This window comes from Tetrao urogallus (assembly GCF_951394365.1).
Source record: "Tetrao urogallus genome assembly, chromosome: 17".
Lineage (NCBI taxonomy): Eukaryota > Metazoa > Chordata > Aves > Galliformes > Phasianidae > Tetrao > Tetrao urogallus.
The window spans coordinates 6,669,327-6,798,636 of record NC_136830.1 but is presented as its reverse complement, the minus strand read 5'-3'; the positions used below and the strand labels follow the sequence as shown (position 1 = coordinate 6,798,636).

Below are 129,310 nucleotides of genomic sequence, written 5' to 3'. Positions count from 1 at the left end.
TGGTTTTACTTTGGGAAAAACACCATCCGGACACACAGCTTGCAGGTTTTGTGGTTTGTTTTTTTTTTTTTTTCCTTTTTTTTTTTTTCCTTTTTTTTTTTCTTTTTTTTCCTCTCGTTCGTTTTCTCTCATTTTTAAAACAATATAAGTGCAGACAGCACTTCTCACAGTAGAATATAATGGTCGATTTTAGTATAAAAAAAAACATTCTCAGAGATTTGTAAATGCACTTAGTGCTTGAACAGGCCTTTCAGGGATACAGTACCTCTTTTCTGAGCACAATCACCTTGGGTTTCCTTGGGGTAGTGTTTCTGTTTCCTTGACTCACCAAAAAACATTTTGCGATGCCTTTTTTAAATGAATAAACCTATTAAGCACATAATGACACAGAGTGAATAACGCAGCAAAATGAGCATTTCTGAACTGCTTAAAAAAAAAAAAGATGAAGAAAAGAAGCACGCCACGATCCCACCGTGGTGCGATGGCTGGATGCAGTACTGAACGTCGTCCTACATACTGTCTGCCTCTAGAACGGAACAAAGCTATAACAGACAGTTATAAAAAGAAGGGGAAAAAAAGGAAGGGGAAAAAAAAAAAAAAAAGAAATTAAGAAAAAAAAAGAAAAAAAACCCCAAAACCTTGGAAATCTGTACCATGGGCGCAGCGCCGCGGGCTCGTCCCCCTCATTGGCCGGCACCCAAGATGCGCGCTGTGTGCAACTGAAAACATGAAAAAATAAAGCAACAAAAAAAGGAAAATCTGTTCAAGTTTTCAAGTGTTCTTCTTAAATAGCGTCCAGGCTGTCCCCAGTTATGAGCTTTAATCAAAGCAGTGCAAGTTATGGACTTCAGCTAAAGGTGAGCGCGGCGGGACCCTGCCTGCAGCCCGCGCCGTGCGCAGAGCGGAGCTCCTCTCCCTGGATAGCAGCAACTCGTAGCGATTCCCTGTTCACATTCGTGGAAATAAAATGATTTCTGAGCTATATAAGACAAGCATTCCTTCATCCTTGGCTTCCAGCGGGCGCACGCGGTTCGATGAGCCCGGTTCCATGCCAGTACCTGCGGGACCCGTGTCGGCAGCCGACCCCCAACCAACCCCATCACCCCGCAACGGCCTCACGGTGCCGGAGGGCCCGGCCGCCATCCTGGCTTTGGGAAGAGCAGCAGCCGTCCCTTATCTATAGACGGGCAGGCGGATGTGGGCGTGCTGGTGGTCCAAGAGCCTTGGCACAGACACGGTCTCATAGCCCTTGCCCAACATCTGCTCCTTGATGCAGGGCGGGTGGATGTCGTTGATGAGATACTCCAGCGACTGGAGGCTGCTGCTGAGGATGGAGGTGTTGCAGAGCGCCTTGCTGGGCAGCCCCTCGGCCGGCGGCACGCCGAGCTCGCGTGGCACGGGGCCCAGCTCGGGTGGCGGGTTGTAACAGTCGCTGGTGGGGGTCACCAGGACGCTGTTCCACGGCGGCACGAAGTACTGCCCCACCGCGAAGTTGCCGTGCATGCAGTTCAACGGCGACGAGCTCACCTTCTCCCCTGCCGGCCCGTAGGGTCGCGAGGCGGCCGCGCAGGCTTCGGGCGACTTGCTGAGGGCCCCGCTGCCCCCGCTGTACACCCGCAGGTGCTGCTGCTGCTTCTGCTGCCACAGCAGGTAGTCCACGCCGTCGGGGTAGAGCCCCGCTTTCGGCCCCAGTGCCGGGGTGGAGCCCAGCGGCAGCTCGGCTCCCTTGCGGCACTCGGGCAGCACGGCGTAGGCCGAGGCCACGGCGGGGAAGGCGCCGTGCTTGGCCGGGCTGGGATGGGCGGCCGGCAGCACCGGGCAGGCAGGCTGCGAGGCCTGGGCCTGGCACTGCTGGTTGAGCTGGTAGATGATGCTCTGGATGGAGGGCAGGTTGGAGGGCGGCAGCGCCAGGCCACGGCCCGCCAGTGGCAGCGCCGAGCTCGCCACCGTCACGGTGGGAGGCACGGGGCCCTCCAGCTGCTTCTGGTGGTAGCTCAGCGGGCCGGCGCAGGAGGGGCCCGGGGCTAAAGTGCTTGAGGATGGGTAGGGAGCGACGCCGGCCTGAGCGGGCGACAGCTTAGTCCGCTTGCCCTCCGCGTTCTTCACCACGCTTTTGCTGGAGGCTTTGACGATGGCCAGGAGGCCCTGGTAGCCGCCGGCGTGCACGGGGTAGGGGCTGTAGCGCTGCCCCGTGGTGTCGTACCCATTGACCGTTCGGTTAAGGTGCTTGTGCTGTGGGACCCTGATGTTGGTGGGGAAGATCTTGATGGTCAGCGGGCTGTTGGCCACTTTCTGTGCATAGGCGTCCAGCTCGGCGGGGCTGGGGTAGCGCGGGGAATGCATGGGCGCTGCCGTCTCGCCTGCGGGAGCAAAGCACAGCATCAATCCCACTCCAAGACCCGCGGCCGTCCTTCCGCCTCACCCCCTCCTCCTCCTTTTCCTCCTCCTTTTCCTTCTCCAGCCATCACCCGCCCAACGGAAAAGAGGTCACGGCACAAACCTGCCCCCTCGCGCTTAGAAAGTCACTTCTAAGTGGCCTAAAATAAACCCGGTGTGGAGAATGGAAATGTCACTTTACCCAACGGGGGAATCTTTCTCCGAGATTGGATTTAAACTACATTATACAAGCAATTTCATGGGTGCTTTGCGCTGCTACGAGAACCTCACCAAAAATGGAAAAGCATTGCATTTACCAGCCATAAATCAGCAGTTCCTATAATGAGCACAAAAATGTCACTTTTATGCAATTTTACAGATGAACAAAACTGGTGAAATTAACTGTGGTAACCTACTGTAGTCAGCAAAAGCTACTGCAGAAAAAAAATTATTATATATGTATATATTTTTGTTCCTTTCAAACTCTTTCCCAAGCAAGTTTCTGCCATTCTGGTGTGAAAACTCATTTGTCGTACCCATTATACTTTCATTTGGAGTTTATCTTGAGTATCCAATGAGCCACCAACTGTGAAAATGATTAAATCTACAAAATCTATCTAATAGATGGAATAAATTAGGTGTTTAAAATCTGCACATGCGTGTGCACGTCCATGCCAGCACATGTGTGCAGTGGGGGGGTAGGGTTGGCTTCCAGTTCCTAACGCAGCACTGTGTTGGGACCCCTGCACGGTGCCCAGAATTTGCCTCCATCCATGGTTATTGCTGACATTGCTAAAAAGGAGGCATAGGAGACAGGCCCCAAGGGTTTGTCTTGGGTTTGTCTAGACCTATGGGTCTATCCACTGTCCCATTCCCCAAAACATCCCCACATCTCCCAGTGTGGAGAGGGCTTAAGCACTGCCATTGCCCCAAATAGCTGCCAGCACGACCGGTAGCCAACAGCCATCCCCAGCCCACCCCATGCGAAGTACCACGGAGCCCCAGCCCTCCCAGAGACCCTTCCTTGTGCCTGCAAGGCCTGACATTAAAAGCAGCACTCAGGGGGATGCTGGGGCACTCACACCCCTGGGCCCTGGTGTACAACAGCCATGGAGGAGTTGGGAGCATCCCCAGGGACGCAGAGAGCGAGGCCATGGACGGCCACCTCTTTCCTCTCCATTAACGCGGCACACCAGTAATTTAAAAGGCAGAATGGAAGAGTGTTCACCGGCCATTTCTCCCATTAAGTTAATGTTATGGGCTTTTTACAGGTGTCTTAAATAGACACTGTTATTAACGAGTATATTAAGCCAATTAAAACCAGGGTGTTTGAGCAGGATTTAATGTTACAGCCTCTAGCAGCTGAATACGGGCATTGCTCATGCTGGGCAAACCCACCCAGTATGACCAGTTCTGGGACCCGGTGGGGACTGGGGGCACCTGCCCAGGAGCACCATGAGCACCACGCATCTGCATTCCCCTTCACGCCGGCACCGCTGTCCTTGGAGGTGGCAGCATTGTGAATGCTCAATTAACATGACACTAATTAGCTGGTGACACTTGCAGAATCCCTAATGAACCCATTCCACGGAGGGGAGGAGGAAAATACTCCTTTCTGAGCAAAAAAAAAAAAATTAAAAACAAAAAAGGGGGGATGGATGGAAGCAGCAGCATCGCCCCACACATCACCGCTCGCCGATGGCCCCACGCATGGCTGCCAGCTAGCCGAGAGAGAGCCAGGAGCTTCCTTTGTCGCCTTCTTTGCACCAGCTGGGTTGGATTTGACAAGTCACAAATTCAGTGTGTTGTCACATATCAGGGTGACGCACCAAACCCCCACTGGGAAAATTACAGAGCTACCAATTTCCAAGAGGTTCCTGGCGCGCTCGTGCGCGCTGCTGGTAAGCGGCTCCCCCTCTCCAGAGTAATTACTGCTTTCTAACGGGCTGTAATTACTGCGAGATGCAAACTCTCCCGAAGCACCGCCGTCACCCGTCAGGCACAGACAGCCCGCCCGACACTCAGCCGGCCGCTGGCAGTTTTCTCCCCCCCCTTCTTGAAGCTGAACCCTTGGGGACGTCATGCCGAAGGTGGGGGCATGCGGTGCAGCCCCCTCTGCTCCCCGTGGTGAGCACTGGGCATGCTGAACTGGTGAGCAGTTCATCCACGCAGCCAAGGGAGGAGGAGGAGGAGGATGTGGATGATGGAGGAAGCAATGGCTGAAAGGGCAACCTGCACAGCACGGGTTAGTGGGCAGGGTGGTGATGGGCTGCCAGTTGGGCCTGATGATCTCGGTGGTCTTTTCCAATCTTAACACAGGCAAGGTGGTCTGATGGCTGAATTTGAAGGTCTTGGAGGTCTCTCCCAGTCTTAATGATTCTCTGAGCAGACACAGCGGTGACAGGCTGACTTGATGATCTTGGAGGTCTTTTCCAACCTTTATGGTCCTGCAGTTCTATGATTCCCATCCTCGCAACACCATTGGTGACTGCCTCTCCCACTGGGTGCCACTGGCCATCTCCTGCCTCCTCTCCCCTTCTCCCCAGATAAAGGCAACACACGGCCAGCTTAGGGTTCCCCCTCCCTCCCTGACCTGCTCTATTTTTCCAGCCTGCACTCAATAACAGCTAAATAATTGAATCTGCTCAGCAGCCAAAGATTTGTTTTGAATTTTATTGGAATTTTAAATTGTTTTGTTTCTTCAGTATTTTATTACTGTAAATGGAAAATGCATCGCCCGCAGTAATAATCCTATGGCTTTTTATATTACTCCAAGCTTCTGCTCAAAGCATTATTGGAAAGCTAGGCAGAAATGAGAAGCCATTATAATGGCAGCATAGGCTTATAAGATTACGCCTCCAGCTAAACAACTTTTTACTTTAGCAAATTGGCCACCAAATTCGGTTCAAGACACAGATTTAAAACCTGGGCCCTGACAACGCGGCAATCCGAAATAAATCTTTGTTTATGGATTGGGGCAGCCTCAGCCCTGCTGCGCTCCGAGGGCAAAGCCTGTGCAAAATGTCTGACAGAAGGCATGGGAACGCTTTGGCACCAGTGGCAAGAGAAACTGGAGGAGCCGTGCCATGGTGATGGGACGTCCCCAGCCAAAGCAGCGTCCCTGCTCTGCTTTTGGCTGCACAATGCTCAGCACAGCACCTGCTGCATCCAGGCATTCCCAGCAGGCTGGGGAGAGGGCAAGCAGGACTTTGGAGCACATGGAGGGGACAAGGGCTTGGCAGGGATGCGGTGGCAGCAGCCAGCAGCAGCTATTGCCACACACGCCACGGGGACACGGGGAGGCTCCACTCCTTCCTCCCAAAAGGAATTCCATTCTGCAAGAGCCCAGAGCTCACCCAGCTTTGGGATGAGGCGTTTTTCTCCCACGTAGTGGGGAAGTCACAGCGACTTCAGAGCTCCTAAAATAGACCGGCAGTCCCCTTCTCTCTCTGCAAAACAGCGAGCAGATTTTAAAAACCTAAATATTTGCACAACACTTGGAAGAAAACAAACAAAGCGTGGTGAGTGTTGACAAATACACAAATCCCTGATGCTGGGGTCCCAAGTTCCTGTTGACAAAGCTTCATAGGTACCAGTGGCACCGTGCTGGCACTGGGGGGACACACGGGGACACGTGGGGACGCTGCCCTGGCCGAGCTGCACTGGCACTGCCCTTGTTACACGGCCTTCCTTCCTTCCCTGTCGGATTTTGCCGTTTTCCACCCTTTGAAGTGCAGCGGTTTCTATGGTGATCATGTCCCCAGGATGGGTGGTGCAGAGGCCACCGCCGCGTGGCGGATGCAGCGGGGGAGGTCTGCACCTGCCTGGTCCCCAGCCCCCCACCGGCACTGCCTGGGGAGCACAGCAGCCCCATGGCATCCCTTGGTATGGGCTCTGCCACGCACGAGACCCCCTGCTTGCAGAAGTCCCTGTTTGCAGGAGCCCCTCCATTGCAGGAGCACCCCAAACTGCAAGAGCTCCCCAGCTGAAGGGTCCCCATTACTGGGAGCCCCCAGCCCCGCTCTGCACGCAGCTGGCACAAAGCCTCCCCCAGCAGAGCCGCCCCGGTGAGAGAAAAATGCGCACCGGCTTCAAGGTCTTAAATTAAAAACAACTACAGGAATAATAGCTGGAGAAATCCATCTGAATAAACGTAGGTGGCAAACCTCGAGCGGCAGCCGCGCAGGAGCCGTAATGTGCAAAGACAACAAAATTCATGACAAAGCACAAAGGGAAGAGCAGGGCTTTGCCATCCCGAGATATTCATCCATTAACACGTTCCCTTTTTAGGCTGACATGTCATTTCAGACGGGCCTTTTTTCCTCCCCTTTATTCTCTCCCTTGAAGGAGCGCGCGGCTTTGCCGAGGCGTTTGCTGAATTGGATCACCTCAGGGCGAGCACTTTATTATCTGCAGTCAAAGCGTCACCACAAATACCAGTCTACACACACATGTGTCACTTTCTATTTGTCTCCTCGCCGAGGTATTAGCACCGCGCGCTGCCGCGGCTCCGTGGCCAGCAGGCGTGGGGATGCTGGCTCTGGGGACATGCTAATGTCACCTCCGTGTTGCTCTAATGGCACCACAATAGCTCCCCAGTTTCACCCCGACAGCGCCACGATGGCACCCCAGTTCGAATCCGATGGCATCCTGGTGCCACCCCAATGCTGTCCCAGTGGCCACCCTGATGGCCATCTCAAGGCCACCCTGATGGTCGTCCTGATGTCACTCTCATGACACCACGATGCTGCCCTCATGCTGCCCTGATGCCATCCCAGCGCCACCCCACTGCTGACCCAGTGTCACCTTGATGCCAACCCAATGCCACTCCTTCGGGTGACCCAACGTCATCTTGATGCCATCCCAATGCCACCTCACTGCTGACCCAATGTCATCGTGACGCCAAGCCACTGCCACTCCTTGGCTGATGCAATGCCACCCCAATGTTACCCCATGGCTGATCCAGCGCCATCCTGATGCCATCTCAATGCTACTCTTTTGGCTGACCCAATGTCATCTTGATGCCATCCCAGTGCTATCCCATGGCTGACACATTGCCAACCAGATGCTATCCCGAGGCCACCTTGATGCCATCCCACCATGCAGCCACCAATGGGACCAGGAGGGACCCCTACACAGCCCTGCAGCTCACCCCAGCCCCTCACTCTCTGTTACTTGGGCCAGGTGCAAGCCAGTGACAGCGTTGTAACATAAGATCTGTTTCAAAACTTGGACTTTTCATGCCAATGGCTGGTGTGACCAATGGACACCACTGCAAAGCTCCTGAAGCTCCTACAGTTCCCATTAAGGCACAGGTAGCAAAAAGCCCCGCAATAGCTGAGAAAGAGTGATGAGGAAAAGTCTGAATGCAAATAAAAATCACTCACTGGATGGGTTATCAGAGGCTGAATGCACACAAAGGTTCAGGCTCAGCTCCATCCTTGACAACCATGGGGTCTCACCTGGAGAGTGACCCCATGCCCCACCCATCCTGTGAGGGTGACTCACAGCTCCCTCACCCATCCATCTCCCCCCGCACACGTGACCGATCGAAAGTGTTTTTGCAGCATTTCCTGGCAGGGAAAGTGCAAGTCAACAGCACATTTTGGGCATGGCAGTTAATTGAACTCTTTTTTTTTATGGCACGTATATAAATACACAGAACCATCATTAACCGATCCCTTCCAGAAACTGAAAATGAAAGAATTAATCTTATTTCACTCATGTGTAACCCCTCATGAAATTAAAATGATATTTTATGGGTGTGTACAAAAGCAGAGCTTAGCTGCAGCTACTTTAATGAAAATGCCCTTGGTGTAAGTAGAATTGTGTAATGAGAAGCCATTCAATGCGGTTTGATTCCATATGCAATTAAAGAGTTTTATCACTCAGAGGTGAGTTGCAACGGTTGCGTCCCATAGTGCACAGGGACATTTGGAGTGCCCCAAAAACAGCTTGGGACCCACATGCAATGCACAGCACAAAGCTGCCCCTATAGCATCCGACCCTACAGCTGTGACGTTTGCAGCACAAGGTGGCATTTGATGTGAGCATGTCAACCCCCTTTTGTTCCACAACAGGCTTCGGCAAACAAATGGCACTCGTTATCTCATCTTTCTAAAAGGCATCTGCAAAAAATAAAAAGGGAGCAGAGGAGGAGGGAGAAAACACAGCTCAGCAAAGCTCTTGATGTGCGAGAAACAGGTGGGGTTGTTCCACAGCCCTCTGATGCATCAAAGCAAGGACACAGCATCCCCCTTCTCTTGGGCTGCAGTGCTCAGAGGGACTGCTTCGGCCCTCCCCATCTTCCCTGCACTGTGACACCAGGTGCTGCACTGCACTGACCTAAGGACCCTGAGCCAAGCATCCCCGAGGGGATGTTTTGATGCACCTGGTGGGTACTGGGAGAGAGGTGAGGGCATGCAGCCACAATGCCCATATTGAGGGTAGAAAGAGTGAGCAGAGCCAGGGAAATATCCCCCTGTTTGCAGCTGGGATGCAGTGGAGCAACTTTTCCAGCCAGCCAGGACTCCCCTGCAGTAATGGGGCAGCTGGGAATAATGAGACGAGCCTACAGCTGTCAGCACCACAAATGAGCAGGTCAAGAAAGCACCAGTAGGGCAAATCCAGCAGGAATGGAGTCTGCTGCCCTCCCAGCCAGACCTGCAGTCCACTGGGGCATCTCGCACCCCACAGCCCCAAGGCTGCAGCACCACGAGCCCCCGGACAACCCTGCAATGGGCAATGCAATGAGAGTTGTTGCAATGGGAGTTCATGTCCTAAAGCTTAAGAGCTCAAGGAGCTGCCCATCCCTCCTGGCTAAATATTGATCCCATCCCACAGCCCCCCACCGTCCGGCCAGCTGACGGCAGCGCGGTGAGCTCCGGAGGTGGGCACACAGAAAGGAACACTTAATTAAATATAAGCCATCGCTGCAGAGAGTGAGAAAAGCAAAGAGTTTGGCCAAGCTGAGAGTGGTATTATTTGATTTATAATTTAAATAAAGCTCAGGATTCCTGTAATGCACACGGAATAAAATCAAAAGGGAGCAGCCTGCTGGAGTTAATTGGACGTGATATTTTCCGAAGGATGCTGCTCCTTCCAAAGCTCCTACTCCCTGCTGGAGTGGGGTCCCGTCCCAGTGCAACGTCCAGAACACAACAGCAGTGACAAAACGTGGCTGCTGCTGTGAGCATCATGGTGCCATCACACAGAGTGGATGCAGTGGGATGACAGGAGGCGGCTGTGCCGGAGCACGGAGCACTGTGTGCTGGGAGTGGGGTGCAGGGAACAACAAGGGGGCGAGGGTGCTGGGACTGTTGGCTCCCACCATGGGCAGGAAAATGAATCCGCTCACCTTCTACGTGAAATTAATACAAAAATTAATCAGTGGCACCGGCAGGGTAATAGGATTTCACAGTGGTGCTGGGCCAGACGGCCGATGTGCCGAGAGCCAGACTCATTTAATATCGACAGAAACAATGCCAGAGGACAGAAATAAGACCCATAAAGATAATTACTGAGATACTCAGGAGCAAATTAAGTAATCAGAGGCACTTCTAAATTGTGTCTCGTTTTAAGAAAATGCTATCTTGTCGGAATAGCCAGGCGGGCGCTGCGGGACGAGCTCCTCCCTGCCCCGCTTACCGCAGGTGCCATAAATAAAGAAGGGAAAATTGTATTCAAAACCAGATGCGTGGCCCTGAATGTCACCTGCAATTTAATTTGAAATAGCAGGAGGCAGAGAGGAGAGAGACATGCTGTATTTTCCCATAATGAGCGGAAACATACGGTCAGCTAAACTTTGATTAAGGTGACCTGGCCAGCAGCAAGCACACTGGGGGAACGTGTCTATGAGCTGCGCGCACTGGGGATGGGGGGAATGAACCCCAGAGTGTGGTTCTGCCCCAGGGGTGGGGGCCCCCAGTGCCTGTGCACTCCCCATCTGCTTGGGTCCGGTTGTGGTGGCAGCTCTGCAAGCTGCCCTTACTGCCAGGAATGCCGTTCGGGGATCCTGGGGCTGGAGACCCATCTTGGGACATGGGTGGCTGTCACTGCTGAGGGTGCTTTGCTGCATGGCGGCACCACTGTACAGGATCCAGCTCCCCAGACAGTGTTGTTTTGGCACCTTCTCCATTTCAGGAGCTGGGAAATGACATTTCAGCAGGATGGGAAAATGACAGGGAGCACTGAATCCCCCACACCAGGCTATGGGGTGGTGCTCCATGCCAAAGGGGCTGTGACAGTCCCCAGCCCTCAGCCACCCCTGGGCGCACTACAGGCACAAGTGGGTGCATCCTGACCTCAGCATCACAGCGAACACAACACAGAACAACCTGTGCTGCACTCCTGGGGTCCCCATTGCACCCCACTGGGGCCTGCACTGCAGGTCCTGGCCTTGAGGGCACAGCTCCACTCATTAGCACATGGCACCAAGGAGTGCCGGGAGCCGCAGCCCTCGCGCCAGCCCTGTGCTGCTGCTCAGGCATGACGGATTAGGAATAATTTTACAAGAGCAACATTCATTTTCCTTCCAGACACTAATAGGGAAGAGACCTGAGCAGCACGGATTCAGCACAAGCACATGGGCTGCGCCTGCTACACCGAGGCCACGGAGAACCGAAACCTCAATGGTGCCTGGGCACAAAGTGCTTGGGGTCCCATCCGCCCCGTGCCCCAACACAACAGCCCCAACTCCCACGTGTACCCCTGGGTGCCACCCTGTGCTGGTGATGCCCAGGTAGAGGGGAAAACATCTCCAGGAAAATACAGATCATTAAACAAATGCCTAGGGGCTGTCACACACTAACAAGCAGAGCTTTAGCAGCTGATTTGTCTTCAGCCTGCAATGTTTAAAAATCCAACTGAGACCAGCAGAAAAATATCCACTCCCCTCTTTAAAACACACATTCATCACTTGAGAATCTTAATGCGTCTTTCCCAGCCGGGGAGGTCAAACACGCCTGCCTAAAGCAGGCTCATTAAATATACATTTAATCATGGTTTGGATTGAGAGACAAAGGCTGGGAGAGACAGGTGCTTTACTGGAGTGACCTTTTGGAACCCATTTTAATGTAACTAGTTTACAGCTTATCTGAAAGGCCAGCTCGTCGGGAAGGCGAGCTGCAGCAAAACTGGGAAAGTAATTACGGGGGGAAGGGATGGAGAGAAAAGAGGGAGTGGGGGCTGGAGATCTGGGAGCTGCAAGCAGGTACCGGACATTGTCTGCCTTGTGCTTTGCAGGCAGTTGCATGAGATTTTCTGAAGTTCCACTTATCAGCCCCAGTGACCCAATTTAATTTGCTTATCTTGTCTTCTTCCTCCCTCAGCCCCCCCACCCCCGCTTCTCCTGCTCTTTTTAATTATCAGTTAAATAAATGTCTTTTCCAATAAGACAAGGAGCATCAAAGCAGCAAGCGGCGCGTGCATGCCCTGGGGATGCCGAGAGCGAGGCACCAGCTTGGCTCCAGAGCATCCTGGACATGGGAGCATCCCATACCTGGGAGGATCAGAACACCCTACATCTGGGAGCATCCCAGATCTTCCAAGAAATCCAGATCTCAGAGCATCCCATGCCTGGGAGCACCCTGGATTTTGAACATCGCACAGCATCCTAGTCCTCAAGGCATCCCAGCTCTTGGAGCATCACGGACCTTGGAGCATCCCAGACCTGAAAGCATCCCATCAGCCCCACGATGCTGCACACAATCCCTCCCCGCAGCCCCAGGAACTTACACTTGCGTGGCTCCAGTGCCTTGTTGGGGTTGGGACAGGCCAGGTGCTGCCCAGGTGGGTTCTGGGTTCGCTGCAGGCACGCCAGCATGGTCTGGGAGTCCTGGCCGGCCGCAGCCGCACCGTGCACTGCCAAAAGAAGAGAAACAGTGGTAAGGGGGGGGGGGTCCAGCCATGCACCCGCACTGCTGGGCAAAGTCTGCATGCATGGAGGCTGGGAGCTCTTGCACCCACTGCGCAGGGGCCTTTGCTCTTTTGGAGATAAATAAATAAGTATGGAAGCCTTAAATAAATATGAAGCTCTATAAAATAAATATGAAGGGCTCAGTGGGTGGTTGGTGCTCCCCGTGATGCTTTCTGCTCTTCCTGCAAGAAACAGAGCAGCTCCTCCTGCTCCCGGGGACAGCTGCAGCCATTGGATGCACAGCAGGGATTCGGCCTGCAGGCAGCAAAATCCCGCTTGGTTCCTGGGGTGTGCCAAAATCCGGCTGGGAAATCTGCAGGGGTCAGGCCAAAAGCATCTCCGCCACTGATCTGTGAATTGCACGTCCTGCACACAGCATGTCCTGCAGGAACCACAGTGAACGCCTCCCACTGGCACGGCAGCAGCATTGTGCACAGAGAGGGCAGCGATAGCAAAGCCATCCTCAACTGCAGCTTCTGGTCCGTGTGAGATGTCAGGGCTGGATGTCACAGAGGGTGCCTCGCTTCCCCAGCTCCATCACAGCCTGGTGCTTGGGGAGCTTGGGGTAAGCACTGCTCACCAAGCTCCATCCTCACCCCTTGGAACGCTCCCTCACATCCACCTGGTAGCAAACCACTTCTGCCCATCTCTGAATTGACCAGTGTGGGCTTGGGACCACAAGCTCCTGCCTCATCCCCAGGGTGGGGACACGGTGGCCTCCAGCACTGCAAAATTCAGGAACAGAGACTCTGAGAGCAAAGTGAGAGGAGCAAGAGGCGAGGAAGAGCCATCACACACGGAGCAGGTGTCTGGAGAACCCAAATGGTGCTGTTTTCTCCTAATAATGAAGTATTCATGAGTAAAAGCCTTTTTCACTACTTTCTTAAGATACTAATTTCACAACAAGCGCCTTGTTACCATGCAATTATTCCAATCTTGCATTTCTCCCAGATTCCATCTGTCCTAGCGCTCTCTAAATGAAAGACAATCATGTAACCACCTTTCATTATTCACTATTTTACTTTCAGCAAAGGTACCCTGAAAGAAATGATTTCCTCTGAAAGGGACTTTTATTCAGTTTCAAAACCAATTTTCTCCTATTACTGTCTTAAAAAAAGGAGGAGGGGGGGCAGGGAGGTGTTTTTATTTCGCGCATTACATATCCTTTGTTAATGCAGCTCGCAGTAAAAGCAGCCGTATCCATTTTCTGGCTTCGATTTCTGGTAATTTTAAAATATGCCATTACAATCAGGCAGAAATTATACAGTTTGAAAAGAGAATGAAGTGCTTCTTATTCAGAGCCTGAGCACACTTGACTGCTCGGGAGCTGGCGTCGCCCCACCGGGACCGGGCTCGGCTGCATCCCCCACTCCCAGCGGATGGCTTTGGCCATGGGACCGAGGATGGGACCCCCACCCTGGGCCGTCACCATCCGGATGACAGCAGCAGACATCACCTCAACCCCTCACTGCCCCAGAAAGCCACCTCGTCCCTGCATCCCATATGGGTGGCTCGGGTCCGAGCCTGGCACCAGGCTGAGCCCATCAGCCCCCCGCACAATGGGCATCTGTCCGCTCGGTGGCATTTTGTTAATGCCGCCCAGAAAAGCCCTTGAATCAGCTGATGGGAATTGGACGCTGCGCCGTTCAAATGCTTACCGCCAGCTTAGTTAGCTCCATCTGCATTTGAACTAATTCCAATCAGCAGGATCCGATTTAGTTCAAGCTGCTCTGGCTCTTTCATGGCAAGAAAGGCAACACTCAGCAGTTTTCTGCCCTGCCCCGAGTCGCCCAGCCCACGGCCACACAAATCACAGCAGTGCAACGGGCTGAGGATGGAGCTGCCCGGCCCTACAGCCCCACGGTGCTGCAGCAAAGGGCCCCAGAACCCATCTTCCTTCCACTGACGGGATGGGGACAAGGACAAGGCTGGCCCCGAGCCAGCGAGGCCCCAGCAGGTGCTGTCACTGCGGTGTGCCAGCACAGGGCACGTCATCACCCATCACCCAGGGGCGTGCAGGGAGCAGGAGGTGACACTGCTCTGCTCCCATAGGGTTGGGGACGCCGCGTCCCCACCATCCTCCTCCTCCTGCCTCCATCCCAGCTCCATTCCCACTGCCTCACTCCCCGCCCCCCACCCCGCTAATTTCCAAGCCCTATCGCTCCATCGGACTATTTATAAACCCAAGGTCTTTGTGACTTTAATTTAAAAAAAAAAAAAAAAAAAAAAAAAACACCCTCTGTGTCTAAAGCTCCAATGACAGAAGGGTTTGGCACCTTCTCTGACATCAGAGGCCGATAAGAAGGTCTTATCTCCTCTGAGAGCCCCACGAAGGTCCCTCCAGCGAGATAAGGCCAGCGCAGCTGTCGATAGAGGCTTTCATAGGCGAGGATTTAGATAAAAGAAAATGTGACAGGAGGGGGGGGGGGGAAGAAAGGGAACTTTCAAAGTCTCAGCCTGAATTGGGTCTGTGCCGTTCGCCTCAGCAGAACAATGAATAAAGGGGATTGCAGAAGCTGGCCCCTTGTTAGGGAAAGAAAGGCCCGTGTCTGCTGCTGCCGTGCATCCCTGCCCAGCGCTAACGAAGCTGAGCGGGCACCGCGTCCCCAGCACACAGCCTGGCTGGGCAGCAGGCATAGAAACCACACAAAGGGAATCTGGGGGTGATGGAGAGGGACAGAACGGGGATGCTACGTGACCTTGTCATTGAGCCACACGGGGCGTCTGGCAACGGGAACGGGGCAGGAGGAGGACGCACCACACGACAGCGCAGCGCAGGAATGAGTGAATGCAGGAAAGGTCACCCTGCGGTAAATCACGGGGAGCGTGAGATAAAATAGAAAAGAAAGTTTGATGACACCTTGCCCAGGGCTGCAATAAAGCACGGCACGCTGCTGCTGGCCGCCCACAACCTTCCCCTCCACACGGCAAACGTCTCCAGCAGGGCTGGGCTGAACCGTGCGCCCTGCTCCCCTCCGTGCTCCAGCCCCGGGCCTTTCAGGGGGCCCTGTTAATAATTAAATGTTAATCTAAAAAGCAATTTTAGCTGCGGTGCTGCAGATCTGGTTAGAGATTACATTAGCATGTAAGAGTCAAGGGTAATTTTCTCTAACCCCTCTTGTGATCTTTAAAACCCGCAGATCTTAAAGCGACACCAGCTCCTCTGATTAAAATTGGAAGCCGGGGTTTGTGGTGGATAATGATGCTGAAAGTGATTATTCTGGGTTAGGGTGTGGGGTGCAAGGCTGTGCGGTGCTCTGTGGGAATAGTGAGCAGTGAGGCACATGGATGGGACCCTGGTGTGCAAAGAGCACATCCCCCAAGCTCAAGTTCAAAGTCACAACCCAAAACCAAGCAGGCACATGTGTGAGGCCCCACGCTCCTCCAAACTGCTGCATCACATGAGAGATTGGGGACTGAAGGCAAAGAGGGAGAATGCAGAAGGGAGGCACTGGCTGCAACCCAACACGCCATGCGTGGGGACAGGATGGTTCCTGCACGGGGACTTGAGGACAGGCACATGGCCTCAGTGCTCAGAGCAAGGTTGCTCATTCAACACAACGAGCGTCTCTACCCATGGCATGCCCAGCACCTGCCTTTCCTTACACAGGAAACATCTTGTTGCCATTTCCCCACCCCCTCCCCTTTAAGAGCCTCCAATCCACCTCGAGCAACACAAGGGAACAGCAAGGAGATGGGGACTGATGGGCATGGGGACCAAAGGACGTGGGGATGGGGATTGTAACAATGCAGCTCCATCCCAACGGAGCCCCAGGCAGCTGCTGGGACAGGGCAGGACAGGGCAGCACAGCCGGGCTGGCACCGCCTGTCACCAGCATCACCAGCTGCAACAAGCACCCAAGTGTTGGAGCAGCACGGAGATGAGAGGGAGCTCTGAGCATCCTAGCAGGATGCAGAGTGGGACCCACGCAGGCGGCAAGCCGACATGAAAGAAGAACATAAAGCCCACCCAATAGCCTTCTGCTTGCATGCAGGGCCACAAAAGCCGCGATGACCCTGCGAGCCGAATGGCTGCGGGAGCACAAAGCACAAATTGAATCAGAGGACAGAAGTAAATTGCCTCCTGACTGTTACAAATGATCTGATGGAAGAAATAAGGTATCAGATGCGTACGTAACAATGGAATTAAAAAGAAAAAAACAATTCGAGTGCTATTGAGCATTTGCAGACATCCTTGCGGAGGACTGGGGCGGCCTGGTTAAATTTATGTGTCAGCTTTAAGGAGGCCTCTCATCAAATGAGCTATTTTGGGCAGAGATTAAAGATCTATTTTCGCCGTGAGCGGGAACAGCTCTCCCTAACAGGTTAATGATGATTCTGGAAAGCGGAGCGGCCCCTGTGCTGTCTGTGGCCCTGATGGAGATGGGGGCTGCAGGGTTGGGATGGCACCAGGGCCGTGGTGTGGATGGGACGCATGGCTTTGTGGTTCGGAGGGTCCTCAGCTCAACACACAGGGATGCTGGGCTCCACAGCCTTCTCCAACCATTCACCATGCAACGCCCCGGGGAATTCTCCCACCTATGGCACCCTTGGCTGATCCATTCGATGTCCCCAGCTCCATCGCGGCCATCTGCCCACCACTGCCAGGTCCCGGGAGGTCTCCAGTCCACAGGGAGCTGCCAAGGACACCTGCAGGCAGCATGTGCTGGATTAGCAAGGCTTAGCTCCAGCCAGCTCAGGAGAGACGCCCACACTGTCGGTGCAGGGAATGAGCGGCCTCAGTGCAGCTGGGGATGGGGAGGAGCACGGGGACAGCCACTACTGGGATAGGAACGAAACGTCAGCACCCAACAATGGAGCAGAACTTTCCTTCGTTTCCCATTAGAAACAAAACCTCGCTGTCCAACAGCATTCCAGCTAAGGACGCAGCAGCAAACAGGCCACAAAACCCTGTGGAACTTGGAAGCATCCCCACAGGACATGGGTAGCCACGCAGAGACCTGCGGCATTGTGCAGCCAAGACCCGTTCCATCCTGAGCTCAGTGAGCCCAATATCTGTCCTAAAGCCAAGGCCCACCAAACCCGAATCCATCCCTTGGAACCATCCCTGCTGGGATGGGTACGGCTGTACCCACAGCCCTGGCCACCCATGGCAGCACCGCACGCAGGGCAGGCGCGCGTCACAACCGCAGCCCCGAGCGGCGGAGCTGTGAAAGAATCCAACGAAGGAATTCAGGGTAGATCGCGCCGCCGAAATTACTATAATCAAAGGCTTTCACAAAGGCTTCAAATGCAACCAATTACCCTGAAAAGGCAAGGCAAGAAAGAAAACAAATTAACGTGTTTGCACAGAGCCCCGGCGGCAGCGCGCCCGCCAACCCGCACCCTCCGCACGACCCCGGCCCGGCCGTCCCCGCGTCCCCGTGCACACAAAGGGGCTCTGTGCTGAGGTTGTGGGGTGGCCGTGGGCAGACCCCCGGCACAGCTCCTTTCAAAGGCTCATTGAGGCCGCCCCGCGCCCGGCAGATGGAGGCCATTCACGGCGTGGGCTCCGCAGCCCCCTGCGCCCGCCGCCCTCGCCTAATTAAGTTATGCTTCGTCTGCGCCGCGAGGCTGGGATGGGGAGGAGGGGGGGGGGGGGGGGGGGGGGAAGGAAAACAAAAAAATCAACTTCTTCCTTTTAATATCTAAAAAGAGTCCGTCCCCCTAAGTCTATTTTGTAACACAAAGCTCTGGGGATTTAAACTTTTCTCACCCGGAGAGATGGAAATGAATGGCGCCCTTTAATGAGCCGGTTCAGCAGAAAAGATAGATTTCTGAGATTACTGTAGGAATTCTTATAATTGATGTGTACTTTTGTAACGAGGATTATAGCACCATCCGGTCAAGTCACGCCGGCTCTTTCCCCTCCCCTGCTCTGCCCATGCGCCTTCCCTAGGGGGGGAGCAGAACGGCTCCCGTCAACAAGAAATTAAACAGCCTTCTCTTATTTAGCCGTAGATAATGCAACGCAACCGCTGAATAGGAAAATAAGGCATCTATCAAGATTTATATATTTGTTTTACAAAGACCTACTTTCTCCTGCCTGTTCGGCGAGGCCAGATGAGCCGCTGAATGCAAAGTAATTAAAACGAACACAGAACAATACGCGAGCCCTCCGAAGAACGCGGAGTTTCCCTTTTATGTTTATAGCAATTGTATGAAAATGTACAACACGGAATGGCAACAGCTGACAGCCGAGATGAAGCAGACATGATTGCGAGTTGGCTTCCTCCCGCAGCTGATTGGCATTAATTGTGCGCGTTTGCAAAGCAGAACAGAAAGTCTGACATTAGCTTCAAGCGAACGTTTCTTTCTAATAGTCTTAATGATTACGACGAGCGCTGATGATCATTGCGGTGCCGTTAGCGGCGCTGCGTCGGGCTGTCCCCGTCCCTATGGGATGTGTGCTGTGGGGCTGCCCCACATCCTGACCTGGGTGCTGCCCGCTGGTAGAGATGGGAAAGCAGCGTGCCAAGAACCTCCAACCCGGAGCCTGTTATTAAAAGCTGACTAATTAAACCTAATCCAAGTTTTCATCGCCGGCTCTTTGCTGGGCTGGGTGGTTTGTTGGATGCCCTTTGCGATGCTCAGTGCACGGCCATGACGTGCAGGACCCTCCCAGCCCCGACCCATCTAGGTTTGCAGTGAATCATGGACATCCATCAACCATGTGAGCACAGCGCCGCGTGGCACGGGCATCCAGCTGCCCTCCAGTGCGGCACAGGCGACAGTGATGTCCCCTGCCCTGAGCCCTGAAGCTCTGTGGGCTCACACCCCATAAACCCCAGTACGAGCGGATAGGAAATATTCACTGTGTGAGCACGGCCCTTGCTTTATCAGCCATTGCCTCGTAAAACCCAGGGCTGCCATGACAAAGTAGGGCTGCTCTCAGTGTGTCATTAACGGGCACGGTGAGACGTGGCCCCGGTGTCACCATCCATCAGGTCGGGTCCTCCCCAGCCCCATATCCCCACATGCAGCCCACAGGCACAGCCACAGCTCTGGGCTGTACCACCTGCACCGGCCAACGCTTTGCCAGGCTCAGGGAATTCCCACATCCCTCAATCGTTCCCAAATGACAAGAAATCAAGGCGTGAGCCCCTCCTCCTTTCCTTCCCCCCAAAAAGTCCGTAAAGAAGAGCTATAAAAATGGCTTGTTATCTCACCTAGCGCGGCTCAGACTGTATGTTATTGCTAATTGGGTATAACATCCTTGTCTTGTTCTGCTCTCTGAAGCTAAATCAAGAAAGCACCACTGCTGCGAACTAATTATATCTCTGGACTGCAGACTCCAGCTTGTCTTTCCCTTTATTGAGTTAAAAAATGGTCACTAACCTTAATCTCTCATATCCCCAAGCATTAGGGCTACTGAAAAACTACTGCTTCCCCCCAGTCCTTGCTGGGAGAGTCAGAGCACACGGCCAGGGGGGCTTCATCTGCTCCTGCTCACTGCTGCTTTTTGCCTTTTTCTTCCCAAAGGGAAACTCGAGCTGCTTGCAGGATGGCATTTTTTAAGCTGAACACTGGTGTGATCGCAGCCACAACCCTGCAAGAATGGCAGCAGGAGCAGCACCAGGAGCAGAGGGGGCTCATCTCCAGCTTGTGCCTGTCCGCTGGGATGTCCCCTGCATCCCTGCCCCCATATGGCCACATCCACACAGGGGAGAGAAACCAAAGCACAAATGCAACGCACAGCCACTGTGCTGAGCTCAGCACAGAGCCAGCCCCGTGCCCCATTCTGGGGCAGCCCGTGCAAATGCTGTTAATTTCTCTTTGAAAAGCCAAATTTGGGTTCTCTCCCCCTTCCATGAGCACTATGAATATTTATCTCCGGCAGCTAAATCTCTCCGCTGCAGGGTATTAAGGCTTTATTCCTGTTTGGTTACTGCTGATGGTAAGCCAGCCTTCTCTCCAGCCTGCAGCACGACCGAATGACCCGCGGAAGGCAGATGGTGCAGCTCTGGAGCATCCCCTCTCAGGGACGAGGAGCCGTGTGCCCCAGCTTTACACATGGGGGCAGGGCACCCAGCTCCACCACAGCAACGTGCCCCTCCTCACCCCAGCGCCGCCCTGGGTGCCCATGGGGTGCAGCGCACGGGATGAGGCGCGCTTGCTGTTTGGGGTGAAAACGCTGCTCTGTTCTCTCTCGAGCAAAAGGAGTCCCAGGGGCTATAAAAAATCCCAGCAGGCTCTTGTCAGTCTCAGGTCATTAACTTTCTTTCATTGGGAGTTTGTTTACAGGCAGCCATAAATAGCAGCGCCGGTGCTGAGCTCGGGGTCGGGGCTGCGGGCGGTAGCGGGGCGCAGCACCCCGGGGCACCCACCAGCACCCTGCCCCGTGCCCCCATACGGCACCCGCCGTCCCCAGCTGCCCTCCCACTCACCAAGCTGTCCCCAGCCACCCCGTGTCCCCGCCAGGATGGGGACAAAGGATGAGCGAGCCCTGCGATGCGCCCGGCGTCTCACCAGGCTCTGCCCTGACCTCATCCAACGGGAGAAATTAATTACCGAGCTGTCGTCACGCCACGGCGGGCTGCTGGGAGCGCAGTCACCAGTCGCCTCCCACCCGGCGTGTCTGGGCGTGGGAAGGCTCTGTGTCCCCAACCCTCCGCGTCCCCAATCTGCCGTGTGTCCCCAACCCAGAGAAGACCTTGAAGATCCCCAAACCCGACCCCCACCATTGCCCGCTGACTGCGTCTGGCAGTGCCACATCCCCACGTTCCTTGAGCACCTCTCAGGACAGCGAGCCCACCACGTCCCCAGGCAGCTGTGCCAATGCCTGACTTCTCTTTGGGAGAAGGAATTGTTCCTAACGTCCAACCCAGCAGCCCCACAGCGGCGTGTGAACGCACCGGGTGCAGCTCTGCAGGGACGTGGCACCATCCGGCAGCACTTGGCTGCAGGCAGACACCAGTTAAACATTTACACCCCATCCCAGCACTGCAGCCAACGGGGCTCCCTGGAACTGCGAACCAGGAGAGGAGCACGGGGGTTCACCAACCCCAATGGTTTTGGGGTGAACGGATGCCAGGAGCACGGCCTGCACCAGGCCCACGGGCTCACCTCTGGGCTCATTCCACGGGAAAGGTCCACGGCCACAGCCAGCTTGATTGGATGGATGGAACCCCAAGGACACATCGCAGGGATCGATGCGCTGCCGTCCATCCCTGGACCAAGACCGGCCCCAACCCCAGCCCCACGCTCCCCCACATCTGGGGAAATATCTGTATTTCCAACCTCACGCTCGCACAACCTGTAATCAGAGCAACACAAATAGCCCCTGCTTCCCATGTAAATTAAAAACACCCATTAGGCAGATTTCAAAAGATGTCAGTAGGCTTATAATTATACACGACATCCTTCCGAGATAAAAGCGATTACCGGGGATGCAAATCACTTAGCAACCAATCAGTGCCCCCAGAGTGCAAAGCACTGACCAGCCATCCATTTTCGCCTCGTCCTTTTATTCCCTGCATCGAGCAAATACAAACACAGATAAAGAGAGGCACAATAGCTCTTGACACGCAAATAGGTTAACATAATAAAGCCAGCTTTAGCCGGCTCACTCGAGGGAGAAAAGCAATTCTCAGGCAAGCAGGAGGTAATAAAACAGGGCTTTTGTGTTCCTGGCTCCCATTCTCACCCCTGCGCCAGCTTTGCTGCATTAGCTGATAGGCATCGCGGTTTGATTGAATTACCTTTCATGAATATTAGCTTTTTGAGGAATGCGCAGGCAGAAGAAGAGGAGAAAGAAGCAACGTCTTATTCTTGCATGCATGCATGAGCCCGATGCAGACGGACAAGCACAGAGCCGGGCTGGGGGAGGGGGTTGGGGGTCCCGGCAGCGGTGACCACCCCCGGTATGGGCAACCCCAGAGCTGGGGGGCTCAGGGTGCTCGGCCCCATGGATCTGAGCTGGGCAGCCCGGTGGTGGGAAGGGGCACGGCGAGGCCTTAAGGCAGCCGTGGGCACCAAGAGGCTCCCACCATGAGGATCCCACCGTGAAGGACCCCAACCGCGCCGCCCTCCAGGCTCTGGGTATGGGCACAGCACGTCGTGCCAAGGTCGGGTCACCCGGGGCTGTGACTTTGACGCCCAGCGAGCTGTGGGCACCTCGCTGCAGGCAGAACCGAAGCGCGGTGCTCAGCGGGCAGCGCTGATGGGGACGGCATGGGGGACACGGCTGTCACGACCACGGGAGCCGGTAACACTCATCCGAAGGTTGCAATTAAAATCCAGCACTGAGCGATGCCAGCTCGTCCCCGCTCAGCCACGATGGGTCAATGGTCCCCAATACAGGACCGTGGGTTTCTCCCTGCTCCATCCTCGGGCCGAATACCCACGCGGAGCCGCTTCGATTGCTCACACGGTACTCGGCTGCGGCGGGGCCCATGGTACAGCCCGTGCTGACCTACAAACGGACGCAGAGCCTCGGGACCCACGCATGGAGCATCGCTCTTCCCTTCCTCCACGCAAGGTCACGAGAGGACCCCGAGCGGGACTGTTTTTGGGGTGCCCGACCCTCACACCGCCAGCGGGAGGCCCCAGTACTGAAAGTTTGGCTGGGAAAGAGGGGGAGGCAGCTTCCACCTGCACGGGGAGAAAGGCGCTCGGAGGGGGGTTGGGGGGAGGATATCACTGGGATGCTTTGCTCGCCTGCAAGCACAACCCCGCTGCAGACGCACGGTGAGGCGCAAAGCCGACGAAATCAGCCACAAAATCAGCACGAGCGGTTCCCAGGGAAAGGCCGAGCTCCTGCCCTGAGCACTTCGCACCCACGGCCGCCTATACACACCCTATATATACACGTGCGCACGTCCGAGAGCTCTCTGCGCACACAGCCCGACACGGACAGACACACAGAACACAACCTCCCGGCTCCGGGGCGCTGCACCCTGGGGGGGGAGGGGGGGAACCCGGGGCTCGGCTCCAGCCCCGCAGCATCGGGGTATCCCCCCCCCACCCCCCGCCTCCATCCCGGCCCCACTGTGCCCCCCAACCCGGCTCCCGTGCCCCGTTACCGTCAGAGAACGATCCGGGCCGGTTCCGGTCGCTGCGGTGCGGGGCGCTCCGGGCCGCCCCCCCCGGGCCGCCCCCCCCCGTGCGCGGCCAGTGTGGGGAGGAGGGGGGTGAGCGAGCGGAAAAACCACGGGAAGGTCCGAAAAATTATAAAGAATAAGGTCCAAATATGGGGGAAAAAAGAAAAAAAATACGGTCCGGATGGGAAAAAATGGTCCAAAGAGGGAAAAACGCGGTCCGAATCGGGAGAAAATACGGTCCGAATAAAGGAAAAAAATATATATCAGAGGTTCCAAATGGAAGATAAAAATAGTCAAGGTCCAAATAAGAAATCGAAAATGTAAAGGTCCAAATAGGGGAAAAAAAAAAAAAAAAAAAAAAAAATTAAAGGTCCAAATAGGAGGAAAACAGGAACAGACGTGAAGCCGGTTCACAGGGCGGAGGGAGCCCCGGGAGCGGCGGGCGGCGGGGCCATGGCATCGCGGTTCTCCTCCTCCTCCTCCTTCTCCTCCTCCTGCCGTCCTTTGTGCGCGGCGCCGGGTGCCGCGGCCGCTCAGCGCTCCATGGCGGCGGGGCCGGGCCGGGCTGTGCGCGGGGCGCGGCCCCGGGGCGCTGCTGCCTCCCTCCCGCCCGGCGCGCGGCTGCGGCGACACTGAGCGCCCCGCGCGGGGCCCGGCGGCCGCACGCGGCTCGGCCCCGCCCCCTTCGGCGCGTTGCCGTGGAGACGCCGCCGCGCGTCCTGCGGGGGGGGGGCGGGGCTTGGAGGCCACGCGGCTTTTTTCGCGGGAAAATTCGAAGCGGGGGCACCGCTCTCCTTTCCCTGCCCGGCGTTGGTTGCGCGGGACTACAACTCCCGGCGTGCCCCGCGCGCGGCCGCCGTGCTGATGTGCCTCTGGGCGCCGCGGGGCGCGATGGGAGTTGTAGTTTTGTTCAACAGGTGCGACGGGGACTCTGTCATTGTGGGGATCCCTGTACCGGTGTACACTGGATGGCAGCCCTCAGGGTGCCACAGCCTCCATTTTGTTTCATAAGGTGCAGTGTGAAATCACGCAGGAAAGGTCAATCTTACCCCACGTACCTTGTTCAACCCCATATGCCCTGTTCAAGGCCACGTGCCCTTTTCAACCCCCCATGTTGCCACACGACCCCTCCCCACGCGGTAGAGCCCAGCTGATTTCCATGTGCTCCTCCAACATCTCTGCCTGCCGCAGCCATCCTCCGTGTGAAGGCACAAGCTCTGCGTTCCCCACTCCCCTTCACTTGCACTGATTGCTCACTCACTGTCTCAGCACAGCAAAAGCTCTCCTTCTTGCTGTGTAATGTCATCATTGCACCACACCTCCAGGCTCACAGCCATGAGATGGGCACCATTCCCTTTGCCACTTGCTCTTGGTCCCTAGCATTTTGCCTTTATCCCAAAACTCATTGCCCCGGGGAAACCCAGAGCTCACTTGCCTTCTCACTCCTCCAGCTCCCCCTCGCCCATCTGGGGGAGCTTCAGAGGGTTTTGGCTTCCTGCAGAACCCTTCCAGCCCCTCTGTTTTTGGGTGTATGGAGCAGAGCTGGGAGCGAGCAGCACCCATCCCCACTGCTGATCCAGCAAGCAGTGAAGGCTGAGAAATTAAAATAATAGCTAGATATGCTTTCAGGAGAGTGATTCCTCTGTGTAATTATAATACGTATTATCCTCCCTGTGAAAATACATTATATTGAATAAATTCCCGTTTTGAGCGGGGCTATTCATACTATTCATTTGTTGCAGTTCAAACATTTGCAGCTCGTCGATCTGGCAGCTCCTCGTGCCGAGCTGGAAGTTCTGTGCAGCTTATTTATCTGCTCGCCATGTTGCAGTGCGGGCTGGCGATAAGAATAAAGCCATGATAGGTTTGCGAGCAGAGCTTAGATTTTTCAAAGATAATTTAATCAAAGCTATTAGGGAGTCAGAAAGAAAGACTGCTTTTTTATTCAGCCTAAAGACGAACCTTCGCTCTGCTTGGGAAATGGTGGGAACACCCCAAGTCATTCTCGGACACTTGAAAGGGAGCCAGGCTGGACGTGGCTCTGGGCAGCCTGGTCTGGTGGTTGGTGACCGTGCACATAGCGCAGCGATGGAACCAGATGATCTTTGAGGTCCTTTTCAACCCAGGCCGTTCTCTGATGCTATGATGATTCTATGGTTCCAGGGGAATGGCTGACGGTTGGATTGCGTGAGCTTCGAGGTCTTTTCCAACCTTAATCATTCTATGAGGGGACCGTTGGCTGGCTCCGAGGGGTGGGAATTCCATGATGCCATTAGTTCTGACCTCCTCATTTACATCCTTTTTAAAATATATCTACGTAATTCATTTTCTTTTTTCCGGAGCAGGAGCGCTTTTGTGCCACCGCTGCCAAAGGAGAGAGATTTCTGAAAGTCCTTCAGCCTCAGCACAAATAAATAATGCATCGGCCGGATCGGCGGCGGAGCCCAAAGCCCTAAATCCCATCTGCGCGAGGCTGATCTCATGGCGAGGTGCACAGCCCCGTGATCAGGGAGCTGACAGTGTCCCTTTAATTTAATATCATTATTTCTGACTGGTGCGAGCAATCCGAAGGGCTGAGCTTTTTCATCTCTCATTGTGACAAATACGCGCTGTAATTCTTTGACCAAAATGTCAGTCTGCTCGGGAAATGAGTGGCCCTCAGAATGAGAAAGATTTCCAGGGGATTAAAACCGGGCCATTACTCTCTGGTTTAAATGCATTCAAGGCTCTGAAAGCCTATCTGCTTTGGTTCCTTTTGTACGAAAAGTTATTGACTTATCAAGGTTAAAATACATTCAGTATGGTCCAATAAAACAGGGATATCTCAGCATTCATGCTGTCATTTGCAGGTCCGTTTTCATGGCAACAGGGCTCTTTTCTGCACATTAAACGGTTCAGTTGTGCAAAGTTCAGACATTACATAAACAGAGAGGTAACAACAAAAAAAAAATCAATGAGCTCATGGGCATGGAAAAAGGAGATAGCATTGATTGGGGCCGGCATCGATATTTGGGATCGCTGGCTCCTGCCCTGCTCTGAGTCCTCCCGGACACAAAGGAGAGGCTGAAGGACACCAGGGGTAGGCTGTGCCTCCCTCCTGTTAATTAATGCACCTCGTTATGGGTGGGCAGCACCCACCCCTGTGCCACCTGGCAACTTTAATAGGGTCGCATCCACTTTGTATGCTTTGAGGGATCCTTGCTCCCTGTTTTGCTGCAGGGGGGACGCTTGGGGGGTCCTTTGCCTGGGGGACAGCCCTTTCCAAGTCTTGTCTATCCATACACATGGCACATCCCAATGCAGAAAACATCTCTATCCCCAGGGAAAAGCATTCCCATTCATTTCCAATAGCATCTTCAAAGGACACCAGTTCAGCCCCATGACAGCAAAAGGTCCGTGGCTGTAGGGCAGGGAGGGGGCAGGGGGATGATGGGTGGTGGCATTCTAGTGCCATCACCTTGTCTGCATCCCAGAGGTGGTGTTGATGCTGGGTGGATGGCAGCAGGCCATGTGGGGCACTGGGGCGAGTGACGTTGATGCTGATGGGAAATGTCAAGCTTTTTGCTTGCTGGTCTTGGGGACTGAGAGAGATTTCAGCATTCAAATGCTCTTCAGAGGAGAGACACCAACACCTGTTGGGGAAGAAAATGGAGAGCTGAGAATGGAGGGGAGATGGCCATGGGGCAGCTGAGTGTGAAGGAGGAGGAGAAGGAATGGGGAGAAGGAGGAGAAGGAGGTAGAGAAGGGGGAGGATGAAGGAGGAGGATGAAGGGGGGAGGAGGAATAGGAGAAGGAATAGGAGGGGAAGAATGAAGGAGAAAGAGGATGAAGGAGGAGGAAGAGGAGGATGAGAAAAGAGCAGGAAGAGGAGGAGGAAGAGGATGAAGGAGGAAGAATAAGGAGGAGGAAAAGGAAAAAGCGGGGCAGGAGCAGGACTTTCCCCAAACTGGGGGATTTGCCTCCCTATACTCCCCATTCAGCCATGGGGTTGCTCCCCAGCACCCCCAGCATCCCAAATGTCCCCAGCATGGCCTAGTGCAGAGCCCAAGGAGAGAAACCACTCCCATCTTGTCCTTTGCTGAGCCCCAGCAGCACCACAAGCAGCAGGGGTCAGCCCAAGGTCTGCTCCAGGGTACAGAAAACCCCAATCTGAGCAAGGAGACACTGCAGGATGCACATCTACATCCAGGCTCCATGTCCCAAGGCATCTCCGTGCTGGCACCGGGGTGCTGGGGGTCAAAGAGGCAGAAGCTCATGTGCCCTGTGTTTGTCCTTTTCTCTTTCCCACCCCCCTGGTTTATTTATAGATGCTGTGAGTTATTCATCTGCAACAAATCTCTCTTCCAGCCGGGTCCTGGGGCAGCCTGCATTATCTCCCAAGCAGCCACGCATCACCTGGCACGTTTTCCATGGGGGCACCAGCACTTGGCACCAGTAACCCCAATATGTGTGGGGAGATGACTTGACAGAGCACAGTCCTGAGTGGGTCCCCAGGACACTGGATGGCAGATTACCTCCACCACAACCTGTGTCCTGGGGCCCTGCTTAGAACCGCGCCGAGACAGAATAGGGATGCCGGTGAATTTCCCTTCCACCTGATTCGATTCTCTTGACAGTCAAGAATTTAAAATGATTTATTAAAAATGTATAAAGCCCGGTTGTTGGTGTCTCTCCTCTTGATAAGAGCATTGTCTCCCGCGCCGCTCCCGTGTCAGATATGCTCAGCTTTGGTTTATGTTCCCCTCACTCAAACCGCTCCTGAAATGACATCCGTGCTGGATAAGAAGGATCCCGCCACTGTGCATATTAATTTTCAGCAGACTGCCTCAGGCAAACAAATTCAGACTTCAAGAGTCATTACAGCTGATCCGCGACCTCTGGAGAGGCGGCGGCAGTGGGAGATGCTGACATGGCGTGAAGGAACCCATGCTCTGCCCATGTCCTGCCCGTGCCCTGTCCATCTCTGTCCTTCCTTACCCACGTCCTTCCCTTCTCTGCCCATGCCTTGCCCATCCTTCCCCTTCCTTACCCATGCCTTTCCCATCCCTGCCTGTCTCTGCCTGTTCCTGCCCGTGCTCTGCCCATCCTTGCTCATTAGATATCTTTTCCAACTCTAATTATTCTACGATTCTGCATCCTGCCCAGCCATTCCCAGCCTTGCCCATGCGCTGCCCGCCCCTTTCTGTCTGTCTTTGTTCCTGCCCATCTATGCCCATCCCACTGGATTCAGCCCCACTATCCCCAGTTTATTCCAATGGGATCAGGAGGTGGAAGGAGCCCAGCCCCATCCCATCCTGTTTGGACGTGGGATTGCCTTCCCGACATCTCAGGCACTGCGAACGCAGCAGGAAGATGAATGAAGATGTATACAGCATACGAACAGCTCTGTCCCCATGTGATATATTCCAGCCTTCAGCCATAAATCCGGTTATGGAGGCTCAGAGCAGAGGGCAGACAGAGGCAGAGGCACCAGCATCCCCAGCGCAACAAAGGTCGGGGCGAGCAAGAGGTTGGGCTCTGGAGGCTTCAGACCCGGGAAGGATTTATTAGAAAGAATTTGGAAACCAAGGAAAAAGACTGGGAACCCTCCGTCTGTGCACCCATCCCGCTGGTACCTGAGATGCTCCATTCATTTCTCTTGGGCAGCAATTTCCCATACAGTGGCACCCATCACGTCTCTGGCATTGAGTTCATGGGTTGGAGGTAATGCCAAGTGTGGGTTTGGCTTCTATGGGAGCAGAGGGGGCCAGGGTTGGCGTCATGCACTGCTGAGCTTTACAAGCATTTATGGGTGTCCCCCTGCTGTGGGGCTTTGATCCCAGTGTAAAAAGAGCAAATGCAGCTGGCCCCTATACAGTGGGAGCAGGGCAGCTTTGAAGTATCCCAAAATCAAATGGGAGGCACAAAAGCAGCGCCTGTTTATTCCTCTGCCATTCAGATGGGAAGGAAGGAGCCTTCCTCTCCCTTTTTATTTGCGTGTTCTCAATTAGGAGCTGGCTCTGGCTCACACCATAAAACGTGCAAACTTTCTCTGGGCAGCCCCAGGGGGAAAATGGACTGGGTGGGATGTGGAGATGGGATGAGATAGAGATAGGGATGGGGGTAGGGATGGGATGGGGATGGGGATAGGGATGGAGATAGGGATGGGATTGGGGTAAGAATGGGATGGGGATGGGATGGGGGTAGGGATGGGATGGGATGGGGATGGGGATAGGGATGGAGATAGGGATGGGATTGGGGTAAGGATGGGATGGGGATGGGATGGGGGTAGGGATGGGATGGGATGGGGATGGGGATAGGGATGGAGATAGGGATGGGATTGGGGTAAGGATGGGATGGGGATGGGATGGGGGTAGGGATGGGATGGGGATGGAATTGGATGAAATGGGGATGGAGATTGGGATGGGACAGGGATGATGAATAACTCAGGGCCCTGGCACAGCCCCCACCTGCCCCCATGGCCAGCCCTTGCCATCCGCTCAGCTCCTTCTCCTGGGGACCTCACGTGGCTCCAGGTGACAGCAAGCAGGTCTCCACCTCCACCAGGCGATTAGGCGGATTATAGCAATTAGCCCTGTCCCTAATTCTCACCCTGTTTTATCTTTTACCTTTCAAAGGCAGGAGAAAAAAGCTGCTTTTTCGCACCCAGTCCCCACCCCCCTTCTTTTTCCTTTCTTGGTGGCCTCTTTCAACCCTCGGAGGGGAAGAGCCCAGTGTGTGTGCGTGTGAGCGTGTGTTTTTGTGAGAAAAATACGCATTGATCATTTCTGGGAATCAGACTGTTTTTTACTCTGAAGCATCCATTATACACAGCTGCTTAATTGACGAGTGCTGCCTAGTCACCTCGGATGCTGGAGTAAAACAGCCTAAAAGCTCCAGCTCAGAGGAAGTCCGTGCTTTATAAATTGATTCAGGAGGAGAGAGAGCGAGTGAGCGAAAAAAGCATTAATTACAGATGCTTCTGTGGGCACTGTTTTATGGCAGAGAGACCAGGATGTGGGCAATTCTCCTAAATGTGCTGATTAGACAGCACTTCATGTCTCGGAGCACATTAAATGGGCTCTGTAAAGCTATTAAAGATGCAGTGCCATAAAGAATTGAAGAGAGAAAGGGAGCGGCGGAGCTCCAGCCCTGCTTCTGCAGGCAGAGCTCAGCAGCAACAAGTGGGTGGGGGGGGTCCCACAACCCCCCCTTCTGTGGGAGACAGTGTCTGGATTTGGGAACTGCCAGCCCTGGGGATGTCACCCCTAGGATGGGAGAGGGGCTGGATCCCAGCCCTGACTTCTCTGACTGTCCCCTTCTAGCAGGGGCTGTCCACACTCATTCTAACAGCAGGGGCTGAAATGGTGCCTCCTTGCACCATCCCTGCTCCCAGCAGATCCCTCTTGGCAGTACAGAAGCAACAAGGTGGTGCTGGCTGCTGGCGTTTGCAGGATTATCCCCAGAGCATCCCTGGAACATCACTGCACATCCGCAGAGAATCTCCAGAGCATCCCTAGAGCATCACTGCATATCCCCAAAGCATCCCCAGAGCATCCTTGGAGCATCCTAAGGCATTCCTGGAGCATCCCTGGGGTATCCCTTGAAGACAAACTTCTTCCCCTTCTACCCTGTATTCCCATGTTTGTCACCCTGGAAAACAAAAACAAATAAAAACAACCCCCAAGACCACACTGGGTGAAATCATAGCATTTTGAGTGGTTTTAGCTCCAACCATGTACCCTGGCCATCCAGGCAGCCTGGAGCTGCTAGGAGCTGTCGGTGGCAGGGCAGCAGCATCGTGCCCTCCCCAGCAAGCATCCTTTCAGTCCCATCTAGTCTTCAGGTCAATATTAGATGTGTGATCCTCACATGTGGGAACTCCCTCATCCTCAGTCCTAGGTCCAGCGGGGCATGCAATGTTAACAGAGCCCCTCTGTGCCACTGTGCCGACAAATCAATTAGTCAGGACGCAGCTCACCAATTAGCATTCATCAGTATTATTATTCATTTGCGCACTGCAGATTTCTGGGAATTAATCAGAAGCTTGATGGGAAGGAGGCTCAGGTGCCATTGGTGCCGAAAGCTGTGGCACTAAGGGATGGGATGAGGATGGAGACGGGTGGGGATGGGGATGGGGGTAGGGGTGGGGGTGGGGATGGGATAGGAACGGGACGGGGATGAGATGGGATGGGATTTGGGGCTGTCATAGGTGATGCTGAATGACATCTGTCATCCACCTTGCACCCAACTAGAATGACCCAATGAGGCATGCACCGGTGCCAGTGCTGGGGGCTTTGGGCAGCAGATGGGATCACTCAGGCGGCTGCACGCACGTGTGAGCAAACAGGGCAGGAATTCACAATTGAGGCTATGAAAGCACGGAGCTGTGCTGGCTCACCACAGCCCCATGGGAGCAGCGTGGCCCCAGCACAGGGCACGGCCCCATGCAGTGCATGCAGCGCACACAGTGCGTGCAGTGGGAGCAGCACACGCAGCACCCGCGGTGCTCGCCGCGCGGCCCTCTGACGGATAATCAATTTCCCTGAGTCAGAGAGAGACGCACTGTCCAAACGCATCAGCCTTTAAATGCCAACTTTCCTAATGCGATTTTACAATTTCCTATAATTGAGTCGCAGCGAAACTTCCCCCCTTCCCTGGTAATTAGGCGGAATGAATTCAGCGCTCCCCAGCCTGCCGCAACCTCCGGTCTGACAGATCATATCTCCTAAAAAACCATGTCACGCCGTCCCCAGCCGTGAAAACCCACTTGGGATGAACCATGGCTTTGGGGCAATGCAATTGGGTGCCGCAGGAGCTACCCTTGGCCAGCAGCCAGCCCCAGGGCCAATGCACATCTGCTCCAAACACAGCCATGCCACTGAATGGCTACCTTGCTTTTTTGGGTATAAAACCCTTGGAGATGAGGAAGAGGAGGGCAGGATCCCTGGGCACAAGTCCTACATGCCAAGCAGGGTCTGATGCAGTAATGTCTGGGCACATGTCCCTTCCAAGGTTTCCAAGTCTTTACCCTGGAGGTGGGCAACTGGTGCATAGCTGGTGGCCACTGGGGTCTGGGAAAGCTGTGGAGACAGGGATGGGATGGGAATGGGGAAGGGGATGAGGCCATGCCACCAGGAGCTCTGGCGCAGCTCAAGGTTAGCGCTGGCAATTAAGGACTGGGATTTGCATGCAGCAAATACTTCTAGCTAATTACAGGTTTAAAAGGAAAATGATTGGAGATAGGATTGTTTGCAAAATTGGGGCACAGCAGAGGAGCAGCACTGCAGTCAGGAAGCTTAACAGCCTTAACCCAGTGCTGGCCAAGGTACCGCAGCACATCTGGGGGTGTCACATCTGGGGCTGTCCCATCTAGGGCTGTCACATGTGGCTGGCTGTAGCAGAAGCTGGTGATGTTCCATCGTTGGTGATGGCCCTGCTGTGACGAGGTCATGAAGCCCCAAGGGTCACAGAGGGACCCTCACCTTTAGGGGCTGCTCAGTGGCACCTGCTGCCCCCAAGCCCTGGCACAGCTGACCAAAGAGGGGTGAAGGAGCGTGGCCCGGCCATCTCCAAGTTCCCCACTAAACCCAGTGTAAAAAAAAAAACAGGACCAAATGCCAGGATGCTGAATGGATTCATTTAATTTTCCCTTCTCATTTGATCAAGAGCAGGGTGACATTTGGCAAAAGTTGCTGATGAGGGATTGAATGATTAATTGTCATGACAACCATTCCTGGTTAATGACAGGGATGAGATTGTGGCGGCATAAAAGGCAGCGAGTGGCCTTGAGTGCCTTGGTGCTAAATTACTAGGCATGTCACTGTTTGTGCTTTTGGTAAAACGTGGCCATGCGTTTCTAATGAGAGGTTAACTGTGTCCCCAAAGTAATTACAACTGATTGAAGAGGTAGTTAGTAATTAGAGGATTAACTGTAATGAGTCTCACCTGCAGCGGTTGCCATGGTGACAGTATTTTAGATGATTGGAGTTAAAATAGGACGGGTGACAGGGTGCTGGGGGCTTGGGGTCGTGCTGGGGTGCTCCCTGCAGTGCCCCATGGCGAGCCCCACGGCTGGACCCCCCACCTCATGAGCTCGGGAGCCATCCAAGGGGACCACAGGTAGAGATTGGGATGTCCCTTTGGCCACAAGCAGCATTGTCACCTGGGCCAAGAGATGCTGCTTTGACTCTTCTCATCCCCTCCCTCACCGAGATCACCATTTACAGTCCCATGTAAAACCTTCAAGTACAGTATCTTTAATTATTCCATCCATAAATGATAAGAACCATTCATTTCAGGGCTCTCATTACAAATTTATACCTCTGTTTAATGCGCTCACCAACATCAGCCATCCCATGGCTCTGGGAGAAATATTGAACAATCCTTCCTGGAAAAGCTGAGCGGGTACCGCTTGGGCAATTTCGGACTTGGGAAGAGAAATGGGTGAGAGCAGGATGATATTGGTTTTCAAAATGAAAACAGAGTTCAGCCCATGGGGGCCAGGTCTGGACAAGCTGGAAGCTATGAATCAGTTCCGAGTCTCAGAGCTGCTCATGGAGGCTTCTAGAGAGGATTCTGCCTCTGGTTTTGGAAATAGTTAAAAATGAACTTTGTGTTAGTACAAAAACATAGATGTGAACGTCCTATTTTTGTATGTAGAGGTGCACGTAATACATATATGTGGGATCTGCATCCAGATTTCCAGGGAACAGCTGCATGGTGGATGGGGACAGGGATGGGGATGGAGGCAGGGATGGGGATGGAGATGGAGATGGGGATGGGGATGGGGATGGGGATGGGGATGGAGATGGGGAGGGGGATGGGGATGGGGATGAAGACATGGATGAGATGGGAACGGGGATGGGAACCTTTCACCAGCAGGCTCCCAGAGCCCAGCACACAGCAGCAGGTTTCCCTCCAGTCTGTCTGTTTCTGTGGGTACAACAGCAGCGCACAGGGAAGCAGAGCACACCAGCAGGCCCTCTCCTTGGCAGACAGGATGGCTGCCCGCCAGTAGCATTTAATGCCATTACACCACAGATACAAGCATTAAAGTTGGCTTTTATGGATCATAAAATCTATTATTACTGCTCGCTGCAGCCACCAAGCCCAGCTGTGTGGGTGCGCAGTCCCCTCCTGCACCATCCCATTTTTAGAGACTCTGCTCAGGAGTCCTGTGGATGGGAGCCACTACAGTGGGGACACTGCATGGAGGGGTGACAGCAGCACTGTGAGAAAGGGCTTGATGCAGAGTGTTTGATGAAAATGAGTTTTGCAGAGATGTTTGGTGGGATCTCAGAGCCGTGAGGGAACCTGGGTTGGAAGCACGTGCTGTGCCTGGTGCAAATTGAAACTGAAAACTCTCCAAACACAAAATAATTAATGAGAATATTTGCACAAAGGTCTTATGTTTGTTTTTTTTTTTTTTAACTGCAAATCTTAAATTCAGGGGCAGCTATTACCTGCCAGGACTCCTTTAAAGAGGAATTAGTAGTAGCTGCTGTAATTGCACACAAGAAGGAGTATCCTTCTGTGAAAGATAAGCTTATAATAAGCTGTCATTGCTGGATAGCTTTAGAGCATTAACATGTACGTTAATAGACATGTAATTGGGTGTCCCCATCCAGGGATGGCTCTTTGTCACTGCTCCCAGTGTCCAGCAAAAGGGAACCTGTGAAGCTGTTGCCTCGCGGAGGGTGTGCCGCGCTGTGCCATGCTCACGGATAGGATAATCTATGGATGGGATGCACAGTGGATGGATTGCTCAATGGATGGAATGTTCCGTGGATGGGAAGCTCACTGAGTGGGATGCCCCATGGATGGGAAGCTTCATGGATGGGAAGCTCCATGGATGGGATGCTCCATGGATGGGATGCCCACTGTTTGAGGTTGTTGCCCTGTGCCTTGCTCACAGAATGGACTCACTACATTTTCCAGGGCTCACCCCCACCTCTACCCCAGGCTCCTCTCCACAAGCATAGCCGAGAGGCTCTCAATTATATTAACAACAGTTTTCATTGAAATTAAAAATATAATTCATGAAAGCCCTTCTGCTCATGTTGGGCTCAGCAAACACTCGGCGTTTCCTCCCCCTCCTTTTTAATAAAACCTAAACTGCGAAGCTAAAATACTTGACAGAGTCCTTTAAATATGTGCAAATATATATTTGCACTCTTTTTTTCTTTCCTCCTGGAGGCTCTTCCATTAGGTAATATTTGTTGCCAACATTAATTTCATTAGATTTGCATGGCATTTTAATAGGAGCCCCGGTGTTTTTTTTGCATATATTAGCATGCAGAAGGAAGTGAAGATCGACAAATTATAGCAAAGTAAAAATCGGTTTTAACAGCAGCAAAGGGAATTTCTCAGGAGCACGTATGGGATCTCAGCACCAGAGCTGAGGAGATGGAGCCAATGGACGCCACGGCCACGGCCCACTGCTGGACTGGGCCGTCATGGAATAGCAGAGTCGTTACAGTTGGAAGAGATCTCTGAGGTCTCCAAGCCCAACCCACCCCCACCATGCCCACTGACCGCATCCCTCAGCGCCACGTCTCCACCATCCTTGAGCACCTCCAGGAACAGTGACTCCACTGCTTCCTATCAGAAGTTTAAAGTGGGAACTGGGATGTGACAGGCGCTTAATGAAGACATTTCCAACCTGATTGCCACGCGTACACATGGGGTCTGATTGCAGCCCGAAACCCAAGTAGAAGAGCTCACAAATTAAAGATGTGTTGATTATGCAAACTTGATCTCGTGTTTATTTCTCATAAATAAGGCATGAGCGCGGTTCAGCTCTCCCATGCAGGCTTTGACGGTGATATTTATTGTATGCAAATGGGAGGAGAAGCAATCAGCTGTTATCAGACAGCGCCTGCGATCAGCCTGGAAATAATAACAACTGGGGAAACACTTTCACATCGATGGGGATGGAGATGATATGGTCTTCGTCCGGAATTTACGGCCCCATTGGCGGATGTGATCCCCTTACAGCCATCCCAGGGATGCATGGAGGATTTGGGGCATTTTGCTGGAGGCTGTGTTGGATTCTGCAACCCCAGCCCCCCCAGCACGATGATAGATAACGCTTTGAGGTGCAGGAACAGCAGAACTGTGTGGTCCTGCCCGCCGGTGCCACTTTGGGGAAAGGTTTGGGAAGGAACCTGTTATGATGATAAATGCACTGAGGATGTTTTTTTTTTTTTTTCCTCCCCTTCCACATCATTTTATAGGAAATACAAGTTGGAAAAGAAATTGAAATGAAAATGAATAAATATTTCATAGGATACAATTACCGTGGCTCAGGACCAAGACAACTGCAGCAAATCCTGCTGCACAGAGTGCCTTAGCAATTCAGCAGTCCCCGATTGCTCTCTCGCCTTCTAATCCAATTTTTACCAGCACAAATAACCCCATCACCCCAGGAGGTGCCAGGGTGAGACCAAAGCATCACCACAGGGCTGAGGCTCGTGGTGCTGCCGCGCCAGGCTGGCTGCAGCGCAATATGAAGGAAAATCGAGTCAAATCCAATTCTGCACCATAAAAACAAGAAGGGGATACAAAACAGCAGAGGAACAATGAGGAAGATCACAAATTCAATAAAAGGTCCTGGCGCAGCGGGTCCCTGAGTCCCGCGGCTCACAGTCTCCATATTGATTTCCCATCCACTCTCCCCGTGTCGCTGCTCCGGCAGACGGTGACAAACGTCCCCGCTGGGCCACCGGGCCAGTGGGATGTGGCCATTCACAGCCATTGCCTGTCTGCTGGGAAGAAAAAGCACTTTCTGCAGAGCACGGCAGGGAGTGGAGGATTTATGAGAAGCAATTTGGTGGAGAGAGTTTATTTGGTTTGTTTGCTTTTCTGGCCGGGGCTGCTCAGAGCCCTGGGGCTGCGATGGCATTGGGAGCAGTAGGAGCAGAGCTGAGAGTGGGGTGGCATGAGCCAACGGGTGACACAAGCAAGGGATTAACAAGATCCAGGGTGTGGCATAAGCCAGAGTGTGACATCAGCTGGTAGGTGACAAGAACTGATGGGTGGCAAGACCTGATGGGTGTGCAACATGATGGAAAGCACAGCAACGACAGCAGAACAGAAAAGCCCTAAGCTGCAGCAAGCAAGAATTTGCTCAAATGCAACAGCCATAGGCACAGAAATAAAGGGAAGAACTTGCTTACCTTCAGAAAGGCACAAGTACACAGAGATCTCCAGCAAGAGCCCCTTACGTCCACTGCCAACCCTTAAAGGAGATCTGGGAAGGGGTGGATCCTGGCTCCATCCCTTCTGATCACTCAGGCACATTGCATACACCTGAGCTTCCCTGGGTTGGCCCTGCCTTCCCACCAGGTGCCCAATCACTGGTTCAAGCCGTAACTCAGCATTTCTGCTGCAGGGTGGCACAAACCAGTAGGTGACATGAGTCAGTGGATGACACAAGTCAATGGGTGACGTGAGCCAGGGATTGATGAGAGCCAGAGTGTGGCATGAGCCTGTGAACGATATGAGCCAGAGGGTGACACAAGTAGATGGGTGACATGAGCCAGGGGGTGGCATGAGCTGATGGGTGACAAGAGCCAGTGGATGACATGAGCCAGAGGGTGGCAGAAGCCAGAAAGTCACATGGGCAAGTGGGTAACTTGACCTGTGCTGTCCCCCGGCGCAGCCGCCCTGCTCGCACGCTCGCCCATCACCAGCTCCCAGCGCCCACCTGCAGCCTTCAGACTTGGAGCACGTGAGAGCAGCAGACACCCTCCCCACGCTGCGCCAGGCCCGCTCTGTTTGCTGTCAGGTGCTTACAGGCGGGCTCAGGATCCGACGGCGCTTTGATGCTCGCGGCAGGCGCAGCGCTGATGGCGGGCGCGCGGGGCCGGCTCAGCCTTTGAACACGCATTACAGGGAAAACTCAACAAAATGGCACATCCGCACAGCCTCGGCGGCGGCGTGTTTTCCCAAAGCAGGCATAAAGCAGACACGCAGACAGTGCTTTGCAAACAATTTAATTTGCGTAATGCTTTGATATAAATGAGGATGGGGCGAGTCAGGCTCGGAGACGTGAGAGCTGTCGGACGCGGGAGGTGTCTGCGTGGCGTGTGACTCGCTGGCGTGCCGTGCACCAGTTGTGCCGTGTATCCATATACAATCAGACAACCACAGAACATCCCAGGTTGGATGTACCATGCGCCAGTATGCCACGTGCCCCTGTGCCATGTACCAGCTGTGCCACGTGCTCATGGAACCGTGCCCATGCGCCCATTTGGCCACGTGTCCATGTGTTCGTGTAACTTTTTCTGTGTGCCCACATATCCGTGAGTTCATGTGCCAAATAGCACTGTACCCTGAGCCACTGTCACCCCCTGAGCCACCCAGCCCTGCCCAGCACCCCAACAGCGCCGTGGCTGCGGGAAACCTCCCCATGCAGCACCCTAAAGAGACAGGGCTGGGCACGCTGAAGGAGCGCGGCTGTCAGATATGGGGCACGCTGAAATATTAATGGAACTAACATTTCAATTACCTTTTATCTGTACAGGCTCAGGCGGCAGCGAGGGGGCTGGGGCCGCCTTCCCCCATCCCTCCTCCCCCCCCCCCCCCCCACATGCTGTCACCCAGACATTCATGCTGTGCTGGTTCTTTTTATTGGTTTTCATCACTTTTGACATTGCCAACAATGAACCTTGAAGTAAATTTTCAGTAGTGACTGTGTCAGTGGAAAAGCGTCTCCCCGTCATTTTTCTAAATTAGGCGATGATTTGAGTCCTTCTAGCTGGGGTTGGGGGAGAAGTGGTGGGGATGAGCTGGGGGGGCATCCGTTGTGCTGCAGGAATTGCCCTGAGCAGTGCCCAGAAGTGCCCCATCACCAGATGTGCCCCATCTCCAGATATACTTCATACAAAATGTTTCCTGTTCCATATGTGCCCTATTAACGAGATGTGCTCCATGTCAGATGTGCCCCATCTCCAGAAATACCCCGTACTCGCTGTTCTCCTACCAGATGGGCCACATTGCTAGATGTGCCCTATTGCCAGATGTTCCCCATAACCAGGTGTGCCTTATTACCAGGCGTGCCCTATTTACCACATGTGCCCCTATCAGATGTGTCTCATACCTGATGTGTCCTACTACTAAATGTGCTTCATCTCCAGATGCACCCCATTCCTGATGTGCCCCATACTGGCTATACCCGATACCAGCTGTGCCCCACAACAGGGCTGTGACCCTCTCACTCATCCCAGTCTCCGCATGGCACCAGCACCCCCCGCTCCTGCTGCGATGGTGGATGTCAGAAATCACTCATCCTAATTAAATCGCTACTGACTTCCACTTGCGTCCTCAGTCAATAGTTCCTTTAATGCTATCGGAGACGGAGCTGGCTCTCAGCTAAAGACATTTCCTCCATGCCTGATCCGTTCTGACGGCGAGCGGATGGCTGGCCATGATGGGGGAGGAGAGCTGCCCGCCGGGATGTCACCACAGTGTGGGGACGTGGGGTGCGACATCGCTGTCCCTCGGGACTGCTCAGTCCAAGCACCCTGAGGGCTACCATCCTGGGAACTCTCTTGGGAGCCATTGCCCACCCTGGCCCCTCACTGAGACCCAAATCCTTGAGCACATCCCTCCTGGCCCCTTCCAGGTACGGGAGGTGGGCAGGGATGCAGGTGGGGATGCGTGAGGGACACACATGGCCCTGCTGTGGCATGGGCTGGGAGCAAGCACAGCGATGCTGCAGATGTCAGCCCCACTCACAGCACACAGCTGGCATGACGGAAGCCCTGCCAAACCTATGGCACTCGGTGCCGGCCGACCACCGTACGGTGCCGACGTGTCCATACACCTCTGCCAAGCCCAGCCCTTCCAGCCCCGGGGGAGGCTGAGCAGAACTTTAATTTTAATGTTCATCGAGCATGTAAAGGGAAAAAAAAAATCAATTTAATAACCTCTCTACAAACAGCGCCTGGAGGCTGCTGGGCAAACACGGCTCGCAGAACTTCTGCAAGTCCTTGTGCTGCTCTGTGTCACCGCGGTGCATGGGTGGGATGGGGCTGTGTAGGATGCACACGTTGCATGGGATGCATGGGGTTGCATGGGATGCACGGAATGAACATGGTGCAGGGGGTGCATGGGGTGTGTGGGGTGTACATGAGACCTAGGGTGCATGGGGTGCATGGGATTGAACATGATGCATGGGCTGCATAGGATTCATGGGCTGCCTGGGGGTCTATGGGATACGTGGGGTACAGCTGCCTCCACTCTGGTGGGTAGAAACTGGAAATGTTGTTAAGCCATGAAAATAAAGGAATACACACGTAGGGTAAATAAATGCATCCAAATTTCCCTCCATCTGGGGGTGCCATGGGGGTGGCAGGGGCAGAGTATGACAGCACAATCCCAAAGCCAGAAGGAACACCAGCACTGCCATCTCCACCCCAAATGGGGAGCAACCCAGCTGCAGGGCCCTGCCACCGAGGGGCTGAGCTCAGCTTTAATTTTAATGCTCATTGAGCGTGGAAAAAGGAAAAAAGAAAGTAAATCAATGGAATGAGCTCAATTTGCCATCAACAAGAAGGCTGCGGTGAGCGGCACCGGGGGACACCCCATGGTGTGGGCAGATGGTGTCAATCCCCCCTGTACAGGGGACACAGGGACACGGGGACATGGGAGTGTGGGGACAATGGAGCCAGAGGGAGATGGAAACAGGGGGTGTGGGAACATGGGGCACAGGAAGACGTGGAAATGAGGACACAGTAACGTGGGGACACGGAGACATGGGGATATGGAGGAGTGGAGAGGGGGGGATGCAGGAACAGGAGGACATGGGGACATGAGGCTGGCAGCGCAAAGCAGTGCCAGAACGTGGGATTCTGTCCCCAAAGGTGGCACCCATGGGTGCACCCCCACAGCACAGCACGAGAAGGGGACAGCACGTGACAGCAGCCCTGCAGCGTGGCACTGGGGACAGGGATGGCCACCACATGGTCCTGCTCCGCCTGAACGCCGGATGCAAAGCAAAAAGCAAAGCAATCGATTCCTTTAGCCACAATTTGGGATTATAATGATTTTGCATTTAAATAATTATCCGCTCTCTCCCCGTTAGCTCTGCTGAGTCGGGAGAAAATTTTGCATCTTATTTATGAATATGGGTTCCTTTCGTCATCCCCTTTCCCTTTCCCCGCTCATTAAACGTGCTTTCAGCACACACTTCAAATGGCACATCCCTCGCAACGCGCCTGCCCCAAAGTGCATATTAACAACTGTTTGCTATCAGCTTTTGATTACATTCCTTTTTATCTTTACATTTCAATATCATTACAAATCCTAGTGTTATTCAAATTACATCAATTATTCAATTTCTACGCAAAGTCAGGCTGCACAATGGCTGCGCAGCACTGCTCCAGCCCTTCCGAAAGGATTTACAATTCAGATGGGATCCATCCGAGTGCCATTAACCTTTACTTTGGGCCCCTGATAAAACCAATGAATTGATTCAGAGACACTTTCACATTCATTTGGGGAGGCAGTTTGTGGCGGGGAATTGTGCAAACCAACTTTCTGTTGGCTTTGGTGGCAATTTCCCAGTGCCGTGGGTCACAGCCCCTTTTCGCTTTGCTGCTCCCATCGGCCCCATTGAAATTCCCATTGAATCCATTGGGATCCCCACTTGCCTTATTGGGACCCCCCAGTGACCCCACTGAGATCCTCACTGGGATCCCCGTTGGCCCCACTGAGATCCCTATTTGGCCCCATTGGGATCCCCATTGCTTCCAGAGCAACGCCCCGCTCCCAGCCCCGAAGCCCCCTCTGTATCTCCCCATTCCTCTCCTCTGCTGACACACAGATAAATAGCCCCTGTCATCGTCACTGTCCTGCCAAGAGGAGGTGTCACTGTGATTTATGGCACTATCTGCAGTGGCCGTGGTACGCTCTGGGGCCAGCAGCCAGCGCTGTGCCATGGGGGATGCAGCCACCCCAGGGACCCTATAGGGGCTGGGGGCACCGGTGCTGCCCCTACTCTAGGTGGGACCACTGGATTTATTCCTTTTCAGTTCCTTTTGCCTGGCACAAGCGTGATTAGCACATCAAAAGGCTGCACTGCTTTGCTTAACGATATGATATGCTTAACCGCTTCATTAATTGAATCGTGGCAGGGTTTGTTTGTTCAGGTTGGTTTCACTGTAACGAGTCTATTTTATTTTGACTGGTTTTGTGTTTTGGGAGTGGTTTTGAATTCTGGCTCTGCAATGCATCAGTGGGGCTGGGCAGGGGGACCTGGCAGACCTGGGGTGGCCCTGGGGCTTTTGTGTGAAACACCAGCTCAACAGCCCAATGCCATCAGTGTCCCTGAGCATCCCAGTGTTACCGATGCCCCTGAGTATCCCAGTGCCATCAATGACCCTGAGCATCCCACTGTCATTGATATCCCAGAGCATCCATCACAAGGTTCTTGATATCCCAGAGCATCCCAGTGCCATCCATGTCCCTGTTCTGCCCTCGGGATGACGGATCCCACTCGGGGGCTTGGAGCGGGGTCAGGTCAATGCTCACCACGGCACAGCAGTGTGGTTTATCGCTCTCATTTCATCCCATTGCTGCTCCGGATTCCCTGCAGCTGCTGGGATGCTGGCCAGGCTGAGCACAGCCTGGGAAGGGGAGACACTGGGGTTGGGAGGGAGAGAATCCTTAAGGAATTCAGACAGCATATCATTGGGATATGAAAAGAGCTGCTGATGCCTCATTAACAACTTTGAAAAGCATCCGGTGTAAAAAACACTCTGCCCTTGTATTTGGTGTTTTTTTGCTCATTCCTCCTCTTGTCCTTGATTAATAAGGACATTTGCATGTAAATTGGCTCCTCGTTCTTTACTCACCTGAAAATCATCCAGGCCTGCAGCCAGTGCCCTGCCAGGCCTGGGAACCTGCAGTATGGCACGGCACGGCATGGCATGGTGCAGCATGGCACGGCACATTGAGCTGGGACACATATCTCTGCTTTGCTCTGCAGTGACCAGCCACTGACATCTGCAGAACTGGGACATGGGGCCAGGATGTAGGGCAGGGACATGCAGCTGGGGCACAGGAATGGGACACAGGGATAGGACATGCAGATAGGACAAAGGAATGGGACGTGGGACTGGAGCACAGGGGGGTGGGACATGGGGATGGAATTTGTGGGTGGGACACAAGGATGGACCAGGGAATGTGAGGGGGATAGGAAACAGGGATGGGACAAGGGGATGCGACACAGGGACGGGACATGGAGATAGGATGCGGGAATATGACATGGGGATGAGAGGGGGATGGAATACAAGGATGAGACACAGGGATGGGATACAGAGATGGGACATGGGGACGCAGCACAGGAGCCAGGGAAGCCTCCAGCCCTGCAGTGCCTGCGATGCAGCGTGCCACTGTTGTGCGTCACACGTCGGCTCTGAAATCCTATCCTGTCACACTGAGAAGTGCCTCTGAAATGACTACTTTTCTGTTTATTGTACAAAACCATTTTACAATTGTTTGAACAAGCTTCCCTCTCCAAGCCTGCTCTCCCCAGAGACTTAATTTTCAAAAACAAATGCATTCACTGAATGCATATGGAAAAGTGCCTCTCAGTTGGGCGATCCGTCTGGCTGGGTTTGATGTGTCACTCCTGCATCGTGTCACTTTTAAAGGTAACATTTTGTTAATGGAAAACACTTCGGGGCTGTTTCTTCCTCTAGCCTGGGCAGGTTTGGGGATGGGTGAATGGATGGGGTCAGCCATGTGCCAATGTAATGTCCCCGTGCCACCGCTGTGGGGTCACCACTGGATGTGCACAACCCACTGCCACCTGTCCCGTCCCCAGAACATCCATCCCCACGCACACAGAGCTCTGAGTGTGGTAGGGCAGTGGGGATGCAGATGCCACGTGTGGGGGTGAGCCCCCATTTGTGTCACTTCCAACCTGCCATTGTGAATCAAAGGAGCTGCCACGCACGCTGCCACCCATTCTTCTCATATCACTCACGCCATTTCCATGCTACATTGTGACAATAGGGTATAATTAAGGTGTCAGCATATCATTTAGCCTTTTCAATATAAAACCAGGAGACAGGCTGGGAAATCTGTAGTCTTCTTTAATGAGGAATGCAGGGGGGAAAAAAAGAGAGGAGAAAAAAAGATGGCGACTTGGGGAGAGTGAGACAAAGGGGCCCTGGTGGTGCGGGGCACCACAGGATGTGATGGCACTGATGGGAAACCCTCTGAGCTGCAGGGGCGTCCCTGGGCTCTGAGAGCACCCTGAGCTTTGGGATTATGGGCTTTGGGATCATCCATGGGCTTTGGGATCATCCGTGGACTTTGGAAACATCACTGGACTTTGGGAGCATCCCTGAGCTTTGGGAGCATCCACTGGTTTTGGGAGCATCCTTGAGCTTTGGGATGATCCATGAGCTTTGGTATCATCCATGGGGTTTGGGAGCATCCATGGGGTTTGGGAGCATCTCTGAGCTTCAAGATCAGCCATGGGCTTTTGGATCATCCATGGGCTCTGGGAGCATCCCCTGCCTTTGTCTGCTCCGGGTGCAGACTCAAGAGGAAGTTTCTGCAAGATGGATGTGCGGCCCCATGAATGCAGACATGTTAAATATGAGATCCCGGCAAGAGGTTTCCTTAGCAACAATAATGAAGTGAGAGAGAGAGAAAAGCTCTCACGGCTCCATTCCCTCCTCTTGGGACTTTTTAGTGGTTTCGGGTACTTCTGATAATAGAAGTGCATTTGCAAGCACCCGGGCTGGCTGCAGGAATGGGATGCTTGGGGAAGAGATATGCACTGAGCATCGCTCTGTCCTCAGGGCTCTGCACCACGCAGAGGGGCTCCCCTGGTTCTGGGGACAGCCCCATTCTCATCCCATTGACCCACCAAGTCCCGTTCCTCACCCTTTGGTTTTCCCAATCCCACTGCCAAGCATCATGCTGCCCCTTCCTCCTCAGCTCTCCGGGTGATGGCACTGTGCCTTGAAGCACAATTACAGTAAATAAATCCGATTAGAAGTACTTTTACTACCGCATGCGTCTCATTACAATGTGCCAAAACCCCTGGCTCCTGGGAGCTCCGATATAATGAGGCCAGGATGTATGTGTGCTGGAAAAATTAATGCTTATACGAGTTAATTTGTTTTTATTAGCACGCGTCGCCAGGCAGCGAGGATGGGGACAAGGAGACGTGGGGACCTGTGTGCCATCGCCATCCCCACTGCACACCAAATCATGCTGGGGGATGTGACGAGCCATGGGGCAACGCTGACCGGACAGCATCTCCTCAGTGCTTCATCCCAAAAGGATGCTGGACAAGGTCACATCTCATTAATAGACTAATTAAGAGGAATGCCATGCCTAGGGAGGGGGTGGGGTCGCTGTCCCTAGAGGTGCTCAAGAACCGTGGAGATGTGGCACTTGGGGACACGGTCAGTAGGCATGATGGGGGAGAGCTGGGGCTGGATTTGGTGATGTTGGAGGTCTTTTCCAACCTTCATGGTTCTGTGAATGGCTCCTTAATGAATTTACGCGTGGGCATGGTGCTGATGGGTTGACAGTTGGACTTGGTGATCTTGCAGGTCTTTTCCAACCTTAACGATCCCATGATTCTGTGATTCCCCCTGCACTGCCTCTATGGGGATAGCACCATCCCCTCGCAGCGCAGGAAACGAACCAGCCCCAAACCCACAGCACTGCGTGAGAGCCTCATGGGAGCGATGGGCTGCAAAATGTCCCCATCCCTTGGCCACCAAGTGCAAATATTTACACGGCATCAATGGGGTCGGCTCGGCCTTTTGCCGGGTGGGGAAATACTTCTCTCACTGTTAATAATACATACATTTATTAAAATTAAACCACCGGCAGATATTACATCCAGCAGCTCTAAATTATGGATAGACCTTATCCCCAACCTTTGTTTTTAATTAAAAAGCCCCTTTCAGTAATTCCATTAAGGCCGTAGCTTATGTTTTCTTTCTCTTCCCTTCTTTCAATACCGCAATCCAACGGCATTTAGGTTGTGCTGATGAAACGTCTTTGAAGTTTCATGAATTGCTGATGTAATTGAATAAAAATAATATTATGAAGAGAGAGAGAGAGAGAGAGAGAGAGGCTGTTCTCTAGACCTAAATCCTAATGAAATCACCTTACTGCACCGAGCAGAGTGACAGAGAGACTCTGGATTTGCGCATATTCCGATAATCCTAAACCCATTAGCGCAGAGGCACCGTGCGAGCCACATGTTGTGGATTATGGCCAAGAAAAAGGCTCCGAGGAAATGCTGGACCTGCTCTGGGTGCTGCCCACTAACGAGCCCCCAGCCCAGCTAATGAGCCCTGCACACCCCAACCCTGTGCCCCCTCCTCGCCCTCTGTTAGCACGGTTCTCAGGCATCGCGTGCCCTGCAATTAAGGCGGAGGGCTTTCCAATTATTTTCCTGTGCGCTGTTATTAATGGAAATATTAATTTTACAGAAGTGCTTCTTCCACCTCTCTTCTGCTCACCAAACGCTGATGGAGCCCTGAGCCAGCGGTGGCTCCAAGGATGCTCTGGAATGTGTTGGGAGGGTTTTTGGCTCCGTTCCCCCATTAGGTCTAATTGCAGCTTCCACCTCACACGCCAATGGCACAGCGGCTTTCCGGTCTCCTGTTCTTTAATTGTAATCACCTTTAATGTATTGTACCAGCCGCTGTTAACAAAATGATAATTGCAACATCGATCTTGCAAAAATCACTGCAGAAAACACCGACTGCTGCGTGTTCACTGAGAGGTGAAGGGCAGTTTAGCAGAGACTGGCTGGAGTCAGCCGTCCTGCAGCACCTAGCAGGACAGTTCTGGGCAGCAGGGCTCTGTCTGCACGGGGAGCTCAGCCTGTGGCGAGGGTGGTGCTTGGGTGGGAGGTGATGCTTCAGAGGGAGGTGACATTTGGGTTGGAGGTGATGCTTGGGTGGGAGATGACATTTGGGTGGGAGTTGATGCTTGAGGGGGAGATGACTCTTGGACAGGAGGTGATGGTTGGGTAGGAGATGACACTTGGGTGGGAGATGACACTCAGATGGGAGGTGATGCTTGGACAGGAGGTAATGTTTGGGTTGGAGATGATGCTTTGGTGGGAGGTGATGCTTGGATGGGAGATGACACTTGGGCTGAAGATGAAGCTCGGGTGGGAGACAATGTTTGGGTTGGAGGTGATGCTTGGGTGGGAAGTGATGCTTGGAGAGGAGATGATGCTTGGGTGGGAGGTGATGCTCAGGTGGAACGTAATGCTTGAATAGGAGGTGAGGTGATGCTCAGACAGCCTCCAGCAGGGCTGGCTACCAAATCTCACCCCACATACACCCCATGATGGGGACCACGCTTGCTGGGTCAGGTAAGACCACCTTGCCTTTCCTTCCTTCCTTCTTTTCTAATTTCTTTCTTCCCAATTTAAGATCCTCTCCAGGATAATGCAATAAAGACATGAAGCACCTAATTTTCATTGGGGGACAACAGACGCAATGGTATATTTACCCAGTCATACCATTATGAAATCCTACAATTAAGGCTTCAATCAGATAAATGCAATTACATAATACGATCTTATACGATATAATTAAAAACATCTGCAATCAAACCGAAGCCGACGGTACCGTAATCCTTAATCGGCTCCGGTGGCTGCAGTGGTGGGAGATGAGCCCAGGAACGGGGCTGAGCTGCCCGTGCCATGGGGACCACGGTGCCGGGTTGGCTGCGGGCGTTTAAGCAGAATTGCCTGTGTATTCAGGGCCTTTCAAACACCAGTAATCTTCATCTGGGAGACGGAAAGTGAAATATGTTATTGCCGGCCGCAGTAAATTACCCGTGCCAGCCCTCGCGTATAAAACATTACAGTTGCTGGCCAGTGCACTTACTCACCCATGCTGTCTGAATCCCATGATCAATTATAAAACAAAGCGGTGCTGGTCAGTCCTGGAGCGGTGATGATGGGGTTTGTGTGCTCACAGCAGCACCACAGACCCATATCCAGGGCTGGATTGTGCCCCGAAAGCTCTCGGTCTTGCCCTGAAATCTCACGGGCCGATTGATGGCAGCGGCCTTGCGGATGGGGTGCCCCATGTCCCCATGTCCCCATGTCCCCATGTCCCCACGTTGGGGTGACCTCAGCACTGCAGCGCAGCAGGTGCCGGTGCCGGCGCGCCTGCTTCGTCAAGGCTAACGAGCTGCGGTGACCCTGGGGAGCCGGGGGCAGGGCAGCACCTCCGACTCATTTATTTCCCAGGGAAGGTCTTAAGAAAGCCAAACCCCAACCCGTAGAATAAATAAAATAAATTCCTGCAACTTTAACAATCGTTGTGTTGGATTTGGGAGATGTTATTCCTAGTGACAGACAAGGGCAATTATCTGCTATCCGCCAGCAGTTTTAGCCTAATTTCATTACTGCTGTGCAATTCTTCCCGAGCCGCTAGTCTATCACTGTCTCACAGAAAGGATTAGCCGGCACTTTCTTCATCTTCAAATGAATTTTAGCTGTCATGCCCTTGATGAATAGAAGGGAGGACTGAGAGCCCGTGCTGGCGAGCGCTGCGAGGACGGGAGGTGAGGTTTGGTGCTGCTTGGTGCCACGGTGTGCCAGGCTTTGGGCTCCTGTACGCAGCCCAAGGAGCTCCGCTCTTCCCAGAGGAAATCTGGGAGTGGAGCGCTGGCAGCAGGCTTTCACCTGGCATCCAGGATGGATTAAAATGACAGCATCTGTAACACAATGAAATAACAACAGCCATTCTTCTCCCTCTCCCTCCTCAGAAGATGTTTATCTGTCAGTCTGGGCCACTGAGGAATAGTGAAAAGCAATTTAAACCTCAGAGATGAAACCGGAGCCACAGGGACGGGCATCCAGGAAAGCATCCCATGGGGACATGCAGCCCATGGCTGCCTCAATGTCCTGCTGGGGAAAGGAGACGTAGACATGTCCCAATAGGAAGCACAAACCCATCCCAATGGGAAGCACAAAGCCATCCCAAAGGGAGCCACAGACCCATCCCAACGGAAGACACAAATCCATCCCAACAGGAGTCACAAACTCATACCAATAGGAACCAGACTCACCCCAATGAGAACCACACACCCCATCCCTACGGGAACGACAAACCCATTCCAATGGGAACCACAGACCCATCAGGCAGGGTCTGTGCCTGCCCCCAGCACCCAGTGCAGCTTTCTGCCAGCCTCCATCCCTTTGCCCACATTATCTCCCCCCGGCACATCATCCTGGTGGAATATTTTAGCACCTCTAATGCAATTTCCTCCTCCCTCTGAAATATCATTTTAATACAAGCCAGCCGCACCGTATACCTGCTCCCTAATAAACCTCTGTGACTTTAATGAACTAAATAGCAAATTACTTTTTTATTCAAGAATGAAATTTCATCATATTCATAATTCATATTTTATTTCAGACATCTGCTGCTGATTACATTACATTTAACTAAAATTAGATGATGCTCAGAATGTAATTAAGCCCCTGCCAAATTCTCTGGCCCACCAATACCAGCCTCGCTCAGCGGGGGCCGCTTGGAACCTAATATGTAATTAGGAGCTATTTTCTAGCTGTTTTTAAAGTCTGAAAATTAGCTGCCTTTATTAATCACACAGACAAATATAAAGCGGAGCCAACGCTTGCTGAAATTTCTAAAAAGGATTTTTTTTTAATTATACACCACATAGCGCTGAGACTCATTTTGAATGTTGATTTGTTGTGCACTGACATTTTGACAACTAGTTCTCAATTTGTCTGTCGTAGTTAGGCAACAACAAAGCAGACGGTAATACTTAACTTTCAAAACCTTGGGCGCGGGGAGGGGACGGGGACAAGGATGGGGACACGGGCACAGCTGGCACCCGGTGCCCTCAAGCAGGGAAAGGTCAGGACTGGGTGCACCCACGAGTGCTGCTGGCTCCCAAAAGCATGGGCTGCGTCCATGGGGAGGCTGCTGGAGGGTCCCTGTTTGTGGGTGATGGAGTGGGACGGGGTTGGGGCTCACCCCATGGCCGGGGGCCCTGGAGCTGCGCGCTGACATTTCCTCTCTGTGCCTGACCCTTTTTTCTGTTCTCTCTGTTATCTCAAATAATGTCACTGCCTCTTTAGCATCTATTCATCAGAGCAGAAAGAAGGCACTGCTGACACAGATTAAACAAAAATACCATCTGTGCCTCGCGGGGCAGGGCAGCACCCACCGGCCCCAAAGCAGCAAGCAGGGTTACCGTGGGGGGAAGCAGCTTGGAGCAGCACCCCAAAAACACGATGGAAGAGGTTTGGAGAGGGCGTTTTGTATGAAGGGGTTCCTTGTTTCTGGGTTGTGACAGAGCCTTGCTGCCAGGGAACACATCACCATCCCCCAGCACTTACGAGTTCAATATCCAGAAAATCCAGGACTCAAAGTGACCCCATGAGAACGCTGCATCCACACACCTCCTGTCGCAGGAGGATGGAGCACAGCTCCTGCCCACCCTGGTGCTGGCTATTAAAGGCAAACCCCGGCTCGTCTGTCTTTCTGCAAAGCTCATAACATGAAAAATGAAGCTCAAGAAAAATTAGCCAAATTACCAGGCTAATCCTTCAGCAGCAATCTCTGCTCCACTGCACATCCGTAAAACGAGACGGCGCAGCACGGATGGGAAGCACTCATAGGGCTGTGGGCACGCAGGCACCAAGCTGGATCTGTGTACCCCATTCAGCTGAAGGGGGATTGAGGTGCTTCCCATACCCAGAACCCTACAGGTAACCCCATGATGCTGATGGAGCTTGGGAGGAGGAATAAATGGAGAACGCAGGTGTGCCTTTGCCTGCAGATGGATGTGAAATCCGTGCTTACTTCTAGCAAATTGGGATGGCTCCAGCTGCTGACTTATGCAATTCTGGTCCCTTGCAGCACAGGGAATGCCGAGCCCTACACAGTACTGGGAGAGCAGCATCCTTGGTGTGGGGCAGCAGCAAAGCTGCAGGAAGCCTTGGGGGTGGCTGGACCCCTGCTCACCCCACAGCTCCCACTGCAATTCAGATCATTCACACGCTGCAGCACCTTCCCTGTGTCACCTCCAGCACGTGCTGATAAAGCAGAGGCTGGCAAGGTGAAGCTGGAAGTTTGCAGACGAAAGCGTTACAGGTCGCAGATCTCCGTGGAGTTCATTCTGGGTAGAGCTGAGGCCTCCAGCTTCAGCCCTGGCACAGCTGAAAGATGAAAAATGAAGCAGAGACAGCACAGCCAGCAGGTGTGACTGCTGGTGAAGGGCTCGCACAGCTCAGCGGGCCGGTAACTGGAGGAGTCCACGGCACAAGGACCCAGCCAGTACAGGGTTATTGCCATCAGATGGCTCCTTGGCAGCTGCTGTAAAGCAAAGGAGCTGCTGCTCAGATTTCTGCATCAGAGACCACCGCCCCAGTGCCTCCCCGAGGACTGGGAGCCTCGTGCCAGGTGGCAAGTCCCCAGCAACAAGAGGCACGAGGCAGCTGGCTTGGTGACACTCGGCCTGATGAAGATGAACCTGCCCTGCTGGCATCCCACAGAGCTGGGCCACAGCCACCTCCAGGAGCTGCACGCCTGCAGCTCAGCTCACAGCACGCTGCAGTGCCACCAGCACAGTCAGGCTGGGCACAGCCCAAGGTAACATCTAAGGGGCTGCACTGCTGTTCCCTTCACACTACAGGAGCGCTGGATTTCACCGCACCGGGCTAAAGAGTTGATCTGCTGAAATCACCAGTGTTAATTCTGACTTAAAGCAACTGAAACTTGTATTCAGTTCTTTGCCTACTGTGGCTGCAAGGCCTCCTTCTAAGGAAAGCAAAGCATCCTAATGAGGATCAACCCCAGACACGTTGTTTTGAAGCGAAGTTTCTTCACAGAGAATCTGGCATTCCTTTGTGCTCACGAGAAGCTACAGACACATGTAAGCAGTCAGGGAGGCAACACGCATCCAGATACTCACATTGATTACGCTGTATTAGGAAATGGTAAATTATTTATCAGGCTTTCTGACTTGTGATTAGTGTAAAGCCGTTCTCGGATGCAAATTGGAATTGTAATTAGACATGTAGAAAACCAGCATCTGAAACCTGTTTTTATTGAAGCAGCGTAAGGTACTTTTTCCCCTTTTGTAGCCAACATAATTATCAAAGAACGCTTTGCATGTATAAAATATCACTTTATTAAAACCAGACAGTTCTCTGCCCTACCAGTGAAATAAACCTGGTCACCAGGATGCCAAGATCCTAGAGCTGGTAGACCTCAACTTCTCACACTTCATCTTTTCTTTTTTTTATATCCCTGCCCTGGAAGAGAAAGGCACCCCCACCCCTGCAGCTTTAATACCTGGCTCCTATGGAATTACCCCTTGAACAGCCAACATTTGAACCAGACCTCGTGCATATGAGCAGAAACCAGTCTGGCTATAGGACCCTGTTTATCAGCCCAGACAGAAATTATGGGAAAGGGGGAAAACAGTGACAATTTCATTAGGGTTGTGCTACCTTTTTTTTTTTCCATTTTAATTATCTAAGACTTAATTAGTAACAGGTAAGAGCTCTACTTAAACGTTTCCTCTCCACTGTGAACTGGAATCCAGGAGAAACAGAGACCCCAGTGTCAAGCCCTGAGCTGCCAAGACACTTCTCACCCAAAAATGTCACAGCGCTCTGCACATCCACCTCGGCAGCCTGACTGCACACCCGCACAGGACGCCGAGGGAGAGGAGAAGAGACACCACATGCATCTGAAGCACGAGAACCCAGCAAAGTGTCATCATCTGTGCTGGAATCCAGCCCAGACCCTCTCCTCCTGCCCCTTGAGATTAGCACAGCAGTTGAGTAAGTAAATTCAAACCAGGATTTCGTTGAGAGTCTGACTCCAACCCAGCACAAGTGCAAGCAGTCACTTCTGGATCCTCACTGCAGCCCCCTCTCCCTCTGACACCAGACCTGAACTTGGCTCCGCACCCCCAGCACTGGGGAGAAGCACCCAGCAGCACGCAGGGCACAGCCAGCCACCGCTCTGAGGATGCAGTGCCGGGAGCTCAGCCCTGCCAGGGCTGGGAGCTTAACTCTCGGAGAGCGCGTGCAGCACTTCGGCATTTAAAGACGAGGAGGAGTGCAGGGTCACCCCGGGGGCCCCGATGTCGGTCTCCCAGCATTCAAATCCACAGGCACACAAGTCTCGCTTGGCTGCTTCCACGGCCAGAGGGGTGGCATCTGCCAAGAGGAAGGCAAGAGCAGCCAGAGAGTCAGCGGGGGGCAGGAGCGGGCAGCCAGGGGGAGGACTGCACCCTTACGGCCCTGTGCGGGGTGAGAAGGGAGCACTGACCTGGTGGCAGCAGGGTGATGCCGCAGCCGCCGCCGCCAGCCCCGGTCAGCTTGCTGTGCAGACCATGGGAGGCTGTCACCCGGCACAGGCGGTCCAGGGAAGGATGGCCGACCCCGATGACATTCAGATGGTGCTGGTTTATATCAAACAGTTCCTAAAAGCAATTGCAGACACAGGGGATGAACACGCATGGTGACAGCTGCTCTTCCCAGCCAACCCACAGCCACCTCATTTCTGTGAGGAGTTTGGTCACCAGCATTCTCGGCGCCAAGGCCAGAACCCGTGCTGTTTGCCTGTCCCTGCCTCCACCATTACTTGTGCTGCTTCTGCACACCACAGTGACAGTGGTACAACAGCTTCTGGACCTCCTCACTCAGGACAGGGAAAATCCTTGTGGATGTTTATTTCAGGTGCTAAATCAGAGCTCACTGACACCTCCCAACTGCTCTGCCTCCTCCATCGCATGGGCATTGAGCCGGAGACTGAACGAGCCCCTTGCTGGCCGTGGGAAGGGCACAAAGCCAGCTCTGCTCATCGCTGCCTGTCACCCCACGCCGCCATCTATCCAGTGTAACTAAATCCAGGGGACTTCTGACACAGCCAACTCAGAAGTGACACTGCTGGAGAGGTGATGCGGTATCCCCCTCCCTGGGCTACGAGCCAAGGGGCCTTGCAGCACTGCCAGAACCTGGCACCCAGCACAGCGGGGTCGAGAGGGACCTCACACCTTTCAAGAGTGGCACAAGCCATGCTGTGCCACAGGTGTGGGGCTGAGGAACAGAGGAAAGTGCTCGGCGAGCCGGGAGGGATGCTGCAGGCAGTGTCAGTCACACTGCTTGCCCTCGGGTCTCATGCCAGCACCACGCAGAATGAGGACTCTACCTGCAAGGGGATGAATTAGGCAGTTGCATGCAGAGTGCATACATCACAAGTTCTGTGCTGGGTTGGACAGACGTCCATGCAGAGGCCTCTTTATATGCCTGAGCGAGGGCACAGCGCTCTCTATGATGATCCAAGACACCTGTCATCTCCTGATCCAAAGTCTGCCAGGAATCAGATGACAGCTTATGACACACTAGACTAGTTCGATGGTTCAAATGCAATGCTGTCCAGAACTGCCTATTTCAGAAGCAGCCAAATATATATATGTATATGCTGCATATAATCATCCGTGTCTCTGTGGGCTCTTCAGAATTGAAACAAACCAACAGATTCAATGCAGGGACCAGCTCACTGCAATTCTGCTTCCCAGGCATCGTATGCAAGACTTTCTGGCACCTTCCATATGAGGATTTCAAAGCACACCTCAGAGCATCCCACAGAAGCACTCCTCTGCCCCACGCTCCTGACAGCTCAAGTAATGTGGCACTGAGGTGGGGAGGAGCTGTCTGAAGTCAAAACTCTAAACAGCCTCTGGATCTCCCCAGCTCTGCCTGCATTCCCCCACAATGGGTACCAAAATCCTACCGTCCTCTTTGTAGAAAGGGAGCAGGACTTTGCTAAAAAGAGGTCCCAGGAGCAGCTCACCCCCACGCAGCATGAGATGCAGCACAGAGGGAAAGGACTGCACACAGACCAGCTCTGCACTGCTGCCCTGGGGAAGGCTGGGACAGGAAGCTCGCTGACTTGTGTGGGAAGGGCACAACCTGCCATTCCTGCCAGTGGCAGCAAAGACAAGCAGAGATCCTCACAGAGAGCCAAAGGATTCAGATGCTGTCAAAGAGCTGCACCGCTGGTACTAAATGGGTCCTATCCAAGTCAGCTGGCACCCTGGCCAGTCCAAGCCAGCCTTGCATCAGCTGGGATGCTGCCACGTGTCCTCACCCTGCAGCTGGAGGAATTGATGCTGCAATCTCAGCTCTGCAAAAAAAACTACTTCTACTCGGAAGAGCGTCTCCCCCCCCACCACAGCAGCCTCTCCTCCTTCAAACAAAGCCAAGACAAATGCAGATCTTTGTATGCACCTCATGCATCAACGTCAGGTCAGCTCTGGCCATCGTTCCGTTTGTTATTCTCTGGAGCCAGGATGAGTGGTGAGCGATGGGAGCTGGCTCGTAACCAGTCCATCACAAAGCAGTGGCTCCTGGGCTCTCTGCTTTTGCTCCAGACCTGGCAGTGACAGAGCAATGACTGCACAGCGCTTGCCAGAGCCACTGTGTCTGGCTGCAGTGGGGGGAGGCAGTATCTCAAGGCCAAACACTTCCCATTTCTTGGCAAAGGGAAACAAAACCTCTAGGGCTCTAAATCCCCAAAGCAGAGACGCTCCATCCCTGTGCACTGCTGCAGAGAGGTATGAGCAGCATTTTGTCCCCTGACTCGCAGAAGGGCATTAAAAGCGTCACACAGAGACCACAGTTTCACTCTGACCTGAACATTTCCTGCTATCAAATTCTTTCTTAGACCTAATGTTCTTTAAATGACATTTTGATGTTCAACAGTAACAGTGTCTAAAAATACTGGTGAACAAGCCCCTTACCTCCAGCACAGGGTAATACTCTGGTGATGGATTTGTAGGCATCGCTTCCAGAACACTTTGGCACTCCTGGGAAATTGCATCGATGGAGTCCAGCACGGGGTTCATTATAGCAGGGAACTGAGAAGCAGGAAAGGAGAGATGTGAGCAGACTGCTCACTCGACCTAATGCCACTGTGATAAAGCCCTGGTCTTGTGGAGCTGAACAATTCCTTCCCCATTCAGTGCTATTCATTGACAGAAAAGCCCAGTGCAGGGCAGGCTGATGCTAAGTAGCTCACACCTGCAGAAACCAGAGGAAGGAGCTATTCTTTAGTTGCAAGACTGTGATTTTTGCAGCAAGCCCTGCTAATTCTAGAAAGAAGGAAGCTGAAGTCTTGCTCCCAGAGGATCTGCGTGTAAGAGAGGAGCAAGCAGGAATGCAGCAAGCATGAGAAAGTTCCCAAGAGCTCCTGTGGGCCCTGCACAAGATCTGAGCTCACAGGGTTATGTCCTCACACCAGCTCACCACACACACCCAACCCTGCAGCCACGTGGACAAACTGCACCTTTAGGATCTTCTCCTTGACCCCAGCCACCAGGACCTTGGTGCTTCGTGGGACTTTTGTGTTGGTCAGCAAGATCCTCAGCGTCGGCACCCTGCAAGCATCAAGACATCCATCCCCAGCCTTTTTCCCTTCCCTGTACCCCAGCAGTTGCCCATCAGACAGCTGCTTCACACCCCATCCCATAAGTCCCATCTGAGTAACACACCCAAGACAAGGAGTCCATCAGTTTCTGGAAAGTTAAGCAGGCACTCAAGTGCTGGCTGGGTTCAGACTCCTTACTCTTAGTTACAATGAACAACTGTTCCAGTGTCGTAAACAGGACTGTGATGTAGTTAGTGAAATTTGTGTTTTTCAAGTAAAAATTTTCTTGAAAATGCTACCTGTGAGACCAGCCAGCAGTAGCCATTAAGTGCTAATAGAGCAATTTCATGCACTGTGAAAGATTTTAATGGAGTCAGATTATACTTGGTTGGCAGGAGGCAGAGGGAAGATCCAGGACCTGGACTTGCTCTCTGCAGCTTGGTTTTCACACAGTCCTGCCACCAGGTAAGCAGAAGTTCCCCCTCCCCACAATGTCATTTGCTGCCAGGAGCAGATCCGTTCCTGCTGCCCATAATGCCATGAAATTAATATTGATCCTTTGTGCTGTGTTCATCTTATGTCAGATAATGACCAAACATTTCATTGTTCTCGTCCACCCCAAACCAAGACAACACTCAAGCTACCCACACCCACGGCAAGTTCTGGCTGCCCTTCCACGACGCTGCCAGCAACCTCTCATCAATCTCCCACAATGTAACATCCACCCTATACGTTTTTGACATATTCCACCCACCGTTTGCAAGAGTTATTTTTAAACTCCAATATTACCTTTTTAATGATGTGATCTTTCCTGATTGGTATCTCAGGGCTCCACCTAAAGTAAAATACATGCATTGTCTGAGTACACAGCGAGCCGAGAGATAACGCAGCGCCGTAAGAGACAGAAGGTCTTTCATCTTCAGAACCTCACCCAGAGCATATGACAGTAATTGCAAGAAACACCAGCTAAATGAACCATGTTCTCAGACAGCATGAATCTGCCTAACCCTGCTGACTTAATGAGAGGGTCTGGCTGGACGCAGTTAACCCAGAGCTTTTCCCTTTGCTCTCCTCTACTCCAGAACTGCATTAATTTAGTATTTTTTATTTTTATTTTTTTTCTTTTAAAGGCAAAGAGTTTGGCCAGCATTAAATCTTCACTGGAGAATCGAGCAGCGATTCCCTGGGGCAGAGCCAAGCACTGGGTTTCAGATCAGACTGAGTGTGTGCACTCATGTCAGCAGCGTGGAATTCCACCGTCCGGAAGGAATCTCTCTCTTGGCTCCTGCTTTCACCAAGGCATTGAGATTAGGTCTCATTAGAATGATTATTACAAGAAAGTCTCCACAGACACTTCCAAAACATTTGGAAGTCTCTACTAATTGAAGGTAAATGACAGCTGTCTGACAGCATTTTTCTCCTGCATTATTTTTGGGACAGGATTACACTTCTCTGCTCACAGCAGAATGTTTAAGTCTCAGTACTTTGCAGCAGGACCTCTGTCCAGGGAATGCAGCAACACCCCAGGCCCAGCCTACAGCTGGGATAAACCAACAGAGAAGGGTCCAAACGGAGATCTTTGGGAGTTTCTGCTCCCTCTGCCCTCCCTTGGTGCAGTGAGCAGCCTGTTCTACCCAGCTTTCCTGCAGCAACCTCAAACAAGCCTTATTATGTGCAGAACTGCAGCTCGTGGTGTCTGCTCACTGCCTTCCACAGCTGACACACAGTTTGCAGCAGGGAACAGAAACGTGGCAGGTGCTCCACCACCTCAGAGCCCTGTGCTGGGGAGCAGCAAACACACGTACCCCAGGTACCAACAGCATTATCCACACCCGAGGGATTGCCGTGGATCACACGCTCCCCCTGGAAGGCCCAGCTGTTGATCAGTCTCATCTCTTCTTCTGTCCACCTGGAAGGCAAGAAAAAAGACTCAAACACACAATCAAAACCAGCACACAAGGAGTGACAGAAAGAAGCACATCAATGCAAGTCCAGACCCATCCCCACCTCCTGACATCGCTCCCACACACCGTGGCCTGAGATCCTGCTTGCTGACACACAAGACAGCAAATGCAGCAAGAGAGCCCTACTAGTTGCATTTCACACGTGTAACTCCAGTCTCTAATTGCCAGCTGCTCAGCTGCAGAAGCCTCACAAATTGGGTCAAAAGATGCTGTTAGGACTGATTTAGTAGCTCCAGCAAAGACTTTGATTTTTAGGGATTAACTCCTAACACTTTGTGGCACGCTGGGTGCTGGCACTTACAACACAAAAGGGAACCAAATGCTGAACCTCGAGGTGTTATGCTAAAAACACAGGAACAGAGCTTTCTGTTGCCTTAAAAGCAGTCACACGTTGGTAAGTGCTTTGAGAGTTTAAATGCTGGCACAAAGGGCTTGGTGCTGGGTCACACTCAGCAAGGATCAAGGCCCCTGACTGAACATACTAATTAACAGGCTGCAGCAGCACAAAAAGCAAACACAGAGCTGCCAGTTACCAAGCCCTCGTTGGCTGCAGCGTCACCACAATATCTTCTCAAAAGCCTACAGCTCTGGGCCTGCCTGTGCAAGGCAGCACCCACACAAACACAGCCCAGAATTCAGCAGTTTTCTAACCCTGCCTCTGACTCTGCCATAAACGAACCCCTCAAACCCAGCCCCAGGGATCCAGCTGGCACCCTGCTGTAACACTTGGGCTCTGCAGCCCACACACACATTCCAAGCTGCTGTTAGGATGGCCTGATGCATAGGAGCATCAGATAGCCCAGCAGCAGTGATGTTCTGCTGAGACCAAAGCTGGTGTTTGGTGCAGTGACAATGCACGTTCAACAGGTTTTTAGGATATGGGGCCCCAAACGGGAACAACATAACAGAGGCACAGATGTTAGATAAGCATAAAGCACCCTTAAACAAGGGAAACAGTTACTGACCACTGCTAAGGCAGGGCAGAAATCACGAGAGCCACCTGTAACCTGGAAACCTCTTAATAGAGCTCCCCATTCCCCCAGGCCACAGCTGAACATCTTCATCCATCTCCACACTTCTTTAATTTCACTTGCCAACATTTAATCTGCGAAGCATTCATGAAAACAGCTCACACCACCACTCCTCAAAATAGAAGCGCAGTTTGCTGTAAACCACTTGTTTTTAATCCTCTTTGAGAGGCTGCGATTCTTCTCTACACAGGAGTCATTATATCACGCTGTTCTTTTCTTGCCATGTTAAGCAAAAACCTTCTGAAGTCTGACACCCCCATCTCTCACCCCTCTGCGTGCCAGCTGGAAGGAAAAAAAAAAAGCATGCTGTATTCAAGCTGAAGCTAAGAAGTGAGAGCAGGGGATGAAGACATCCACGCTGCTCGCTGTCTGGTTCAGAACTGGCCTTTCATTTCTGACTACAGGGAGATTTGCCTGAGCACAGCTCACAAATGGCTCCTTTCAGGAACGTGTTTCTGGGTCAGACTGCTAGCTCAGGTTCTGAAGCAGAACACAGCCATCCCCTCGCTTGCTGTTTCACTTTCAGGCCCACATAAAATCCACAGAATGCAGCTATAAAGGGTTGCACCTGGCAGACAGTGAACAATGGAGGGTTCTGCAGCTCCAGCTGTGATATGCATCTTTAAACAGAGCCTCCTTAGACACACAGCAGAGCAGACCAGTTTTTCAAGACTGAGCTCCAACGGAAAGCAACGCAGGGTGGAGGGAAAGAAATTCCCTTTCAGCAGCCACTGATAAAGAGAAAACTCAGGTAGGAAATCAGAAGGAAATGGACCACATGCAGGAAAAAAATAATGATCCGTGTGAAAACACAGGGAAACAAAGACAGAAAGAATCCTTGACTCCTTGAGGACTCAAAGTAAAACCTAAAAGATGATCACAGAGAAGAAATAGAGGTTTTTTAAAAAATATATTTATCTACCACATTAAAGAATGTGTGTTACTTTCATGGCAAAATAAAGCTATCTGCATCATACAAAGCAAACAGTGAGTCAAATGTGTGAGTTTCACCAAATCTCTGCATCCAGCTGCTTTTGTCAGAAGGAATGAATTGTAAACACGATTCACAGAGCCCTGGGCAGGGCACACCTCTGCTGCTGGGAAGACAGGCAGCAATGGGAGGGGAAGGGAGAGGAGCTGGGTTCAGGGTCCTACCACCACAACCAGTTGGACAGAGAGACCAAGAGAGGTACTGGAATTTGCTAAGATGGGGCACAAACAGAACCTCCCACAGCCCTAACGTGCATGCTGAAGGAAGGGAGGCTTCTTGGAGGCATTACCTGGCTGTGGCCTCCCCATCCTTCAGAGGGCAGGAGATGGCTCTGCAGGCATGCAGCAGTGCTGCCGCCAAGCACACAGCATAGGCAGCACTCGAGCCCAGCCCAGCTCCTGTGGGCAGCTCAGACCACACGGCTATGTCCACGCTGGGAACATCTCTGAAACACAAACACACAGGTGGTAATGGTGACCTCGAATTCCATCTTGAAACGTTTCAAAGGCAAAAGATGCCGATGGGGACAGATCACAGGAAAAGCTGGCAAAAACTGGCAACATCAGCACATGCATAACACATCCGAGGCACAGGGGCTTCAGTTAGCACAGCTGAGTAGCCTCACTAAGCCATTGTGCTAAAACAAAGCCTTGCTGAATTGGATCTATGATTAGCACAGCTTGTGGAGGGTACTTTGTAACTAAGCGCTTGGGCAGCACCAAAAAGAGTCCCTTCAAAGATTTGGAAGCATGATACAAACTCACAACTGTATTACTGCATTCCTCTGGAGCAAGAAGCTGATGTACACTGAAACATGCACATTTTGTGGCCATGTGCCCCCTTCTCCACGGAACTTATCTGGGCTACAACAGCCCTGAGCTGTAGTGACCCCACATTCTCAAATTTTGAAGCAGACTCAGCCCACAAAAGGTATCAGGCACTGAATTCATAGCTCACCTCCACAGACATTCTTCTAATCTAATGAAACTTCCTGCTGGGCCACAACAGATGTCTGTCTATCTGCTTCCGCTGACTGTACAGGAAGGGTACAGTAATTGAAGCATATCAAAGTCAGGTGCTTAAATGGGAGCAAATGACTCCCAGCCCACCTGCCTGGGGCACCCCATCCCCCGAACTCAGAGCTCTGAAAGAGTCCCTGAGGCGCACAGAGCCTAAATAAAGCACGATTCCCTTCAATTTCTTCTTTTGCAACAAATATTTGCTTTCTTCCTATGACTTTAGAGAAGCAATTAAAGATGAAAGCTCAAGTCAGCATGTTTATTTTGGGGCAAGAAGACAACCTTACCCATACTTAGCTGAAATAGCCAGACACATATAAAGAAAGGCAAGAATTGCAAGGCTGTCAGGAGCTGAGGCATCGGCAGCGATTCCAGCAAACTCTTTCAGCACATCCAGCTGTTCTACGCTGGGGGACTTTGACTCATCAAAGTCAGCTAGGGAGGCAAGCAGGGGAGAATTTCAACACTTAGAAACCAGAAAATTGTTCAATTTGAAAAAGCCGTATTTACAAGAACAGGAGCTACCTTCACGTTCCACCTACAAGCCTCTCGGCGAAGAACCTTTTCCTGACATCCGATAAAACAAAAGCAACCCGAGCATCCTGTACGCCCTCAGCCCCACACCTACACTACACACAGCGGTCGGAGGTGGAAAGGACCCCCGAAGGCCGTCTGTTCCCACCGCCTGCAGTGCACAGGGACACCCACGGCCCCGACCCCATCCGCGGGGATGGAGATGCCTCGCCGCCCCACCTGCGATGCGGCCCCGCAGGACGCGGAGCTCGGCCACGTCCCATTCCCTCCGCACTCCGACGCCGGGCAGACGGACGCACAGCCGCTCTCCGTCGCCGTGCCGCAGCCGCAGGAAGGTGCGCAGACCCAGCGCCACGGCCAGGGCCGCCTGAGGGAGAGACGGGGCCGTCAGCGGGGCCGTCAGCGGGGCCGTACCGCCCCGCGGAGCGCCGGGACGGCGGGGCCCTTACCTTGCCGTGCACCACGGCGTGCTCGCCGTGCAGGATCACCTTTCCCGGGGCGGACACCAGCAGGCCGCGCTCCGGCATCGCCGCCGAGATGAGAACGCCGCGATCTCCGAGGGTCCCGCTCCGCCACGGCTTCAACCGCGCGCCGACCTCCAGGCGGAATGACGGCGCCGCTAACCAATAGCGGCTTCGCCGCGCCTCGCCCCGGCTCGCTCGAACCAATCGCCGAGCTCTTTTCGGGGGCGGGGTTTCAGAGCAGCCAATCGGGAAGCGGCGGCGCGGAGTGGCGCGGCGCTGGGGTGACGGCGACGAGGAGGGCCGAGGGCCGAGGGCCGAGCGGGACCGGAGGCTACGGCGGCCGGGAGGAATGCTGCGACGGGCGGCGGGGCGCGGGCTGGGCAGGGCGCTGTGGGCGCTGGCGGGGCGAGGACGGAGCTGCAAAGCGGGCGGGTGAGTGAGTGAGCGCGGGGCCGGGCTAAGGGTGCCCTCAGGGCTCGGTCGCTCTGGGCCTTCCCGCGGCGCTGTGCTCCTTTCGAAGCCTGGGTGCTCCCGGCCTTCTCTCAGCGCCCCCTCGGGGCCTGCACGCCCCCCGCCCCTCGACGCCTTTTCCCCCTCGGTGTCCGTGCCTCCCTCACGCCCTGGGTCTCCGCAGCCCTGAGCGAGGCCCTCGCAGCGCCCGCAGCCCCAGGATCTACACGAGGACGGGAGATGAAGGTAAGGCTGAGCAGGCAGCGGGGAGCACGGGGCGCCGCACGGCTGCCGGCCTCCGACCCGGGCGCTTCTCAAAGGCTTTTCCAGCACCTTCACTGGGGAGAGGAGGCCGAAGGCTGACCGCATCTTTGAAGCTCTGGGGACGACGGATGAGCTGAGCTCCGCCATCGGGTGAGCCCTGGTAGCCCACGTTGCTCAGGGAATAACACACACACAGCTGTGGCTTTGCTTCCAGCTTACCCCGCTTCTCTGCTCGCAGGCTTGCTAGCGAGCTGAGCAGTGAGAAGGGCCATGCGTTTGTTGAACAGCTTCACAAGGTGAGTGTTGATGATAGGCCTGACCCGCTGTGCTGACTGCACATGTTCTTAAATACTCCTGTTGACAGATAGGAACTGAATTAACCTAGTATTGCGTGTTAAAATAGCATCTAGACTCTGTGCTGTGATTGATTACTCTCTAAGGAGTAAACATTTTTAGCCAGAAAGGATGGTAGTAAATCAAGTAGGTCAGTTGTGGGCAGTTGCTCTGCTGCGCCAGGGGAGATTCAGGCTGGACATTAGGAAATACTGCTAACTTTTCTGAAAGAGTGGTCAGGCACTGGAATGGGCTGCCCAGGCAGGTGGTGAAGGCACCGACCCTGGAGGTGTTCAAGGAACGTTTGCACGTTGTGTTGAGGGACGTGGTTTAGCGAGAACTATTGGTGATGGGTGGATGGTTGGACTGGATGATCTTGTAGGTCCTTTCCAACCTTGGTGATTCTGTGATTCTGACAGTGTGTACCCAAATCTGTTCCTCTGTGCAGTCACAGGCATGAGTTTAGTTTTTCATGTAGCCTCAGTTTTGAAATGGGAATGTAACCATGTGGGCGTGATGGTGGGAGACAGCTCCCACTGTTGCAGTGTGTGGGTTATACTAATGAGCTTTGCTATGGAGAGGAACTCAAAAGAAGCTAATTAGAGATCTTACAAAGCTTTACTAAGTTGCCTCTGAAATATCTCACGTAATGGAGTGATGCTGCTTTTGGAAATAGCTGTGCCATCAAGCCAGCGTTGTCTCCAACTGTTTGTCACTGCTTTTCCTTCAGAGGTTACTGCTTTGGTGTTCTACCAGCAAAGGGATTATATGAGCACATCCTGGCCTGCTCTCTGCACAGTCAGCCAGGGTGGCTTAATGTGCCAGTGAAAACGAGTGCACGTGGTAATCTGGCTTCTCATAAAGCAATTAGGGAGCACTTATCTGATCCCTCCTGCCAGCAGGCTGGGGATGATGAACAACAAGGGTAGGATCTTCTTTAATCAGCACAACCAGCTGTCGCCTCCCAGAGCTCGCTGCGGTTGTACTGGAGCATCAAGGGATAATGGAAGCACTTCTTGTTTTTGTCTCGATTGCCACATCTAGGTCCAGTGTATGCTGCAGGATGTGGGCTCCAACATCGCAACGCCTCTCTCCTCAGCCAGGGAAGCTCACTTAAGTAAGCCTCAGAGGTCCTTTCCTGGGCTAACAGTTCTTGCATCCAGTGCATCTCACACTGGCGATGGGGAGGCTCTCCCAGCGGGTGGTGATCAGAGCTGCCCAAGGGCTGCTCCACACCACGTGTGTGGGTGCTGAATGAGCAGCACGTGGTCTCACAAGCTGCTGCTGCTGCATCTGTGTGACCGAGTGTAAGCTGCCCTGGGGCACTGCCCCAAAATTGACACGCAGCTCCAGCTGCCGAATGGGGAGCTGGACTTGCTCCATCAAGATGATTTTTTTCGGATGTGTTCTCAAGATTTGCTGGTCTAAGAAACGTGAAAGTAGAGCCCTGTCTGTAGGCTGAATGACTCCTGCATTTCTTGTAGCTGACTTTTCTTTTCTCTCTGTAGAAAGAACATCTTTTAGTGAGGAGCCTGTTCTGGAGCTGGAGAAGTGGATTGACAGATATTCAGAGCAGCTTCCTCCGCTTAGAGCTTTCATCTTGCCAGTAGGTACTGCTTATGCCACTCACTGACAGGAGAAGGCTGGCCTTGTTAGGGTAAATCTGCTTTACTGTTTGCCTTGGGAGCTGGGGGAAAACAGGTTGTGAAGCTGTTTTTTTGTGTGGACAAATACCAAGGAAAGCAGAGAGAAGGAACAGGTCAAGTTAAATTTCTCCATCCTTCTGCCACATAATGCAGCATTTAGTTGTGCGTGTGTGAGATGTGATAAGCTTTGCTGCAGTTATACAGTAAGGTGCATAAGGTGCATGGTTACCTGTTGTTAGCAGACACTGATGTGCTGTTTCATTGTTGTTTCAGTCAGGAGGTAAAAGCAGTGCTGCTCTCCATTTTTCCCGAGCTGTCTGTCGCAGAGCTGAGAGGTGGTGAGTGTTGGCTGTTAGTGTAACTGAACAAAATGGACAGAAGTGATCATACTGTTACAACAAGAGCAAATTGTCACAACCAGAGCAACTGACCATAGCTGTTCTGCACTCAGCTCTGCATGTTTGTGTTAGCCAAATTCCTAGAGTGCCGTCAGCAAAAAAACCTAAATCCCTCTTTCCTCAACCTAAATCTCTCTTTCCTCCCCTGGACTGGTTCATATGAGCCAAGAACTTCAGAAAGGACAGGTTTGTGTAGAGATGCATCTGTTTTCAGCTAGTATCCCGTTTGCTACGTATACTTTGTAGGTGAGAAGGTATGAAAGCTGGCATGCTGACAGGCAGAATGTAGTGAGGTCTGATGCTCCAGAATGCTCACAGCTAGCCAGATAAATAAACTGCAACTCCTTTTCTTGCCTAGTGTGGTTCCTCTAGTACAAGCAGGGGAAGCAGATCCAAACGTGGCCAAATATTTAAACAGGTAAAGAAATCCATCTCCTTTTTCTGTACTGCTGAAGTACTGCTGAAGCTTGCTTGGTGTTGTTCCCTCACTCATTGTAAAACTGTGGGGCTTCACCTTTCAAGGAATTTACCTTCTAGATTTTGAAATCTGAAGAAGCAGCTTTTTAAAAAGTATTGTTGCATGGCCTTGTAAGTGTGTGCAGAGACTACTGGGGTGCTGAGGGGGCAGCCACTTAACTTTCTGCTTCAAGACTACGATCACCTCTTGCGTGGATTTTCTGCCTTGCTTTACTTCCACTTCTTGTGCTGTAACGTGCTTTGTTGCACAGCTGCATGCTGCTGGTTACACCTGATGTGAGTGGCAGTTTCATTGCTTTTCCCTTGGTTTACAGACTGAGTGACTACCTCTTCGTTTTGGCACGTTATGCTGCAATGAAGGAAGGGAAGGAAGAGAAAATATATACAAAGCCAGAACCATAACTGGAATGGGATGTTTGTGTTGTAGATCTTGGAAAATTAAATCCAGCGGAGTGCTTTCCCCAGGCATGGATGGGAAAGAGAGCAAGCCTGAATTGGGAATGTGAGCTGCCAAGGACTTCCAGTTAACATGATCAGGACCTTGTTCATAAATGTTGTAAGGAACACAGCTGTTCTGTTCACTAGGCTTCTCAGTAACACAGTGGTGTTGGTTTCAGAATTACTCTTTGCCCTGGAGCAGAGCTGAGACAGGAGACTTCTAATAACTCCAGCTGATTTCTGGAGTTGTCTTAATTTCCCTGGGCAGCAGCAGGTTCTGTGGAAAGACTTTGACAGGGCTCTGAGGTATGAAGAAAAGAAAACAATCAGCTTTCCTTTGTAAGTCATAATGCTCATACAGAACAGGTACTGTGCTGAGATTCAGGAACTCTGTCCACAAGCTTTGAAATAATAAATGTGATTTACTTGTACCAAAGGGCCCTTAACTGTCATGCTTTAATACTGAGCCCAGCTTGCTTTTCTTTTTTAAGTTGCTTTCAATCCATCAGCTCTAGCTGAAGCTGAGCTGTGTAGATTTACAGGAACACACTTAGAATTCTTTGGCTGTGGCTGTCTCTCTTTATGCACGTGAAAAATGTGTCTGTGCTGGCAATCCCACGCATCCTCTGCCAGGAACACGCTTGTGTAGGACAGGATTAAAAGAGGAAGGGCCAAATCCTACAGGTCGTGTGCAGGCAAGATCTGCTTAGTTAGCTGGGGTTGAGTCCCTGCAGGGCTGCCCCTCCCAGCACACAGAGACCCCTTGAGACCAGCCTGGGGTTGTGATGAGGGGCCTGGAGCTTCAGCTGATGCAGTGAAGTGAAAGCAAGAGGCCAGTAGCTACAGGTGTTCATATCTCAGACCTATGAATGTTCTGAGGAGTTTCACTCCCATGGAGCATTCAGCAGAGGGCATTGGAAGGTGTCCTAAAGCTTAGAGATGCTGGCTGCAAACATCACAGTAGTATTTCCAACACAGAAGACATCCTCTGTTGGAGCTCATCAAGGTCAGCTGAAGGCTTCATCTCGCAGAACAGCTGCACGCTTTGTTGCATTGTTTCTTCACTTGCCCTTTTTGGCAGATGTAATGGTATCAATTTACATGATACAGAGCAAACTAAAATTCAGGAATGTTAGGCTCTTTTGGAAGCTTTTTCAGCTTCCTGATGGATTGGACTGCCAAAAAACATACTCAGTGTGTAAACAAGTGTGTTACAGCCAAGTGAATGCATTAACACCCTGCTACTCACCCTGTATACAGAATAGCCAGGCATTACAGTTGAAGTCCAAGTCTCTCACAGCTTGGTAATCTGGAAGGATGTGTGTGAGCCACGGTGGTTTCAGTCTTCTGCTTGTAAGGAAGAGCATCACAGGGCAGGGGGCTGCGAGGTGATTGCACGGGTTAAGGGTGCTTGTCCTGCTGTAAGGCTGGCACTCTTGGTGGTAGGAGCTTTGAAGTCACACAGTTTCCACTGTTCCATTATTTTAAGTAGGAACAACTTTGAAGTTGCTCCCCAGAAGAGACTCTGGCTTTTGTGTTAACCTCTTAATCAGAAGGGGGTCAGTGTGAAGAACACCCAGCACTAACAGACACCGCCGTCTCATTATTCACCTTTTTTCTTTTGAAACACATATTTCATGGCTATTGTTAATGCACATTTTTCACAGAGTAATTTTCCAAACCTTAGCCTGTAACACATCCCAATGACAAATGCTCTTGATTTGGACTGTACCGTCAGCTGCAATGTCACATCAGACATTTTCTCAATGCCTGCTCCAGACAGTCCATCCAGTTTTATGATAGCTCTGTCTCGGTGATCACTACTGAACCTTAAGAATCTCCAGGCTTTTCAAGTTTAATTGAATAAAATTCTTTGCAATATAAATTCTTCATGAATGCTATATAAATCAGCTCCAGGATGGATTTATAGTATTTTCTTTTTTTTTTTTTTTTTCCAACTGGGGGGAAGAAATCTCACTACTGTTTTGGGACCAAAGCTAGCACTGTTTTGAGTGCAAGGAGGAATAAATTTAGCTACCACACTCTTAGACGCTGTAGAGATTAAATTTATTAGGGTTCACCCAGCTTCCAGCTCTCTCTTTGTACCCTAACAGGTCTGTGCAATTGTTTCTGCACGGCTGAAGCTGAGGGATGCTGGTGTGTGGGGTGCCTCTGTTCTCCAGATAAGCAGGCACAGGGCTCAAATTCAGAAACTGGGAGAACTCAGGCTGAGAGCAATCCCAGCCACATGGGCAGCTACAGCTCAGCAAAGCTGAGCTCCACTGAGACCACACTTTGCTTTTGGTGAGTTTTCAGCCTGCAGTGTTTGCCCAGTGCTTCAGCACCAGGTTGTACAGCACCTGCCTGTATCAAAGGGGCTGCTGGCTGTTATGCTGCATACAGGAGCTTTTGCACCAGCTTCTAGTGTGGCCCAGCTGGAAGCTGATAGCACTCAGGACAGCAGGCAGGAATGCCTCAGAGCCTAGCACGAGAAGGCACAGGTGAGCAAAGAATATTGCAATTAAATACAGGCTTTAAAACTAGTAAAGTGTTAGTGCTGGGCTTGCTTTTTCAAAGTCCTTCAATCCCACCCAGCAAACGTGGCCATGCAACCTAGGGATTCCAGTGCCTGCACCTCATTAATATAGTGGGAGAAAGGCAGATGCTGTGTCCGTGCTGACCGTCTGCAGAGCCCAGACACATTCCTGCCTAGCAGGGTTCCTTATTTATGAGTACGTTGGAACTGCCAGCAGAGACATATGTTGCTAAGGGTCGTTTATTCTTGTTTGTAAAATGTATGGCTGCTCCTAGCTTACATACTGTCAAAACTGGAAGAACTGGCCCCAAAATCTCTTGCTGCATGATTGGATCAGACGCCTGTACATCTGTTAACGCTGTAGGAGCTGTAAAATGAAATAAGTTTCACTATAACTCAAACACCTCTATTACCACCACAATGTGCAAGCAGCAGAGCCGGCTGCTGCTCTTGCAGAAATGACACAAACATACATTTTGCCAAGTTGTATGTAAATTTATACAAGGCAGCATTCCCTCTGCTAACACAGAGAAGGAGAAGGAAGGGCTGGTGCATGCGTGTGCCCCCACCGAGGGATGCACTGGGGCTGCATCCACGGGGGGAGGTCTTGGGGTGTACACAGCCACACTGCACCGCTTCTGTCAAGCTGGAGATGTAAAAGGGACACCTCTGCCATTGGGTCAAGTCCTCTGCTCCTGAAAAGTCATCTGGAATGAGTCAGAACTAAGCTCTAGAAATGCTTCATCTCATGCTGCTCAGTGCTGCAGGGAGCCAATACAGCCCATCCACCTGAACACACAGCCAGACCCTGCCCAGAGCACAGTACTATCAGATGGAGGAACGACCAGGCTGCAGTGCAACTCATGGACTTGGGATGCAAGAAGCAGCAAGAAAAGCTGTCTGCTCCCAAAATATGCCCCTGCTTGAGAGGGGGACCCCAGCACTACTCCAGGTCAGGCAATCCAGCTCTGCTCCATACCCCATGTGCACAGTCCCAACACCTCACTGTGCACAGAACCAGCCCCACAAGCTCATGCTCACTTTTCGGTGCCATAGAAGCAGGCATTTTGCAGGCCTGCCTGGCTGTTGCCAGCTTTCTGCCTTCACAGCATCTGCTGTGAGATTTCTTTTTGCCGTTTCTGATGGTGCCATATGCCTCAGTGTCAAAACAATGGTGCTTGCACACTGACTGGGAGCCCTGGGCCATGCTCCCACCGAGCCCTCGCCCCAGCTGAGCCCCAGAGCCCACGGGGCTGCCCCAAGCACTGCGGGGAAGCAGGACCAGCAGCCACGTGGCTCTGTGTGATATGAAGGGCCCCACAAGCACCTGCTTACACTGAGGACAACAAACCCCCCTTAAGGGCTGTCACAGCACCCTGCAAGACTGCATAGCATTTCTCCAAACATAGTCTAGAAATCCTGCTCCAAGGAACCCTGGCAGGTCCCTTCCAGGCTCAGAGCTGGTCACAGCCACGTAGGCAGTGCCCAGGGAGCCTGGCTCAAAGCACGTGTGCCAGGAACCAGCCTGAACAAAGGGATCCCCAAGCACCCAGCAGCCTCCATGCCCACTCCACAGCCTGCTGGCAGAGGAGCTGCTCCAAAGCTCTGCTCCCACTCTGCTGTGCGCTCCACACGTTACACCCTGTGGTTTCCCTACCCCCTGAGGAAAGGAAGAAGAACCATCCAATCGTCATACCAGGTTTATTTTTTCCTCTTTCCTGCATTGCTCATACAAGAGATGTACCAAGGTCTCCACAGCAGCAAGTCTTCTATAGAAAAAATAGTCATTAATCTCCCGTGGCAAAGCCATCCCTGTCCTACAAAGGACACCTGCACAGAACGCAGCCATGCAGGCAGGGAATGGTTCTCAGCCTTCTGCTCAGCTGAAATCGTATTAAAGACTCTCGGTTGTACAGCAGTCAGCTACTCAAAAGAAATATTGTTGCTGCACACACGGTCACCAGGGTGCTTACTACACAATCACGTTTTATCTGCTAGCTACAAAATTGGATGTACTGTCTGGTAGTGCAATATTTCCAGGCTGGGAGGGACCTGGCTAAGATCACATTGGGATCTTTTCTAGGAATTGTACTCCTGAGGAACGAAGGGAAAAAAGAGGAGCGAAGATTTTACTTCATTGTGTTCAAAGCCTTTCACACAACGATCACTGCCCTCCTTGAGAATCCTACAGAAAGGGATCTGGTGTTACCCTTTAATTAGGGATGGTACAACTCGGAGCCTAAGCCTCTCAGCCACACAGTTAACAGCCTAACGCTGAAATGCCCTTTAAGGAAAGAAACAGAAACAACGTAAGAACAACCCCAAACAATTTTTACCATCATCTTTATCTTCTTTGGACTTAGTCCAGCATCTTGAATTCTCGGAATGCAGACATTTGTGTCCTCGCTAACATTTCCAATCAGTGCTGCTTTCTATTACTGAGATGATTAAGAAAAAGGACTCAACGCTGCTTTCCAGATGCATTTCCAGGCACCTCCATTTTCCATTTTCTCTGAAAATCAGTTAATGCCATATAGAACAGAGAAAGATAAAGCAAAGGGCATTTCTGTACTCTGGGTTGAATGTTGCCATTATTTTCTGGTCTGACATGCAGCACACAGTGGTTAGGGTGGTTAAGAGGACCTTCCAGAGAGCCCAGGAACCTCTCTCTGTGTTTTGCTGAGCACACCGGAGGAGAGGAAGGTGAAGCTGCAGAGACATGACAGATGAGGCTCTGCATATCAGTAGAAACTCCAGAAAGGCTCCATGCCTTCCCAACACACACACACACACTCACTCACACACACCCCCACTCATACCCTTTCTTTCACAAACAAAACCTGAAAAAGCTGCCTGTTACAGGCAAACATCAGCTTGTAAAAATAAGGCCAGAAAGAGGCAAAGCAACTAAAACAAAGACTTTGGCAACAAAGCAAATGTGGCTGTTACACAGAGGCCAAGTCTGGGTTCACAACAACGTATCTCCCTAACAAAAGAGACTGCAGACAAAGTGAAACTTCCATCCAAGTAGTGAAGCTTTGCCAGCAGAGGTTTTCAGAGGGCTTTGGGCAGCCTGACACATTCCCCTTCTAGAAAGCACAGGGGGCACCCGTCCCACTGCAACTCTGCTGGGGAGCAAGGGCTACCCAAGCCACGTGCCAGCTTCCAGCTAAATAAAATTAAACCTTTTCTGCTCCCAAACAAATTCCAACAACCCCTTTTGTCCAAATCACAGCTCTAGCAAGAGCTTGGCAGAGGCACAGCTGGCTCAGCACCCTGACCTCCATGCCTGCTGCTTGAGCTCTTTACCTACAGTGCTCCAAAGCCTTCCTGAGAATGGCAGGGTCCATCTGCTTGCATTTAACCTGCTGCTTCTCGAGTCTGGGCTAGTGGTTCATTCTCTGAGACAAATGCAAGGGCCTTACATGGAGTAAGGGCATCAGAAAGCCCTCACGCATTACCTGACCTGAGTAACGAGTGCCTGTTTGCAGCACGTCCAGCACTGCAGCTTTGTGCTTGTCTCCTTGTGGGCTCGGTCCCATTTCTGCCTTTGTGCAGCTTTTCACTGATCGGCTTCCACCCCAGTAAGAAACCAGACCATCTCCTGGGAAAGGAAAAAGAAATATTCCTGCAGAGGCAGCCGCCTGCTGAGGGTATGACGGTCACTAATCTGACTGGCACTTTTAAGTGTTCCTTTTATGCTCCCCCGGGGTTTGCTTTTAAAGATGATTTACGTGGGTGTCAAGTGAAGAGTATTGGATCAGGCCCATCGCCTCCTTCATCCTGGAGGAGTGCCCAAAAAGAGCCAGCCCTGTCTAGCCCAGAAGCTCTTCCCTGTAAACCTCTACGATCAGCTGCATCTCTCCAGCCCTCGAGTGAGCAGTCAGCTCCCACGGAGCCGATGCGCTCTGTGTGCGAAGGCCTCCACCTCCAGCAGCAGTCAGCAGCCCTCAGAGCCCCTGTTGTGGAGTCCAGGTCACGGCAACTAGGATAACTCGAAGCCAGTGTTCATGCTGATGGCGTAGCGCAGCTTCTCCCGCAGAATGCTCTTCTTGCTGTAGTTGGGAAGCTTGAGGAGGTTGAAACACGTGGAGGAGGTTGGGAGACGCCCGCCTGGCTCTTTCTTGCGGATGGTGAAGAAGCCCCGCAGCACACTGCCCAGCGTGTCACCGGTGTCCTGAACAGGGCAGAAATGCTGAGCTCATTTTGCATATATAAAAAGCAAGGAGGTGCTAACAGAGCTGGGAATAGGGAGAATCAGATCCTAAAACCCTGTCCCCCACAGCTGCTAGCAATGAGCTGCTTTTAACTCCAAGTGCCATTACACAAGCAGGGGGCACCGTGGAACAGGATCAGAAGCACGAGGAGGTCATGTGTGAGGAGAAAGCACAACTTTGCAAATATGCATGAAGAGCCCAGCTGCTGCTGAGTTGGGAAGGAGGGAGGTACAGCCATATGCATTCTGTTAGTGGAAGGCCGTTTTCACCTTCATTTGTAGAATACACATCGTTATAGTTTAGTTTCCTGGTTGGACAGAGATGAGGAGGCTGGGCAGGGAAAGAGGCCTGCCAGAAGCGTGACAAGGAATGCATGAAACACGAGCCAGCAGGCTGCCTACCTGGTCATCAGAGACTTCCACACAACGGATGGAAAATGGAGGCTTGAGGTAGGCAAAGCCCAGAAGTGGAGGCCTAGAGCAGCTGGTAACAAACTGAAAAAGTGATGGACAGTGAAAGACAGCAGCAGTGAAAGCAGCCTGGCTGTAACAGACACGTGGCTAATGCAGTCACAGCAAACAGCTGCTTAGACTGGCATCTGAGCACCCCACCATACAATACTGATGAGCTTTGTGCTCAGCTCTTCTAGCCTTTGAGAACTGCCATCCATGCAGCACTATTCATGTTAACAAAAGAGCACTTATAGAACTCTGCTTCCAGAGCACCCCCACCAGGAGAGCAGGGTGTCGATTTTAAGGCGCTCAGCATTCTGATATTCCTTCTATTAGGGCAGAAAACAGGTAACAGGAGGAGAACAGCACCGACTCAACTACCCTGAATTCCAGGTTGGGCTGAAGAGACTGCACTTACCTTCAGAAACATGGCTCTCTCCTCAGGGCTGAAGTCATTGGCTAGGATGTCCCACAACCAGATAATGACCCGATGACTCCCATGGAAGCCCCCATAGTACACTGTGTGTTTTCTGGGGACAAAAAGGTTGTGACAGGTTTGCATCCCATTGCAGCAGCAGGGTCACAGATGCCAGCACACAAGTGCTGGAAGGATCAGTACTGCTACCATGAGTCAGGCTTCACTGCTGTAGCAAACGCTGTCAGCACAGAGCCCCACAAATGCTGCCTGGGTGCTTGAGCAGAGGAGAGGAAAGGACAGAAATTCTGCTCTTGGGAGCCACTGCATGCCAGTGGAGGAAAGGACCTTTTGCATTCATTAATACTTTGTCCAGATTAGCTTTAAGGAACTTAGTATTCATTCCATTTCCTTCCATCTGCTCGTAATTCCCATTAGGACAAACAGTTAGCTGGGAACGGGTCAGTCTCCTGCAAGCCTCCAAATGACCACACAGTAACACAGCTCGATTTGCTGACTCGGTTGGTCACTTACTTTAAGTCCTCGAGGTCAATCTCAGCATTGTCACCAGAGATCAGTCGCTGCAGCTCTGGTGCAGAGAACATACGAATCCACTCAGGCTTAATGATCGACCTGAATCCGCTGATGAGCGCTGCTGTCTGACTCTTGATCTGTGTGTGCATCCGGAAGTGAGCCATCAGATGGATGTAGCTGATCCTGTGTGAGAGAGGGAAGGTGGCAGCCAAAGAGCCAGAGCAGCGAGAGATCCACCTCAGACTATGAAATATTTTGCTATGATGGAAATACAAGCCTTTTTTTTCAGTACCTTAAGACTAACAGATCATGCTCTGCAGAGCCCTCACTGCACTGGGATTAACACACTAAGAACACTGAGGAGATTTTTTACCTTCAGCTCAGTAGTGCAGAAGAAGAGGCGCGCTGTTTATTAAAAGGAGGCACCAGACTTCCTCTGCTTACCACCAGCCAAAACAAGAGAGCTTGCTGCTCATCAGCTCCAAGGCACATTCACGTTGTCTGTGTTTTCAGCAAGGTAACCTCACTGTCATTGAGAGAAAGAACTTTCTCCTGGATTGCTTCCATTTTATAATACTTGTGCTCCCTCCCAGCTACCAATTTGTGCGTTCATCTGCACAAAAGCTTCAAAGTTTCTGCTGTAAGAGAGCACAGCATCATACAGGACTTTCAACTTCCTCCCGGAGCTGACTCCTGACAAGCCACAGAAAGATCCTTTCAGATGTAAACTCCTCAGTAAGAGCTCAAGAGGGAAAAACAGTGGGCACATCCAATTGCAAAGCACACTAACAACGATGAATCTTCAGGTAGGATCCAGCTTTCATTTACCATTAAAGTGAACAAACCCCAGATTACCAGCTCTAACACACACCTGCATACCAGGTATTTTACCTTGCATTTATGATCACTGAAGGGTATAGCTAAGAAAAAAAAAAAAAACATGAAGGGAACAGAAAGGTGGGTTTGGTTTTCAGGCTCTGGAGTTGACATTTATGATAACTATCTAAAAGCTGGTTATCTGTGAAAATAGCTACAGGGCTCCGTGTCTCCTCTGATTTCCTGTGTCTAAAGTACGACTGTCGACTGCATTTGAATTCACCACTGTCTCTTCTGAAGAACAGTGCTTTATACAACTGCCACATGTTATCATTTTGAGAAGATCTGTCTGCTCCAAGGTGTCTTTGAGCATCTGTGCCCTCTGTGTTCACGACTGTGTGCCTGAATTGCTTTGAATCCATCTGTCTGCATCTATCACCATCATTAAATCCTGCAGAATCTCACAGACCGTGTGCCTTTGACCTCAGAAACACTGTTGCAAGAAGTAAATTGTCAATTTCTATTTTGCAAATCGAATTTAATACAATTTCTGCCGATGAACTGTAACCAGTAAATTCTATTAAGATATTTATGGGCTCCTTCTACTCTAATCTATCTCAATTCATTCCAGATGCAAGCCCAAGGAACTAGAATAAAGTATTTTGCAGTGGTGACCTTAAAAATCTAATTGCTGTACTTACTTATTTTCATTGGTAACGGGAATGGTCTTCCCTCCAGGAACAAGTTCATGGCAAACAAGCTGAGGGAAGAAATGATTGTATTGCTAATTACTGCCTGGAACCACAATGGAAAGAAATGTCACGCTAAGCTGTTGCCTCCCCATAAAACATTTATTTTTACAATAAAACAGTAGGATTTAAAATTTAAGTAATAATCCCACTTCTGCCTCAAACCAGTTTCACTTAACTGTTAACATAGCAACTGAACAGTAGGGAACTCCCCAGCTCTCCCACCAGCAGCGCCAGCACATCTCTGAGGAAGGCCTCATCTCCTCTGCTCCATCACTGCTGAACCACAGGCAAATCAATTCAGAGAGCCCTGGGGGGCTGTCACAATCCCACAGTCCAGACACTGGACAGCCTCAGAGCCTTCGCAAAGCTTGGTCTAACAGCCCAACCCAGAGCTATCTGCTCCACAGGTCTTACCTGGGGCTGTTGAGTGACAGAGCTCCCTGGAGTTCACTGTCCTTCCAGATGGGCACTCACAACATGGAGCAGAGCACACTTGGAAAGGGAGATAGCAAGGAAGGACCTCCATCCTGCCTGGTGCTCAAATGCCCCTGACTGGCACTCCATGACTTACTGCTCTCTGAGCTACCTTAGCTCTAGTAGTGCTCTTCTCATTGAATTCGCAGACAGCAAAGGCAACTTATTCTTATCTACCCGTGTCTTCCAGCTATGAACCCACAGCATCACTACAGCACCAGTGGCTGAGAAGAACTTCACAGAATCCAGTGCACACGTGCAACCACATATCAAACCTTCACATGGAGGTCTACAGACTTTTCTTTTCAAGGCCAAGTGCCTTACTGTCAAACTTCAAGTTTCCATCACAGAAACTGTTACATTAAGATTTCCTTGCTACTCACACAGATTCTTTTTAAGAGAAAAGAAAACCAGTTGTATAGGAAAAACACAAAATGTTTTTCAACTAAAAAGTAAAAATCTTTGCACTAGAAAAAATTAAGGGCCAGAGGGCAAACTTTTTCAATAAAAAAAGCTATTCTCTGCCCACACATAAATACTGAATGAATCCTACAGCTGAGTTCAGACAAGCTCTGAATTGGAGCCAATCTTTGAGCACAGCCATTTTTTTTGTGAAAGGAAGAGCAGAGCTGTGTCCTACCTGCAGTCAAACAAGGCCATTTATCAGTCAATCTCCTCAAAATCCTTGGTTAGATGAGGCCAAATAAAGCATCCATATTACACATCCAGAATCACAGAGTGAAAAGCACTCAGTGAAGCACAAGTTTGGGCAGAAAGCTCATTAGAGAGAATGGATGCCTTCTGCTGGCCACACAGTCTGCAGGTGAGTCTCTCTACCCTATGGACACTGAGAAAAGATAGGATACTTCTGCTCAGGAGTCAAACCTAGTTCTGCTGCTAACTGCTCGTATTCACAATCTGCCAATTCCATCATCAGAAGCTTTTCAACAGCAGTGGGCAGTGATCAGTCCTCAGGATTGCTTTCAACGCTTCAGAAGCTCTTCCTGGTAACAGCAGCCAGAAGCGAGGGAGATGGTCCCACAGGGAGCAACTAGCATCTAAAAGAGGGACTGCCTGAGCCAGGACCCTGAACTCAGAATATCAGTACCCAGAACTCTGCTCATCAACAGCTGGCACAGGAGCTGAGATAAGGTCCAAAAGTCATTGACTAAAAGCCTACCTGACCCATCACATCTTCGTCGTAGGACAGCGTTAAGCCCAAGTCACTGATATCACCATCGTAACGCTACGGGAACAGAAAAAGGCAAAGGAGTTGGTGTTAAGCAGCAGGAACAGCTGCTCTTCATTTCTGTATCACTCTCTCATTAAGTGAACCCCAGAAGGCACGAGGCACAAAAGCATAATGCATACATGACTTGCTCAAAGTTACGGAGAGACTGTACAAGAGCTGAGGCTAAACCTCTGGAAATGGAGATCAATAATTCCTAGTTTACACCTTCAGACTCCTTTTTATCCCTGCTTGCCTTGGTAAAAAAAAAAAAACAGGACAGCTGCATGTTATATTGCTTCAGAACCAGCAAGTATCTCCACTGCTCTATTACTTTTGGGATGTTTTTCAAATATCCTAAAGGCATTTGCAAGTCTAGCAGCAGCCAGTGATAAGGGAGTTGAACAGCAGAAGTAGTAATGCTCAAACCTTAATTGAAGTGAGATTTTTATAGAACTCAGAGTCCAAGGAGGGAAGTTCATCTACAGAGCTGTAGAAGACACTGTGGTGGTGCCCAAGGAGCTGACTCAAGAAGAAGGAAGCAAATGGTACATCCACAACTATTCCCTGCAGACAATAAATACATGCAGAGGTCACACTGCGTGCTTACTATGCGTGATGTCTTTGGTTTAGCACTGTGCTAACGACAAACATATCCTAGCACAGCACTTTTGGCTTACCTCATATACAGCCTTTCCAAGCATCTTCCCCACAAACTCAAAGAGCTGCAGGTAGTTCTCATGAATATAGGATGTTGGGGATGGATACAGCCTCTCATCACCACTGGTTGTCTGCACACAGAGATAACAGCACAGTGAGCCAGCCTGCTTCTGCCTGCATCACAGTCAGCATCTGCAGCCCCACACTGTACCTTGAACAAGTTGAGTGCAGGGTCAAACACTTTCTTTATTATCTCTTCCAGAAACTCTTTGAAGACACCATCTTGATCAATACCAGCCTCATCGACACCCAGATCATTCACAAACTTCACTCTGATCACTCCCTTCATGGCGTTCTGGGAAAGCTGCCGTAGCTGTTCATACCCATCCTAAACAGACCAGAAAGCCCCAGGACAAACGTGTGGGAAGACATGTGAAACACTCACACAGACATGCAGACACAGGAGATAGAGATACACCACAAAAATCTCCATGTTTATCATTGAGTTTTGGTGTCCAAAAAGACTGGCATTTTTCCTAGTCAAAACTCCAAGCCTTAGTCTGAACTGAACTAAGATCCAGCAAGTTTCTGTGTTATCAACTCATAAAAAAAAAGGCAGGCAGAATTGCATGGGGAGTCCCACAGGGTCTCCCTGAGAGAAGATAAACATATTCACACCCCCTTTTGTCAGGCCAAATTACTGCCTTGTTAGTTGACTTCTGCAAGGCGCATCACTCACCTCCAACATTCGTGAGCGGCGGATAGTGATGTGTGTGACATGAGGTGATGCAGAGCTGGTTTCAACCAACCCAAGCTTCTCCTTCTCCTTTGTAACCATGTTTCGGAAAAGCAGCACCCTCTTAGAAAGAAAATAAAGATAAGCCTTCATCCACAAGGATCCTACTCAGCCTCCAATGCAGCAGGGCTTTCAGATGTTCCTAATATATGGTAGGATCTGGCTCTTGGTTGTCCATTCCCAGGTAGACCCAATGCTGCTACATCACTAACTCACTACAAACAGGAAGATCTGCCTCCTCATTCCCCATGGAGGCAGATAAAGACCTTAATTTAATTAATATTTCATTCACAAGCTCCACTTCACAAAATGCCCAGGACACGCGTCCCTTCTGTCCAAGGCCACCATCTTCTCAGCCTCCACCCTTTCCCCCATCCCACTCACATTCTTGTGGGGAATGACATGTGGGATGTACTGCAGGAGCAGCTGAGCTCGTTTCTTGTCCTTGTCCAGCTCCTGGAAGAGCACGCTGGGTTTGAGGTCCCTTACAAGAAAAGGAACAGACTTAGAGATCCCAGGGAAGCGCCCAGGTGTGGTAAACAGCTGGGGGTAGAACAAAGAGGAAGCCTGTAATGATTTCAAATGTGACTGAAGTACTCAGGCATACACATCTAGGAAGGCTAGAGGTATGCAGGCTGTTAGGTACTCAGCCACTTTTCAAAGCACCAGCTTCCACAAGTGGCAGCTAATCACTAAGAGAAGCAGAGTATTTAAGCCACAGAGAAAGGGCATTCTTAAATGCAATCAATTCAGGAAGTATTTCTGACTCAGTCTCAGGTGCAACACGACATGCACCCAATGCAAAGGAAAGGATCCCAAACCAAACTCCCAAAGGGAAGCTGACACCCTGGGGCAAGCACACAGCTGCACAAGATCCCTTCTGTGAGCTGGGACACTTACTTCCGTAGCCAGTGGTCCTCAGGAGCAAAACGCCTGCGGCAGTCCCTCTCATACAAGACCATGAGCCAGCCATGCACAGAGTGAAAGAGCTCCAGCGTCTCCCCCCTGGCGTTCTCTGAACAAAAGGAAGAAAGCAGCAATGGCCAGGCGCCCTAAGTAACAGCAGTGTCCAAAGGCAACATGTTGATCATCTCCCCCTCACTAACAGGAGGGTATTTCTTCTAACCTCCGCTGCATTCAGAGGAAAGTAAGATTTTTGTGCCTCCCAAAAGACTTCTTTGATCAAATTATATCCACATACAGATTGACACTACATATTTTCAGAAACTCTAGCAAGATGACAAAAGCCAATATGCCCATCATGCCTGGTAAACAAATTCTCTTTTGTAATAGATGAGTGCATTGTATTTGGTGCCAAGCATGACAGTAGCATCCGCACACCAAAACACTGGGATATGTTCTTGAGCCACATAACGTCATGCTTCTGTGCAGAGTAATGAGCAGAAGCTTCCAATTCCAAAATTAATGCTGCATATTGTTCTATTAGCATCCTCAACTTGAGCTACTGAAAGCACTTACCCACAATTCCATCCCAGATCATCTTAAACACAAAAGAATTCAGAAAAGATGAGATGGTAACAAGCTCTTCCAGCTTGAATGAAATCTGCTCTTCATAGACTTCTATGTCATCAAGAATCCTATCAGAGAAAACAAATGCAAATGTACAAGTGTTGATTTAATTCCCTTTTGAAAGTTTCACAAAGGCACATTATCCTCTAGCAGCAGCTTATTTCTGTGATGACTGACACCCATGAGAATCTGAAGGCACAAACAACTAATCCTCGTTTATTGATTTTGATTGACATCTGACTGTAACATTAGACAGCAGGAAAGGTCTGAGATAGAAGCACAGGCAGTATTCACAGTTAAAAGGAACTGTGGGCTAGTCCCAAAGAGAGCTTTTTCCATCATCAAAACAGTCTCTACTGACCAGCAAGGGCAGTTTTCCACACTTTTTCTCCACTCTTTGTGCTGCACAAGCCAATGAGCAAGACAGCAGAGAGCTGCAAACAGAAGCACGTAAGCTGCCAAGCTTTCTTGCAGCAGCACTGTATCACCATCCTTCAAAGATATCTACACCAAGATTGATGCAATTGCTGCCCATAAGCTGTAGGAGGAACATTTCTCCCCCCCCTGCTTTTTCCATAGTCTTTTGCTGTCCCTTCAGCCAGCTGTATGCTCCTGAAGCAGCAAAAGGCTGATGGGGGAAAGTCCTTCTGAACATAACCCTTCCTCAGGATTACATTCAAGAAGCCTCCTGCTTTAACTACCTTGTTATCTTTATGCAAAGACAGCAATACCTTAATTATTCCTCTTGAAACCTAAGGAACACGAGAGTTTTACATTACACCCTTTGCTTGCTACCTACGTGATAAGGTGGCGGGAGCAGTCGCAGAAGAGCATCAACATGGCCAGCAGCCTCTTGGATTCTTCCGTGTCATTATTCAGGCATTCCAAGAAGAGCTTCAACCCGCCCTGTGGTCCCAGCTCACAGATAAAAGCCCATAATTTGGGCAACAGATCATCCAAGTAAGTGAGGCCTAGCAATGAAAAAATATAAAGTGCACTCGGTAAAGCTTTTCCTGCCTGCTTATTCATGCAGGCTCAAAGAGGAAAACAGAGCTTGGTGCTGATAGACCCTTTTGCAAAGTAATCCTTTACTTGAAGGGAACACAGGCATCACACTGGGCTCCAAAGCCCACCTGCATGAGGAGACACCAGGAAAGCAGAAAGACTCTCTTAACAAGGTACGAACTGCTCGCATCTCTGCAACCCTTTCCCACTCTGGACTCACTCCTCTGTCATAGGCACTAGACCAAAGGAGCATTTACCTGATCTCCAGATGGATGAAGGGGAAGGTAATTTGTTCCTGAAAATGTATGAAAACATTCAATGCTTCCACCACAAAGATTAATACTGTGAGGCTTAAGACTGACTTAGTTTTAAATTTGATATGGAGTAAGCAAAGTTTCATTACAGGAAAACGTGCCTCAGTTTGTATTCTGGAGAGCTAATGCTTGATAAAGAACATTATTGATCAGGTGTACGATTCAGGATGGAACAAGCCTTCCATCCAACCAGTCACTAAACTGTTGGTAGCTGTATTACTGACAACAAGTCAACAGAATTTAATAGGAAAATGCTATTTTTTCCTCCATTTGTTACATGATTTGAAAAGCACAGATGTGCCCTGACCTGTGAGTATCTGCAGGCGTATCTGTGTGAGCGTTGTGAGCGTGGTCTGGTACAGGACACAGATACTGCACACCTTCTGCACTTCAGCAGAGTCCACTCGCTTGCCCCCAACAGGCTTCAGGATGTTGCGCACGGATGCAGACTTCTGAAAAGCTCTCTTGAAAAGATCTGGTGATGGAAGAACATGAAACAGTGGCTCAGGACACAGGAGTTACTCCAAACCATTCCTTATCCTTAGCAGTTTTGTAACCCTGCGATGGAGGGTTTTAGCAAACTGGGTCACCAATGGACAGTAGGTTTGGGGGGATTTTTCTTACAGCGTGTTGTACAGCTGCTAATAATGCAGAAGAATGTTTCAGTGGGGCATTACCCTTGAGTCTGAAACCTTACCAGATCTGCAGGAACTAATGAGCCACAGAATCTAGTGCTATGGCTAGCAGCTGGAAAATTGCTAGGTTACAGCTGTCTTATTCTCAATACTCTTCTGCAGGATCACCATGCAACACAAGCCTCCAGGCCAGCTTCACCTTGCTTTTCACCTGGGAAGCTGGCCTCCCCCATCTTGCCTTGGGAAGCACTAAGCAATGCAGTAAGCACTTTAGCTACTTGCAAAACAATGAGAAAAAACTGCTAAAATAAGCACATATTTTCACAGCATCAAAGTAAGAGACTTGCCCCAGGTCACAGAGCACTGCGAGCAGGAATTACAAATAACAGAGATCACATCCCCACCTAAGCAGCAGCAGCTGCTGCAAGTAATTACTCAAAGCTTTTAGCTAAGTGGAAAAGCCCAACTCCTGTGAGACTGGGAGACAGAAACACACACACAAACGTAGACACAAAAGCAACCCTGCAGAACTGACTCTTCATAGGGAGGCTGTTCTGAGGGGAAACTGGCTGTGTTGGCAGCTGAGCTATTTCCTGATTCTCTAGCAATTTCTTGCTGAGCACATCACTGAAGAGGATGCGGATCATATGGACTCCCCAGAGATGCTGCAGTTGCTTTGTCAGCAGAGGCATGGACTCATTCAATCTAAAAGAAAAGTCGGAGAGACATCTTAGAAGGCAGGCTGGAATAAAACACCACTGATATGCTGATGCATTCAGCTTGCAGTCAAAATGGAGCATGCACCCACACTGCAGTTGGTCCTCAATGGGGGGGAAAGGAAAAGAAAAGAACAAAATATTTGAGAGAACAAAAGATACCTAAGTCCTAAATCAAGTGTGCCAGCACAGCCACTGTTACCAGTCTGACAATACTAATTGAACTTCCTCATGTAATAGCTTGTGTATGAATGGAGCAGTTTAAGTTGTGCAGATATATCCTGAAATGTCTGATAAATTATTCTGAGTAGAATTACAGTGCTTATCTCAAAGCTCAAAACGCTCTGCAGCTTAAAAAAAAAACCAACACATTGTAGTAATAACAAAATACATGGAGAAGCTTAATCATCTGTCACCATCAAGTCCTCCTCTCTTACCCATAATCCACAGTCTGTGAAAACCAGCCCAGAACAGGATGCCAGTGGGTCAGATTGGATTTCTTTTGTGAAACATACTTCTGGCAGTAGGAGAGCATGTGAATGAGCACTCCCACAAAATGAGCTGTCTCATCCTCAAGCACTTTATCATTCAAGGAGCCCAAGTACACAAGATTACCTGGCAGAACAACCAGTAAAGCAAGGCTTAGAAGAGGAACAGATACTGCAGGACAGAGGTGACAGACAAAAGAGACAAAATGAACACACAGCTATTTTCAAGACCATTAGAGGAGTACTGTGAGAAATGACTAGAGGCTACCCTGCAGGAGGCCATTTCCATCATGTCAGCCATGAAGGCAGGATGTCACTTTGGCACCCTCCTGCAGCCTTCTCATCTGTATCCTACCAAAACCTCCTACAAACTACTATAAGCTCCAGCTACGGGGATTCTTGAGTTCCAACTGTTCCTGAAACGGATACTTAAATATTTCAGCAGCACATCTATTTAGGGAAATCAGATTCAGATCTGCTGCACTACAGGACTTTCTTGGAATCCAGGTGAAAAGTGGAGATGATACTTCACAATAATATTTCACACGTATACAAGATGACATGCAAACAAGATCAGGTCTCTGACCCTTCCTCCATTTGTAAGGGCCTCCTAATGTCCTTAATGTTAAATCATACTTGCAATATTCTAAAATAATTTTCAATCATCATTTACAAACTACCTAAGGATAAAAATGGTGAGCTTGAGGCAGCTCTGATCTGTGGAGAATGAAGATTTGGCTCAAGACTCTCTTCACAGCACAAAATAAAGTCTTACAAGCGCTTACCCAACAAGCAAAGAGTGTGACTTCCTTCCAGGCACACGCAGACATCTCGACACTGCGCTTCCCGGCTCAGGAATATGATGAATTTGCGGAAAAGATCATGAGATTCTACCACTGCCAGGCGCTGAAATACAAAATCTAACTCTGAGTGAGGCTGACAATAACCATACAGAGCAACCACCCCTTATCTGCCACCAGTAGTCTGGATTAATTTTTCTTTCTAGATCAGCAAGTTAAAACTGTTGGAGAGTAAGAAATTAAAGCCTTGCAGTTGAATAGGACACATTGCAGTTGAAGGCAGATATTCAGTTGTCTGTCTGCAAGGGCACAGAATGCCCATCTCACACAAAACTGGCTTGCACCAAGAGGAGCCAACATGAAATCAGATTAAGTGGACAGCCTGCTAGTTACATCACAGAACCTCTGCCATGCAACAGACTGATTTCTGTTTAGTCCCCTCCCACAGTTACAGAAGTGGAAGATTAGAAACATACAAAGCGTGTAGTACATAGATCTTCACTTGTATTTTATTTATTTAAGGGCAGTTCAGTCCAACACCTCACTGGTGTTACTGACTTCTGTGGTATTTAGAAACCCTGAGCATCTGGAGGGTGGAAGGATCAAGCACTTCCAGAACACAGATGAAATAGGGAGAGAAATGCCAGTATTGTTTTAAAAGCTGATAAAGCAGAATAACAAGTGCTGCTGTGTGACGTTCAGTGCACAGTTGGTACTATTATCTCACTCACCTCAGGTGTTAGAGTAGCAAGGTGGGTCATTATAGCAGGAACAGACATGACATGGATCAGAAAGGACCTCAGCAGATTGTCTGAAAACTGTGCAGCAACAACAGGGCTACGGAGAAAAATACTTCAGTGCAAGAAACTCGATGGAGCAAAGTAAGAAGCAGCCTTTCTAACTGAGTCACTCAGGGCTGGCTGCTGATTCTACTCTCATCGAGAAACACAACTGGAAAAAGAATATTCACTTACTTCTGTTACCCCAGCAAGTTCACAAAATTGATCATGACACAATAGAATGTAAGTCAAACAGTCCCCAGCATGAGGTATTTTTTGCACAGCACATCCACACCACCCTGAGAGTTATAAATGTTATGCAGTATACCTCTCAAGTTTCCCATTTCCCTACTGCCATGATGACAGTAATTAAATGATGTTTTCCTTAGGCAGAAGTTAAGTAGCATATCTAAGAGCATCCACTGCTTCTCCACTGAACATCACAAATTCATCAACCCAGCAGTGACAGCTATAGAAGGGAACAGGGACAGATGAATCACTGAAGTCTTAAAGAATGCCTGTTACAAGCTGCAGACTGCTAAAGTGAAAAGACATGAGCTCTTCAGGGACGAGGTCAGAGTTGCAGCACGCTCTTCTTCAGGAGAACAGACTGAACCACCACCAGAAAAACCTGCATTTGGTTCTTGTTTCAGGGGCAAACTTTGCTCCTACAAATTGAGGAACAGGTACACAGGCATCAGCAGTTCATTGTGAAGAGTCACAACTACACTCATCCAGAGAGCTCCATTCCCCTCTGACACTTCAACAGAGAAACACATCCCATACTCTGCTCTGGAACTGCACTCAAGTCCAGGCTTACACTAACATTTACTGCTGACTTAATAGCACTTCAACCTGAGAAATGATGACAGTAACGTGAACTACTTGCCCAAAGCTGCTCTTTCATCAGGACAATACCCTCACAGGCACAAAGAGATGGAGAGAGAGAGAGAGAGAGAGAGAGACAGGACTTCCAAAGCTCTATGAAGAGAATTTTGGCTGTGTCTCACCCCAAGCAGCTCAGGCTGCCTTACCGCAATGCAAGAGAGAAGATGGCAGTTAAAGAGCCTTTGGACAGGGATGGTCTGGATCTTGCCAAGCCATTGGTTAGCAAAATCTGAAATAAAACAAACATTAAAACCTGCAGAATTCAGAAAAAGATTGTAACTGTTCTTGAAAGACTGTGTTCACTTTCAAAGCAGAGCAAGAACACACAAAGACCTAGAAACCACCTATTCCCAGTTGTTGGGCAGAACTAGAAGAGCTTTTGGTTTATGATGGCATACGGAGGAACTTGACTCAAATTAGATTGTCTTCTGTTCTTGCTTCTCCAGAACTCCACTCAGAACTCCAGAACTGTACTCAGAGGGCTCCCAGGCTTTTCAGAAGTAACAGGCAAGGCTCATAGCTGCTTAGTAATATCATTCTCATTTTAAAAGATCAATTAAAAGGACATCAGTTCCTTTCCCCAGTAGAACAGTAAGCAAACCAAATTCATACAGCAAGTCAGCAGCAAAGTTTGCAAAAAAAGCAGTCAAGAGCCCTTGCTCTTTATGAATAAACTTCCTCTACATCTCATTATGAGATGATTAAGTAGCATTTAGATTCAGCAGTGGAGACAAAAAGAACACCTCCTTTTGTGTATCTCCTTGTGTCTTTGGTATCCTTACTGCTCCGGAGAAAAGTACAACCACACAGAAATCAGCAGTGCTCACATCCAGCCTCTCCCCTACACACCATCACACAGAGATCATAAAAGCTTCTTCAGAACAAGGACTGCAGAACAAAACTGGGGCTTGCTTGCAGTAAATAGGAGACATAGTTGTACCAGCCTGAGACTGACCTGCAGCACGGAATAAAATCCCTTCTGATTTAGATGTCCCATGATGTTAGCACAGATGTGGTTCATGGCAGGCCGCAGGGTTTCACCTTCCAGGTTAAAACAGTGACATTATTAAAGCAATCACAGCTGCACTGCTTATTCTCTTACAAGCTACAAAGTGATTTATCAGCTGTTCTTGCACCAATTGCTTTCCCCTATCTGAAAGGCAACCATTTTAGCAGTATTTTACATCAAATCTCAGTAAAACACTTAAGCTATAAGAGTCATTTTTCCTCACTATACTTATCTACCTTATCTAGGTATTCCTGCAAACACACAAAGTATGCATTCCTATATCCTCTGAATACTACTGGTGTGAGACACCCCAGATCTGTGCCTTTACTGAACTGGATGCACCAACCTTTTCCCCGAAGGATTTTCCAGGTAGAAGTGTCTGTGAAAGTGACAAGCATTGTGAGGTGCAAATTGACCAGTCTAGAGTCTTGTAAGATGTCAGGCTGCAATAACAAACACCGACATAATAAACCTAATTAGCTCTGTGCTAAACTACAGCTTTGTTAGACGCAGGCAAACGAAACAAAATATGAATTACCTTAAGCTGCTTGAGAAATTCACAGCAAAACCACAGAATATCTTTGATCTGTTTGATCCATAAGAGCGTGAGATCCTTGGAGAGTGCCAGTGACACATACCACACCTGAGGAAGGCAGGACACAAAAGGCAGCAGTGATCAGTATTTGATAGGCAAGATACATTACCAGGAGGATTTGTAACAAATGATCTCCTCAGGGCCCCACTGAACCCAGCAGTGGAGCCAAGTTAATTCTCTTAGAAAACACTTGGTCAAAGCATTCCAGCCACCACAGAAAGGCACTGTAAAAACATTAGAGGAATTCGGAGGAACCGGTCCAAACATTCACCATGGTGTTCTCAGGAGCTTTTGAAAGCTAAATAATTTAAACACCACCAACCTAAATCTCCACACACAGCTCCCCTCTCCTCCCACCCAAAATCCTGCTGACCTTTGGTTCATTCTCAACATCCATGCTATTAAGAATACAACGGCACAGCTTTTCAAATCTCTGCAAAACAAAAGAAAAGAGGTAACATTAGCTCTAACTACAGTAAGGGCTGTTCTGGAAAAGCACTAGGAACAGCTCAGCAGAGGGAGCTGCATATCAAAACAAATGTCATACACGCATTCCCCACTGACAGTACTGATGCCTCATTCCCTGAAAGCTCTTCTACACATCATGCCAGAGCAATGCAGAAGATCTGCCTGTGTCAGGACAGATCTCTGTTGATTTGCCACGGTGGATGTGCCTGGAGAACTGATTGCAAGGCACTGCTCAATTACTGATGCTGGCAGGGTCAGCAGGAAAATCATCTGTTAACCCGTGCCCTGAGAACAGAACCACTACTGAAAAATTCAAGGGTTCTTCTATTTCAGTCCTATGGGCAGACTTCTCCAAGAAGAGCAGAGATCACATTTCTGAAGCCAAAATATATTGCAGGTACCTACATGGTCACTAGATTATATATTAACATGTTGAATATATTTAGATAGCGTTATTGAAAGAAGAATATCAGAGTAGAAACCTTACCTCTTTGTCCTCTTTATGATTAAATACAAACAGCAGCTTCCTAGCAATTCTGAAGACAGAAAGAGCACTTCTTTTACTTGCCCCAGGTTCAGCTGTCCCAAAGAAATCCTCCACTTCTCTCCTAGGAAAGAGAGGAATACAAGCAGTGGTTACAAACCCACCTCTCCAGATTAGAGCAAAGCACAGAGAGCAGAACCCCACACACCTGATCTCCTTCTGCAGGTGACATCGGCAGAGGAACCTCCTGACCAGCGCCTGGATCTGCACAGCAGCACGCTCCCTCTCCTTCAGCTCACGTCGCTCCTCGCGGGCCTGCCGTGCTTTGTCCAGGAACTGGGCTTTGGAGGACTGGCTGGCACTGAACATCTTTATGACTGACCAAGAGGTGAACGTAATGGAACGATCCTTGCAGGGAGCACCTGAGGAAGGAGAAGCAAAGAGAAGAAAACACACAAAGGCGATTCAGATGTTAGGACTGCATGCATCTGACATTTAAATGGGGGAGGGAGGGTATTCAACAGCACAGAACCAATGAGGCAAAATGCAGCCTTTGCAAAGGCCAAGTTACCTGGCAATGAGTCTGCAATAGGAAAGCACGGATATCTACATGGACATCATCTGAGTGAACTCTGCACCCTAATGCAGGCATGCAGATTTTAAAAGCTAAGTAAACAAGTGAACACCAATCAGTGCTCTGTAGTCATTGTGATCTGCTCCTCTCGCTCCAGCTCTCCTTTCCAGCCTGATGCATTCTCTGTAAACAAGAAAGTTAACGTAACTAAGAACAGACCTACAGATCACTATAAAAGGGATGAAGAAACCTCGGAAGGCAACTTCTTGCTGCCGAGCCAGACAAAACGGACAGAACCACCACCACCCCTGCCAGCACCCGAACCTGAGCTCATCTGAGGGAAGCCAAGCGCGTGGCACCCATTGCCCGCAGGCACGAGCCCGCCCAGCGGCTCCAGCCCGCGCTGAGGGCGGCTGACGGGCGATTTGCCCCACTCACCTCCCCCCGCACACCCTCAAGAACGCGGCGGAGGCGATGCGGCCCCGCGGACAGCGGCAGCCGGAGCCCCGGGCCAACCCAGAGCACGGAACGGCCTCACGCAGCCCGGAGCGACCTCTCGAGACTCGGAGCCCGCCGCTGCCGAGCGGGGCCCCGGGCAGCCCGTTAGGCCGAGCCCGGCAGCCCCGTCCGTGCCGCGGCTCCGGCCGGCAACCTGCACCGCTCCTTTACTGTTCCGCTCGCTCCCTCCCTCCTTCCCACGCACCGCTCCGGTTGTGCCGCGGTTCAGCGAGCCTAACCCGCTCCGTTCCCCGCCGCGCCGCCCGCTGGGGCCGTGCCGCTCTCCGGCCTCCTCTCCTCTCGCGGCCCGGCCCCGCCTGATAGAGCTGAGAGGGTGCATCGGAACGCTTTAGGAAGCGCACCAGCGCTCCACCGGAAGCAGACGGGCGTCGGACCGGAAGTGGGCGGAGCAGGGCGGAAGTTCCCCGCCCGGCGGTCCGCACGTTCGCTCCGTGGGGCTGCGTCGCGCCCTTCATGGTGAGGAGAAGGCGGCGGGGCTGGGAGGCAGCGGGAGGACCTGGGGGCTCCGCTCTGGTTCCTAGGAGGTGGGGATGAGGCCGAGCCCCCGGGAATAGCTTTGGCGCGGCGGGGGCGGCTCAGAGCCGTGGGGCCGGGACATTAAAGTGCTCTGTGAGAGGAGCCACAGCGGCCCCAGCGCCTGTCGCGGCTTCTGGCGGTGCGGGCGCTGTCGGATTGCTCTGCTTTTTATAGCAGCGGGCTGAAATCAATTAGCGCGGTAATCAGCCAGCTGAAGGGTGTCGGGCCCGGAGCCGTCCGCCTGAGGCAGCTGCAGGCTTCGTGTGACAGCGCACTGCAACGCGGAGACAGAGTTTGATGTAATGTCGGCTTTTTCCTGGCACGACGTGAGGCCTCGTTAGCTCCCCTGGGTTAATTTGGGGTGAGCATTACGGGCAGAGGGGATACTGAGCAGCAGTTCTGTGTGCTGGGAGATGTGGGAGCATTGTGGGGAGCTTTAAGGAGATGGAAAGCCTCCAGGAAATGTTGGTTCCTTTGGAGGTGTGCTTGGTCTGCGTGCTGGGAACGGCCTCAGTTGCACACCAGGTTATGTATGAAACAAAGCTTTAAAAGTTGTGAAAGAAACGGGTGCAGCTTTTGTCTGACGGTGGGAAGGCTTTGATTTCCTCAGTGCTCAGCACCCGAGGAGCTCTTCCCTGGCTGAGCTGTTTGGCTTCCATTGGCTGCCGGCTGTCTCTTCCACGTAGAAGGCAACGTTAAAACACCCAAAGCGTTTGGGCAGATTTCAGAGAGGTGCTGAGGCTGGTCCTTATAGGGCTCTGATTGGTGACTCCTTGCTTGCAGGAAGAGATGTCGGGAGAAAGCGTGGTGAGCTCAGCAGTGCCGGCAGCTGCCACCCGCACGACCTCCTTCAAAGGAACAAGCCCGAGCTCCAAGTATGTCAAGCTGAACATTGGTGGGGCCCTGTACTACACCACCATGCAGACACTGACCAAGCAGGACACCATGCTCAAGGCCATGTTCAGTGGGAGAATGGAGGTTCTGACAGACAGTGAAGGTAAGGGCGCGCCTTGCTTCCCTCCTACTGCTCCAACTGGTTGGGAGAGGTTGGACCAAAAGTTGGAGAAGAGGGAGAAATGTGTAGCGATGGGGCATTCTGATTAGTGTTGAAGTTCATCTTAGACAGCTGATGAAAGATGTGGGATGAGGGATACGTGCGGCTTGACTAGTTGGCTAAACACCAAAAGGGTGTTGAGAGCCAGAAGGGGCTCCTCTCAGGCCCAGATAGCACAAGCTGGCTTTTTCTTGTGAAATGCTAACACAAAAGCTCTTGAGTATGTGGAAAATTGTGAGGATTGTGGTTGAGAAACTCTGAGTCAGGACTTGCGTATTTACTTGGAAGCTCAGAAGGCTGTTTCCTCATCTTGTTTCCTTATCTGAAATATAAATATAAAACTTGGAAGTGGTGTGCTTTTTGAGCAAAAAGATGATTTTGGAAGTCTGGGTTTATTTTCATGTGGGAATACAGGTTGTTGGCTTCAGTGGAGCAAAAGCAGTGCAAATTCTTTAGGAACTTTGCTACGGTATTACAGACAACAAAAGAAGGGAGTGAGGAGGAGGGTCTGTCCAAGTGAAGCATCTGCGGAGTAAGAATGTGCATTGTGTCAAACTGCAGCCTTCTAAAGGGGCAGCATTCAAATACTTTGCTTCCTTACCAGATAGGTTGGTTTTTTCTAATCCTGAGATGCTTAAAGATGTTTACATTCAAACTCATAGCAGAGCTGAAATGTGTTTGTGTGATGGTTGTTTGCAGCTGCTGCTGTCGTTTTATGTCAGTGTTTTCATTTTGTGGGAGGATACAGAGCTTAATTCAAAGTGGGGCTTTCAATTTACATGCTGGCACTTTGCCTGTATCAGTGTTTATCAGTGGATACCTTTTCTGTAACAATAGCTGCCACGTTGCTGATCCTACAGGTCTGACACACCTTCCTTGTAGCTGGTTAATTATTTGAAATTTTGTTTGAAGCTGCTGAAAGCACAAAAAATGTATTGCTTCATTCGATGAATTGGACTTTAGTGCTTTAGAATAGCCTGTATTTGGAGGCCACGTGGAACAAGTAATGGATTTAGTGGGGCTCTCATAATAAGCTTTCTTGAGATAGGAAAAAGTTGCTTGGAAGGAGAAAAAATGTAAAACAAAAAAAAACCCCAACAACTTAATCATCAGAATATCCCCATTTTAGCTACAAGCTTCTATTTAAGCTGGGGGGAAGGTGAAAGGCTGCATTGTTGCAGTTGTTTTACCAGGCCTTTTGCAAGCTTTCAGCTGCTGTATGGCATTAGCAGCGGTCTGTGGGCTGCGGGGCAAGGTGCAGTTTGTCTGCCCATAGGTGCAGGTTATTTCTCCCAGAGAGCAGCAGACATTAGGACTCCAGATCCAGAGTTCGCTCTGCTAAGATGCCGTGCTTAAGGTGTAAAATCTCATACTTACTTTGCTGTGAATTCCACTGTGCCTGCATGGGACTGTTCCATTTAGCTCATTCGTGCTTTAATGGGAATTTGATACTTCCTGTATACTGTAACTGAGACACTCCTATGGCAGTAGCTCTTGCTTTATCTCCCTCTTGCTGGCACGTTGCTGGAAACTGGGACAATGGTGTTAGAGCTGTCAGAGGAAGCTCTCTGTATCTGAGGTTGGTCAAAATACTGTCAATTGGTCGCACCCAAAGTCTGGCACCAAACAGAGTTTCTCAGGAAAAGGAGCCAGACTTGCAGAGAAACTGGAAAGAATGAAGTTGGTTTGTTGGTTTTCTTTTTTTCAATCCGTGGAATGTTTCACACTGTGTGTCTTTCTCTTCATCTGGATGCATTTTTCTGACCCCAGTGCCATCATCTGAGCTCGTTCTCAAAGCGTAACAATTACAACAAGCTGCTGCTTGGACTCCAGGAGAAGAGATGAGTTCTCTGCTGGGGATGACAGATGATCATCTTCAGCTTAGAATTTGTTCCCAAGCAAGTCAGCGTATTTTAAATATTTTATTTTGTGCTTAGAAGAGGGTAGAAGGCTGTGGGTTTTCCAACCGCCTCCATCTGTTTCCAGTTTTCCTTTCTGCTTTCCCTCTCTTCACATCACTGTTAACTGGTTGATCAGGGTGGGGGTTTCCTTGGCCGGCTGTTTGTAAGGCTGTCAAGCATCAGGCAGCAGTGTCAGGCTTGTTGTTTCATCTGGGTTTGGTCAGGAAATGTAGCCTTGCTCAGTGGTTGGAAGGTGTCCCCGAGAATAAATCTCCTAAAGATGAAATGTGTGCACGTGCATTTCATCAACACTGTATGCCTGATGCACGGCGTGGATTGCAGCACGTTTTTGTAATGCTGCAGTTAGAAAATGGCTTTAAAAGGCTGCAAACCCACTTGTTGGGCCCTGCACAGCCATAACTGAGTGGCAGCAGGGTCACCTTCCTGTGAGTCACCTCCTTTTGGCTGCGGCTTTGGCTGTTTGGGTCAAACAGAAGGGTTTTTTGAAAGCTGCTTTAGCAGCCGCTTCTATTTTGCAATGCTGCTCAAAATATTTTCTCATCCCCCCCCCCCTCCTCTCTGTCTCAAAGTGAGCAATTCTGCTTTGGTTTTGCCATCTGTAAGCGTAAAGGCACAGCACGTTTTTACAGCCTACAGAAGGGCTTGCGGCAGAGATGATAACAAAGAAGTTTGGGGGTCATCATTCTGCTCTCAACCCTCTCATTACTTCCCTTCAGGTTGTGCTGAACTCTGGTAAACGCTTTGTCAATGGCTGCATTTTTGGGAATGTGGATGTTCTTGTTTATTCGCATGCCCTGTGCTCCCTTGTCTCTTCGAAATGGGAGAGCTCTGCCTTGACAAATGGGCTTTTTGCTCTGCTGCAATAGATGTACTGCGTTTATTAGCCTGGATCGGTCCTTTGTTCTTTTATTTCTCTGCTTCTAGTTACCCTGCCTTCAGCTTTCCAGTTTGTTATTACAGTCTGTAAAATTACAATTAGAAGCATGCATTGTGTAGACAGCAGGGTAACGAGGGAGACTGAGAGCCCACATTGAACTGCTGGAGAGTGTCTCAGTTTCTCCTCAGAGCAGCACGAAAGGGCTGCGTTCACTTTCCAAACCTACCCAAACATTCAGATTTTTACTCGTAATTCCATTCATGCAGAACATACAGGCTCTGCTTTAACCTACTTTCCTTATTTGTCCAAAATATGACTCCTTCCCCACAAGCGTTTCCTCGCTGCATTCCTGAGCTGCAGCCCATCAGGGTGGCCAGCTGTTCATTTATGGAAACTTGAGGCTCAACACTGCGTAAGGCTTCTCAGGGTCCAGCAGCAGACTGGCAGCAAGAGGTGAGACAGGGATCCTCCCGTCACAGCTAACTGGAAAGTGCTTTGTTGTGGCTGTTTTCTTTCCTTTACCCCATTCCCATCATCCGTACGTTACGTTCTGTGTGCTGTTGCATCATGGATTTCAGCAGCTCCAGACTGTGCCAGTAAGCATTTTGCTCTACTGAATAACTGCACTTTGGGAACGTGGAGACTGGAACAGAATTGGCGGTGACGCATCCAGCATCTGTGCTCGCTCTCTTTCTGACCTTTTTTTGCACATCTGATGGAGGTGGTGGATCGCAGTGGGTCTCTTTGTGTTCAGGTGTGGAAACCTACAGGTGGTTGAGTTTGGTTGGCCGGAGTAAGAAATGTCTCCATAAGAACCAGGCACGTGTACGTGTAAGTCAGGGATCCTGGGAGTAGAGGGAGAACAGAGCTGATTGCTTTGGGAATGAGAAGAATTCCTTCCTCTGTAACAGTTAATCGTTTGTCAATAACTGGGAACTGTGAGAAACAAGTGAGCTTCCTACCTTCCTCCCACATACGCACTTGAAAAATGCAGGAGGAGGCAGCGAGTTCCCCGTGCAAATACAGCGTTCTGCTGCTCCCATTGCCAAAGGGAGCACGGAGCTGGAGCTCTCTTGGCAGGAACCTGCCTGCTGCAGCAGGCCTAGGCCAGGCTCGACGTCTTTTGCCACGTTTGCTCTACTGTGGTCTTGTTTCCTTAGGCTGGATCCTGATCGACCGCTGCGGGAAACATTTTGGGACAATCCTGAATTACCTGCGTGACGGCGCTGTGCCGCTCCCGGAGAGCCGCAGGGAGATTGAAGAGCTCCTGGCTGAAGCCAAGTATTACCTGGTCCAGGGGCTGGTGGACGAGTGCCAGGCAGCCTTGCAGGTAGGTTGTGAAGCCAACAGGAGCTGGGTTGCTCTGGCTGCTGTGAAGGGTGGAGGTGAGGTTGCTTGAGGTGGGCAGAGCTTCAGTGCACACGGCAGGATGGACTGCTGGTGTCTGCTTGCTGCCTTTCCAAAGCTGGGGTGCAGCGTATGGAGGCAGATGGCACACTTAGCTTGTGGTTCTTCAGCTGTGGCACAGAAATGCAGGACGTTCCCAGCTCATGAGAGTGTGCCTTAAGGGCTGTGTACATTCAGCTGCTGTTTGGTTCTTGTTTCAGCAGAACAAAGATGCATACGAACCATTCTGCAAGGTACCAGTTATCACTTCTTCCAAGGAAGAGCAAAAACTTATAGCCACTTCTAACAAGGTAAGAAAGACCAGACTGTGCTGTAGCTTGAGAGGATGCTGGGATGTGCTTGGGATTTTGACCAAGTCCTTAAGAAATGACGTTTAACATTTGAGCTGGAAATCTACAGCAGGCTAAATGTGTCTTCTAAATTGAAAGTCAGATGTTGGTCAGGCCATGTCTGTCCCCACGTAAGGTGTTACAGTGGAGGCCGTAGATAGAAGCAGGCTGATGGAGCAGCTCATCAGGGCTGTTAGGTCTTCCGTTGGTTTGTCCGCTCTGATAAACAACAACAGATGGTTTCTTCAGCTACGTTGAATCGGTGACTCCTGTTTCTGCCTGCTGGCTGTGGTGGGTGAGGATGAATTACAATCTAGTCCCAAAAGGGATCAGAAGGGATTGTGTCTCCATTACCAGCTGGTACACAACAGTTTTGCAGCAGCAACAACAAAATCCCATCGAGTTTGAGCCTAATGGTGCCATTTCATATTGCGGCTCCTCTGCCGTGCGGTGCTGGAGCTGGGATTCCTTTGCTTACTGCATGTCCTCTAACTGATGTGTATGTTGGCTTTTTTACAGCCGGCAGTGAAGTTGCTATACAACAGAAGCAACAACAAATATTCCTACACCAGGTAAATGACTGAACCTGTAGTCCTTTGAAGTTGTTCACAGACTCAATTCCGTGATACATATTTGCTTTTTCTACACTCAGAACCGGTGACAGATTGGAGCTGGCATGAGCTCAGTATTTTCCCAATTAGTTTCAAACTTGAGTCAGGAGGGCCTACTGGCATCCACAGAAGGCTGAGCATGTGCTATTTCTGTGGTGGGGGTTCCTCTAACACCCAGGTGCAGCTGGTAGAGACTCCTGGCCAACTGCTGGCCTGTGCTCCCCGTGGGCTGCAGCACTTTGGCTGAATACAGAAAGCCTGCCATAGCATTGTCAATAAGTGGTAAAATCATGAAGTCTGGGACCTTGTCTGCCATTCCTTATGTCTGTGTTTAAGTTTCATGACAAAACACTGTCTTCATCCAGCTGGTGCTGAGCTTGAATTCAGGAAGGGTTTCATGTGTCTGTGAGGATGAAATGACCTCTGACATCCATTTTGCCCGAGTGTTACTCACAGTGCTGTTGATGTGCAGTAAATCAAAGGAAGCTGGGCTTGTGGGCCTGCAGATGCTCACTGCCTGAATCCTTCTACTCTGCATTACTATTTTAATTACCCTGATGCGACCACTGCCTTCTCTGTCTCTCACAGCAACTCTGATGACAACATGCTGAAAAACATTGAGCTATTTGATAAGCTGTCCTTGAGGTTTAATGGGAGAGTGCTCTTTATAAAGGATGTGATTGGAGACGAGATCTGCTGCTGGTCTTTCTACGGGCAGGGACGGAAGATTGCTGAAGTCTGTTGCACTTCCATTGTTTATGCTACTGAGAAAAAACAGACAAAGGTACAGTAAACAGCAGCGGGGCGCCACTGCTTTCAGGCTGGCACCCTGACATCTGTTCGTTCTGAACACGCTTTTCATTGTCTAGCATCTCTATAGAATAATCAACGCTATTCAGAATGGGAGAGCAGCGTAGTGGAGCTCATCCTGTGGGTTTGCTGGGGCAGGGACTGACTGGATGCAGCGCTTAACACAGGGCAGTTATGGTGTTACATAATGCAAGTTCAGTCCAGTTCTTATCTTTAGACAAACTTGTGCACTTAATTACGTTTGTTGTCCATTCCTGTGTAAAGGCAGTGGCATACCTCCCTGCAGAGATGTTTGGCCAGTTGTGAAAAAACTGCCAGCTGGGACTAAAAGGCTGAAGGCGAAACGTTTGTGCTAGGATGGGTTTGTGTGGGTGGAGTACAGCTAAGACATGTTTAAAAGCAGGGAAGTTTCAGGAGGAGAAGCGAGGTGCCTGCAGCAGGTAAGAGCGGCCTTCTCTCTCGGTGGGCAGGTGGAGTTCCCAGAAGCCCGTATTTACGAGGAGACACTGAACATTCTGCTGTACGAGTCCCAGGACGGCAGGGGACCTGACAACGCGCTCCTGGAAGCCACAGGAGGGGCAGCTGGCCGCTCCCATCACCTGGAGGAAGATGAGGAGCGAGAGCGCATCGAACGCGTGCGAAGGATCCACATCAAGCGTCCGGATGACAGAGCCCATCTGCACCAGTGAGCCGAGCGGCGGCTGCAGGGGTCTGTCTGGAAGGTGCTGCCCTTCTCCTGATGGATTGTCTGCAGCAGGGGACCAGGCAGCTTCTCTTCGTTCAACGAGTCTGTAAATTACGTTTTGTAACACAGTAGGTTATTTGGGGTATTTAAATGAGATAGTTCTAGGATGAGAATAAATAAGGTTACTGGGCGTATGGTAGGTATGTAAAAAGCCCTCTGAACAGCTGGAGAAATGCCCTGAGTTTGTAGCCCTCTTGTCTTTGCTATTTTGTGGTTAGTGAGGAAGAAGACTGGCTTCCTTTGGCTTTAGTAATTATCCTGCACTTTAAAAAACAAACGAAACAACAGAAATCAGGCAGCCACATACCTTCCCTCCTGGCTCTCACTGCCCCAGTCTCCTAGGCATTGCAGCATGGCAGAAGCACAGTGGAGCTGCTGCAGAGCTCCCTTCCTTCCAGGTCAGAAGGCGATAAGGTTGGTAGCTCAGGAGTGCCTCAGTGTGACTGCTGGCAGGACAGGTAGTAGCAGGAGAGGCTTGAGGCAGAGGGAACCCAGTGCTGCCAGACTGTGCAGGTGGCTGTGGCTTCCCACTGCTCTCAGGCCCCCCTTCCATGGTTCAGTGGAGCTTCTCCAGCACTGAGTTGTGGAGAGGCCCATCCCCACTTTTTTGGTATGATTCAAGGATAGGAGATATTGAAATTCCTTCAAGAGAAGGAGCAGGAGCTAACTGTGCCTGGTGGCTTTCCCTTAGGATGGTATTGCTACCAGTCAAAGCCTGACCCCACATCGCTGTTGGGAAGTTTATTTCCCTCAGTTCACCCATCAGTAAGCTGTGCATTCTTTACCACAGGTTAAAATTTGTACAGGTTTGACACGCAGTGCCAGCCCTGTGTAGGCAGGACAGCAGCTGTAGCTCAGTTCTGCAGCTGTTACAGGAGCATTGGCTTTGAGAGAGGGCACTGCAGAGTGCTGGTATAGAGCTGAAGGCCCAGAAGAGGTTAATCCCTGTTTGCCTTTAACCTGAGCATTTTCCAAGTCTCTCAGCAGAAATGGCTGCTGTATATGAAAGGATGAAGCTGAAATGTTGTGCAGAGAATGCTGTAGTGTCTGGTTTTCTGAGAGCAGTAATGAATGGATGTTTTTATCTACCTCCTAGTCTTGTGTTGCCTAGTGTGGAATCAAGTATCAGAGTGGCAGAAGAGAGCGTATTATTCACTAGGATTGGATGCTAATGGAGAATGAGAAGAGCTGCAGCTGTAATGGTTAATGTAAAAAAGCTTGAGAGAGAGAAACCAGCAGTAGGAAGTCTTAAACTTCAGTCAGGTGCCACTGTGACAGACTCCAGAGTACTTTCGCTGTTTCAGACCTTGTTGACTCTTCACCTGGAGTACTTTTTGCTGGCCCCAGTGGCTGGGTGTCCCACAGTGGCAGCTCTGCATCACTCAGTGAGGTCCTTCGCTGCTGCAGGTTTCCTGCTGTAAGGATTCCTAGTCCTGGCTCAGGGCCAATTGTGGCACACTGGCGTTTCAAAAACCAAAGACACAGTCAACATCACCAGCTGTGTTACTGATTTGTTTCAGTAGCAACCTCTGCAGCTCAGCTATCTGGGATGTAAAATAAAGCAGTAAGCAGTTTTGCAGCAGTGTGTACAACTAACAGCTTTCAGAGTTAGGCTGAAGTTGTCTTCCTCCTAACCAAAGACTTCAAGTTTCAGACAGGGGCTGTGGCAGAGTGGTGGTTGTCCCTGTCTCCTCTACTTTTTCTTCAGCTCCTGACTGATGAGTAAGAACTGAGTAGTACCCAGACACAGTGGTTACACTGCAGTTCAGCAGCTTCAGCTTTTCTTCTAAGCTGTACTTACACATGTTTGTCACCAGTGCAACACACTCTGGGTTCATACAAGTCCATAGTTTAGGCTGTTGGTGTGCAGGACACAGTGCCTCTCCCTTCTTGCCTTATGTGATAAGCTGGGGTGTGTGCTGTCTTTGGCACTGTGTACTTTGACACGACTGAGCTGTTTACAAGTTTCTGATCTGTAGCACACTAACTTTAATTGCTGCAGTTGTGTAACAAAGATGTACCACCGTCCGCTGTTAGAACATCCCTTACCTACTGGCTGCTTGCCCTTGTTCATTAAGTCTCAGTAAAACAAGAACATCTCCCACAGCCACTTAATGCCATTGCGCAAATGCTCTCAGCTCCCGAGCCTTTTACTTAAAATGGTTTTGCCAATAGAGCTTTCAGAGGGAGATGGGGTACGAGGCAGCTACCCTGGCCCCAAGCAGTTCTTTAGATTAGCTAGTACTGCACGATGTTAACTGTGCTGACCTGCCTGCTTTGATTCATGCATGCTGCCCTCCAGCACCCAACAACAGCCACTAATGCTGAAGCAGAACAGAGCCAACTGAAATCTTACGCCTGCAGGCTATTTTCCCCCTTCCATTGGAGTAATGTAGAAAAGCTTACCTAAAAATCAGTAGCTTGTGATGCAGTTAGGGCCAAACAGTCCAATAACACCAGCCCCTGGCTCAGGGCTAAGCTGGGAATGCATTTGCTCCTGCAAAGCAGTCACTCCTGTATTCAGACAAGGCAGATTGTAGAGCCCACACTGAGCTCCGCCTGCTGCAGGACATCACCTGTTCAGAGCCCTTGTGGAAGTCTCCACGCTCCAGTCTTACCTTTTAGTCTTAATGGAGTTGTTTTGTTTCGTGTTCTGTACAATCATTCCCTCCTATTTTATGCACACAAAAAAACCTTAAGATGGATTTCAGTGTATGGTTGTTGTTTGCAATGTTTTGTTGTTTTTTTTGTTTGTTTTTTTTAAAGCATAACATGAAATAAATTAGAAGATATTTCATATTTACATGAGTTGATTTATTACTTGCTTGAAGTTCAGTAGCTAACACGCTGTCCTCATGGTCCCTGGAGCTAGAAAGAACTTTCAGTAAGAAATACCACACACCTTCCCCTAGCTATCAGCTTTACCTCCTGGAACCACTCACAGCCAAGGCACCAGTGATCTGGCTCTCATTCTGGCTGCAGCCTCAGTCAAGCAGGAGCTACGCAGGTTGGCCTCAACATGAGGCACCAGAGAGAGCAAAGGGAATTCCTGTATTCTACCTCTTCATAACTGCCAAAATATGCAGCTAGAGGGAACTGCACTCCTAAGGAGCGAGCAGAATCGCAGCTCCTCAAAGGGAGACGAAGCTTCAGTCTCTTGCTGCTGAAGGTTTCCTCTGAACCAAATTATACCAAATCAGCATGTCCCCTCTTAAAAAAAAAAAAAAAGTGAGGTCACCTGTCCCATTCATCACCACTTCTGGAGCCTCACTGCACTGCATAGCTGCTTTGCAGGAAGAAGCAAGGACAGTACTACTTTAAGACGTTTTCCTTCCCAGGTGCCTGGAGACAAGGAAGGATCTTCCTGGGATTTCCAGATGATGCACCAACTCAGGAATACTTGTGCCAACCTCACTGCTACATTTACAAACATACCTCTGCATGCTGCTTGAGAGACTCAACTCCATTCACCTGCACTTCACATGGTTTCTGCTGGTTAGTACAGTGACTCAAAACACAGCCTGGAGAAGTCTTTTCCTTTTGAATCCTTCCTTCAGAGCTCTGCTACAGGTTATTAGGTGCACAGATTGACATTTTACTTGTGCATCTACCTAAACAATACCCTGTGACAGCATGTAACAAGGATCTACGCATCCTGGAACATTACAGCAAGGTGATGAATTTATTTAGATACAGCTCAGTAGTTTTAAGCTATTAAAAAAAAAAAGTACCTAAAAGATGCAAGCAAACTCTCAAGTCACAGCAACCCTATGGCATCAAAGATTGCAGGGGTGCTGCAGGTGCTGGTCACAGCCTGCAGGCTCCTTTCCATTTCTGATGACCAGAAACTGGAACTGTTTCTCATCAAGACTTTGCCTGGTTTGACACCTGGAATGAGAGAAAGGAGTCAGTAAGTTAAATACAAACTGTGTGTCCTTGAGATTCCTGTTTCACAACTGTTTCACAAAGACAACTCTTCCAAGACTTAACTGTGTTTCTCATAAGGGGTGAGCATCAGGGGGAAAAGCCAAAGCCATACTCTCAGTGCCTTGATGAGGCCTTACCACTGTAAGCTGTCCATCTTTGGCTTTAAAGACATGGGGCTCCGGCCCAACAGTGAACACCATTGTCCCTTCCTTCCCAGAGCCAATGCGAAACCGAAGGCTGCAAACACAGACAATTACTTCTGCAGTGCTTTCCTCACAATAGGCTTTATTCTAAGCCCACTTTATTTCTGTTCCCTTAGCAAATCTTGTTAGATTAGAAGATCAGAGCCCTTCAGCTTAGGTAAATTTCCTAAACAACTGCATTATACCATACAGCCCAAGAGGGTTTGATGAATGCAGCATGCCTGCCTAGTCTGGGCACCTGAATTTTCCTGGAGCAATTAAGCATTAGAAGATAAGCAGATCTGACCTGGAGAAGACCACTGAACAGAAAGAATCCAATTACAATTGAAACGCAAAGGCCAGAGAGAAAAGCTGGAACAGAAGTGCAGGTTTCATACGCCAGTTCCAATTTCTGTACAGATCTGAGAGATGGACTGCATCCACCTGCTTTTAGCTGGTATGACCGAGGAGGCTCCTGCACTCAGCCATCACAATTGGAGGCCTTCTGAGTTCAGGGAGAAGCATTTATCCTAAAGTGACCCCTAGCTCAGCCCCACAGGCTGTCCTCAGACAGAGCCAGCACTAATGGGATCTGCTGGGAGGATACTGAGCCCACAACCTCAGGCCCAGGTCACAGCAGCAGAAAACAAACATAGCAGGTCATGCTGACTGTCTTCCTTACCTTCCCTTCACGACTTTAACAAGGTTCTGCTTGTTGGCCAGCATGCAGAGCTTAGTGACCGTCTCAAATATATGTTCACACTGAAGTATCACATCTCCCTGCAAAAAGAGGGGCACAAGGTCAGTGGGCAGCGTACCCACACGTAACCCAGCCAGCAGTCGTGTGTTCAGAAGAGTCCTTTCTGCACAGCCCTGGCTGCAGAGCAACGGCCACCTACAACTCTGATTAGTTAAACATCCATTCCAGAGCCTATTTAGGATTTGTAGCAACTTTGGCTCCAAAAAGAGAATGCTTTCATGGTAAAACAACAAGAATTCAAAAGTAGAGATGACCATGAGTTAATAAACCCTGATAATCATATATCTGAGTATTTTAAAGGAAATAGGAGAAGCATCATTGTTTCTAACCACAAATTATCAGTGATATTTCATCTCTCTACCTTTTGTTTGTTGTCCTCAGGAACATGGATGACCACGATCCCATCACCCAGATTACTGGTAGAAATACCTGCAGAAAAACAGCACACCGACACACAGCTGTTCTGGCTGTTCTGCAGCAAAAAGCATTCTCAGAGAGAGCACTGCTTCAAGCATTCTTTTTGCAGCGCCTTGGACACACCGAGCCTCAGAAGCAGCCCCATATGGATTTGCACTGTTACCTTTCAAAGTGGCATAGTCTATTTTCTGCTTGATCTTGGCCATTTCCACCACATACGCCGAGGACTGGGTCAGAACCAGCAGGCGCTCCCGTGCTTTGAAGCCATTCCTGTCGTATTTGACCACAGGAGCTGCATACTGTGAACAAGGAGCTCGGATCAGCACCTCCCTCTGTGGCATTACATGGGGCTGCAGGGCCTGGGATGTGGACACAGCTGCTGAGCTCCAGTTTTCTTTCCTTACCTTCACCTTCTCGCCCTGTATGAGCTGCAGAACTTTGGGGTTTATATCTGTCTCTTCTGTGGATCAAACCAGAAAGACATTGTGAGTGTAGGTGGCAGACTGCTGATCCACCAGTCTTGGGAACACCAAACAGATGCATTCATTGCCTCAATCCCATTAATCCTTGTCTCATTAGATCACTCTTTTAAACTGATGGTTTAGAACACTCCTAAGTCTATTTCAGTGATGTTTTGCACCAACTGAGCAGATCCCCCAGGCTCACATCTCCTCCCCCCAGCAGTTCCAGACCTTAAGGCTTGATCCCCACGCTGCACTGCAGCAATCAGCTCTGCTCCATTCAGAACTGTACACACGTATCCCCATCAGTCCCAGCCTTTTTTACCTAAGTTTCTAGCTTAAAAAGGGATTTCGAGTACCCCAGCCTGAGGCATGGCCTGGGGCACTGATTGCCAGCAGCCACCAAACACAATGGGCCAAAGGAATTGGAGTGGTGGGGTCCCAGCACATGTACTCACTCAGCCGCGTGTCCGCAAAGGGCAGGTTTATGCTCTGCTGGTAGCCCTCCTTCTTTCCTCTGAAAATGGCACTCGTGACAGCTTTCTGCTGTAACTGTTAAGAGAAGGAACACCCTTTACCCTCTCAGTTTCTCCATGAGCAGCAACAGTTACATAGTGTAGTGTAAGCTGTGGACAGCATCGTCCTCTCACTCGTGCAACTTGGGGCAAACGAAAACTGCATTTCTTCGTTAGTTTGTTCCTGAATTATACTAAGTAATGATGTAATAAGGACTGAACAGCCTAGAAGACCCTCTTGTTATGGATCTGTTCCACTTCGATGGCGTTCAGATTTAACGTCACAAGATTTAGACCTATGCATCTGTAGAACTGCCCTGTACATTACAATCCCAGGCTCAGAAGCATTTGCTCAGCAGGAGCAGTGGCTGTCAGAAGGAACAGCTTGCACTGGGGGCAGTTTACATGCATCACATGTGTGCAGCAACTTCCAACTTGCACATTTGCATCCCATGCATTAGCTACCTGCACTTTCCTCTCAGGAGTGAGGCCTTGGCAGTATTTCCGTACTAGGTTCCTAATGCACATTTTCTGTAGCATCTCAGATATCTACATTACAAAAAAAAAAAAAAAAAAAAAAAAAAAAAAAAAAAGAAAAAGCAATAAAAAGATCAAAAAGGCAATGAGGTCGTCTGAGTAGCTTTACAACCTGAACAAGGTCAGTGCACGATGAGGGGCCTGCAGCAAACCTCACCTCTTCCAGGATAGAAGGAGGTTGGAGCCAGCTCTTGTCCAAGACGTTTCTGGGGATGTGGTCTCTGAGCTTCATGAGGTATTTGTACTGCACAAGCCGCACAAACTCAATGTTCTCTGGGCACAGAGGTTTCTTCCGATTGATGAAACCCTTTATGAATCTACAGAAAATACCCACATCAGGACTTCCACGTTACAATCAGTGGAAGTGCAAGGCAGCCATCACAAGAGATACATAATGGGCTAATAGTAGGAACAGTTTAGCAACAGGCATGAAGGTGCCTTGGTTTCCCTGCCCAGGAGCCACAGTCACGCTGTGACCCACCACCTGCAGCCCTTCCCATGGGGATAGTTACTTCCTGATGATCTCAACAGCCCAGGTCCTCTTCTTGGCCTCCTTCCGTGCCAGCACTCCTCGCCAACAAGCCTCCAGCTTGATAGCTGCAAGAGTCATGTATTAGACAGAGATCCTGTGCCATGCCGTCCTCCAAATTCATTGCAGGCAGGAATTATACCTGTCTCTTCCCTTCAGCTGATCTTTACAGAACTGTAGAATATTAAGATTGGAGGAGACCTCCAAGATCCCCACCCCATGCCCATTAACCATATACCTCAGTGCCACAGCTCCACGTTTCCTGAATGCCTCTGGGGCAAATGACCCCACCACATCCCTGGGCAGCCAGTGCCTGACTGCTCTTTGGGGAAGGAATTGTTCCTAATATCCAACCTGAACCTCTCCTGGAGCAACCTGAGGCCATTAGTGAACCTAACACCCACAGCAGCAAAAATTTCTACCCACAAGAAAATAGATTAATGACTTCAAGGCTACAACTCCTACCAGAAAACAACCCTAAGAAGAGAATTCTTGATTCCACAGCCCATACCTGCTTTTCTCTTCTTCTGGTAGTCTCTCTTCCCGAGGCGTCCTTTATATTTGGCTTGTAGTCTTGAAACTGGCAAAGAAGCAGAGACATGCTTATACCTAACAAGATCCCTGAGATTGAAGGCACAGCTCCTAACCTCAGTGATCAGACACAGGAATTCCTGCACAACCAGGTACAAAGAACTAACAAAGCAGGAACAAATGTAGCCTGCATAGAACATCCTTCAGCACGGAGATTCAAGCAGCTGCAATTGGATAACACTCAAGACCAGGAGTCTCAGCTCTCATCTCTGTGCATCTGGAGCCCACAGACATTGCCCACTCAGCCTCTGCTTTTCTGTCTACGTGATAAAGGGAACTGGAACCATACCTAGCAGGTGCTTTCTTATTTCAAATGCATCTTCAGTAGCAAACAGAGTCTTTGGGAAACGAATGAATATTTTGGTTCTGAAAAAAGAGAGCAGGAACAGGTTATTCACAGTGAGCCCACATTGTCTTGGACTAGCAGGTTTGGTGCTGAGCCAAAGGAGCCCATTCCTCCTAACCCAGAGGAGAAAGAAACTAGGCTGGACTCAAGCCCCATAGAAATGCAAGAGTGTGAAATGCAAGTGGAGATGCACACATCTGGGACTCCTTGCCCCATACCTTCAGGGTGAGTTTACTTTGCCCTGTTTTAAGGTCATTAAGTAGAAACCCTCAGGCTTGCAGAACCCAGGTAGCTCTGCCCAATTTTGCCTGCCGTGGCTAGGCAAAAACCAAATTAAGGGACCTGTTTTACACTGCCGCATCTTGCAGCTCTCTGGGCTCATGGTCACAGACAGAACAATCAGAATGGCAAGCACTGTGCAGCCAACCAACAGAGCTAAGAACTAGAGAGAGAAGTTTACCTTCCCAGTTTGTATTCCTCAGGCTTATAACCTATGTGCTTGATAAGCCTCTCCACACCTTCAGCTGCAGGCCCATGCCAGTGTGGCCAGGTAGCAGGACACAGGGATTTGTATCTGAAAGATCATCAGGACATCACTGCAAGTGAATTGATGTTGAGTCATTTCTCCCTGATCAGCACCCACTTCCTATTCTTCATTCAAATTAGACCAACATGGATACAGATCAAAACCACCTATGAACGTTATGTTTGGTGCAGAGGAAAAGCCCAGTGCCTCTGCACCTGAGAACCAGGACCAGACATCTAAATAAATCTTGCTCTGAAGCTCCGTGGGAAGGCAGATTCTGGCTGTACAGGAAAACAGCTCTGCTCACCTTTGCAAGAAGTGCTCATACTTGCGCCGATACGCAAAGCCAGCCCGTCTCACACGCAGGTGCTCCATCAGCCCCAGGTATTTCACCTGGTGCCGGATCAGGCAATCATCAAACTTCCCTGCAGTAAACACACATTCACTGATAAATACTGTACGTGAAAGCTCACTCACGTGTCAATATACTGGGAGAGATATGGAAGAAATTACCCTGCACCTCCTCATTCCATTACTTCAACAGTGCACTGAGCCTAATGCCTTACCAGGCTCCTTGTTCTCATTTGGTTTAATGCACCGGATGTAAGAAGGCTCCTTGGACATCAGGATTTCTATCAGACTCATTAGGCTGTTTTTGAACTGGGTTGCAACCTAAGATGACATTGAGAGAAAGACTTCTCAGCTTTGAAACTCAAGCACTGCAGGATCCAAGTCAACTCATTCACTGCGCTCCTCTTACAGCCAAGAGAAAGGCTGACATATGCACTAGCACAATTTAGAAACATAGTTAATCATGAGCTAACTGGACAGAGTGCTTAGCTGGAGAATTTGAGTCTCTGCCATACATCTGGACACGCAAGGTAGCCCTTCAGACACCGGAGGCTGCTGGATGCTGTGCTCAGAGCTCATTTTAGAATGATGCATTAATAACAACAGCAAGCTATGCCACATTGCTTGCTGCTGTCTCAGCAACATCTCTGTTCCCCTTCAAGAAAGCTAAAAAAAAAAAAAAACAAACAAAAAAAACAACAACCTCAAAAATAAAACATGCACTGAATTCAGGAGCAGAGACAGGGAAATGCAGACTTGGGAAGTTAAACCAACCTTAAAAGTTTAGACTGAACATTACACTCACAGTCTCTGGCCTCCTCCTGCTGTCCAGTTCTGACAGTAAAAAGCAGTCTCTAACGATTCCATTTTTAGAGTTGCACAGCACCTGAAACACAGTCAGTGAGAAACTGTCATATTTAGCATACATGCCTTCCTAGGGTGCTGTAAGGACACACAGCACAGATTCAAGCAACAGCCTCCAGTGCTAGAAGCTAAACCTAGAAGAGACCCCTTCACATGCACAGCTCTGGAGCCAGAAATCAGCTGCCTGCTTGGACAGCTCTGCACTGAAGACTGATGTACAAAGTTAAGGCCAGAAGCAGCCTGATTTCCCAAGTTCAGGTCACCAGGACACCTATGGCTCCAGCACAGAGCTGCTGTATCTGTCCAATAAAAGCCTTTGCACTGATCTCAATCTCAATGGAGGACAGGTTTCAGAGGAATGTCAAATGCTAAGGAGAAACATACATTTCTGATTGCTACTGAGATTAAATACAGCTTCTGCAAAACATCACTTCTAGCAAGATGCTTAAGGGAAGAGCACTCTCTTCTATTGCTCTTACCTCTTTCAGGTTTCTGTACAGGAGATCATTGTTCTTTTCCAGAAATCCTGAAGAGAAAGAAGGCTTTGTTCCATTAGAAGGCTCTAGGACATGAGGGCAAGCATTGGCTTTACTGGGAAGCAGCTGGGTGCCACCCCAAGGGCCCAGCACACGGATAGCACCCTCGTGTGGAGTCAGTGCCCACATTCCATCTGCCACATGGGCACAGGTGTGCAAGGAACATGCAGAGCAGCTCCTCGGTCACACTCACCGACTGCACAGTATGTGACTTCCCCTGCGTAGTGAAGGAGGCGGAAATCCACCCAGTCAATGGATTTTCGTGTTTTCTGATCTGCAAGTTTGCGACTACAGGGAGGTAAGAAAAAAAGACAAAAAGCAAAAAATACCAAGAGAAAACAGCGGATTTCTTCAGCCTGTAGAAAGACACCTGTGCAAAAAGCAGCTGTGTGACAGCTGGAAGTCTATCAAGTGTCTGTTCCTATCAGTGTGGCTCTGATTATACAGTTATGGCCCACAATCAAAAGAACTGCCTCTCCTTTCTGAGCAGCTTACAGCAAATTTAGTGCTAGGAAATGGGAGTCATTGACCACAAACTCCTCAAAACATCTGCAAAGCATCCGTTGCCATTTGGCAATGATCACTCTGCCTGGAAGATGGCTTCTCCCTATAACATTCATTTAAATACATTCTCATAGCCTACATGCTAAGAAGATCACAACTTTCCTCAACTTCAAACCAAAACCAGAGGAAAAGCATCATTTGAGAAACTGTACCCTAGGGATAAGAATAGAAATAAGGAAGAATCACAGTTGTAAACATCAGCAGGAGATATTAGAAAGTAAGGACTGAGAAGAAAAAGAGCAACTTCGCAGCACAAATCTCAGCTTTGCAAGCAATCTCTAGCAGCACAGAGCTGTGTCACAGCAGCACATCAGTACATCAAAAGTTTTGTTCCAAGAGCATTGCCACACACGGCTCCTATTTAAGTAGTGCTAATGTTTCCATTTAACACTTCTAATCACATAGAAAAGTTTTAAGGCACACTGCAGCAATGAGGAAGTTGGCTACAGATTTTCCACTCAGCTTTGATGATCAGAAACATAGAAAGTGACAGTTCAGCAGCGTGACTCTGAACTGATGATGAGCAGAAGCCTTTCAGTAGGGCTCTGCTGGGAACTGCCAGAACAGCCTCACACCAACGCCAGCACCAATGCCAGCAGAACAGGATCTGCAAACAACACAGACCGAGTCCTGGCTGCAGTACTGCTCATTTGGGGGATGCAAACAAAGGTGTCTTCCTTTCCTCTTCAGATCTAAAGCTCACATATATATCCAAATGGACTCTTGAAAAAAAAAAAAAAAAAAAATCTACATCCACCATACAGCTCAGGGTTTTTAGGCTCCTCTTCACGACACCTACAGCTTCCCCTGGTCAGCAGGGGACAAAGCAATCCAATATTTTCAAAGTCAGCCCCTTTTCTTTCTTTTTTTTTTTTTTCTTTCTGCAAAACACAAATGCAGAATGAAGCAAGGCTCCCCAGTGCAACCTACGTAATACCTCCTGACATTACTGGAGCATTACAGTGGTAGACAACAGACAGGCTGCTTGATTTTCTCTGGTACAGAGCAGAACTTTTTCCTCCCCCAGTACTAACAGAACCACAGAACACCCTGAGTTGGAAGAGACCCGTAAGAATTATTGAGTCCAACTTCTGCTCTGTTATGGGTAAAAGATGGGAAAGTTTCCTTTGTGGTAGGATGCAAAGCATAAATGCATACGTCACGAAGTGGGCATGGTCTCCTACTTTCTCTTCCAGCTTTTCCAAGAAGCTCAAGTCAGTTGCTTCACCAGGCCGTAAGCACTCTTCATCCTGAAAGAGCAGGCACCAGGCAGAAGGATGCTCTGAACAGACAATTCCCTCCTCAGAAACATTTAGCACCACATTGTTCAGCAAAACTAAAGAATCTGGTTACAACTGAACGAGGTCTGCCCAATGTAAGCAGTTTCCTGGTTAAACATGGAGTTCTGTTTATCTGATTTCAGTAGAACTAACAGAATAAATCAAGATAAATCAGATCTGCCATTTTCTTTCAGATTTGGCAATGCCCTGACTCATCCTTTATTGTTTATAGCCCGTTTAAACAAGAAGATGACATAACTAGACCCAAAATCCAGACAGACTTACAGGATTTTTTATCTGGATGAATCAGTCTTTGTTTACAAGGTCTATTTGTTCAGAATAACACAGAACCACCAGATAATTAGAACTGATTATGAACCACTACAGCAGAGCACAGGCAAGCATGATAATTTAAGTAGTACAAACCAGAATGGAAATTATTCCTTTATGCTTCTGCTCAACCAAGTCACAGATGATCTTGTTGTTAAAATACGGAATTGGTTCCCACTGGAAATAAGAGGAGAAAGGAGAGATTGGGGAATGTTCTTCCCCTTCCAGAGATGTGAATTAAGTCTAGGCCAAATTAAATTTCAAAAGGGTTACAGAATGAGATCCTTGGCTATCTTACACCTCTCACAGGAGCAATGCAAAAATGAACTCTACAGATTTGGGAATGATCTCCTTGGTAGAAAGAATACAAAGTATACTGAAGCAGAATAAGCTTACATGGGATTTAAAATGAAACCATGCATGTACTCAAAGTACAGCTTTCCACATGGCCCAGGGAAACACTGCAATTGAGACAGGCAAGATGCCTTCTTCATTAATGAAGAAAAGCAATGCATGCGGTGGCTGTTCAAAGAAACAAAAGGGTGGAGAATAATGAATTACCTCTATTCCTTCCATTTCGTACTCCTCCTGCTCTGCCTTTAAGGTCATCTCAATCAACAGTTGCTGGAGTTTCTCATTGCAGTAATTAATACAGAACTGCTCAAAGCTTCAGAGTTGTTAAATGAGAAATATTGTTTAATCAATTCATGGACACAGTTCTACTTCTCCCACCTCCTCCTCCTGTTTTCCAATCAAACAGTCCAGTTCTCTATAGATTAAGCCTCAGAATTTTTATTAAAAAGCAACAAGATTTTTTGTTTACTTACTGAGCTAACCCAGCGCATTTGCAGCCACCTTTCTTGATTTGCTGGGACAAAACTATGTTCAAAAAGTCCTGCAGGATTCAGCACACACTCCCACTGCCACAGGGACAGATTGCCCCCCGTTCTCAGAAACTGCTGTTACCTGTTTGTGTCCAGCACTTCAAAGCCATAGATATCCAGCAGGCCAATGACAGTCTTACGAGTTGAATCCTGTTAAAGACACAACTTGTAACTCTTGCTTCAGCTAAAGTTTCTTCCCTACACAGTTTTGTGTTTCTTTCTTCTTTTTTAAACTTCTACTTCAAGATGCCAAAAGAGTAAATCACAGCACCATTAAGGTTGGAAATGACCTCTAATGTCATCAAGTCCAACCACAAACCCATCACCACTGTGAGTGGACACACGGAAGCAGGAAACTCAGTACAAGAAGTACTTAACAGACCAACTTCCACACTTCTTTCCTAGCAATAAAGTTTTTCAACTCAGAGCTGTGGGATGATCCTACACTGCTGAGCATGGGGTATTTGCTCACGTGTGCAGTTGGGCCTTACTGGAGGAGCTCCAAGAGGACACCAGACAAGGAACCAACCTTGTTGGCTAAGGAGCCATTGATTTTGTTGACCAGCCAAGTGAAAGTCCGTCCATAAATTGCCTTTGCTACAGCATCCCGAGCATAGAATGCCAGGTCGACATTCAATGGGCTTAAGACCTAAAAATAAAAATATACCAGATGCAATGAAGAACACACCTCAGCACAGCAAACTTCTGCAAAACTAGTTCATACTTCTGGCACAGAGAACCAGCAACTCTACCTACAGCTTCCTCTCCCGTTATTATTTCAGCCTGGTGCATCTCCACGTCAGCAGGATTGCAATACTACACTTTGGAAAGTACTAAACATTCTGATGAACTGGGAGTGCCTTTCCTCACTTCTTTCAGTTTCATTTTATCAAACTTAGTACAAACTGCTCAAATAACAGTTTATACAATGCTTTTCTCTATTTACGCTGTCTGGTTTCCCAAGAAGCACTCCAGGAACTAAACAAATGGAAATTGTTTGGCTCAAACTCATGGCTGCTTGCAAGTCCCTGTTCCTGGCTTTCTAGTAATTACCAGTTCATTCAGCCAGAATATTCAAAACTAAAATAGTCACTCTATTAAAGTCCCAGGCTAGAAGGGCAAGGTAATATGGATGACAAGGACAGCCAAATTAATCTGTTTCAGTTGAAACAGCACTGTGAGCACAGCTCCTCATCTGTCCCTGCACTGCTTCCAGCTGCTCAGTACCTCTTCAGAGCGGGCTTCAATCTTCCGATGGGTGAGGGCTTCCTGCAGAATGGACAAGTGGACACCCAGGAGCTGTAGAGAAACAAATCCTGCTCTCAGTATGGGCAGCAGGAGGCTGCTTAAACAGTACCGTGTGGTCACTAGGGCTCATCTCCTACAGTCTGAGGTTGATTATAGCCATACAAACACCCAGTTCTTGCTATCATTCCACTTCTGCGAACAGACCCAAAGAAAGTTCAAGCTTTCTTTATACTATTTGTTTTGCTGATATGGTCTAAGAGGTGAGAGATACCTTTGAAATCCACTTGATCTGAGTGCCGTTGCGAATGATGGCATGTCCATTGCTATCTTCTTCAAACTGAATGTTCCCAATGTGCAGGACACTAGCAACTATTCCAAAAAGATGCTAATAAAGGGAGATACACTGTTAGAAAACAAATTCCTACATCTCCATGGAGCAGTGCCAATTTTCTGCACGTGCTCATAAACACATCTCAATCCTTAGACACATCTTCCAACCAAGACACTTTCCATCAACTGGATGGACTTTTGACTTCCATACCTCCAAATCTTTTTCAGTGAAGTCAATGATAGAAAAAGCTTTGCGGACTATTTTCCAGTCGTTCTTGTCATTAATAGAAAAGACTTTGGCACATCGACCCTAGGAGAAAGAATTACTAAATTTCAGTAGTGAAGTGATTTTATCAAGAACAAATGCAGCCTGGCCATAATACTTCATTTCCTCAGCTTGCATAGATGCAGTCTGCAGCTCTCTGGAAAGGTTATTAAACTCCTAAACCTGAAACCAACTCATTTGATCAGCCCTTTCAGCAACAATTACTTGAAACACGGCACTTGGATAGCAGTTACCACCAAATGGCAGAGTGTTGTGAACAGCACAGGCTTGCAGCCATCTTCTGTTTTTATGGTAATAAAAGATCCCTACAATTCCAGACATAAAATAGAGAGATGGTCAAATTCTCACTGACCTGGATGAGATAAGCATACTTCTGAGGGTTGCGCTCCAGCCCAAGCCAGCAGAGAAGATCCTTCTCTCCACCCTCTAATAATTGGTAGAAGATGTGGAAATTCCTCTCTCCATGGTTTTGATGGACAACTCGGGATTTCTCGATCAGGTAACTGAGGATGTGCCCTCCCACTGGAGCTCCCTAGCAAAATGAAGCAGTTAGACCAACACCAGAATCAAGATGGCTGTTCATCCAACACAGGAGCAAGCAGCAACACCAGGAGATGCAGGAAATGCACTGTTTCTTTCCTGTTGTCTTCTTCTATTTCTGGGATAGTATCCACCAGCAATTTCAGATATATCTGAAGAGTTTCCTGTCCTCTAGTGCAAGTCACCCTTTGCAACTACATATATTAAAATCCTATCAAGTACTGGCAGTGTTGTGAGTAATGTAGGAAGCTTTCGGGATGTGTAACCAGTCACCTCACTCACAGAATGCACGACCTCTAGAAATAAGGTCAGAAATCTGCAGTGTTAGTAAGAACCAATAAATCCTGTGCTGCCTGGTATGCGTCCAAGAGGCTCACTGACGGAGCTTGTTTGAACAGCGGCTCATTAAGTTTGTTCTCACCTTAAAGTCAAATTGGATGTCCATGTATTTCCCAAATCTACTCGAGTTGTCATTCCGCAGAGTTTTTGCGTTTCCAAAAGCCTATGGATAAAATAGATACATCAAGTCACTTATAGAGAACTTGATGCAACAGGACAAAGGTTCGCTGCAGTCAAGTCCTATTACAAAATTTACAGGAATTAAAGAAACACAAACTAATATATTTCATAGCTTTAATATGGACCTCAGCTAGACAAATTATGCCTCTTTCTAGCATGACTGTAAACATCATCATGAGGATCTGTTGTATGCTGTACAGTTTCCCCATACTCCCAGTTCCAGCTATCCTCCTGTATAAAAACAAGTTTAATACCACTTAATGTTTAGAAACGTTAAGTGCTTATGCTACCAAGAGGCCTAATTTACACTACTACTTATGTGTGCAAACCATAAAAACAAGAGTCCATTCCTGGGTGCAAGTGTGCAGACAGGAAAGTCTCATGAAAGGAGGCCATCAGCAGCTTTTCTACATTGCTTTCATCCAGTTTTTACCTCCAGAACAGGGTTGGACAGCAACAGACGATCACGGACGACCTGCAGCTGCTCTGTGGTCGGACAGGTGACTGCATAGTACTGCAAGATCTTCTTGGAAGCCTCTGTCTTCCCAGCTCCGCTCTCCCCAGAGATGAGGATGAAATGGTTGTTGTACTCACTGCACATCACCCGGTAGGCATTGTCAGCTATGGCATATCTGAACAAGAGTCACAAGAAGGATTCAGAGGGGAAACATCCATTAGAAATGGGGTGTACTCCCCGGCTAACATCTCAGGCACTGGACGTGATGGGAAAGCAGAGCTCAAAACGCCAGTCTGCTACCCATGGTCTCTCAGCCTCTGAGAGGTAGACAAAGCTCATTCTTTTTCCACTGTCAAAATAGGATTTGAATGGGCTGGGTATGTTTATGGTGAATGTTACTTATACACATACACACTATTGACTCCTTCCAGGTCAGAGGAGCCAGTTTTTATTCCAGTGGAGCAAAAAAATCCAACTCCTGCTTATAGAAATATATACAAAGATAACAATGGAGTCCTTGTCAAATATGCCACCTATAGAAGAAAAACGAGGAAAACAAAAACAAAACCTATCAAACTCAACCCCTCAAATCACCTGAAAGTTTCCAAACACCAAAATGACTTCAACTCAGAATCCTGAATTTTCAATTTCCTCCCTGTCTGAAGCCCAAGCAGAGCTGTGCATGAGCACTGAGCTAGTCCTGCAACTGCCTGCAAGACTATCTCAGACTTTCTTCCTCTGTAGCCCCCCACCACTATTTCTCAGCCCTTCTATTCTCTTTCATTTTCATAGCCAGCTAGAAGACAAATACAACCTTACCTACAGAAAGATGGGAATATAAAACGTTCACCAGACTTGCAACTCTGGATACACATCCTTGTAGCTCATACACAGCACCAGGGACAACATCCCATATACTCGTATCAACTGAAGTCTTAAGGATTCTACTTACAGATGAGGTGGCAGTTCAAAGAAGTTCACCCCTCGGTAAAGCTGCATCTGGGTCACTGTGTAGATATCCAGCTCTTTGTAAGGGTTGACAGATACAAGAAGAGTGCCAATGTATGTCTGCAAGGAGAAAAATGCATAGATGTGGGAAATCAGTACCATCACTACAGAGAGAGCTTCTTGAGGAAGAGTCATGTATGTCACAACATTTTGGGAAAAGATGGCACAGAACTTGTGAGAACAACAAACAAAACCAAAAGAAACCAGAATTCCTCATTTCCAAGCCAAAAGCCAACACTAAACATTCAAAATCAACCCTGTAAGAATGGAGTGGAACCATAAAACAAACATAAAGCCTTACAGCATACATAATTATTATGTTTTGATATTCTACTGGGTGAGCACTCTGCTGGGTACCAGCTACATCAATCAAGGCTTACTGTCTCAATGCTCAGAGAAACCAAAGTTGGAACAGCACTCTCAGCAGCACTCACACAAACAGGCACTTACATAGATGAGGTTCTCTTGGTATCGCTTGCGGAGGTTGTTCAGGAAAGCAGCCTCACTGGTATGGGAGTCCAGAAGCACAAAGTCCTGCACCCCAACTCTGTCCCGGGCTATCAGAGCCCCCTCCATGATGATGTCAGTGTTATCTTCCACCTCTTCCTTCTAAACACAAGGGTTGCATGGTATAGGCTTAGGAGAGAGCCAAAACCTCAGGGCCAGATCAACCCAGTACAGGTAATGCCAGTGTGTTGTTAACACCTTCCCCAAGGTGTTTCACATCAGTGAGCACCCATGGATTTCTTTACAATCAAGAATTTTAAGACTCATTACAATCAGAGAGGAAACCCAAAGCTTCCAGCAGCTTTCACCATGGGAACAGTGGTTTGAAACCTAGCTCCAAAGATCTGAGTGAGACCTGGAAAACATCATTAACTCCACCTAGACAAAGTAATTGCAAGGTCTGCAGCTGGCAGTGGAATGCACCAGACACACTTTTGGTTTCTGTGCCACCAGCAACTACCATAGACAGGTTAGAATTTCCCACAGATACACCCATCAGAACCGAGAATCCCCTGAAGTTCATCTGCCTTCACCTCTAACCACCAATTCCAGTGCTACAATACTACCCGGAGCAAGACCACTAAAGTTACTACCAATGCCTTCCATAAGCAGCTCTCAAATACGGGCAGCAGATGTCTCCACACACCAGCAAGAAATCTGCAACATGAAAAGCCCGTCCATTGATCTGATAAAACTGATTAAGCAGAGATTTGGAATAAAACCCACTAAACCTTTACTAGCCGCCCCAACCTGCTTCTCAAAAGGCAGAAATAGGCAGAAAGGATGTCACTGACCAAATATAACTCCTTTGCACACTCCACTTTCAATTGTTTATAATTAAATTTGACCTTATATTGAAAATATTGCTGAGGATCAAGCTGTTGTTTCAAGGGCTATACAAATTAACCACACACTTATTGTTTCTTAATTAAAACAAGCTGATAATTTCACATTAGCAAGCAAGATTTTTTTTATTCTATAGAAATAAACACACCATAGGATGTTATTAACTATAAAGACCTGGGGATTACACATTTCATAGAATAGTTCCTGCTGAAATACTTTCCTTACGATAGAAATCAACATTTTGAGCAACTTACCTTTTAGCACTGCTGGGCTTTGCAGAGACGTGCACACAAGCCCAGCACGTTTGCTATTCCCACACTGCCCTCATGACACTGGAGTTTTTACATCTTGCTGCTCCAGTGCTCAAGAGGTGAGTGTGTCAGGGCTTGAACATGCATTAGGAGAGAAGGCACGGTGTAAAATGTTTCTGCTAAGTTTTGGCAAGCCCTGACTTTGGAGGTCGGCTTTTGCAAGCCTGCATAGCTTCACTGGAGGATGACAGCACATCAGACTCTGAAAGCTGGCAGGTTTAGATGCATAATTTCACAAAAATAAAGAGCTAAAGCCCAAACTCATAATATGCTGACCAAAAGTCAGAGAGCTCTTAAACAGAGATTTTAATATGTTCCATTTTTTAGTGCAGAATTTAACACTCACCTATATGTTACTGAAATAATGGTCTGAGCTTTGCAAATTTATGCTCAGCAGCAACAGTACCAAAATACCACAGAGAAAGATGTTCTGACAACATGCTATTTGAATCCTAACTCAGTTTATGAAGTCATACTATGCTAACTTCATACAAGGAATTTATCACCTTGCTTTCCTTTATTTTTGCCCTCAATAGCTGATACTCATTTTTCCACTCTGATTTGGCCACAGCACAGAGCTGTCTGACCAGGTCAGAGTTTATCACTTTGGCAGAGAGATGTCCCTAAACAATGCTTGCTGGCACTTCGGGTGGCTTTGTTCTGAGCCTGCACTCAGGACAACCTGAGCAAGAGAATTTTACCTCCTTTCCAAGCCTGGGGACCTGAAAGAGGAAGGCTGAAACCACAGCAGCCATCTAGCTGATCAGGTTTCCTTAACCTAATTCTTTCACTCGTATGTTAATTGCTAAGTGACCCTCTGTTCTCTGGCGGACAAAAAAATCCCATGCTCTTTTCTGGGCTGCTTTGTGCTCGGATTTTGAGCATTTTGCTATCACTGAGGTCTAGCAATTTTATGATCACAGCACAGCTTACCGCCTCCCGCCCCAGCCCCACTCCTGGGAGTTTCGTCCTTACCTGGTGTCATCCTCAGTAACAGATACCCTGCAGGGCTCATCAGCAGTACACATTACCCCAGCACGGTGCTGTCGACTGCTCTTTTTAAAAAGGATTGTTTTCCTTTCCTCATCACTTAACTATAAGCACCAGGAGATTTCTTCCTTGCCTGCTGAGACACAAGCTCTACCAGAAAACCTATCCCTGGTTACAGTGAGGGCTTCATTTTTCCCAAAGGGATTTGTCTATAGACACTAAAAACCACAAGGAGCTAAACTGGATCAAAACAATTTCACGAGACTTGTGGCTTGAGCAGGGGCTAAAACAAGGTCAGGAGCAACAGGGCAATGCTTTAGGCAAAGTTTGTAACACAGAAACAAGTCCTGGCAAGCAACAGTTATTAAAAATTAAATTAAAAAAAAAAAAATCAAGTAAACTTTGGAAGATTATTACTCATCTTTGCTAAAGGCTCAGAACTCCATTTCAACAGGCTGTTATGTTAATGTTGCTGTTCCTTTGATTTAATGCAATTGAACTGAAGAGACGGGGAAGGAGAGGAACAGTTAGAACGCTATTTTGGAAGCTCTGCAGAGACAAACCATGCCGCACATCCCCCATGCAAACAGAGTTGGGAGCCTCAGGTGGGCACCACACGTCCCAGAGCATCTTTCACATAACCTCATACCCACTCAAAGAGTTGAGCACCCAGACCGTTACCAAAATGCCACACATGCCACCAAACTCCAGATCTACTAGATCCATCCATAAGAACCCACCTCCCCTACAACAGCAGAAATCTCCTTGGGGCTCTTCTGCTCTCCCCCAAACCATCCCAACCCAATGAGATGTTGGATTCCTTTAGCACCACGCTACACATTCAGAAGCCTCTTTCCTCCGTGCTTTACCTGTCACCCAAGCAGATGTGCCATCTCCTGCCAACTCCTTCTCCAAAACGTGCTTCTTCCATGAAGAGTTAACAGGGCTAGAGGGAAGGCCCGCTGACACCACGTATCGTGTGTCCTGTTTGTGTGCCTTCCTCCTCAGGCAGGGATCGTAACATCCTTGCTGTTTAATGAATTATCTAACACGCGGTCAACAGTCGATCTACGATGAGGTTTATGCTTAAGGACTCACTAAAAGATGCTGTAAAATATCACCCCAAGGATGAAGTTGGAGTTTGAAGGCAAAGAAATAGGCTCTAACCCTCCTGATGCACCATTTGAGCAAACCCAGGTACAAACCACCGCTCCTGAACGGGCTCATCCCTTCCAGCAGCTCTCAGTTTCGCTCCCCACTAGAGGTCACTGCGAAACCCATTTTAATTCGCATTCTAAGTTTCCCCTGGTTTTCTCCTGCAATAGGCGGGTTCTCCCTGACCCACTACCCCAAAATGGCTACAGCCTGGACTACGGTCACTGCTGGCTCCCAGACAATGCCAGACCTTCCTTTCCTCCCCTTCTACCCACCCAAAAGTCAGCAGCAACAGACTATTTTCCCATGGCTACTTCTCTGCGTAAGCAGCCAACAGAATGAAACCCCTCTACTTGGGCAGCCAGTGACCCACGAGCAAGCGCCCTCTCACTTCTGTTCAACCACACACTCTAGGTGATGCTCAAACTCTTTAGGAGCTTTATATTTAAAAGTTTCACACCAAATCTAACCTCTCCAAATAACAGAGATGTCCTTCGGAAGGAGCTCAGGGCAAGACAAAAGTTGACCACAAAATAGCTGTGCTTGGTCTTACAGCAACATCGAGGAGTTAAACATTTCGGCGTAGGGAGCCTGCTTTGGCAGGAGGGTTGGACTCGATGGTTTCTGGAGGTCCCTTCCAACCCCTACAATTCTGTGATTTTACCTTGTGGCTCAGAGTCATTAGGAAAAATGGTGAACAGTAAGATCTGAGGAGATGAGTAGGACAAAAACATTTTCAATTTGTCCTCAGCTAGATTGTAACAAGAACACTCAAAAGACTTGAAATTTTAACACCCAGTAATTTGTATTTCTAATAGAGAAATGGAAAACCACCTGTTTAACATCTGTTTCCCAACAGAATCAATCAGTTTTTGCTAACAGGGTCAGATAATTCTTACTGACAAGAGCACACTTGCGTTACGATCTCTGCAATAAGGCTTCCCACCCCCACTGACAGCCAGAGCCTTATTTAACTCTGGACACAGCAACCCTAAGGCAAGCTCAGTCTATTTGTTCAGCCCTGTCTCCAGCTAGCATCCTAAGGAATCCATTGTGATACCCAACTTGTTCTTCTATTGTTACCCTGTTGAGATTCAAGCAAATGAAGTTCATGCCACAGGAATGCAGCACAGAAAGCAGGCATCTCTGGAGCCATGTGGTGTAAAATAGAAGCGAGTCTCAGGCCTGCTGAAGACAGATGAGCTTGGAGCAACACCGCAAACAGATTCCTTTAGGAACGTCAAAGCTCTGTTTTGGAAATAGTCATTGACTGCAACAGGCGGCGCTCCTTGACCCGGTCCTGCACCCCTCGTGCTCAACAGGAATTTGCTCATTAAGGCTCGCCAAAATAGGATGGAGGCACTGCAAGGGTTACACTGAGGAAACTCCTTGGGCTCTGCTCTGCTAAAGGTTCTCCAAAGAGACTGACCAGAAAGGCAGTGACAGAACTTGACCGTATAGAAAGGGCTAAGAAAGATGTCCTTAGAATTAGCACAGCTGGAAACAGAGGCTGTTTCTTACATGGCCAAATCAGCAGGAGAGCAAAGATGGGCACCAGCAGTGCTACATCCTCCCTCAAACCCAGCAGCAACCCCAAGGCCAGGCTCACAGCGTGCCAGTGATGGTGGAAGGGCTGCGTGCAGCTGCTCTGGGAGCAGCCTGGACCCCTTCCTGCCCTCCCTGAGTGGCAACCAGAGTCTGCAGTCATCACGGAGATGGGACTGCCGCATGCTTGGCAATAAGTTTTGGGGCAAAGCATTACTGCACCAGAATAATGGCAAGCCCAGGGAAATACTTCCCTCCTGCTGTAGATGCTCTGGTGTGGCTCATAAGAATTAATCTGTTCAGAGTAATTTTCAAATAAACTTGAAGTGCACATAAAACCAAAGAAGCAGACCAGATCCACACCAAGTAACCATGCTACATCTGTATGATTGCAGCATCAAAGAGATTTTGATTTTTTTTTTTTTAAAAAGGTATTTCAGTTAGACCAGCCCCTACATCCCTGGAAACCTCTACCACATTTTTACAGAAACCAAAGCTCTGCACACCAGCTGTACTTGGAAACACAGCAGCAGTGCCAAAGAAGGTATGTCTTGGGTCTGTAAGGCTGCACTTGAGAAGCACATACAGTAGCTCGGGATGTCCCAAGGCAGCAGAATTCATAAATACAATTATACTGTGGAAAAATTTACACATTGTAACCTAATTTTTTTTCAAAAGAATACAGAATAAGAGGGTTTTAAGGTTAATCAACAGCCTAGGGAAACGCCAACAATTCTTAAGGCCTCTTGTCTGTATCCAGGGAATAGCCCACTATAGACTTGTTAAAGGGTGACTGTCTGTCTTTCTCAATAGAAGAGAGGTCGAGGTGAACTACTTCACTTTCATAAATCAAAAGAAAGAAAAAAGTGAGAAAATCTCTAGAGTTCAAACATTTCTTTAAAACCCAAACTTTAAATACTAAATGGGCTTCATGGCTGCCATTTTGAAAAACATTAGTTTGCCAAAGGACCCTTTTGATTTCTATTGGAAATGTAAGAGCTCACAGATAATCCATTGAGAATCAAGCCCCCACAAAAGGCTCTCTGAAACAATCGTGGTGCTTGTGAAGGACAACATTTTTGTGCGCAAAATAAAACATTTTAATGCGCTACAATCCATTACACATATATTCCTCCATTTCCTTTCAGTAATTATTCATTAGAAAACATTTAACGTCACTGCAGATTTCACACTGGGCAGTCTGCACACAAAGGAGAAGAGTTGGCCCATTTATAAGGGACTGAGGCCTTCTTTTCTAATCTGAGAAACTCCAAGGAGGTGGGGGCTGCTGGACACAACGGGCAGGCTAAATTGTGCGGTTAACGGTCAAAGCCCCCCTGCCTACTTTGACACTCATTTAAAGATGACAGCGAACAATAGAGATTTGTTCTTAGCAACTCTTTCTTGTTATGCGGTCTACACGGGCTAAGCCGGGCGGCTCAACACGCCGAGCTGCTCCTGGTGCTCAGTCCCACCTGCCACCGTTCGCCCTCCTCAGGCTGTGTGCTCCACACCTCCCCCCCCCATCCTTTCCCCACTTTAACACAATGAGACAGGTAAAGAATATCATTAAAAAGAGTCCCATTCAGCACGTCAGCTTTAATAAAACAATTGCCTGTCGGGTTAATATGAGCACTTCGCGTTTTGGGTTAGGGCCGATAGCGCTGCTCCTTCCGAGCCAGGTTGGTGAAAGCAAGTCCTTCCTAAAACTCCCAGCCCACCTCCAGGCTTCCAGTGCTCCCAGGTTATAGCGCTGTCAGCAGGCACCGGTGCATTAAGAGTATCTGACTCCCAGTGCATAACCCCTAAGTTGTCAAAACCACTACAGACGTGCAAGGAATGATCGATTCCCTTTGTCAGCTCAGTCTGCATTCAGCAGAACTTCAACAAATTTACCTCAGATACACCAGCACAAATCCTGAGGGTAGAACACTTTGGATGTCAGAAAGCAAGGGAAGGTTGGCCTGTACGACTGCTTCTCTCAAGAGGTGTAGAAGCTGAAAGCCAACTAGCTGGGCAATGCCTACAACAATAAACCTAAACCAAGATTCCAGCGCAGGATCCCATAGTAAAAGCCATCGTCCCCGCATCAGAGCCCTGAACTGAATAGGAAGGGACCGTTAAAAGTCATCCAGTCCAACTCCCCTGCAGTGCACAAGGACACCCACAGCTCCATTGGGTGATCAGAGCCCCATCCAGCCTGACTTCAAATGTCTCCAAGGTCAGGGCATCCCCACCTCCTCAGGCAACCTGTGCCAGTGCCTAAGTTCCATAGTAAAAACCATTACCTTTGTATTGGAACTCAGAAAAATCAGGGGTTCTTCTGACAGCTGCTGCAAACCAGTCACCTGCATAGGCTGCAGTGCAGGATCCAATCCACGTGAATTACAGCAAAGGTCACCCACATGCTCACGTTAACTTACTGTGTGTGCTTACTCTAAGCCTGGCTCGTCAGGCTTGAAGAAGCACCAGATGCCAAGGCTGCAGTTTTGGATGAAGGAAGGGAAAGCTCTGAGGGTTTATTTGAAGAGGCTATGAGTTCAGCCTCATTCTCTAGCTGCAAGTTTATTGGTAAATATACTATTCCAGCAGACTTTAGAGAGGCAACTGCAACGCAGCAAGGGAACATTCTTGGGAATAGACAGCAAGCCTTCTTCAAGTCAATTCAGCAAACATCTTTATCCAACTTCCCCTGTTGGTTTAGCTTTCCTGGACCACCATGCACACAAAGCACCTAGCTAACAAGCATTTCAATGCAATAGTCAAGCACGAAGACATTCTGCTGATAGGACATGCTGTGAGAACATGTGAGAGCAAGTAACAGCACTGCTGTTCACTTGTGACCAGAATAGAGACAGAAGAGAAGCAAGAACTAGAGAAACATAGATATCTAAGTTACTTTTGCTGGGTACAAAGCAGGACCCCACCACCTCTCCAGGCCCTCTCCTCCACTGAACACAAGAACACCATCTGCTCTCCCTCTTTGAGTAGGTAACAGTTAGCCCCTTCCCTCCTCCTTAACCACGCCACTCACCCCAAATAACCCCAGATATAGTTCTCCTTCTCTTCCTTCAAGCAGGAAGGAAAATCATTATTCCCCACACAGTGCCAACCAGGCACCTAAGCCTGCTGACAGAGCAGTCCTTCCTAACTTAGCTGGAACACACATTGGCATAAAAACTTACAAAGAGCTCTGAACTTACCCTCACTTCTTCCATATTGTCATAAGACACGGCCTAAAACAAGCCAAGCAGAAAAGGAAAAAATCAGCCTCTACCTTCTGAAACAGCAAATTATTCTCTAACTGCATTACGCACTGCTACAGCAGTAGGTGATGGAGAGAGAAGCAGCTCAGCTGTAGATCCTATAATTAAAAGGCTGACACAGGGAAATGTAATCATCTGCACCAAGGAAGACCTGCTAAAACAGGTGTACTAAGTACTAAGGTGTACTACATGGAGAGGAAAGTTTTAAAGCAGCAACAAAACAGTAATACCGTCTCAGCTGTGCTCCTTTACAAAATGACTGCCATGCTGCAGCTGGTGTAAAATCTATTCATTTTCCATCCCATAGAAAAGAAGAAATGTTTTGTTTTAATAAGTTAGCAACATTTAAGAAGAAAGTGCAATATACATTTAAAAAAAAAATAGTAATATACTGTGCATGGAATTATTTGTGCTAAACAGAGAAGAGAAAAGAAGAATCATAGAATGGTTTGACTCAGAAGGAACCCCCAAAAGCCACCTTGTCCCACTGCCTGCAGTGCACAGGGACACCCACAGCTCCAGCAGTGCTCACAGCCCCATCCCCTGGATGTCTGCAGGGATGGGGCACCACCACCTCTCTGGGAACCCTGCGCTGTGCCTCACTGCCCTCAGTGTAAATACTTCTTTATATCCAACCTAATTTCCCCTCTATTAGTTTGAAGCCATTTCCCATTCTCCTATATATAGCATATGCAGAATATAAAGAACTTGGGTTGCTACAAGCAGATTTTTGTGTTTAATACTTGAATTTTAAAAAATAAATTCTCCTTGAATCGCATGACTTTGTGTTTTCACAAGTTAGATGGCAATTGCAGGCTAACAAATGGGAGACCAATACATCAGCAAATGCTTTTTTATTTTATTATATTGCATCTTAAAAAACCATATGAAATTATTGGGTTTACACATTTGTTGGAATCAGGTGCTACTATTAAAGTCCATGTTCCTGGCTGTCTTGAAAACAAGATCTGCTCTCATGTGCCTGGACTCAGGGCTCTGTACAGTGCCTGGCTGTCCCAGCTTCATATGGAGCAACAATTATCACAGTAATGAATGCACTCAGCCCACTTGCTGTAATTCTGTCTCCTGTCATTAATACAGTAAATAACCAGATAGGGAGTCCCGTCTGAGGGTAAAAATAAAGGCTGTGCCAAACTCGAACCATATGCAAGTTGCTGTTCGGTCCCCAACAGCTCGCATGGCAGATAATGTCGCCTTTGTCTCGCCTTTCATTCTGTTTGTAAAATCTCCATTTCCACGGCAGGTGGCCACATCCCCTCCCCCCAGCCTGGAGCACAGTCCCCAAAGAGCCCCGAGCGGAGAACATGAGGAAAGCTTGGTTCTAAACAGGAAAAATTCCTCCACACCTCACAGCAAGCTGCAAACCGAAAGATAAAAGCTTATCAGATAGGAAGACGTTGTTTGTGTCCCAGGCGGTTTGCAGCCCATTAAGGAGCTGCTCCAGGAATAAGTTGCATGTGACATGGCAGCAGGGCTTGGGGAGACTGGAGCTGTGTCACAGCTCACCAGGGCTCACAAGTTGGAGAGATATGCAATGGGGGCACATGGAGTGCATCACCCAAGGAACCACTCTTGGGTATACTGGGATTACTGCACTGATTTCACAGTCTTTAAAGCTGACCTTCAGAAGGACAAATGAGGAAAAAGAAGCAGGATATTCTGCTCTGAGCGTTTCGGAATAAGAAATGCAGGTCTTGGCTGTGTGTTTGGGAGGATGAATAGAGAGCAAGCAGGTTTAACACCAGCAGGGCCAACAAAGAGGCACGGGGCTGTCTGACACGGGCAAATGATTTTTCTTCTGAGTGTGTTTTTTTGTCTGATAACTGCAATTTATGTCAAATATCTGGCAAAGTGTACAATGGTGGAAAGGAAAATTCTTGCATCAGCTGCAAAAGCCTCCAGCTATTAAAAGCTGTTCTTCATTTAACCAGACCATGCACTATACAGTAGGCACACTGACAGTCCCATGCAAAGTAAGAAGCTTCCAGTGTTGCTCTAAGCAAAGCTCCAATAGATTGAGCAGGATGATACTACAGCTGTGGGACATCCCCATCACCTCCTCTCTGAATGGTACGATCCTCTGAATGGTACTGTAACACATCAAAGCCAAATTGATATTACTTCCTTTTGCTCTGTGTTATCACCAGACGTAAGATGTGGAAGGAATTAATTACAGCTGATTAAAAATTAAATCCTCTGTCTTGCCTTTGGTTACTGTATTTCTCTCTCTGACTCAGAACATGCAGCTTAATGCTCCGTTACGCTCTGCCTCTGTTCCCTTTTATTTGGGAATAATTTGCTTACTTCTTCTTGGCTTCAGCATTGGGCTCTGTCATTTGGTGCTCACAGTGCCAGTTGCTCAGCCCTTCCAACCCAGACTGCCAGGGTCCCTTCCAACCCAAGCCATTCTGTGATTCTGTCATTCTGTAAGTGGAATGCTTGCCAGGTAGATCACAAGAAATTCTCAGTGCTATTCATTCATCTACAAGCTCTAGATAGAGAACATCCAGGCTACATGTAGGTCTGTCCTATAAAACCACCACCAGGTTCTGTGATGAGGTTTGATGGAGATCAAGTCTGTGACCACCACTGGAACAGGCCAGCTTCAGAACCTTCGAAGCATTCAGAAAGACTAGAACGGACTATTCAAGAAAACAGTCTGTGTTAATCATGCAAGATATCTACAGAGGTCTTACAGAGCTTTCCATGGAAGTTTTGCTACAATCTATGGCAAGAGAAAGTCATAAGCAGAAACCTAGAAGCGTGCATTGTCATTGCAAGAGCTGTTAGGAACCTTTGACTGTTAGCATCCTGCTGGAAAAAAAAAAGCAAGTGGTTTGAACCCGGAGTTCCATCTGTCACCACCTCTGTCAAGGCCTCATTAGCATGCAAGTGAGATGTCACTCAGTCACACTTTCCAAGAAATTTCCTTGTCAAAGTCCACCAAACTAAATTACTCAGCAGAGAGGGAAAATGCACATTTATGAACACACAGGCTACACGCTGAAGGTGCATCGTCTAAGACAAACGCAGTTTTGCACCACAGAGTTTTTTAAGTGAGCCTGGATATTTTTTGATTGAATTATATGAGCTGTGTGCTTTATAAAAATATTATTTCAAAGTCATTCTACCACCACCTCACCTATGGAAATGCGCTACTCAAATACTTGCTAATGCAGTTAATAGAAATTGGAAGTACACCTCTAGCTGCCAATACATCTATTGCTACAGCCACTAATAGTTAAAGTTACCTGGGTATCCATCTTGAATGCTGTTAAAGTCAGCTGATAACAATTATTCCAGCTAAACCATTCAAAAGGTGCTTTGAACTTGTTTATGGTCCTTCGTCACACTGTGCAGCCAGGTAGGAGGCTATGTTCTCACCTGAACAGAATACCATCAATAATTTAGAGTGTGAGTCAGGGACTTTGTCCTATGGCACTTGCATACGCATCATGGCCACTTTTCCAAGATAAGAACTAGAAACTGTATCTTCCTTGAGATTACATTGCAGACACCAGTGATCTCTGATTAGTTGGTATAAGTGTTTTATGTTAATTACAAGCTATCAAAATAAGTGACTGCATCTATCTGCTGTATTAAAACAGGAGTCAGCCCAAACCAGGACTTTGCAGACTGAGTGGTGGGTGCTCACCTGCATGTTGAGAGACCTGGAGGTCAGAAGATGAAGGAGAGGCCTAAGCTGGAGGCTCTAAGGTTAATAATGTATATTCCCTTGTTATAGTATCTCTTTTCCCAGGTTGAGGCTAAGACATGCTTAAAAATTAAAAGTGCAGATATCCCACAAAGGAGGAGCAGATGCTAAGACTACACATTCATCTTTAATGTGATTCCAACTCAGAACACCTATTTTGCTAACTTTCTTGCATTACTGCAGTCTCTGTGATCTTTAACCCCACTGTATAATGTTATTCCTTAAATAAAACAGAATCCAAATAATTTTATA

The 129,310-nt window shown here is 49.5% G+C and overlaps 6 protein-coding genes across 7 annotated transcripts; 2 read left to right on the top strand and 4 right to left on the bottom strand.

The window, feature by feature from the left end:
* Positions 1–1,173: 1,173 nt before the first annotated feature.
* FAM222A (family with sequence similarity 222 member A) lies at positions 1,174–12,317 on the bottom strand (the record flags this gene model as incomplete). The annotated part of the gene is made up of 2 exons (XM_079543970.1): positions 12,112–12,317; positions 1,174–2,360 (listed from the first exon to the last, which is right to left on the bottom strand). Exons 1-2 carry the CDS (start codon positions 12,311–12,313, stop codon positions 1,174–1,176), a joined length of 1,389 nt encoding a protein of 462 aa, XP_079400096.1. The 5' UTR covers positions 12,314–12,317.
* A 41,067-nt stretch (positions 12,318–53,384) lies between these two features.
* Positions 53,385–62,816, bottom strand: MVK (mevalonate kinase; the record flags this gene model as incomplete). The annotated part of the gene is made up of 10 exons (XM_079543817.1): positions 53,385–53,536; positions 53,649–53,802; positions 56,125–56,241; positions 56,670–56,760; positions 57,540–57,585; positions 58,556–58,659; positions 61,026–61,181; positions 62,043–62,190; positions 62,509–62,656; positions 62,739–62,816. 10 exons carry the CDS (start codon positions 62,814–62,816, stop codon positions 53,385–53,387), a joined length of 1,194 nt encoding a protein of 397 aa, XP_079399943.1.
* An 80-nt stretch (positions 62,817–62,896) lies between these two features.
* Positions 62,897–66,723, top strand: MMAB (metabolism of cobalamin associated B; the record flags this gene model as incomplete). The annotated part of the gene is made up of 9 exons (XM_079543670.1): positions 62,897–63,189; positions 63,388–63,449; positions 63,524–63,617; positions 63,706–63,763; positions 64,845–64,917; positions 65,309–65,406; positions 65,720–65,784; positions 66,203–66,262; positions 66,636–66,723. 9 exons carry the CDS (start codon positions 62,897–62,899, stop codon positions 66,721–66,723), a joined length of 891 nt encoding a protein of 296 aa, XP_079399796.1.
* Positions 66,724–73,280: 6,557 nt separating this feature from the next.
* On the bottom strand, positions 73,281–89,719 carry UBE3B (ubiquitin protein ligase E3B; the record flags this gene model as incomplete). 2 transcript variants are annotated; one of them, XM_079544069.1, is made up of 26 exons in its annotated part: positions 73,281–73,472; positions 73,914–74,006; positions 74,383–74,509; positions 74,914–75,096; positions 76,431–76,489; positions 78,136–78,201; positions 78,613–78,750; positions 78,864–78,974; positions 79,055–79,231; positions 79,583–79,702; positions 80,024–80,123; positions 80,540–80,654; positions 81,119–81,237; positions 81,969–82,140; positions 82,796–82,963; positions 83,659–83,828; positions 84,277–84,454; positions 85,113–85,233; positions 85,859–85,964; positions 86,941–87,023; positions 87,750–87,835; positions 88,150–88,246; positions 88,342–88,446; positions 88,772–88,831; positions 89,354–89,474; positions 89,559–89,719. In XM_079544069.1, 26 exons carry the CDS (start codon positions 89,717–89,719, stop codon positions 73,281–73,283), a joined length of 3,228 nt encoding a protein of 1,075 aa, XP_079400195.1. The 2 variants fall into 2 exon arrangements, with proteins under 2 accessions (XP_079400195.1, XP_079400196.1); XM_079544070.1 differs by having other exon boundaries at positions 74,383–74,494.
* Positions 89,720–91,748: 2,029 nt separating this feature from the next.
* Positions 91,749–98,658, top strand: KCTD10 (potassium channel tetramerization domain containing 10; the record flags this gene model as incomplete). Its single annotated transcript, XM_079544089.1, has 6 exons — positions 91,749–91,956; positions 95,973–96,142; positions 96,420–96,509; positions 97,068–97,120; positions 97,748–97,943; positions 98,440–98,658. 6 exons carry the CDS (start codon positions 91,749–91,751, stop codon positions 98,656–98,658), a joined length of 936 nt encoding a protein of 311 aa, XP_079400215.1.
* A 3,920-nt stretch (positions 98,659–102,578) lies between these two features.
* Positions 102,579–125,280, bottom strand: MYO1H (myosin IH; the record flags this gene model as incomplete). The annotated part of the gene is made up of 32 exons (XM_079544071.1): positions 125,260–125,280; positions 117,153–117,311; positions 116,647–116,762; positions 115,671–115,869; positions 115,140–115,220; positions 114,531–114,710; positions 114,104–114,202; positions 113,834–113,947; positions 113,542–113,613; positions 112,844–112,963; positions 112,397–112,464; positions 111,992–112,097; positions 111,527–111,607; positions 110,979–111,070; positions 109,450–109,544; positions 109,200–109,246; positions 108,662–108,742; positions 108,072–108,177; positions 107,813–107,930; positions 107,440–107,553; positions 106,923–106,999; positions 106,554–106,622; positions 106,026–106,110; positions 105,671–105,830; positions 105,442–105,525; positions 104,920–105,013; positions 104,405–104,460; positions 104,164–104,299; positions 103,945–104,012; positions 103,506–103,603; positions 102,779–102,878; positions 102,579–102,602 (listed from the first exon to the last, which is right to left on the bottom strand). The coding sequence occupies exons 1-32, from the start codon at positions 125,272–125,274 to the stop codon at positions 102,579–102,581; spliced, it is 3,114 nt and encodes a 1,037-aa protein (XP_079400197.1). The 5' UTR covers positions 125,275–125,280.
* Positions 125,281–129,310: the final 4,030 nt, after the last annotated feature.